Below are 144,179 nucleotides of genomic sequence, written 5' to 3'. Positions count from 1 at the left end.
ACGGTCCGCTTTCAGCTGCATCGCTGGGTCTCCTAAGTGACCCAACAATGCAGCACTAGCAGCCGGGGCGTCACTAAGGCTGGGTTCACACACACACTATTTACGGACGTAATTTGGGCGTTTTAGCATTGAATTACATCCGAAAATGCGGCTCAAAAGCGTCGGAAAACATCTGCCCATTCATTTGAATGGGTCTTACGATGTTCTGTGCCGATGGTCATTTTTTTTTACGCGCCGCTGTCGAAAGGCGGCGCGTAAAAAACTGCCTGTCACTTCTTCAGATGTAAATGGAGCCGTTTTCCATGGACTCCATGGAAAACCAGCTTCAATTACTTCCGTAGTGGACGCAGCAAAAGACGCCTGCACATGCCATTACGGCTGAAATTACGGTGCTGTTTTCTCCTGAAAACAGCACAGTAATTTCAGCCGTAACAGACGCTGCCGTGTGAACATACCCTCAGGGCTTAAAATGTCCGGGAAATAGCCCCAATACATATGTGTCCGCCCCAAAAAAAAGTGTGTGTATAGGAGACAGCATAGCATATCTATAGCACTACGACCCTATAAACTATGGATAGGATTAGATACAGTGGCTGAGCAGACAGTATCACACATGATAGGATTAGATACAGTGGCTCAGAAGGCAGTATCACACATGATAGGATTAGATACACAGCTCAGCAGACAGTATCACACATGATAGGATTAGATACAGTGGCCCAGCAGACAGTATCACACATGATAGGATTAGATACAGTGGCTCAGCAGACAGTACCACACATGATAGGATTAGATACAGTGGCTCAGCAGACAGTACCACACATGATAGGATTAGATACAGTGGCTCAGCAGACAGTATCACACATGATAGGATTAGATACAGTGGCTCAGCAGACAGTACCACACATTATAGGATTAGATACAGTGGCTCAGCAGACAGTATCACACATGATAGGATTAGATACAGTGGCTCAGCAGACAGTATCACACATGATCGGATTAGATATAGGGCCCAGCACAGTATCATACATGATTGGATTAGATACACAGCTCAGCAGACTGTATCACACATGATAGGATTAGATACAGGGCCCAGCTCGCTGACATTGCGGCTCCAGCGCTGGACCCAGGAAAGGTAAGAATAATAATTTTGCTTCTTTATGTGTTACTGATTATTTTTGTGTGTTTGTGTTTTTTTTACAGGTTCGGTTGTTGGACTTCGGATACGAGGACTTCAATGACGGCGTTTTTTTTATTCTCAATAAAATGGTTAATGAGGGTTGTGTTTTTATTTCAATAAAAAAAATTTCTATGTGCTTGTATCTTTTTAAACTTTATTATCACCGCCTTAGTAATGGCCGCTGGCTGATTGACAACCTCCATTACTAAGGCGAGGCTTAATGTTAGCCGGTGCAGAGTCTACACTAACCCCCATTATTACCCCGGTACCCACCGCCACCAGGGGTACTGGGAAGAGCCGGGTACAAACCAGTACCCGACCAGCTGTAGTGACGGGCAGGCACCGGGGTGGCCGCAGGCTGGTAGTATTAGGCTGGGGAAGGCCAAAAACAGTGGCCCTTCCCACCCTTGTAATGCTGCCTGCTGCTGCTGTGTTGTATCTGGCTGGTTATGAAAATTGGGGGGGACCCGACATCGTTCTTTCCAATTATTTTTTAAATGACGTGGCGTCCCCCCCATTTTCATAACCAGCCAGATACAATAAAGCAGCAGCAGCCTAGCATCACCAGGGTAGGAAGGGCCACTGTATCTGGCCTTTCCCCTCCTGATAATACCAGCCTGCGGCCACCCCAGTGGCCGACCATCACTACAGATGGTCAGGTACTGGATCGTACCCGGCTCTTCCCAGCACCCCTGGTGGCGGTGGGTACCGGGGTAATAAAGGGGGTTAGTGTTAGCCTCTGCACCGGCTAACACTAAGCCCTGCCTTAGCAATGGATGCTGTCAATCAGCCGGCGGCCATTACTAAGGCGGTAGTAATATAGTTTAAAAAAAACCACAAAGACATAGAAAAAATATTTTATTGAAATAAAAAAAAAAAACACAACCCTCATTAACCATTTTATTAATAAAAAAAAAAGCTGTCATCGAAGTAGTCCTGGAATCCGCCGTAGTCCAACGACCGAACCTGTAAGAAAACACACAAAAAATGATTAGTAACACATGTGTTAGGGTATGTGCACACACACTAATTACGTCCGGAATTGACGGACGTATTTCGGCCGCAAGTACCGGACCGAACACACTGCAGGGAGCCGGGCTCCTAGCATCATAGTTATGTACGACGCTAGGAGTCCCTGCCTCGCTGCCGGACAACTGTCCGGTACTGAAAACATGATTACAGTACAGGACAGTTGTCCCACAGCGAGGCAGGGACTCCTAGCGTCGTACATAAGTACGACGCTAGGAGCCCGGCTCCCTGCAGTGTGTTCGGTCCGGTACTTGCGGCCGAAATACATCCGTCACTTACGGACGTAATTAGTGTCTGTGCACATACCCTAAGGCTTAGATACAGGGCCCATGTGTGATACTGTCTGTGGGACCCTGTATCTAAGCCTACCACAAGGTAGGCTTAGTTACAGGGTCCAGCAGACAGTAATCTTATACAGTATAAGATTACTGTGTGCTGGGGCCCTGTATCTAAACCTACAGTGTGGTAGGCTTAGATACAGGGCCCAGCAGACAGGATCACGCATGGGCCATGTATCTAAGCCTACCATGTGATTGGCTTAGATACAGGGCCCAGCAGACAGCATCACACAATCTGTGATCCTGTCTCATGGGCCCCCTAAGCCTGCTACATCGTAGGCTTAGGGGTTGTGCAGTCCCTAAACATTGATGGCCTATCCTCAGGATAGGCCATCAATAGCTGATGTGTCGCCCGGGACCCGCAAATCAGCTGTTTTGAAGGGGCCGCAGCACTCGTACGAGAGCTGCTTCCCCTTCATTTCACTACTCGCCCACACTGTGAATCGCCGAAACCGATTCACAGTGTGACCGGAATGAAGTGACAGGAATGAAGGGGAGCAGCTCTCGTACGAGTGCTGCGGCCCCTTCAAAACAGCTGATTGGCGGGTCCCAGGAGTCGGACCCCGCCAGTCAGGGCTATCTTACCTTCCTCTTCGGCCGCGGCGGGAGTTCTGTCGTCTCGATGCTGTGCGCGGCGCATAGCGCTGTGACGTCATGTGCTGCGCACAGCGCCTGACGTCAGGACCTCCGCTGCGATCCGGAACCAGGAAGGTAAGTAAAGTATGTTACTATAGTAACAGGGGCCCGCGGCCCGAGTTACTATAGTAACTTTTTATTGATGTGGTGCGGGGGGCCGTGGGCCCCCCTGGCTTCGGGGCCCGGTCGCAATTGCGACCGCTGCGACCCCTATAGCTACGCCAGTGGTCCACGGGCCTCTGTCTCAGTCCTCAGCATCGCGCAGCTGAGAACTGAGTCGGCCAGCAGAGGAACGGGCCCCCTTCCCACGCGGGGCCCTTGTGCAGCTGCACCGGCTGCACATGCGGTATGTCCGCCCCTGATTTTTGCACTGAGACACTTTACCCTAGAATCTTCGGAAACATGCTTTACATTTTTTCCCCCAGAAAGAATAAGTGGAGTAATGCTGCCACCTAGTGGTAATCAACAATGAAGCTTTAATCAGGTTCCAAGCAAATAATAACCTTATAGACTGAAATTGGGCTGGAGTTTTGGAAAGCAGGGATCAAACATGAGCCGCAGGATAGGAAAGAATAAGGTGTAGAAGTATCAGGGTATGTTCACACGGCAGCGTCCATAACGGCCGAAATGGAAAACGGCTCCATTTACATCTGAAGAAGTGACATGACACTTCTTTGGCGCGGGCGTCTATTTACGCGCCGTCTTTTGACAGCGACGCGTAAATATACGCCTCGTGTGAACAGACAAATGTCAGCCCATTGCTTTTAATGGGCAGATGTTTGCCAACGCTATCGAGGCGCATTTTCGGACATAATTCGATGCGTAAAACGCCCGAATTACGTCCGTAAATAAGCCGTGTGAACATACACTCAAAGTTGAGAGGAAGAAATACTATTAACCCCTACCCGCACCAGGACGTAACTGTCCGTCGTTGCGGGAGGTTACTTCCCGCACAAGGACGTATAGTTACTGAGTTTTTCCCGGCGACAGTGTGCACCGGGAACCGGGAGGACAGCTGTCGCCGACAGCTGACACTCCCCTCTTGCCGGCCAGCGGTCCTTTGCCGCTGATTTCGGTGAATTAACCCCTTAAATTCGGCGATCGAGTGCAATCGCCGAATTTTAGGGGTTTCTAGCATATCGGCAGACCCCCGTCCGAAATCGCGGGGTCTGCCGATAGTTAGTATGGCAAACGGAAGCCAAACAATGGCTTCCGGGTCTGCCATGGACGGAAGCCCATCAGGACCAACCTACGGCTGGTCCTGATAGGCTTCCTGTCAGAGTGACAGAAAGTCACTGTGCCGTTCCCGATGCACACTGTCGGCGACAGTGTGCATCGGGTACTTGGAGATCAGCTGTGCCCCCGACAGCTGACACTCTCCAGTGTTGCCGATCAGCGGCTCATCGCCGCTGATTTAGGCAATTAACCCGTTACATGCGGGGCTCGATTGCGATCTCCGCATGTAGCGGGTTTGTAGCGCATCAGCAGCCCCCATGCAATCGTGGGGGCTTCTGATGCTTGTGATGGCACCCGGGGGCCAGACAACGGCCCCCAGGTCTGCCATGTATGTTAGCCTATGAGGATCAGCCTCTGCTGATCCTCGTAGACCAACTGTCAGAGTGACTGTGACGTCACACTGACAGTTGGAATACGTTACACTACCTAGGTAGTGTAATGTATTCTAGCAGCGATCAGAGCTGCAGGTCAAAAAAAGAAAGTGTAAAAAGTAAAAAAAAAGTAAATAAACAAAAATATAAAGTGTAAAAAGTTAATAAAAATGTTTTATAAAAGTGTAAAAATAAAAGTTTTTGTTTTCCTATAATAAGTCATTTATTATAGGGAAAAAATGAAAACGTTAAAAAAAAGTACACATATTTGGTATCGCCGCGTTCGTAACGGCCCAAACTATGAAACTGTAATGTTAATTTTTCCGCACGGTGAACGAGCAAACAAAATAAACGGAAAACTGTCAGCATCGCTATTTTTTGGTCACCACCCCTCCCAAGATATAGAATAAAAAGTGATCAAAAAGTCGCATTTACCCCAAAATGATACCAATAAAAACTACAACCCGTCCCGCAAAAAACAAGATCTCCCACAGCTTTTTTGACGAAAAAATAAAAAAGTTACGGCTCAGAATAGCGTGTCCCAGAAAATAAATTATTTTATAGAAACGTAATTTTATTGTGCAAACGCTGCAAAACTTAAAAAAAACTATACACATATGGTATCGGCGTAATCGTACCGACCGGAAGAATAAATTAAAACGTAATTTATTGCGCACGGTGAACGCTGTAATAAATTAAGAATTTAAAGCGCCAAAATTGCTGTTTTTTGGTCACCTTAGCTCTAAAAAAGATCCCGACATGGCACTGAAAACCAATCCAGCAAAATCTGCGCTCCAAAATCCAAAAGGCGCTCCCTCCCTCCTGAGCCTTGCTGTGGGTCCAAACATCAGTTTAAGACCACATATGGGGTATTGCCGTAATCGGGAGAAATTGCTTTACAAATGTTGGGCGGCTTTTTCTCCTTTATTCCTTGTAAAAATGAAAAAATTCTGTTTCCACAGAAAAATAGGTGATTTTCTTCTTCACAGACTAATTCCACTAAATTCTGCAAAAAAACTGTGGGGTCAAAATGCTAACTATACCCCTAGAAAAATGCCTTGAGGGGTGTAGTTTCCAAAATGGGGTCACTTTTTGGGGGTTTCGACTGTTTAGGTACCACAAGACCTCCTGACAAGGTGCCTAAAATATATTCCTAAAAAAAGGAGGCCCCAAAATCCACTAGGCGCTGCTTTGCTTCTGAGGTCTGTGTTTCAGTTCATTAGGACACTAGGGCCACATGTTGGATATTTCTAAAATCTGAAGAATCTGGGCAATAAATATTGAGTTGCGTTTCTCTGGTAAAACCTTCTGTGTTACAGATTTTTTTTTATTACAAATGAATTTCGGCAAAAAAAATGAAATTTGTACATTTCACCTCTACTTTGCTTTAATTCCTGTGAAACGCCTAAAGGGTTAAAATACTTTCTGAATGTGGTTTTGAATACCTTGAGGGGTGCAGTTTTCAAAATGGGGTGATTTATGGGGACTTTCTAATATATAAGGCCCTCAAAGCCACTTCAGAACTGAACTGGTCCGTGAAAAAATAGCCTTTTGAAATTTTATTGAAAATATGAGAAATTGCTGCTAAAGTTCTAAGCCTCGTAACGTCCTAGAAAAATAAAAGTACGTGAAAAAAAATTATGCAAACATAAAGTAGACATATGGGGGATGTTAACTAGTGACTATTTTGTGTGGTATTACTATCTGTTTCACAAGCAAATACATTTAAATTTAGAAAAATGCAAAAATGTTTGCAAATTTTTGCTAAAATTTGACGTTTTTCACAAATAAATATTGAATTTATCGACCAAATTTTTTCACTAACATAAAGTACAATATGTCACGAGAAAACAATCTCAGAATCGCTTGAATAGGTAAAAGCGTTCCGGAGTTATTACCACATAAAGTGACACATGTCAGATTTGAAAAAATCATCTGTGTCCACAAGGCCAAAACAGGCTGTGTCCTAAAGGGGTTAATGTAGAGATTGTTTATTTTTATGGTTTGTCCTGCTTTTTTTCATTATATGTGATGTTTTATACCTTGCTGTACCTTAAATAGTAAGGAATGCTCTAAATTAATTCACAAGCTTTTCACATGTCTTAACTACTTCTCTGAAAAGTCATGTATATGGCTCAGGCCTCATCCTCATGGCCATATTTGGGATCCATATTACAAGGATCCTGAATATAGTGCATATATTATTGCATGAAAAAATGCAAAAAATCATGGCATGCTCCATTATATGCTGTACGACTGAGGTATTTTATGAAACTGAAGAACCCCTTTCAGTTGCACAAGGGATTGGAGTGCTACATTGTAAAAGAGGTACATTTGTTGGGCCTCTCTTCTAACTCTGGGGTAGTAACTTGGTCTTAGAATTTATTTTATTTTTAGAAAGTGAATTACAATTAGTCTTTTCACTTATGGGTAAATAGAAAATGATTGCTAAGGATAAGTGATGAGTCTTGTGGCGGCTGATACATTTGCTGATAAGGATTGCAATCCTTGTAGATTTTCCTGTTTATACATAGTCTCCAGAGTAGGAATCATGTCTGTGCACCAGTTATAAGGACATAGTATAATACTGTCGTGGAAGTCAATGGCTCAAAATATATATTAGACTGAAATTTAGACGAGTGTTCCAACAGACACTCACGCCAGGAACTGTATCCAGCATCCTAATCAGGAGATTTAATATCGATATATATCGAGAGAGGAGAAATAACACACAGACGCTGCTGGTATGCTCAAAATACTCCTCTGGGTGTTTATTGCCAAACTCAATTACAATAATATTATTCAAAATGGCTGTAGGCTTGAGGTTAACCAATCAGAGGCAATGTGACAATAATTCTTATTCAGCCAATAGCAGACAATAAGAATATTTCAAGTACATAATTATAATTCTTCATTAAAATGCTGACATCAGGTAACACCTGGAGAAAAGCATACAATGGGGTGGTGTTAACTGTTCTTTCCCATGAGGGAGTTTTTTGCGATAACGACAAATAGTTGCATTTTATATCTGGGCGTTCAGCCAACCCGCTAGCCATGGATGCATGTAGACCACACGTTTAACATATAAAGATAAGACATTTCTTTGAGACTCGAGCAGAACTATGTAGAGGAAAGGTCATTAAAATAATGGAGAATAAATATTTTAGTAATTCGGCATCCTGCTTGATAATTCATAATGTAATTTAATACAGAGAATATAAGCAAGTAGACCATCCTTCACAATACTATGGGTTTTCCCATCACAGAAATTGATGGCATATCACTAGGAAAGCTCAGGGGTCTGACTGTTGGGACTTCCACCGACACGGCAGCCAAGAGTTGCTGCTGTACAGGAAATAACTGTGAAAGGGCCACAGCGCTAAACCAGCGCTACGGCTCTTTTATTCTAATTATTAGAGGGGGTCCCAGAGGTCAATCAGAATGTTATTGCATATCCTAGTGACTTACCATATCATTACATTATAGAAATACCCCTTTAATTATACAGTACAAAAATTTTGCCCTTGAAATTCTAAATTTGTCAAGTATTAAGGAAATATTGTATTTTATTAAAAAACAAAAATGTTTTGGTCGAATGTTGCAAGATTTAAGAGCAGCACCACCAGGTGGTCAAATATGTAAGTGCCTTCGACCTGTTTAACCCTTTCATTACCAAGGGATATGCACTTCTTTTTCGTTAAACGATATCTTTGCAACCGCTTTGATTATCATAACTATTTTTACTTTGTTTTTTTTTTACAAGACTTTTTGAGGCTTTCATTTTCTAAATTAGTTTAATTAATTCCATGTTTTATGCACTGTTGCAGCTCTGTAACAATTAGTCGTCTTCTCTCTCCGTCACCCGGCTCGTTACGAGGGGAGAGTGAAAAAGGCTATATTTACACCACAGTGAAAAAAACCTGTCATTAAAGATTGATCAATTGTCAGTGTGTCTTAAAATTTTCATCCATTTCCCTGCCGTCTGACCATTTTTAACCGCAGTTTGCCATCTGTTTTTCATGTCCATTAAAAAATATTGATGAATTTCATTTGTAGGGTTTTTTGCCCCAACCCCTAAAACACCACAGTGCCCATGTACAGATGTAGCCAAGTTTATCTTGACTCCGATAACTTACTGCAGCGTGATATCACACAACAAAAGCCATTGAAAAGCCATTAAAAAGTCAAGTTAAAGATTCATGACACTGTATTTAATGCGTTAAAAGTCAAGATAAAGATGGCTACATCTGTAGATAGTGCCGCAATGCCCCTGTAGATAGTGCCACAGTGCTCACTGTAGATAGTGCCATACAACCCTAAGATAGTGCAACCCCCCTGTAGATAGCACCACACCCCCATAGATAGCGCCACTGAAGCTCCCTCTAGGAGCGGAATCCCTGGCCAGAGAGCTGCCGACGCTTTAATAAACCCATCAGAGGTAACCTATTCACAGCAGGAAGCCATTAGGCTTCCTTCACACAGGGTTTTTGTCTGACCTTTTAAACTGCATGAAAATATGCATTTAAAAAAGTCAGCATTTTTTAAATGTAACATGCGTTTTTACTTGCTTTTTTTGGTGGCGTTTTTTATTTTGTAACATTTTGTGCTGGGGTTATTTTCATGTCTTATAGAGAAACATATGAGAAAAATGCTATAACAACTGCCATACCAGAGCATGCTGCGTTTTAAAAAAAATGGCACAAACTAAAATGCGATGAATCTAAAGGTTTCAACAATTTGCTATAGACTTTAAAGTGACAGCAGCGTTTTTACATAAAAAAAAAGTGAAAAACACCAATGCACACGCTATGAAAAACGCAGCAAAACACTTTTTGCCGATCCAACATTATACTGTTAAATTACTAAATAGATAAACATAACAAGTCAACAACAGGTTGCTGGCAGTTTGGCCGGTGGCAAAATAACTTTCTCTAAAAATATGCTAAAAGGGCAAGAAATATAATAAAGATGATAGATTTTAAGTAAGTTGACTTCACGGCCAACGTTAACCAAACATGTAGTTCATCAAGTTAATAATTTTAATATGTACAATTTGAATATCCACTCCTCAACATTGAAATTGCAACACAAAGAAGGAAAAGTTTGGGAATTTTGGAAATCAGAGGATGGATAGACATGTTAATGATATGCAAATGATAAAAAAATGCAAACAAAATATTCCAAACATATTGATTTATTCAGTATTGAGTATGAGTGCAACACACAGAAATACACGCACTTACACACCTTGGCATGCTATCGAAGGGGTTATTAATGGTGGTCTGAGGAATGTTATGCCACACGGGACGTACTTGGGTACGCAAATCATCAAGATTGGCTGTTGGCAGCTCCCTTTGCAATTGCCAACCAATGAAATCCCAGATGTGCTCGATGGGAGACAAGTCCAAAAATGCTGCAGGCCATGGTAGAGAAATGGCCGTAGCACTGCTACCATGACCATATCAATGTAACGCCGAGCTGTTAGTGTACCTGAAAAGAAGAGACTAGAGAGGGCCGGCTACTGTACATTATGCCCTCCCATAATCCCGGGAGTAGGACCGGTGTGACATTCCCTTGTGAGGGCCTCTTCATGACGTTGCCCACATGGTCTCCAGACCAATCTCCAGCTATCATTTTGTCCGAGACAAAAACGGGACTCATCGCTAAAGAGGATAGACCTCCATTGCCCTCTTGCTGTGCACCATGATAACGTTTAAGAGCAGTGACGTGTGGTCAATGAAATACCTGTAAGTAGATGTCTAACTCGTAGCCCGATGTAGTCCAAATACCTTCTGATAGTTTGTGTCGACATTGGTTGCCGCCCTAGGCTTGGGATGTGACGTCCAATTTCACTTGCAGTGCAGAATGGATCACTACGCACCATTCTTAAAAATTAGACAATCCGCCTGTGCAGAGGTTTGCTTCTGCGCAGATCTTGCTTTCATTCCTGTTTGTATTTGTTCTCCCAACCTCCGGAAAATGCAACGTTGAACAGTGCTGACATCTCGGCCTAGGCGCGTAGCGATCTGCCGGAGTGATAAACCAAGGTCTCTCAGTCCAAGTATTCTGTCCCGCTCAGTTTGTGGTGATAACTGGAACATCAACGAACAGGAGGCATCACACAATCATCCCACACCACTTGGTCCGATTTTTGAGGTTTTATTTGGCTAAAAATCTTTACTTTCAATCTGGCGTTTATGCTGCTCCCGCATGCCATAGATTGGAGCTAGGTGATAGAAAATTTGATAATTTGCAGATCTTCGCTACTCCTGCTACTTCCTCAATTTGCATAACCTTACGGCTTGTCCTTCTTGGTGTTGCAATTTCAACGTTGAGGAGTGTATAACCAATACAAATCTACCATCCTAAAATTGTGAAGACAAGCCAAGAGTAAACTGACCTACAAATACCTGGAGAAGAGCCAAGCAATGAGGCCCATGTAAGGTTGCAGACATGCGCAGCACACAATAAGGACCAGTTCAGGCAGAGTTTTCTTTACGCTGATTTTGTCACGGAAACGGCATCGGAATCAGTGGCAAAAAAAGTCTGAAACCGACTCCCATTGGTTTCAATAGGAGTCAGAGGCATTTTTTCCCGTGGCAGCTTTTAGTCACTCGCGGTAAAAAGCATACTCTTTCTTGCCACGGTTCCGCCTCTGATCTCCCATTGAAATGAATGGGAGGCAGTGAAAGCATTTTTTTGCTGCGTTTTTTGCCCGTGCCGCTCAACGGCTGCAGGTAGAAAACTGGAGGAATTTTGAGGCAGATTTTTCTGCCTTCAAAAAAACTCAGTGTGAATAGAGCTTAACTATGCAACCTGTAAGGGTGCAGTCACACACGGCAGATTTTGTTGCAGAAACTTTCTGCCACTAAAAATCATTTATCTGAATGGAACTTACATAAATCCATGCACCTGCTGCAGAAAAAAACCAATTCAAATCAGATTTTGGAACAGATTTTTTTGTCGCAAAAATTTCTGCAACAATATCTGCCAGATTTGTGAGCCCAGAGCTAAGCAGAGCTGGGCAGAGGGCGGTCATGAAGGGGTAATTTAGAGGGGTATTTTGGCTATAGGTTGGTGGGTGGGTTTGAGTCAGGAATTGTGCTAGGGGGTTGTGAGCATTGGGGGTGGAGTTAAGGGGATGTATATATAGTGGGATAAGCAGGGAAGCCATTTTATGGCTTGAAAAATGTTGTCAAGAATAGGTGTGTGCAGCAGGGTAGCTGTTTTCTGGTCAGTTTTAGGGCCTAGAGTTATGGAGGGTTTAGAGCAGTTAATCGCTAGGGTTAGGGAGCAGGCAGCTGATAAAGGGCTGGAGTGGGTCCAGGAGCAGCTAGGGGCTTTAGCAGGCTCTCCGGCGGGGTGTCCCCCCAGGGCCCGGCGTTCACGGCCACCTGAACGCTTGAGCCCCTCTGCTTCCCCAGCCCCCCGGCGCAGACGGAGGAGTGTGACTCCCCCCTTACCTGTTTCCGCGGAAGTAGTCCCTGGTGTGACAGATCCGGTGGCTGGCGACGGAGGCGTTGTTCCGGTGTCGGGGACTGGAGCCATGGCGGTGTCGGGAGCGGCGGCAACAGTGGAGACGCCTGGAGTGAGAGGCCGAGGTGCGGTTCGCCGGTTGTCCAGTCAGGGTCAGCGCAGCACAGTCCGTGTGCCTGAGGAGCGACGTGAAGATGGACGTCGAGGGAAGCGGTCTTCATCGGTGGTGCAGCGGCGGGGAGCAGTCCCCCTCCTTTCCTGTGCGGTGGGCTAGTTCAGGGAGCCTGTCAGGAGTTCTTCTGTGGGGCCGGAGGCAAGCCAGGACTACTCGGCTGTCACGGTGAGTGCCTTCAGCGCTGCTAGAGCGCCATCTTCTGGGTCAGGGGCCAGTGTGCATACTACACCCGTTAGTGGCCATTCGGAACATTGCAGTGTCGGTGATAGGCCGGCACCACCTGCTGTTCAGGAAAATTATTACATCGGTGGTTGCAGCCCTGCGCCACCTCCTGGCCATTTTCGTTATAGCAGCAGTAGTGGTAGGTCTGCACTAACTGCTGAATATGTACAAAATTTGCATCATCCAGCGCCTCCTGAGGGTGATGTTGGCCGGGTGGCAGGTGTTTTGTCTGTTTATTTGCCGTTCCAGGTGTCGTCGGGACGGGAGTCCGGTGTAGAAGCGGCCGATGCTTTGCGGCGGGCACTCTGGGTGCCTAGGATGCACGGTCAGGAGACGGCTTCGGTGGATTCAGGACGGACAGCCCCGTTAGTGTCTGGCGACGGGCAGCCTTCTGTTGAGTCACAGCGTTTACACACCATACACGTGGGCAGTAATTTTAGTAATGAAAGTAGTCTAGTGGGGCAAGTACCTGTAGGTTGCGGTTCTACGGGGGATTTGTCGGTCACGAGTGGAGTTTTGGGGAATTTGTTAGATGGGTTATGTAAGTTGTTAGCTTCAGTTCATACTTCTTGTGGGTCACAGTTAGCAGGTCCCGTTGGAGCTTGGTCAGCGCAGGGACAGTTAGAGGGGGGTTCTCGTAGGAAGAGTACTGCGAGTGTTGAGGCAGGCTCTTCGTCTTTTAACGCCTTAGATGCCGGGGTCCAGACGGAGAAGGTAGATGGGGCTAATAAGCCCTTGCCAGTTTCGGACACTGCAAAGGGGAGCATGTACATTTGCTTTGAAGGGCCATTAGGGGCCCACTTAAAGCCAAAGCTCCGTTAAAAGATTTGGAAAAGGGAGAATTTGGATATTTTTACTTTATTGCCGTTGGAGCGATTTAGTGTGGAATGGTGGGAAAAGGGCAAGGAACATCGTAAGGAGGAGGATGAGGAAAGAAGACGGTATAGGCTGATTCCGCACACATTTGGGAATTGGCTACAAGCTTTTTCCATCATGGCTAGCGTTATAGGGGAAAAATGACCAGAACATTGTTCCGGTTTATTTTGTTACTTGGATTCTATTTGGGAGGCTTATAGAACGTATGGGGGAACTGCTTGGCTTAAATATGACGAGCAGTTTCGTCAGCGTATGGCGGTTCAGTCATCCCTGCGGTGGGATCATAAGGACATAAGCCTTTGGATGCGCCTTATGACTACACCAAAGGGGGCTGGTCAGGGGGGTCGTGTTGAAGTCGCGGGTTTGCATAACCCCTTTCAGTCCTCACCCGGCGGGTCTAGATCAGCGAGTTCGTCGGGGAGTTTTAAAAAAGGGGTCTGCTGGCTCTACAACGAGAGCACCTGTAAATGGGGAACTAATTGTGTCTATAGACACGAATGTGCCGGGTGTGGGGGTGGTAACCACCCCGTCTTCAAGTGTTTTAAGCGGGCACGAGGAGGCACAACGAAGCCAGGGGATGGTTCTGCTAAAGGGGGTGAGTCCAGTGAACCTCGACGCTATGACGCCTTGGCTAAAGAGGTTTTTTGCCTGCGGTGCTCAACGGCCGCAGGTAGAAAACTGGAGGAATTTTGAGGCAGATTTTTCTGCCTTCAAAAAAACTCAGTGTGAATAGAGCCTAACTATACGACCTGTAAGGGTGCAGTCACACACGGCAGATTTTGTTGCAGAAACTTTCTGCCACTAAAAATCATTTATCTGAATGGAACTTACATAAATCCATGCAACTGCTACAGAAACAACCCAATTCAAATTAATGGAACAGATTTTTTGTTGCAAAAATTTCTGCAACAATATCTGCCACATTTGATTGCACCCTGGACGGATACGTTGTGTAAAAACTATGCAGCGTATCTGACTTGTTGTGCATTTTTTCGGACGGAATTTCCACTGCGGAAAGCATAGGTAAGAAACGCTCATACTTACGTAGGTCCTTGTTATGGCGACGCATCCCTCTATGGCAGTCCGGTCCTGCCTCCCTGGATGACGCTGCAGCCCATTAGACCGCTGAAGCTTGTGATTGGAGTCGTCCCAGGAGGCTGGACTGCAGGAAGGAGGAGGGCGTTCTGGGTAAGTATGATTTTTTTTTCCATAGTACGCTGCAAAAATCGCAACACTGGCCTTTCTGTTGCGGGTTTTGAATCCCCATTGAATTGAATGGGGAAAGCCCGCAACGGAAAATCAACAAAAACGCAACATAAATCAACATGCTGCTGAATTAAATTCCGCACCGCCGGTCAATTTATTAGGCTGGGTTTACACGACCTATTTTCAGGCGAAACGAGGCGTATTATGCCTCAAATTACGCCTGAAAATATGGCTCAAATACGTCGGCAAACATCTGCCCATTCATTTGAATGGGTTTGCCGACGTACTGTGCCGACGACCTGTCATTTACGCGTCGTTTGACAGCTGTCAAACGACGACGCGTAAAATGACTGCCTCGTCAAAGAAGTGGAGGGCACTTCTTTGAAACGTAATTTGAGCCGTTCTTCATTGAATTCAATGAAGAACAGCTCAAATGTTCGGCCGTCAAAGACGCCTCGCATAATGCGAGAAGGAGCTTTTACGTCTGAAACGACGCAGCTGTTTTCTCCTGAAAACAGTCTGTAATTTCAGACGTAAAAGCCAGCTAGCGTGTGCACATACCCTTAACGTTTACGCTGCGTTTTTTTTCTGCAGCGTGGGCATTAGACTTTTTGAATTCAACCCACTTTGCTGCTACTGTAAATGCTGCAGTACAGAATTCAGTTGCGGAAATTCCGCAGCGTTTACGCTACGTGGGAACCCGGCTTAAGGCCTTGCTCACACAGTGCAGATTTGAAGCAGATTTTGCATGTATTTTTTTTAGCCAAAACCAGCAATGGAACGTAAACAAAAGAAATATATAAATGAAGGCCTTATGGTGCCTCCTTCTCTTCTGGATCCATTTCTAGTATTGTCTTTAAAAAAAAAATAAAAAAAAAATGCATGCAAAATCTACAGCAAATCTGCACCGTGTGAACAAGGCCTTGGGAATGAGCAGTCATTCTGTTCCTTCTGTTTTTAAAATCATGAGGGTAATGTTATTGAGATGGGGATCCAGGAAGAGAATCAAGCAAACACTGGGCTATCTTTTTTTTTTTTCTATGCAGCGAGTTCAGCCAAGAATTCCTGGGTAATTGGGTTGGGTCATGCTTTCATTTGCAGTACAAGAAACATTATATAATCCTACAGCCTCTTCTTTCACAATCTTCTTCACTTTATATGTTCATACATTCACACAGCCCAGTAAATAGCTGTGGTTCCACTAGAATGGTACCGTGTCACATGAAGCATTGACATAAAGTGCACATTCCGAGCCCCCTGCAGAGATTACCAGCATACACCCTGCCACAAGCCGCTGTGTAGATTCTCACTACTTATCATGCGCTTCTCCTGTCCAAAGTGGGTGTTGAATGTCAGGTTCCTATTCGAGATGAGATATTTCTAAACCTCAACAAGCTGAGTGTGACCCCCGAGTGTGTTTACTGCACAAAGATGTGCCTACCCTCCACAGAGCCCCTACCACTTTGCACCCCCCCCCCTCAGAGCTCCTGTCACCTTGTTTCATTACCACCCACAGAGCCCCTGCCAATGTGTCTGTCCCCAGAACCCCACTGATAGCGGATAGCTGGATAAAGGCTGGTAGTGAATAGCTGGTTACAGACTGGTAGTGAATAGCTGGATACAGGCTGGTAGTGAATAGCTGGTTACAGACTGGTAGTGAATAGCTGGATACAGGCTGGTAGTGAATAGCTGGATACAGGCTGGTAGTGAATAGCTGGATACAGGCTGGTAGTGAATAGCTGGATACAGGCTGGTAGTGAATAGCTGGATACAGGCTGGTAGTGAATAGCTGGATACAGGCTGGTAGTGAATAGCCGGATACAGGCTGGTAGTGAATAGCCGGATACAGGCTGGTAGTGAATAGCTGGATACAGGCTGGTAGTGAATAGCCGGATACAGGCTGATAGTGAATAGCCGGATACAGGCTGGTAGTGACTAGCCAGATACAGGCTGGTAATGAATAGCCGGATACAGGCTGGTAGTGAATAGCTGGATACAGGCTGGTAGTGAATAGCTGGATACAGACTGGTAGTGAATAGCTGGATACAGGCTGGTAGTGAATAGCTAGATACAGGCTGGTAGTGAATAGCTGGATACAGGCTGGTAGTGAATAGCTGGATACAGGCTGGTAGTGAATAGCTGGATACAGACTGGTAGTGGATAGCTGGATACAGGCTGGTAGTGAATAGCTGGATACAGGCTGGTAGTGAATAGCTGGATACAGGCTGGTAGTGAATAGCCGGATACAGGCTGATAGTGAATAGCCGGATACAGGCTGGTAGTGACTAGCCAGATACAGGCTGGTAATGAATAGCCGGATACAGGCTGGTAGTGAATAGCTGGATACAGGCTGGTAGTGAATAGCTGGATACAGACTGGTAGTGAATAGCTGGATACAGGCTGGTAGTGAATAGCTGGATACAGGCTGGTAGTGAATAGCTGGATACAGACTGGTAGTGAATAGCTGGATACAGGCTGGTAGTGAATAGCTAGATACAGGCTGGTAGTGAATAGCTGGATACAGGCTGGTAGTGAATAGCTGGATACAGGCTGGTAGTGAATAGCTGGATACAGACTGGTAGTGGATAGCTGGATACAGGCTGGTAGTGAATAGCTGGATACAGGCTGGTAGTGAATAGCTAGATACAGGCTGGTATTGAATAGCTGGATACAGGCTGGTAGTGGATAGCTGGATACAGGCTGGTAGTGAATAGCCAGATACAGGCTGGTAGTGAATAGCTGGATACAGGCTGGTAGTGAATAGCCGGATACAGGCCGGTAGTGAATAGCCGGATACAAGCTGGTAGTGAATAGCCGGATACAGGCTGGTAGTGAATAGCCGGATACAGGCTGGTAGTGAATAGCCGGATACAGGCTGGTAGTGAATAGCTGGATACAGTGAATAGCCGGATACAGGCTGGTAGTGAATAGCTGGATACAGGCTGGTAGCGGACAGCTGGATACAGGCTGGTAGCGGATAGCCACCAAATGGTGCTTGTAATGTTAGTGACACTTAGCTGTTTCTAAAAGTCCTACTGTATGTTTTGGAATGAAAGCCGCCAGGTCTTTCCTTCTACACATCTCTGTTAAGGAGCCTTTTTCCGGAACGAATAGCTATTGGGATCAGAGGTAGGACCGTCACTAATCAGGCATTGTTAATCGTTGGGACTGGCATGGCCTGAATCATACCAAGCTGCATTCCCGCTCTTCTGTTGTCTATCTGATGTCAATTCAGTTGTGAGCTCTCATTTGAGACAGATTGATTGCTATGGATACACTGCCTGACAGCTACGGCATTTTAAATGGTTGTCAGCAAGCTCCTTAACACTAGCAGCTAGTCTGTCTCAGATTATTTAGATCTTCAGTTCAAGACTGAGCAGAGAAGAAAAAAGATGACTTAGGCCCTGTTCACAACACTTAATTGCCCTGCGCTCAAAGTATACGCTGGGAAAAGCTCCTGACGTATCCCTCTGACAGAGGGCTGTGACATATACCACTGTATAGGAGTAGAGAGGGATACAACGTCCTTAGGCTCCCATTGTGAAACACTGTGTACAGTTATGTGGGATAGCCAGGGCCGTATTTAGAGTTTGTGCTGCCATAGGGTCTTTCTCAGCCTGAAGAAGTGAATGAAGGCTGAATTGCATCCTTATTATTAGGGTATGTGCATGTAATCATGTTTTCAGTACGGGACAGTAGTTCCACGGAAAGGCAGGGACTCCTAGCATCGTACATAAGTATGATGCTAGGAGCCTGGCTCCCTGCACTGTGTTCGGTCCACTACTTGCGGCCGAAATACGTCCGTCAATTACGGACGTAATTAGTGTGTGTGCACATACCCTTACTGATTCTCTGAACGGAGCAGCTCTAATATGGTGAAGAAGTCTGCTGAAAGCTACATGACCTGCCTAAGTAGAGTCGTGTGTTAGTGAACCTTCCCTTATCTCCACCTATCCCTCCACCCCCACCTTTAGAAAAGACACGTGACACCGAGGTTGGATGTGAAATGGCCACAGCAGCCGTTTATTAATTTCACAGTTTTATAAAAACAATTTAAATCCGAAACATTCGGATAACTAATTAGGAATCCACCAGAGAATTCCTCCTAATAATTCACATGACCCAACATGGGTCAGAATCATAAATAACAATTTAACGTTAACATTAATCCGAGCAGGGGAAGTCCTTGAAGCCATTTTAGATATTCCTTTTTAAACACACCCCGAGTTAGCCATCTGCAACCACCACCAACCAATTACCTCCAGCCGTAAACCAGCTCGGAGGCACCGCTCACCTCTGCAGATGGCTCCAACCACCAGAAGACCACTTCAAAGGGAAAACACCCGATGAAGCCTTCAAGTGATATACCTTCCACCAGAAGACCACTTCAAAGGGATAACACCCGATGAAGTCTTCAACCATGTACCTTTTTTGGGGGACGCATACCCCCGATGCGACCCCCCCACCATTTTTTACTGACTGACCTCAAGGACTCCCCCAGCCACAGCGAAACAGGCCTTGACCACCTTAAGCCTGTGAGTTCCGCCACACCACCACCGCCCTTTCAATTCCCTCTGCTATTGCCAAGCTCCACAAATCAATACCAACCTCGGTCAAATGAACCCCATCGCTCCACTAGTAGTTCCCCTCTCCTGACTCCAAATCCCTGTGCCGCACGCAAATGCCCCCGTTTCTGGCTACAAAACGGGACACAGCACGGTTAACTTTAATGCGAGCCTTATTGACTCTTTCCACTGACCTAGCCAGCCGCCAATGCTTCCTTGGGACAATGTCCGACCACACTATCACCAGCCTGGGATAAGAAACCCACAAACACAACATATCGTGTTTAATATCCCGAACCAACTCACGAAAGGGGCGGACTCCCAAATCATTCCCACCCACATGCAATACCAAGACCTCTGGGACCCTATCAAGCCGGGCGTATGTCTGGAATTCTGCTAACACCCTGCTCCATGACATACCTCTAAATCCCAGCCAATGCAAAACCGCATCCTGTCGCGGAATGCGCAACTGGCGACCGTCCGGGCGGACGTCCGCCCTCAAAGCCCCCCAATGCACGTAAGAGTGGCCCAGCAACCACACCAAACACGGAGGCGGATCTGAAATGGAAAAGAAAGTTAGATACCACCACACAAACATTTTTGTAAGCGCTAACAACAAGACTCATAACAGATGGGGGCGGACATAAGACCTAAATCTGTTGGACTCCCAATGACCGATGTGCCGCACCCCTTCATCATCCAACCCCCAGCGCCCTGCTTCCGTTGCTGCGCCAATCCTGAAGGAATGAGATGAATACGAGCCCGCCGCGACACCGACCGCCGCCAAACATTTTTTAAATACAGCTCCAAATTGAAATCTGGACAAAAATGACCCGTCCTCGTGACATAGCAATGGCAACTCTGGAGACCCCACTTGTGGCTTAAAACCCCGCATGCATGCTACCGGGCACATAGCCGAACCTGGGAGGGCAAACAAAACTATCAGCTTCCCCTTCCCTAATTGGTCAGTTTTTGACCGACGCAACCATACCTCAAGCCGCTCTGCATATAGGCTCACCTCCCCCAGTCTCAACCCCCCTGCCTGCTTGGTACTCGGCGATACCAACTCGCCAATTCTAAATGTCCCAAAGAACGCTAAGGAAAAAGCTAACCGAAACAACTCCATCTCGGCCGAAGAACGACAGACCGATGCTAATGATCCGCCCAAAGAGCCAAGCAGAGAAAATGACACAGGCCTTCTACGATCCGCCTCGACCCTACCTCTGCGCAAACCCTTCAAAGCCTGTCCCACTAAAAATTCCTTAGATACATCCCGAAAGCCTCGCAACTTAAAACCAAACGCCACCGCAGACATGAACCAGGTTAACCTTTGCCAATGAAAACCCCGCCTCCCAGGCATCCCCTAACCAGTACAAAAGTGCCACCAACCTGTCTCTATCCGTGTTGACGTCACCCAGCTCTCTTACCCACTCCTCCCACTGCCTCCAACAAGCAGTATAAGCACTCCACGTCGTGCGCGCCAAAGACCTTTCCACCAATCGTTCTACGGGACCGAGACCAGATCCCAAAGATGTTCCGGACAAGCCAAACCGAGACGTTCCGCTCCCGGTGCCAATTGCCGAAACCGGTCCCACTGCGAGCGAGAAAGAGCATCAGCGATACAATTCCGTACCCCCGGCACATGCACCGCCACCACCCACGCGTTCAACGACAAGCACACCAACACTAAATGTCGCAACAACTGAACTACCGGAGGAGAGGACGCCGTGATGTTATTAATGGCCAGCACCACCCCCATGTTGTCGCAGTAAAAACGAACCTTCTTATCCCTGAGCCTGTCCCCCCAGATGGTCGCCGCAACCATGATGGGGAACAGCTCGAGCAGGGCCAGATTCCGCGTGAGTCCACTGGACACCCAGCTAGCCGGCCATTGACCCGCGCATTACGGACCCCCCCCCGTAAGCTCCAAAACCGCCCGCCCCAGCTGCATCCGTAAAAATATTTAAATCACTCGTATCCTGCGCTGGAGCCATCCATAGCGAGCGACCGTTATACTGGCCCAAGAAGTCATCCCATACCTGCAGATCAGCCCGATGCTCCTCCTTGAGCTGCACAAAATGATGTGGCGCACGCACTCCCGCCGTTGCTGCCGCCAACCGTCTACCAAACACCCTCCCCATTGGCATAATCCGGCAAGCGAAATTCAACTTCCCCAGCAACGACTGAAGCTCACGCAGCGTAATTTTCTTTAACCTACAAGCCCGACGTACCTCCTGACTCAAAGCCCCCAACTTATCCGCAGGAAGACGACACTCCATGGCCACCGAATCTATCTCAATTCCCAAAAAACAAATCGTCGTTATCGGGCCCTCAGTCTTTTTTGGCGCCAAAGGGATCCCAAAATCCCTCGCAACCTTCTGTAGTGCATGAAGCAGATTACCGCAAACCGGCGAACCCCCCGGGCCGACGCACAAGAAATCGTCTAAGTAATGTATCAACGAGTCGACCCCGGCTACTCCCTTCATCACCCACTCCACGAAGCTACTAAACGCCTCGAAGTATGCGCAAGAAAGGGAACACCCCATCGGAAGGCACCGATCCACGTAAAAAGCCCCATTCCAAAAACAACCCAACAGCCATTGGCTTTCTGGATGAACTGGCAACAACCTGAACGCCGCCTCGATGTCGGTTTTTGCTAGCAGCGCGCCTGGACCCGCAGCACGAACTAACCCCACCGCCTTATCGAATGAGGTATACACTACGGAGCACAACTCGTGATCAATCCCGTCATTTACCGACGAACCCTTGGGGAAAGATAAATGCTGAATCAAACGAAATTTCCGGGGCTCGCGCTTTGGAACTATACCCAATGGGGACACCACTAAATCTTTTATTGGCGGATCAACAAAAGGCCCTGCCATGCGGCCCAACGAAACTTCTTTAAACAATTTTTCCGACACGACCTCGGCATGCAAATAGGCCGATTTAAGGTTCCTACGCGTAACCGGGACCTCATAAGGAGGCGGAGGAATAATAAAACCAATACAAAACCCTTCGAAAAGTAACTTGGCCGCCGCCCTATCCGGATACTCATTTAGATAAGGGGCCATCCTTTCCACCCTCACCGGTGACAACCCCTTGACCAGCCACAGGAGGACTGGTTCCCTGACCTCTTTTTTCGCATACATTTTGCCGCCCCGTGGGATGTACCATTACACTCTGAACACACGTGCTTGAACTTGCACGTGGCCCCGAACTTACACTGGCCATCGTTGAATTGCCAGCAGAATCCCAACTTTGCCCCGCCGCCTTGTCCGACCTGACTGGACTGGCCCCCTTGGCCGGCGCTCCCGGGAAAGGACTTCCTAACCGGAGCCGTAACCCTTAACCAGAGAGCAATATCCTTCTGGTCCCACCGAATCGCCGGCCGAACCGCTTTACGCTGACGGAATTGCTCATCGTACCTTAGCCACGCCTGCCCCCCGTACACCCTATGAGCCTCCCCAATGGCGTCAAAATAGCAAAACAACGCCGAACAATTTTCCGGCGCCTTTTCTCCTATTACACTGGCTAATATGGCGAACGCCTGCGACCAATTAACGAACGTATGCGGGATAAGCCTATACCGCCGACGTTCCTCCTCGTCCTTCTTAGGGTATGTGCACACACACTATTTACGTCCGTAATTGACGGACGTATTTCGGCCGCAAGTCCCGGACCGAACACAGTGCAGGGAGTCGGGTTCCTAGCATCATACTTATGTACGATGCTAGGAGTCCCTGCCTCGCTGCAGGACAACTGTCTCGTACTGAAAACATGATTACACTACGGGACAGTAGTTCCACGGAGAGGCAGGGACTCCTAGCATCGTACATAAGTATGATGCTAGGAGCCCGGCTCCCTGCACTGTGTTCGGTCCGGTACTTGCAGCCGAAATACGTCCGTCAATTACGGACGTAAATAGTGTGTGTGCACATACCCTTACTCTCGTCCCGCTTGCTCTTATCCAAATTGAATTTAGCAAGCGGCAGGAGAGAAAAAATCTCGACATATTCGTCCTTCCAGATACGCTCACGCACCTCCTGTTTTAAGTGCGCCCCCAACGGACCTTCGAAGCAAACATACACCTCCCCACGAGCACGATCATCAATACGCACCCGATCGCCTTCTTTTTGTGCCTCGGTCTGTACCGACACCGCGACCACCTCCCTAACCGCCATCCCAGGCCGCGCCTGTAACGATCCCCCCTCCCTGGGGCCTTCCCAAACTACCGCCGGGGACGCCTCGGTAACTACTGGCGCCGCCGCCCCTATCTAGATGCCAGACCAGCTCCCGCAAGCAACCCACTAAGTCAGCTAGAGCCGCGCCGTCGCGCCTGCCCGCGCCACTACCGGCCATCGATGCGATGCTAGCAGCCCCCCCGCCGACACCCGACATAAAAATCGCTGGATACGACAAAGATGGAGTTATGCACTCACCGGGCTGCACAGGCGCTGTGTTCCCGTCAGCCGGACCGTCCTGACCTCGCCGATACACGTCCAGTTCACCTTCCTCCAGCTCCTCTCTTGCAGACGACTGGCCATCCCACCGACATCTCCGAAACGGGGATGATGACGCGCTGACAGATGTGCCGGCGACCTGCCGTCTGACCGCCGGGACCCAGACTTCCGATCGGACCTGTTGCCTCGACGTCGCTGCAGGTCTAGGCGTCCGTCTCGACGATCTCGATGAAGCCTGCCCCCTGGCCGGAACATCACCAGGTGGGGCGGCCGTAGCTTGTCCTCCAGACCTTGCATCTGATGGGGGAGGGGTGACAGGGAGCCCGGCCTGCGACTCCCTGATAACCGCCGGACCCCGTCGCGGCTGGGGATTCCTGCCAGGACGCAGGGCCTGGGAAGAGGCGGCCCTCCCAGCTGCCTGGCCTGCAGCGTCCATTTTAGGGCTCCCCCTGCGACGCCGTGTCCGACGGACCACCTCAGGGCTGAGGCGTTCTGGAGGTCGGGACCGCCGGGAGCGACGGGTAGACCCGGCCTGAGTCACCGTCACCCCTGGCGACGCTCTCTGCCCCCTCTGAGCAGGAGCGGGTGTTGCTGTCCCCGACATCAACAGACCTCGTATGCCGGGCCTGACGTGGCGATTCGGCGTCCGGGATCATGGTAAGTGCCGCCACGGTGTCCTCCAACCATCCGGGACCGTGGTGCACAGCAGCGGCGCGCAGCCGCGCAAGAATATCAGCCTCAGACATCACTCACAGAGCGGGGCAACGGGGAGCTTATTCCAGTGTGTGTTACTCCTCCCGCTGCTTCCGGCTCAGTGCCGAAAACAGCGGAAAGCTCCGTAACGGCCCCTAACTCCTCCCTGTCCCTCCTCCACCTCCTCCTACCTCTCCCTCAATACTTAACCCTTTCCCTCCTAGGTCTGTCATGGAGGAGAAACAGAGGAAGTAATCCAGCGCTGAGTTCAGTTGTTAATTAAAAAGGAAGCGTTGTTCCCATCTTTATTGGGGTAATACAGATAAAAATCGTAGGGAGACGCAGTCCCAGAAAAATTGTGAGTAGGCGGTGTGCCCTAGCCTACGCGTTTCGAGCAGCTCCTGTGCTCTTAGTCATGGCATTTCTTTTTTATCTGTATTACCCCAATAAAGATGGGAACAACGCTTCCTTTTTAATTAACAACTGAACTCAGCGCTGGATTACTTCCTCTGTTTCTTCTATTACATACCGCCAGCCGTAGCGGGAATCCGAGCGGAGAGTCAGGAGACGCACTAAACTGGTGAGCTGGAGGTTTCCTCCCTTTACTTTTTCTTCTCTGTCATGGAGGCTTCCCTCCTAAGCCCTGCAGGCTGCGTCCAGCCTCTTCTGGACCCTCAGACTCTCCTATTGGCAAGCAGTACACCCTGCAAGACAAGTTAAGTGTTACATTGTAGAGTTCTGGTGAAGCAGAGTGTGTTGTTATCTGCAAATCTGTTGTTTAATGGCGAGTTGGTCTTAAAGGGACGGCAGCCCGTAAATTGAACTGTGGACTACAAACTATGCTGTGGCACCATTTCCCTGTCGGCAGAATAAATTGGGTTGCTTGTGATATTTGCAAGCAACTGATCGAGTGTGTTACCGGTGATACTGTGAAAGGTAGTGGTTTACCGCCACTAGGACCCGCAGTGGCGTAGCAGCGACGTTCACTAAGTTTGTGGCACAACCAAGAGCAGAGGGCTCCTCCCTTACTCTTGGAGTAGGCCGTGAGGGAGTGGGGTGGTTCCCGCAGTGACCCACCCAGGCGCAGTAGGAACAACGACCTTCCGGTCGGACACGAATATTAGACGCAACCGGTACAGGGTGGGACTCCTGCGTTCAGTCGAGGTCCCCGACCATTCAGCGTATTACTACTGTAATTCACATTAATAAAGTACGAAAGAAACCAATTGTCTCCTTATTGCCGCTCTACACACTTTTATTGCTGACGCCCCCGATAATGCAGCTTTTCCGCTGCAAAAATCGCAACATGTGCTAATTGTTGCGGGTTTTACCTCCCCATTGAATTCAATAGGGAAAACCTGCAACAGAAAACCAGCGATTCCACATCATAAATTGACATGCTGTGGATTAAAAAACGTACAGCAGGTCAATGTCTGAACAGTTTACCGGTGGGTTATTTACGCAACGTGTGGATGAGATTTGTTCAAATATCATCCACTCTACTGCTACTGTATTACGCTGTGGATTTTTCGCAAAGAAATCTATTGCGTAAAATCCGCTGTGTTTACACTACGTGTGGACATACCATAAAAGAAAAGCTCAGTGCTACCCCATTAACATTCCCTCCCCTTCCCCCCACATGAAGACTGGGCCCATTTCCCCTATTATTGATCAGGTCACATTTTATTAATTTTTTAGAAAAAAAAAACAACACTCCTTCCCAACTGGAGTAAAAATTGTCCTGCCGGTTACCTCAGTACATCGTCCTACTTTTAAAAGTAGCCAATGAACAGAGGTAACCTTTGACCATGTGATGTAATCTAACCAATGACAGCTTAGAGCTGTCACTGCTTAGTTTACTGTCGCAGACCCAGGAAGGTAGGTATAATAATAGTTTTGCTTTTTTGCTTTTTTAGTTATTAGTGTTACCAATGTGTTTTTTTTTTGTGTGTTTCTTTTACAGGTTCGGTTGTTGGACTACGTCAGATTCGAGGACTACTTTGACGATGGCATTTTTATTTTCAATAAAATGGTTAACGAGGGTGGTGTGGGGGCTTTCATTTCTATCAAATATTTTTTCTGTGTAGGAGTTTTATTTAACTTCATTACTACTGCCTTAGTAATGGCAGCGGTCTGAAAGATAACGTCCATTACTAAGGCAGGGCTTAGTGTTAGCCGGTGAAGAGGCTAACACTAACCCCCCCCCTATTATTACCCCGGTACTCACCGCCACCAGGGGTGATAGGAAGAGCCGGATACAATCCAGCACCCGACCATCTGAAGTGATGGTTGGATACTGGGGCGGATGCAGGTTGGTATTATTAGCCTGGGAAAGCCCAAAAACAATGGCCCTTCCCACCCTGGTAATGCTAGGCTGCAGCTGCTTTATTGTATCTAGCTGATTATGAAAAATAGGGGGACCCTAAGTTGTTTTTTCAATTATTTATTAAAAAAAAAATGACGTGGGGTCCCCCCCATTTTTCATAACCAGCCAGATACAACATAGCACTAGGGATGTCATGATACCAGAATTTGGACTTCGATACCGATACATTGTGTGGTATTGCGATTCTCTATACCAAAACGATACTTTGCTAACAATAATAAAAAAGTTATTCCATTTTCTGATGTGAGTCACGTGGTGTGATGAATTTTGAACCTCTGTGTGCCTCACATTGTTAGTAATTAACCCATCGTGTTTCTCAGCCATAATGGACAACATTTGGTTAATGTGTGAGGAACATGATGGGGTTAATTAATATTAATGAGAGGCACATGGAGGTATAAAATTCATAACACCACGTGCCTCACATTAATAAGTGAAAGAAAGAGGTTTTTATTTTATTTTTAAAAACTGTACACATCATAAATACCGCTATAAATTTGTTGTGAAGGTTATTACGGTCGCGACAATACTGAATTTGTTTATATTTTTTGTATTGAGACTTTTATTTTATGGTTTATTGTAAAAAATGGGTGTGTGTACTTTTAATTTTTTTTCATTTATTTAACATTACTTTATTTTAACTTTTTTATTTTTAAAATTTAAAGGGGTATTCTTGTTACAACAAGTTCCCCCCTATCCGTAGGGTAAGGGGTAACTTGCTGATCGGTGGGTGTCTGACAGCTGGGACCACCATCGTTTACCAGAACGGGGGTTCGGTACCCTTCGTTTGAACCGAGCGGCAGGTCGCTCATGTGCACTGCTGCTTTATTCATTCTCTTTGGGAACGACAGAGATAGACGAGTACAGCTAACACTAACCCCTATTATTACCCTGGTACCCACCCCCACCAGGGGTGCTGAGAAGAGCCGTGTTGATCCAATACCCGACCATCTGTACTGATGGTCGAGCACCGGGACGGCCGCAGGCTTGTATTATTAGCCTGGGAAAGGCTAAACACAGTGGCCCTTCCCACCCTGGTAATGCTAGGCTGCTGCTGCTATGTTGTATCTGGCTGGCTATGAAAAATGGGGGGGACCCCACGTAATTTAAAAAATAAATAAATAATTGGAAAGAACGATGTGGGGTTCCCCCATTTTCATAACTAGCAAGACGCAGCATAGCAGCAGCAGCCTAGCATTACCAGGGTGGGAAGGGCCACTGTTTTCGGGCTTTCCTAGCCTAATAATACCAGCTTGCGGCCGCGCCAGTAACCGACCATCACTACAGATGGTCAGGGACTGGATCGTACCCGGCTCTTCCCGGTACCCAAGGTGGTGCTGGGTACCGGGGTAATAATGGGGGTTAGTGATAGCCTCTTCATGTCTAACATTAAGCCTCGCCTTAGCAATGAACATTGTCAATCAGCCAGTGGACATTACTAAGGGGGTAGAAATAGAGTTTAGAAAAATACAAAGATATAGAAAAAATATTTTATTGAAATAAAAATCCCCCACACAACCCTCGTTATCCATTTTATTGAGCATAAAAAAAACGCTGTTATCGAATAAGTCCTCAAATCTGAAGTAGTCCAACAACCGAACTTGTAAAAAAAACCACAAACACACAAAAAATAATTGGTAACACATAAAAAAGCAAAACAATTCTTATACTTACCTTTTCTCCAGAGCTGGAGCCGCAATGTCAGCGAGCTGAGCCCTATATCTAATCCTATCATGTGTGATACGGTCTAATGAGCCACTGTATCTAATCCCATAATGTGTGAAATTGTCAGCTGAGCCACTGTATCTAATCCCATCATGTGTGATACTGCCTGCTGGGCCTTATATGTAATGGCAGGAAGGAGGTGAAGGGAACAAGTGAGCCCTAATCTACCCACCGCCCTGTCCCTGCCTACTTGCAACGACCCGCCCTAGGCGACGGGGTACAACTTGGCGGCGGTCCCTACGCTGTCTAAGTGCAAGGGAGTACAAACAGGGAACACGCAAGGGAAGGGGCAGTAGGCCACGGAACGCCGTGAGGAAACGGAGCGGTGAATGAGCCAGTCAGGATCAGGATGTAGTGGAGTATACCAACGAGAGCACGGAGCAGGAAGCAAGCCAGGGGCAAAGCGAAGCAGGATAAGCGGAACTGAAGCAAGGCAGAAGCACGGCAGAAGCAGGCTGGAGCAAGGCAGCAGTGGGGCCAGGAATCCAAGAAGAATAACAAGCACTGAGGAAGAGAACACGGCAGGTATAAATGGACAGGGGGCGGAGCTAACTCCGACTGACCAGGCCGCGATAGGCTCTCCCACTCCTGAGCCTGCCACCCTGGTTGGTGGGAGCCGGTGTCAGTCTAAGAGGTCTGGCCTCAGGTGTCGACTGATTAATCCCGGGAGTATACACAGACGTAGTACCTGGCAGATCCTTTACAGTATATCTAATCCTATCATGTGTGATACTGTCTGCTGAACCTCTGTATCTAATCCTATCCATAGCTATAGGGTCGTAGTGCTTTAGATATGCTGTCTCCTATATACACATATACCTACACGCACACACATTTTTTTTTTTGGGGGGGGGGACATATGTATTGGGGCTATTCTTCCTGGCGTTTCAAGACTTTAGCGGCGCCCCTGGCTGCTAGTGCTGCATCGTTGGGGCACTTAGGAGACCCTGCGATGCATCTGAAAGCTGCGGGCCGTCGGCCATGAGAAGTTTGGGAGGGGGGGCCCCGTCATTCCGCTGGATGCGGTCTGGTCAGATGAGACCAGGCCTGCATCGTCAGAGAAGAGGACGGCGCTGGAATGGGGACAGGTAACTGTGGCACTAACTACAGGGGGTGGCGCATCTTCAGGGGGCTGTGTTTGGTACTGTTTTATTCAGGGGCACAATGTGTGGTGGTATTATATCTAGGGGCACAGTGTGTGGCACCATGAGAATTTTATCTTTATTTATGGGTGTGAAAATGTTGGAAAAGTGATGAGCCGAAGACATCTGACTGGCAAATTCTGCATAAATTGGGAGTGGCCAGGAGAAGTCGTCATGAGGTCTAGACCGGAAAGAGAAGAGAAGAGGAAAGAAAACGACTAGAATCTGAAAAGACATCACCTGTGAGTCACTGGATTTATAGAGAATGTCACCTCTCCTGAATTGTTTATTATAGGAAATCCTTGTATTTCACAAAAAGTATTTGTGCAGTCCAGGACTGATAGACAAAAAGGTGTTACCATTCCCCTTGTCAGGAGTATGTGTCCCTGCACAGTGTAATACTGTCAGCAATGGTTGGAGACTGTCATTATATAGGGATACAGCCCTTTGACAAGGGGAATTGTAACACCCATTTGTTAATGCTTGCACAAAAATGTAGTGTTAACCATAGTTATGGCGTGGCAGGGTGGCGGTGGAGAAGGGGGGCCCAAGTTTTGGTAACAGCCCAGGGGCTATGGTCTACTTAATACGCTAATGATTGGACCTCCATTGTCTGACAGTAATGGGGTCCTACAGGAGGTATCTTTCATATATTTATGGCATACGGTATAGATATGCCTTAAATGACTTTGGCTGGAATACCCTGTTAAGAAATCAAACAGAGCCGTATGTGAAGTGTATTATTTTCTGTACAATTGCAGCTTTATCCACTAGATTTATTCGAGTTCTGGAAATAAACAAGCAGATCATAACCAGTTTATAATCTACTTTATTAAAGTATCAAGCTAAATAGTACATGTAAAAGATCTACAGTAAACTGGGCAATAGGGACTGTCACAATGGTGGATTAGCAGATTTTGGGATTTTTATTTTTTTTAGGTATTGTAACATACTGCTTAGAAACCAGCTGCAAAAATAATTTGGAATATTTTCCTAGTCTGCTTGATAAGGTTATGATGATACACTTCTTCCATACATTTCACCATTGCTGTGTACCCCCATACATATATATTTAAAACTCTTAGATACATATTGCTACCACTAGTGGGAGATCTGTATGCAGCTCTCAATAAGAGCCATATATAACTGTATAAAGACTGCCCCCTATTGGAGGCCACAGGCACCACAGCTTTATGAAAAATACTAGGCCAGTGGCAAAAACTATTTAAATATGTATTAACCTACATATATATTACATTACCCTATGGTCATTTGTTATATTTACTCTGTGCATCTAAATGGAATGTATTAATAACTATAAAAAGATGTGTTTGCTTTTACCCATGATATGCCTGCTGGACTCTGTTGTGGCATATGACAAATAGTTTACTCACAAAACTGACTGTCAATTGCTGACAGGATTGGATTCACTGCTGTAAGGGTTTGTCCTGTCTCCGTCTATTCTTATGCAAGCGAATACACGTAGGAAGTTATTTCCAGCCCACTCTATTCTTTGGACTGGTTTACATTTTCTTACCAAAAGTTGATGACACTCAAACTCTTATCCCAACATCGTTCTTCGTCATGTACAAGTCATGGGATGAATAAGTCACAGCGTGATCTTGACCTCATCCATGGAAATGTAATGTAGATGCCTAAGTGTATATAAAGATGTCAGGCCTCAATTCACATACACATCAGTTATCCAGGCTCATGCAGTGTCCCCTTGCCCCTTCTTATTTAGGCAATCTGCACTCTCTGTTTTGTCTCACTTCACATGTGATTGAATGCAAACGCTGCCACTGATTATGTTTGTAGAATTTTGTATCTGTTCTCCATCACAGCACAAACTTTATACAAGCTCAAGACGTGCACTGTGTCTGCCTGCACATATTTCTACTCTGCTCACAAAAAGTTGGTGGACCATAAACAGCAGAAATCAACAGTCAAAATAAGCAATATTACCATTGGTGTCACTAGGCGTGGACACCAGCAACACATGCCCCAACTCGGTCTATCTATCTATCTATCTATCTATCTATCTATCTATCTATCTATCTATCTATCTATCTATCTATCTATCTATCTATCTATCTATCTATCTATCTATCTATCTATCTATCTATATCTATCTATTCATCTTCTGAACCCCCAGCAGAGCAGGTAAGTCTCCCACAAACATTGTTGGGGGATGGCCATAAGGGGAAGCGTTCTGCATATGTATTTATGTTGCTTCCAGTGGGTAATACTTTCTGACACTGTTTATTTGGAGAAGTTTCTGGCACTGTTTATGGGGGGCAATCTGAGGTTGCTGATTATGTGGGCACTTTGGCTATCATTTTGGGAGCATGACCTGTACTCGTGGGTGAGTTTACATGGAAAAACAATTTTACATCTCTCTGTAAGGCCAGGGATAGAAAATTACTTAATGAGAACATACATTTGCAGCTGAGTGCAGCATGTAATAGACAGGGCTTCACAAACACTGTCTCACTTCAAAAAAATTTCCTATCTTCCTCCGTTATTTACATACCGGTGCCGTTATATTTGGCGCCCGATATGTATATATGCCCCAGAACTTTCAATGGGACGTTTCTATCTAACTAAATGGCAAGGGAGCGTGATGTCTTTGCTCTGACACTGTCAAATCAGCTACGGACAGTGTCATAGCGGCTTGCGCTGTGTTCCTTTCCATGCGAACACACACAGACTGGTAGTTCTGCAGAGAGTGCTCTCTCAGTCTGTGTGTGTTCTCGCAGGAGGAAACACTGCGCAAGCCGCCCTGACACTGTCCGTAGCTGATTGGACAGTGTCATAGCGAAGAGATCACATATCGGGCGCCAAAAAACTGCGCCAATATGTAAATAACGGAGGAAGTTACAAAAATTATTTCAAGTGCGACAGTTTTTGTGAAGCCCTGCCTATTACATGCTGCACTCAGCTGCACATGTATGGGCAGGTGAAAGGTTCTCTTTAGGCTATGTTCACACAGAGTTTTTTGACAAGTTTTTTGACCCAGAAACCGCGCCACAAAACTCGTCAAAAACTGCCCGAAAATGCCTCCCATTGATTTCAATGGGAGGCCGAGGCGTCTTTTTCCCGCGAGCGGTAAAACCGTCTCGCAGGAGAAAGAAGGGACATGCCCTATCTTCGGGCGTTTACGCCTCTGACCTCCGATTGACATCAATGGGAGGCAGAGAAAGCGTATTTCGCAGCATTTTATGCCCGCAGCGCTCAATGGCCGCGGGTGAAAAACGCAGCGAAAAATGCCGCGAAAATCCGCGTGCAGGGAGAGGAAAATCTGACTCAAACTTCCAAACGCAATTTTGAGGCAGAAATTCTGCGTGCAAAAAACTCCATGTGAACATAGCCTTAAAGTGGTTTTGCATGACTGCTTTGTGCTAAAAACAGCACCACCCCTGTGCCCAGGTTGAGTATTATATTGCAGTTCAGTCGGATTCACGTCAATGGAACCAAGCCGCAATACCAGACATAACCCATGGACTTGTGATGTCTGTCTAATCTCGGACAACCTCTTTAAATCATAAGAATCTGGCCCTAATAGAGTAATAAGATCTAAACTGCATTATGTGACTATCATTATATATGTTATAAAACTTCCCTTTCTGTTGTACCACAATAGAAATAAATAAGAAATGTGCTGGTCCTTGTTTACAATGCAGTGTTATGATGTAACGTCCATATTAATGACATCATGTTATGAAATCAACCAATTACCCTCCAGAATATGTCTTCATTATGGATGACACATCATCATGGCGGGTGGCAGGTGACTGAGGAGACCAGTGTCATGGGAATGGGGGAGAATCGATAAGGTACGTGTAATGCCCACTCACCTCCTGACGGCCGCAGCCGTGGATCAGTGAGAGCTGGGCCACATCTCCTCCTCAGGAGACGCTAGCGCTGAATTAAAGTACCAAATTAGCCCATGAGCACCCTGGACTATAAGAAGGGCCCGGCCCCTTCCTGCATTGACAGAGCGTTGTTGTCGTTGCCTATGTTTGTCTCTGCAAATGGTCCCTTAGTGTTACCTAGTTCCCAGTGTTCCTGTTCCTGCTCCCTGTATCCTGTGTCCCGTGCTATCTAGAACCAAGTGCCGTATTGAGTTGGAGTCGTGCTGCTCTAAGTACTACGCCTGTCCTGTTACACCACGCCTGGTGTCTGCGTGCTGCCAAAGTCTCATCTGAGCCTGTCTTGCTGCTGCAGTACAGACCCTCTGACTAGACCTCCTGGCAGTGCTGATCCCCGATTTTCTCTGCCGCTACCTCATCGCTATGATGGAGACGCGAAGACCTGCAGGGGATTTTTGAACCAGTGCCAGATCCACTTCAGTCTGTATGATAGGGCATTTTCTACTGATGGCGCAAGGGTCGCTTTCATCGTCTCTCTCCTCACTGGCAGGGCCCTAGCATGGGTGAACCCTATCTGGGAGAGACAAGGACCAGAGACCCGTGACTTCCAAGGGTTCCCACGGACATTTCACATGGTGTTTGAGGAGCCTGGATGAGTCTCATCGGCAGCGGCCTCCTTGCTGAACCTTCGCCAGGGAGACACTTCCGCACCATGGTGGGAGAGTTGTTGTGGAACAACGAGGCCTTGGTGGCTACATTCTGGCAGGGACTGTCCCTTGAGATTAAGGACGAATTTTCCGCCCGAGATCTGCCATCCACCCTGGATGACCTCATCCTTCTGGCCGCCTGGATTGACATAAGAATCTGAGAACGGTTACAAGAGGCCCGTCGGGGGGGAGGACCTCCTAGCCCGCCTCCTAATTTGCAACAACCCCTGCTGTCCTCATCAACTGTTTCTCCAAAGGAGTCTTTGTGGATGGATCATTTCAAGCTGTCTACACAGGAGAGACAACGCAAAAGCACTTCAGGACTCTGTCTGTATTGCGGCTTTGGAGGCCATCTTGTGCGTCTGTGCCCCCAAAAGCCCCGGAGCCTAGGGTTGGTTGGAGAGACAACCCTGGGTGAAGGACTTTCTTCTAAATTGTCCATTCCCGTGACCATAGTGTCCGGTGAAAACACGCACCGGGTCTCTGCTTATCTGGACTCTGGATCCGCAACTAACTTCATTCGGAGAGACCTGGTGGATCTTCTCCAGTTGCCCACAACCCCTCTGGAGAGGCTTTTGATGGTTGCATCTGTGAATGGACTACCTCTGCCAGACCCAGTTGAAGCTGTGACCAAGCCACTGAAGCTCCAAGTGGGAGCCCTCCATTCCGAGCTTCTCTCTTTCTTTGTCCTGTCTAAGGCCGTTAACCCTGTGCTGCTGGGCCTGCCCTGGCTCCGACTACATGCTCCAGTCCTGGACTGGAATTCTGGAGAGGTCCTCCAGTGGGGCTCCGAGTGTCTGAACCGCTGCCTGGTACAGATTCATCCGGCCCAGCCTCTTTTGCCACAGTCCTACGTCTACGTTATAGGAGGTCTTCAGCAAGAAAGAGGCAGAGACGCTGCCCCCACTTCGGACGTATGACTGTCCTATCGAGCTGATTCCTGGTACATCCCTTCCCCATGGTAGGGTATATCCTCTCTCCTTGCCAGAGACTTAGTCCATGTCCGCCTATGTTAAGGAGAATCTGGAAAGCTTCTTCATATGGAAGTCCTCCTCTCCGGCAGGAGCCGGGTTCTTCTTCGACAAGAAAAAGGATGGTTCTCTGCGACCCTGCATCGACTACCGGGGTCTCAACCAAATCACGGTAAAAAAATAGATATCTATTGCCATTGATTTCAGAACTGTTTGACCGCATATGAAGAGTTAAAAAAAATTCTAAGCTAGACCTGTGGGGTGCTTATAACCTAATCCGGATTTGCCGGGGTGACGAATGGAAGACAGCATTAAACACCCGTCACGGACACTATGAATATCTAGTAATGCCCTTCAGCCTGTGTAACGCTCCCGCGGTCTTCCAGGTGTACATTAATGACATCTTCCGTGACCTCCTCTATGTTTGTGTTGTGGTCTATCTTGATGACATCTTGATTTTTTCTCCAGATCCGATGACTCATCAGAAATATGTCCGTCAAGTTTTGCTGCGATTAAGGGAGAATCGCCTGTACGCCAAGTTGGAGAAGTGCGTGTTTGAGAGAAATGCTCTACCCTTCCTGGGCTACATTATCTCGGATCAAGGCTTCAAGATGGATCCTGAGAAGGTAAAGGCCGTTCTGGAATGGCCACGTAATCAAGGCTTGAGGTCCATACAGCGTTTCCTGGGATTCGCCAATTTCTACAGACAGTTCATTCCAAACTTCTCCTCACTGACATCTTCTATCTCCACCCTCACCAAGAAAGGCCTGAATGCCAAGGTGTGGACTCCAGAAGCGGCATAAGCATTTAATAGCCTGAAGAGTGCCTTCACATCAGCCTCTATCCTCCATCATCCAGATGTATCTCGACAGTTTTCATTGGGGGTGGACGCCTCCCCTGTTGGTGCTGGTGCACTCCTGTTCCAGAGAGGTTCCAAGGGCAAGACAATGGTATGGGGCTTTTACTCTAAACTCTTCTCTTCCGCAGAACGCAACTACTCGATTGGGGATCGGGAGTCACTGGCCATCAAATTGGCTCTGGAGGAGTGGAGACATCTTCTAGAGGGCACAGTTAATCCTATCTTGATATTCACGGACCACAAGAATCTCACCTATCTCCAGACGGCCCAACGGCTGAACCCTCGTTAGGACATGTGGTCACTGTTCTTTGCCCGGTTCCAGTTTGAGCTCCACTACCATCCAGCCGACAAGAATGTGAGGGCCGATGCCTTGTCCAGATCGTTCAAGACAGAGGACACCATGGAGTCTCCACAAAGTATTATTGACCCGTCTTGCATTGTCTCGGTCAACCCTTTGCAAGTTAGAGACATCCCTCCGGGGAGGACTTTTGTGCGCCTGGCAGACAGAAGGAGAATCCTCTGCTGGGGACACAGCTCCAGACTGGCAGGTCACGCGGGTACCCGTAAGACCCGAGACCTGATTGCCCGTCATTTCTGGTGGCCCACGCTACCCAAAGACATCATGGACTTTGTTTCATCCTGCTCGGTGTGCGCAGCTAACAAGGTTGCTCACTCCAAACCTGCTGGCCTGCTCCAGCCGCTGCCTGTGCCCGATGCTCCCTGGCAGCATAAAGCAATGGACTTTGTTACAGACCTGCCTCCCTCTGCGGGATGCAGTACAGTCTGGGGGGTGGTGGACCAATTTTCAAAGATGGCTCACTTCCGCTGACCGGTCTACCTTCTGCTTCTCGACTGGCCGCCCTCTTTATCCAACACATCTTCCGCCGGCACGGCTTGCCTCGGCATATCATGTCTGATTGGGGGGTTCAGTTCACCTCAAAGTTCTGGAGAGCCCTCTGTAAACTCCTCAATGTAAAGTTGGACTTTTCCTCAGCCTACCATCCTCAGTCCAATGGTCAAGTCGACAGGATCAATCAAATCATGGAGAACTATCTACGACACTTCATCTCCAAGCAGCATGATGACTGGGTGCAGCTTCTTCCTTGGGCCGAGTTCTCGTACAATAATCATACAAGCGAGTTCACAAGAAATACACTGTTCTTCATCGTCTACGACCAACACCCACGAATTCCTCTCTCGGTGTCCGTCATGTCCAAAGTGCCCGCAGCTGATTTTGTCTCTGCATGTGTTCCCTTAGCGTTTCCTAGTTCCCAGTATTCCCGTTCCTGTTCCCCATGTTCTGTGCTATCCAGAAACAAGTGCCGTATTGAGTTGGAGTCGTGCTGCGCTAATTACTACGCCTGTCCTGTTACACCACGCCTGATGTCTGCCTGCTGCCAAAGTCTCATCCGAGCTTGTCTTGCTGCTGTCCGAAGTTGCCACAGGTACACCTATGTGAACTATAGACTTTGATCTGTGTCACATTGGGTGCCTGGACCCACTGGGCTGTACCGCCTTGACGGTATGGCAGCTGGCCAACAGGGCACAGGTCACAGTCTATAGTACTTATAGTGTACCTGTGGCAGCTCGGACAGTAGCAAAGACCGGCTCGGCTGGGACTTAGGCAGCAGGCAGACATCAGGCGTGGTGTAGCAGGACAGGCGTGGAATACAGCACAGCATGAGTACAGCTCGGCACGGCACTTGACCAGGTAGCACGGGATACAGGATACAGGTACAGGATTGGGAACACTGGGAACTGGGAAACACTAGGAGACCATTTGCTAGACAAACTTAGGGTACTACAACAACGCTGAGGCATGGGAGGAAGGGGCTGGGCCCTTTTTATAGTCCAGGGTACTCATGGCCTAATTTTGACATTTTACTCCAGTGCGTGCGCTAGCCCTTTTAGAGCGGGCACGAGCGTGCGCGTGCACCCTACGGGATCCGGCCAAGGTAAGCAGAAGTGAGCGCTTGCATCTCCTGAGGAGGAGACTTGGGCCAGCACTCGCAGACCCATGGCTGCGGCCGTCAGGAGGTGAGTGAGCCTGATGGCCCGCAGCCATGGACATGACAGTAGGATCCCTCTTACGCCCCTTCCTCTTGGGGCCAGAGCGGGAGAGAAACTTCTTCAGAAGGGTAGGAGCATTGAGGTTCTCCTCTGGCTCCCAGGACCTCTCTTCAGGACCAAACCCCTTCCAATACACCAAATGAAAAGTTCTTACTCTTGCCCTCTTGGTGTCCAAGATCTCCTTAACCTCGAAGGTGTCTGAAGGGCCGCTGGAGGCAACCGCAGGGCTTGGAGTCTTGGTATAGCGGTTCAGAACCACCGGCTTCAGGAGGGAGACATGGAAGGAGTTGGGGATCTTGAGGGTAGGATTCAGCTGAAGCTTGTAGGCGACAGGGTTGATCCGCTGCAGGATCTCGAAGGGTCCGAGGAACCTGAAAGCAAATTTGTATGATGGCACCCTCAGTCGGATGTTCCTAGAGGACAGCCAGACCTTCGTGCCAGGGAGAAATTGAGGAGGTTCTCTTCTCCTTGTGTTTGCCATCCGTTTCATGCGGTCGACTGCCAGTAGGATGGAGGATCGAGTCTGCTGCCAGATCTGCAGGAACTCCCTAAAACCAGTGTCAGCTCTTGGTACCTCGGACGTATCAGGCACCGGAAGAGGAATTTGTGGGTATTGGCCATAGACAATGAAGAACGGTGTATTCCTTGTGGACTCGCTGATGGGATTATTATATGAGAATTCAGCCCACGGAAGCAGCTGCACCCAGTCATCATGCTGCTTGGAGATGAAGTGGCGTAAGTTGTTCTCCATGATCTGATTGATCCTCTCGACTTGACCATTGAACTGAGGATGGTAGACTGAGGAAAAGTCCAACTTCACACGAGGAGGCCGCAGACGGCTCTCCAGAACTTCGAGGTGTACTGAACAGACAAAATATGCCGTGGCAAGCCGTGCGGAAGATGTGTTGGATGAAAAGGTTGGCCAGTTGAGGAGTAGAAGGAAGACTGTCACGTTGGGTGCGTGGGCCCACTGGGCCGTACCGCCTTGACGGTATGGTAGGTGGCCAACAGGGAACAGGTCACAGTTTATAGTTCCTATAGTATACATGTGGCAGCTCGGACAGTAGCAATGACAGGCTCGGCCGGGACTTAGGCAGCAGGCAGACGTCAGGCGTGGTGTAGCAGGACAGGTGTAAAATACAGCACAGCATGACTACACGGCATGGCACTTGACCAGGTAGGACGGAATACAGGATACAGGAACGGGGAACACTGGGAACTGGGAAACACTAGGAGACCATTTGCTAGACAAACTTAGGGTACAACAGCAACGCTCAGGCATGGGAGGAAGGGGCTGGTCCCTTCTTATAGTCCATGGTACTCATGGCTTATCTTTGACATTTAACTCCGTTGCTCTTTACGAGCGGGCACGAGCGTGCGCGAGCGCGCATCCTACGGGACCCGGCCAAGGTAAGCGGAAGTGAGCGTTGCCGTCTGCTGAGGAAGAGACTGGGGCCGGCGCTCGCAGACCCATTGCTGCGGCTGTCAGGAGGTGAGTGAGCCTAATGGCCCGCAGCCATGGACATGACAACCTGTGTCCTGTTGGCCAGCTGCCATACCTTTAACCCGTTAGTGACCGGCCCATCGTGTTTCTACGTCGGTCACTAACGGGCCTTATTCCGATGCCATAGACTTTTTACGTCGCGGCATCGGAATACGTTTACAGAGCAGGGAGCTGTCAAATCTCCCTTCTCTCAGCTGCTAGAGGCAGCTGGGGGCTGGGAGCGTCCCTGCTCTGCCGGGTGAGATCGATATTAGTATCGATCTCACCCGTTTAACCCCTCAGATGCGGTGCACAATAGCGAGCACCGCATCTGAGTGGTTTTGGAGAGAGGGAGGGAGCTCCCTCTCTCCTCCACCGACACCCGGCGATACGATCGCCGAGTGTCTGTGTCTCCAATGGCAGCCGGGGGTCTAATAAAGGCCCCCAGGTCTGCCTGGAGTGAATGCCTGCTAGATCATGCCGCAGGCATGACCTAGCAGATGCCTGTCCGTGTTAAACGGACAGGCAGTAATACACTGCAATACAAAAGTATTGCAGTGTATTATAAATGCGATCGCAGAATCGCATATTAAAGTCCCCTAATAGGACTAGTAAAAAAGTGAAAAAAAAGTTTAATAAAGTTAATTAAAAAAACAAAAATTTGAAAAAAAATGAAAAACCCAGCTTTTCCCCTCACAAAAAGCTTTACTATTAAAAAAACAAAATAAAGTTAAAAAGTTACACATATTTGGTATCGCCGCGTCCGTAACGACCCCGACTATAAATCTATTACATTATTTAACCCGCACGGTGAACGCCGTAAAAAAATTGAATAAAAAAGTATGGAAAAATTGCTGTTTTCTGTGAATACTGACTTTAAAAAAATGTGATAAAAAGTGATCAAAAAGTCGCATCTACTCTAAAATGGTATCAATAAAAACTACAAGTCTTCCTGCAAAAAAAACCCCTCATACAACCGCATCGTCGAAAAAATAAAAACGTTACGGCTCTTCAAATATGGAGACACAAAAACAAATAATTCTGAAAAAAAAGCGTTTTTACTGTGTAAAAGTAGTAAAACATACAAAAACTATACAAATTTGGTATCGTTGCAATCGTAACAACCCGCTGAATAAAGTTATTGTGTTATTTATATCACACGGTAAACGGCGTAGATTTAAGATGCGAAAAAGAGTGGCAAAATTTTTCTATTTACCCCCAAATAAAAGTTAATAAAAGTTAATCAATAAATAATATGTCCCCCAAAATGGTGCTATTGAAAAGTACAACTTGTCCCGCAAAAAACAAGACCTTATACAGCTATGTCGACGCAAAAATAAAAACGTTATAGCTCTTGGAATGCGACGATGGAAAAACTTTAAAAATGGCCTGGTCATTAAGGTCCAAAATAGGCTGGTCATTAAGGGGTTAAGGCAGTACGGCCTAGTCGGTCCACGCACCCAACGTTACAGTATGTTGAAAAAAATATATGTTTTTCTATTTTAGGGCAATAGAAAGCGACTTTTATATATATCAGAGAAAACCTTTTAAGTAATTACATATACATTGAGCTTTAGATATGGCCCGTTATGGAAAATTACTTCAGAATTGCTCTTCAATATATAAATAGTTTAATAGTAAGAATAAGTGTACTTCATTTTCTTTGGAAATATAATTGCCTGTTAGGCTTTATTCAGACGAACGGGAAAAACGTCCGTGCAACGCGCGTGATTTGCACGTGCGTTGCACGGACCTATATTAGTCTATGGGGCCGTGCGGACATGTGCGTGATTTTTACTCAGCGTGAGTCTGCTGAAAAAAAGTCACGACATGTCCGTTCTTTCAGCGTTTTTTTAAGTCAATGGGTGCGTGAAAACCACGCATGCCGCACGGAAGCACTTCCGTGCGAACTGCGTGATTCGCGCAAGAGCTGTCAAAATGATGAATGAAAACAGAAAAGCACCACGTCCAAACGGAGTGTCTTTGAGATGAGCGAACCCGGACAACCGAACCGAACTTCACCGGGTTCGGCCGAACTCGTTTTGACCGAACACGGCAAAAAAAAATCCGGTACGCGACATCAGGAGATAGTCACTGTCCAGGGTGCTGAAAGAGTTAAACTGTTTCAGCACCCTGGACAGTGACTTCCGATCCCAATATACATGAACGTGTAAAAAAAAAGAAGTTCTCACTTACCGATAACTCCCGGCTTCTTCATCCAGTCTGACCTCCCGGGATGACAATTCAGTCCAAGTGACAGCTCCAGCCAATCACAGGCCAAGCACAGGCTGCAGCGGTCACATGGACTGCCGCGTCATCCAGGGAGGTGGGGCCAGATGTCAAGAGAGGCGCGTCACCAAGGACGCGTCACCAAGGACGCGTCACCAAGGCAACGGCCGGGAGGGAAGTTCTCGGTAAGTGCGAACGTCTTTTTTTTTTTTCAACAGGTTGCTCGATATGGTGATCGGAATTCACTGTCGAGGGTGCTGAAAGAGTTACTGCCGATCAGTTAACTCTTTCAGCACCCTGGACAGTGACTGACATCGACTAGCCTCATCTGTATGATGGCGGCTGCGCGAAAATCACGCAGCCGCGCATCATACACGGATGACACACGGAGCTGTCAAGTGGTTTTTGCGCGTGCAAAATGCCGCGTTTTTGCGTCCGCAAAAACGCCACGTTCGTGTGAATCCAGCCTTATAGTAATAAAACATCTCATGAAGACTCTAGGCTGGTAAATTTGTTGACTTGCTTTAGAATGATTCTGTATGTAGGATTTTGGATTCAATGTGTTTTAACTCAACTAATCTTTTCTTTGGATTTGTAATGTTCCTTTTGGGGGATTCTGAATAGGAATGTAACCGCAATTTTTTGAGTCAGCATAATTACATATTTTTACATTGTGCAGCAATGTAGGTTTCTTTACACTTGCCAAAATTCCCTCCATTAATATAGAAGTTTGGCACCTTTCTGATATATCCGTCTCCTGTTTATTAGAAAGGAGTTCACTGAAATATGTAATTAACATAAAAGTTAACATTCAGCCAATATATTCACTATACAGTATTAGCTGTAGCAATGGGCAATTCCTAATATCACTCGAACTTGTACCAGTACAGTACAGTCCTACAGTGGACCAATATGCCTAAAGGTCCTTAGATATGGATTAGTGACATCAACATGCAGGTATGGTTACCTTGAATGCAAAACCAAAAATGCTTCCATTAAATTTTGTCAAGGTTACATGGGTCAAAAGATTTCTATCTAATCTCTATCTATCTATCTATCTATCTATCTATCTATCTATCTATCTATCTATCTATCTATCTATCATATCTGTCATGATCTGTGGTTATGTGGACCCACTAGGCCGCACCGCCGTAGCGTGGTAGGAGCTGGCGAAATCAATATAAAGTCTGAGCACAAGGATACCTGTAATAGTCCAGACAGTAGCAATGGCTTAGGCACATATGGGACCTTGGAGGCAGGTGATGCAAAACATGGCAGATTACACAAGACGTGGTGTAAGTCAGCAGGCGTAGTAGACGGCACAACACGACTCCAACACTAGAGATGGCACAGGAACAAATACAGCACGGGATACAGGTAGCAGGGCACAGGAACACAGGGAAAAGGATACGACTAAGGGACCATTTGCAAGACTAACAAAAGAATACAAACAATGCTCAGGCAAGGAGTGAAAGGGCAGGGCTCCTTTTATAGTCCAGGGTGATCTGGGAGTAATTAGTTAATTCTTAACATGTGCGCGCGCTGGCCCTTTAAGGCCAGGAATGAGCTCGCGCGCAACCCTAGTGCTCACTGCAGGACAGGACGGCCACATGTGCTGGCATCTCCCGGGAGGAAGACATCGGCAGGATGAGAGGGGTCTGCGGTCTGTGACTGTTACAATATCCATCCATCCATGCATCCATCTCTCTCTCTCTCATATCTAATCTATCTCATACTTGCATACCCTTCAAGATCGCCAGGGAGTCTCCCAAAATAGGGCAGATCTCCAGGACCCCCAGCAGAGCAGGCAAGTCTACCGCAAATTCTGCTGAGAGCTGTCCTTAGGGGGAAGCGTTCTGCAAAAGTATTTATATTGCTGCCAATGGGTAATACTTTGCTTGCACTGTTTATGAGGGCACTCTGATTTTGCTGTTTAAGAGGGACTTTGGCTATCTCTATATTTTCTAGTTAAATCGCTGCTAGCGTTATTGAAATAGTCTATTTTTTTTTTGGAGATCGATGTTTTCTTACTCTCTTTATGCTGGCACACGAGGGCCCATTAAAGGATATCGAAATCTTTGTGCATAAAAAATCAATATACATACATGTTATTAAGTCCCTGCAGAAAATAACGTTGCACTTATCTGTTTTATGTATTGAGCTTTACTTTTTATGTCCTCAGCAACTCTTATCATAACCAGTTTGTAACATTTTCTCCATTCAAACTTCTTGTCTAGGGGTGTTCCCCAGTACTGGTCACATGTTCTCTTCTCTAGGGGCGTTCCCCAGTACTGGTCACATGTTCTCTTCTCTAGGGGCGTTCCCCAGCACCGGTCACATGTTCTCTTCTCTAGGGGCGTTCCCCAGTACTGATAACATGTTCTCTCTTCTAGGGGCGTTCCCCAGTACTGGTCATATGTTCTCTCCTCTAGGGGCGTTCCACAGCACTGGTCACATGTTCTCTTGTCTAGGGGTGTTCCCCAGTACTGGTCACATGTTCTCTCCTCTAGGGGCGTTCCACAGCACTGGTCACATGTTCTCTTCTCTAGGGACGTTCCCCAGCACTGGTCACATGTTCTCTTCTCTAGGGGCGTTCCCCAGTACTGGTAACATGTTCTCTCTTCTAGGGGCGTTCCCCAGTACTGGTCACATGTTCTTTTGTCTAGGGGCATTCCCTAGCACTGGTCACATGTTCTCTTCTCTAGTGGCGTTCCCCAGCACTGGTCACATGTTCTCCTCTCTAGGGTCGTTCCCCAGTACTGGTCACATTTTCCCTCCTCTAGGGGCGTTCCCCAGTACTGGTCACATGTTCTCTCCTCGAGGGGCGTTCCCCAGGACTGGTCATATGTTCTCTCCTCCTGGGGCATTCCCCAGCACTGATCACAGGTTGTCTCCTCTAGGGGCATTCCCCAGTACTGGTCACATGTTCTCTTCTCTGGTGTTGATTTCTCATGCACAAACACAGCTTTCTCTCTGCTCACCCCTCAGCTGCTGCTGAGGCGGTTTTGGATAACCACGCCCACACAGTTACACAGTGTGTCTATGTATTTCTCATCCTCCCCCCCACCCTCTCTGAGCTTCTGCTCACGATCTTCTCACTTCACTATAGCTCTCTGCTAACACAGGGGACATGTTGCATGCCCAGCTATCTGTGGTTGGAAGAGATTGCTGGGCATGCACTGTTGCCCTCAGTGAAGAGGAGAAAGTGGCTGCTGAATAACAGATAACTGTTGTCATCTGCACAGCACACACCAGTGAGTAGGACCTTGCACATGTGCAGATGTCACAGTAAATGCTCCTACGTGAGTCTGCAGAGGAGGAGCTGTGGAGTTTACCATCAGGGAGCAGACTGACGGATCAGTGAGAGAACTGAATACAGCAGCTGGCCATGTACTGAAATACACTGCATGTACAGAAGACAAACGGTAGACAATTTTTAATTAAGACAAATTAGAAATGTGTTTTATTTTGCAAAAAACATACAATGCAATTAAGAAAAAAAAAACACCTGTGCAAATGTGTACATAGCCCTTAATTCAACAAAAAATAAATAGAAATGGGAATGTTTTTAAAAAAAACATGTTTGTACCCATGAATTACGAGTATTGTCATTTATTAAGGTTTATCTTTCTCAAGGAAGAGTTTGGCCTGCTTCCCAATCCAATGGTATGGGATTATTGAATATACATTGATCTACAAGACTCCTCAAGCTCTTGAAGACCACTGTTCTGTTACAAGATCCAATATCAGAACAGCTTCAGATTTCGTATCTTGGCGTCTGGTTTTTAAAAAAAATAAAAACAAACACTGCTGAATATGTGGTTAATTTAACTCGTCGGTCATAGACATAGCTGCATGTTTCTTATTCTATACCTAGGTGATCTTTCACAATCTTGTCTTATTCTTTTGTTGGTAGCAGTGATGTCCTCCATCCTGACCTACCATGTTTTCATTGATGCCAACTTTTCCTCATAAAGGAGTCACACAAATTGACATTGATTGCAGCAAGAGGCTAGAAGGAACCTTTGATGTTACACTTGGTATCTTGGAAACTCGTGTTAGCATGAACATGGGCTATATTTAGTGAGACTGGCCTTGGTAGATTGCCAGTGCTAAGCTTTTCTTTCTGTAAATAACCCATTGTAAAGTGCACTGATGAACTTCACGTTGCCTTCCAGAGAAATGGACATCAGCAAACTTTCATCTGAGACTTCAAGAGTTCTTAAGTCATGATGGGTTTATACGGTACAGATTAAATTAGATAATTGGTCCATGGTCTATTGATAGATCTAATTAATCATTTGAGACGTTTCTACTAAATACTTTATTGATTCAACCTATGTATATTTATTTCTGTTGAAGATAAATATTTATACCTGCAGTAACATTAGCATGCCTAGGACCCAATACAGATGTGTCTACCCTTATCTTTGCTTGAATTTGGTTAAGGACTGTAATTTCTCATGCAACCAATTCAATGGTTGCGACATGATGGCAAAACCCTTGACAAGCTGGGTGGCCATACGGACACATATAGCATAGATAGAGTATCTTAAAATCATTTTTTGTTTTCAAAGTTGGTCATCTCGCACACACACATCTCAGGATATGTTGAGACAAGTGGCAAAGGTAATGAAGGATGGACACAACAATGGACTATATGATTTGATTGTAGTATCAGGGATCAAGGGTGTTGAGGCAGACCCAGGGGCGTAGCTAAAGGCTCATGGGCCCGGGTGCAAGAATTCAGCTTAGGGCCCCCCAACCCAACACCACCATCAGACCCTTGTGCGCGCCTATGCCCAGATGCCTTGCCCAACAGCCCCATAGTATAATGCTCCCACACAGTATAATGCCCCCGATATGTCTCCCATACAATATAATGCCCCCCATATGAGCTCCCCATACAATATAATGCCCCCCATATGAGCTCCCCATACAGTATCGTGCCCTTTCATATCAGCTCCCATACAGCATCATGCCCCCCCATATGCGCTCCCTATACAGTATAATGTCCCCCCATATCAGCCCCCATGCAGTATAATGCCCCTCCATATCAGCCCCCCATACAGTATAATGTCCCCATATGTGAATAGAAAAATAGCATAATTACTTACCTATCCCCGTTCCTTCGCCACCTCCGGTGTGTGGTATGAGTGACTCGGTGCAGACAGGCGCGATGATGTCACTACATCCCGCCTGCCTGCGTCGAGCCGCTCAGGGCACAATGAATGCTGGATCAAGGAGACGTCAGCTCCTTGCTCCAGCACTGAATAGAACCGGGTCCCCATGAGTGACTCACGACCACCCAGGGGGAAGCGACCCACAGTTTATAATGTATTGTGTTTTGTGCAGTTTGCGGTGGAGAGAGGGGCTGTAATTTAACGCGCCCCTTCCACCGCAAACAGCACAAGGCAACACAATACATTACAGACTCTGCAGCTCACCTGGAGTCCTCTGCACTTGCTGGAAGACGTGTCAAGTGACAACACGGTCACATGGTACACTAAGTGTACCATGTGACCGTAACCAGGAAGTGCCAGCTTCACGGCACAGAAAATGTATGCTGTATGGCAAAGGGGGCCCGTGGGCCCCCCAGGCTTAGGGGCCTGGTCGCAGCTGCGACCCCTATAGCTATGCCACTGGCCAGACCAAATGGTTGCTATGGGGCCCTTGTATAGAGAGTCCTGTCCTGGTTGGCCCCATCCCCCTTTGTTTCTCTTAGCAAACAAGGGAGTAGGTATTTGGCCCATAGAAAGGTAAATGAAAGTGGAAATGAACATCAGACACCTCTTTCATGATGGCAAAACCAGTCACTATAATGGGGGGGCCAATTTAGATTTTTGGTGGGGGGGGGGAGGGTCAGAGATCATTGCAATATGCAAATGAGGAATTTTATTAATCACTAGATGTATAAGCTAATATTGTATGCTATATTCTCTGAACTAGAAGTTGAATCTCCAATTATCTACCGTAGAGAAAAATGGGTATGATACATATTAAAGAACGACTTCCCCTAAATTGTCGAGTGGCTAAAAGTCATATTCAGCTTTTTGCTAGTTATGTCCAGCTTATATGATCACCATTACAGTCTCCAAAGGGGTTGTCACCCAGGATTTCCATACCTTTATTGCACATTTGTCACAGTAAAAGGCTTTTGGTTTTTTTTATGTTTTATTAGGAAAAACTAGAAAATGTATAACCGTTTTAAATTATGCCATTTTAGGAAAACAATCCTTCACATTCAGATCATCCCCAAGAAAGTAATGAGCCTTTATACTTAAAGGGGCGATTGTCGAGATATTTTTTGATGTAAAAGCTACACAAGAAAATATCGTAAGCAAAGGACAATTAAATTAAATGGCAGTGTGCTAAGAATGTCGTGGCAGAATCACAGTAACAAATCTGAGCAGTACCAAGAGTTGCAACCTTCCTATAGAGTCCTTTTATTCTGTTGCTAGCTCTCCAAAAATACTTAACCCCTTAAGGACACAGTTTTAGGTTTTCTCCTCCCCGGCTTCCAAAAGCCATAACTTAAAATTTTTTTGTCGACTTGGCCGTACGAGGGCTTGTATTTTGCGGGACAAGTTGTAGCTTTTCATGGCACCATTTAAAGGAAGGGTGTTGTGAAAAAAAACATTTTTAGTTCAATTTGCTTTCAGTGTTTTATTAAAAAAAGTGAAAAAAAGTGTTTTACTTTTTTTTTCTTCAAACTTTTTCTTCACTATGGGGGCTGCCATTTTTTTTTTCATCTCTGTATGTGTCGACAGAGATGGAATACGGCACACACATCCCCATAGAGAATGCGAATTCGCCGCTCCCACACAGTCCAAATGGAAGGTCTTCGGCTGAGCGACATTTTCTTGTGGACCGGAAGTCGCGACCAGACAGTAAGATGACTAATTCCGGTCACGGCTTCCGGACAGGTGTTCTGAAGCAAGCACTAGGAGCGGAGGCGGCAGGTAAGTTATGTCTGTGTTCATGTTTTAGTGTGTGTTTACTACTGTATGTAAACCTACTACACTGTGTATTTGCTCAAAAAAATGGCGGCACACCGTGTAGGAGGTTTGAACATTCAATTCCCTCCTTTCTCCTGGCACTAGCCAGGATAAGGGAGGGGGGATTCTGTGAGCTCACTAGAGTGTGTGTGTGTGTGTGTGTGTGTATATGTGTGTGTATATGTGTGTGTATATGTGTATGTGTGTGTGTATATGTATATGTGTGTGTATATGTATATGTATATGTATATGTATATGTGTATGTGTATGTGTGTGTGTTTACACCAAATTTGCAGCATAAAGCAATGTGGTTGCTTTACCACATGCCAATGCTGCAATTTTGGGAATTGCTCCCTCTAGTGACCAGCACAGGGAAAGGTTATAAATTAGAATCTAATTTATAATATTTCCTGACTTGTGAAAAAATTATAACTATGTCTAATCATGTATACACTAACTGTTTAACTAAAAAAAAAAGAAAAAATATTTCTAGCGCCACATTCCCTTTAAAGAGGCTCTGTCACTAGTTTATAAGTGCCCTATCTCCTACCTAAAATCAGATAGTCGGTGTAATGTAGATACGTTTTTTTTGGGTTTGTTTTTTAACCATTTGTTTTTGACGGAGTTATGACTATTTTTAGTTTTATGCTAATTTCTTCTAAATGCCCAACTGGGCGTTTTTTTTAACTTTTGACCAATTGGGCATTGTAAAGAGAAGTATATGACTCTGAAGAGAAGTGTATAACGCTGATTGGTCATTCATGTTCAGCTGTACTCACAGCACAGCGTAATCTCACAAGGTCACGCTGTGCGGTCACTAACCTTACTGGAGCTAAGGGAGAATGACCAGACATCGCCTCCAGCCTGGCTGGAGTCATAACTCAGTCAAAAATAAAAGTTTAAAAAAAACAAAAACGGTTATCTATATTACAGCAACTATGAGATTGGGTAGGAGATAGGGCACTTAAACTGGTGACCGAGCCTCTTTAATGTACCACATAATGTACTGGGAAACTGAAAAAAATAAATAAAAAAAAATAAAAAGTGAAATGGGAAAAAAAAAAAAAAAAAAAAACCTGGGGGGGGGGTTTCGTTTTTGCTAAATGTTCACAGAGATATCAAATTTATGTTTTACCACTTTTATAAAAAAAAATAATAATAATTGGCAAAACTTTTTTCTGTCGATTGAGTGATGTGAGTGCTTCTATTTTTTCAAAACTAGCTGTAATTTTTATTGGTACACCAAGTTTTTGGGGAGCTAAGGGGACCCAAAAACAGCAATTTGGGAGGATTACTTTTTTTTCACCATACCTCTATTTTTTTGGTGGTTTCGTTTTTACGGCGTTCACGGTGAGGTAAAAATGGCATGTTACCTTTATTCTGCTGGTCAATAAGAGTACGGCAATACCAAATTTATATTTTTTTTTATGTTTTACTACTTTTACAAGGTAAAATATATCGGGATATTCTGGAGAGCCATAACTTTTTTTTTTTTCCACTGACGATTGAGCGATATGAGGGCTTATTTTTTTCGTGGCGAGCTGTAGTTTCTATTGGTACCATTTTGGGGTACTTGAGACTTCATTTTATATTTTTTGTTGGAGATAAATAACCAAAAAACAGCTATCCTGGCGGTTTATTTTTTTTCCGGACTTGAACCAGTGATCGCTGGATTGCATACATTAATATACTGCAAGCCATTAGTATTGCAGTATATAGCGTCTTACAGTCTCCAATGAAGCCAAGCCTCTGGCAGGGCTTCATATGAGTACAATGGCAGACCTGGGGGCCTTCATTAGGCCCCCATGATGTTCATCGGCACCCCGTGATTGCATCGCATATGGCAGGTCATTAAATCAGCCATTATCCCGATAATATTTTTAAGTTTTCCTTTACAATTGTGAGAACCTATGAACACTGATCTTACCTATAGCTCGAGGGAGCTGTAGGTCTCCATTTGCTCATTTGGAAGTTTTTGGTACAAGTCATCTCTGTACTCTTGGGGCCATTTTGCGGACATGTGTATAGAAGTCGTACCTATACCCTCGTTCCTAAGAGGGACTGAAAACACCCCTCTGCCACATCAGAAGACGCTAGTATTATAAATGGCACATGCTAGATGGGGGGCCCTTGTTATAGATTTTTGCATCGGGACCTAGGAGCTTCAACATACGCCTCGGTTAGAAACCATTAAGGTTTTTGTTTTTTTTTCACACCGTCCTGGAGATTTTTTTTACTATCTGCAGGAGAATATATATACACACACACGCACACTTTTTTTTTCATTTTTTCATTTTTTTTAGTGGATAACAGCATGCTAAAGTTATATCTGAAGAGTGTTTTTATAGTAGCAGGTCTTTAATTTCCAGACTCTAATCGGACATTGAATGTCCACCTAATTGGACAGTATATTTTCTTTAAAAATATATATTTTTTTAATATTATTCAAGTACATTTCACATCATAATACATGACACAGACAACTTGTACATTTTATGTATAGGTAGATACATATGTTGGATACATGGGCTATTTAGAAAACAGGTAGAACCCCAAATTTATTTTGATTAAAGCACAGACCAGGAGGATAGACCAAAATAACTGTGCGTTAAAAACTAAAACAAAATTATTCAGCAAAATTAGATATATTTGTCTTTCAATAAAAAACAAAAAAAAATAAAAATGGTCTTGTAAAAGTGCACATTTTGCATTCAGGTATCACGGCATACAATACAAAGACTTGACAAAAAAGTTACTGTTCCATGGCTGTTTTTTTTAGGAAATGTATTTAATTGTGGACAAAAATAAAAATAAAAAATGAACAACATTGCACTAAAAAGTGTGAGGAATGTGGCAAGATTAAGCAAACTAGACATAGTGTTGATAATTAAATACAGGTATAAGTTATTTAATATAGATATATGGCTTGAAAGTACACATGAAGCAGGTAATTGTCCATTTTCTGTATTTCCTGAGGTGTAATCAAAAGCAGGAAATTACTGCTGAGCCTCTGTATTAAAAAAAATAAAAACAAGTTCACATTCTTAGGTCTGACCCGTGGCGAGTACACTGAGGTTAAGAGAATATAATCTACTGATGAATTGTATAGATTCAGACCAGCTGAATCCAGAATTTACTGTGTACGCAAGAAAAACAAAAATCCCCCCAAAAATCTGTTCAAACAAGCATGTGTCTCTTTCTGTGGAGGGCAAGGTGGTCCGAACGGGAGAAGCTACGGTCACAGTCTGGGCACTGAAATGGTTTGATTCCAGTGTGTTTACGGAAATGCCGAGTCAGTTCGTCTGAGCGGGCAAACTTCCACGTGCATCCTTCCCAAGTACACTGATAAGGTTTTTCCCCTGTAGAAAAAAAACAAAACAGGAAGATCAATTCAGTGCACGGAGGAGCAGGTTGAGTACAAGCAAAATTCAGCTTTCCAAATCAACAGTCATGTACAAAAACAAAAAGACAGCTGTGCAAAGAACTGCTGAGGAGTTCAAAATCTTTTGGAACAAATGCATAAAAGTGAAATTATACTATCCACGTGGGAATTTCATATTCATATAAAAGGTTGAAACGAACATCTTAGAAGGTATTCATCTTAAAAAGGACCTGTTAGCAGGACAGCCCCTTCACGTTAGTAGGACAGCCCCCTCACATTTAAAAGTGCCCTAAAGACATTAAACTAGTGGACGTGACCACCTATTAAATACCCTCTCAAAATGCCAGTGAAAAGACTGGGGGAAAAAAAAAAAAATGTGACAGTTTTCTTCCTTTCTCGAGGTCTTGCAGTCATTCAGCAAGCTGGAAGGGGAAACATGACACTTCCCTGAAGCTCCTGAACACCAGCAAAGAAAGATCCCCATTTCTGGGGGGGGGGGGGGGGTCTTTAGTGGGTTTGGTATGGCCATTGTAGGCTATAAATATTGTATGTCAGCTATAAGCTCCAGATATTGTACAGTCATTCTATGGTGTGGTTATGGCATGTACTGTATATCTACATGCTTTTATATACTGCACTGGTGAAAATATAAGCACACTCTACAGCAAAATATTCATAAATGGAGATACATGGGAACCATAAACCAGACAGATACTGAATAGTGTTGACCTGTATGCGTTCTCCTGTGTGCCTTTAAATGGGAACTTTTGGTGTAGATTTTATTGCAGCCATCATAGTCGCATCTGTGTATTCTTCGTTTCCTCTGGGTTTCTGGAGATTCCACAGGTAGTGGTCTCTTTCCTGGATGTACGATAACGGACGGGTGATGTCTGCATAAGAATAGAGATATGTAATTATTACAGTATACATGATGCATGAAGTAGTAACAAGCAAAAGTCATGACTAGATTTCAACATATACAGCATCAATTAGAAGTATATAGCACTAAAGACCAATAAGCAAATAAAAATAAATCCTGAATAATAATGTTGTTCAGGACATTCAATTGACTGCCTATTCCATGTATGACGGTGGGGGTCTGAACTCCGGGGCGCTCAATCAGTAGAACTAAAATGGCCAATTATCCAGGCACAGTGCAGTACATACATATGTGGCAGTGCCTGGTACTGCAGCTCAGGTTTTTTTTTTTTATATAGGGAAGCATTGATGTAATTGTCCCTCGAATTGCTGTCCGATTACTGCGACGTTGAAAAAGTCATGTCCCAGTGGAGCTGTAGTCAACTAAAATAGCAAGTCCCAAGTTTACAATAATGTTATCTTTGGAATTGCTCTAGTTAGCAGTTTGATAATGTGCAGGTCTGTAGCACTGAGTATTTCATATCCAGTGATGTACACAAAACAAAGGGGCCCCATAGCAAAGATCAAACTGGGCCCCAATTGTGGTGCTGGGTTTTGCCACCCAGGAAAGAAAGACTGGGTGCTTCCCCCCCCACCTCCTTTCCATGACACTTGGGTCAATTCTCATCCTCTTTGCTCTCCAGAGGAAATGTATGGTTAGTAGAAGAGTTCTGTATAGCAGAGGGAATGGGGCCCAATCAGAACTGGGTCCACCTCTCCAAGGGCCACATGGGCTGCCTCTATGGTACATATATCTTAGTCAGCAGGTTAGTATCACAATGCTCATTGTACTAATGGCAGAAATCTTAATAAAAAAACCCTATACAAGAGAATTGACATTTAAGTTATTCCCTCATCTATTTGTGGCTTGTCCAATAGACTATACACAACAGCCTAACATTAGAATTGCTTTATATCCTAGCAGAAGCGCTCTCATTAAGAGCCCTCTTTTATCGAACCACTTGCCTACCGCCGAACGACTATGTACATTGCAGCAGTAGACAGTTAACTGAGCCTCCGTATTTAAATGGTGGCTGCATTACCCATCTCCCGGCATCGAGCAGCGCAGCAGATCCCTGTGATCACGCTGTTACCATAGAGCAGCGGTCACAGGGAAAATGCTAGAGTGCTACTACTCCATTGACCCCTTAGATGCTGTGGTTAATAGTGGCTGCAGCATCTAGGGGATTAGACAGAGGGAAGAGGCTCCCTATGTAACCCTATCAACACCCCGTGGTGTGCAGATAGGTTGTAAAAGGCAGCTGGGGGCCTAACAAATAATTACACATATGGTATCGCTGCAAACAGACACCTGTATATTAAAGTTAACGTTATTTGAAGTACATGGTGAACGCTGTAAAAGCAAAAAATAAAAAAAAACAATGGAGAAATTTAATAAAGTCAATAAATACTTTACATGTTCCCCAAAATGGTTCTATCAAAAGATATGACTCCCATATGAAAACACATACGGTCACAGCGATGATGAAAAAATTTTTGTTTTTAATTTTTTTTTCTATGAAACTTGAGGAAAAAGTAGTAAAAAAAAAAAACCACGAAAAAACCCCCAAAAACGTTACATATTTGGCATCGCCATAATCACATCCATAGATTACAGACAAGTTATTTATGCTTCAGTTATGGCTCTCTGCAATGCAAAAAACTAAAAAAAATTCTCCCAAAATAAAAAAAAACTAATGAAGAGGGGTAAACCCTCCAGGAATGAAGTGGTTAATGCGAAAAAATAAATAAAAATTGATGCCTCTGAGGGGGTTTATTATTTTTAATAAATTGACAAGGTCATGCTATCTTTTCCCACGCAAACATTCGGGATTGCAAAACCTTGTTACGTTTCAGTTTGCTTTCTGTGCGTTTGTTTACATGATCTATTTCCTCTAGAAATAATTTGAAACAGCTTTTTTCTCTCACTGAACAGAATTTTTTTTTTTTCTGTGTATTTGATGTAGTCCTAGTCATCAGAAGAAATATTTGCTATTGTCTCAGTCACTCCTTTTCAGAGCAATTAAGAATTTCCTGTTGTGTTATGCTAAAAGAAGGGTGCGGTGCCTGACGTCAATTCCAAAAGAGGAGATCAGCCCGTGTTCCCCACCCACGGGAAGTTTCAAAATTGGCTCCTCACATTCAAAACATATTACCACACCGCAGGTAAAACAATCTAATAACTACATTCCAGAGCTCCTTGCCTTGTTTTTCCCCTTCCTAACCTAGATTCTTCTGCACGACAAATGTTTTTAATTTTCACTCACGTCATGTAAAATGTTTTTCAACAATCCTTGGTGTTAAATAAGAGCTTTCTTTAAAAAGGAAAAGTATCATTCAGTTACATATTTCTCTTGTAGTGCCATGGAGAGGCAAGGGAAGGCGTTGTAGATCTTTAAACATGGGGCATTATTCTCAATTATTTGGTCCTAAAATAATTTCTACTGAACTAGGAGTAACCAGTAATAGTAATCCCGGCTTGGCTATAGATGGCACACGGATGTTTGTCGATGGTGGTCTCTGAGCTTAGTGAGGCTTATTATACGAACAGAATAAAAAGAAAGTGAAGCGGAAAATGTATAGAGCTCCAAATTTCCCACATAGGGTTCACATGCTGAAGACTGTTTTATTCCAGGACGCCTTTCATGGGCCATTTAGTTTGTGCAACTGCATTCACCATCTTAAGTTTTCCTGAAGATGCCGTACCCGAAAAGGGTATGTCCTGGTGACAGTGGTTATTAAATGTAGACTTGGTCTAAAGACAACACATCCTGCGATATTGCACTTACAGTATATTGAAGTATAACAACAAAAGAGAATATTTTCCTGTTTTCCGGACTACGAGAAGGTGGTGGGGCTTTACTAAATATAAGGACCTTTGCTTTGCTCGGTCTTCAGAGCAGTAAGAATATATTTCTACTGTGAGTCAAGGTATCTGAAGTTCCACCAGCTTTCGCAAAAGATGTTCACATGGCAATAAAAAAAAAAAATAAAAAAAAAAAAACACAGATTGAGAGGGAAGGGTAGTCTATATGGATGCCTCCAGGGAAATATACACAAGTCTATTATTTTTGGGGGGATTGAGATAAAAAGATAAAAAAAAAGAAAAAAAAAAAAAGGGGAGAACAGTTTTTTTTGTTTAGACTTCTAACTTTGTCTTTTTAATAGGTTATATGACTTACTCATGGAACATTCCCTTTGGAGGTGTGCTGATACCAGGTGAAATTTGTTCAGGGTACATTTCGGTCATAGACTGTTCTGTCCCAGGCTCAACTTTTATGTTTGTTAATAGTGGAGACTTTTCGTAACACTCTGAAAGAGTTACAGGCACTGTAATAGAATAAACAGAGAAGGTTCAGCTTTGTTACAACATTCAATAAGTGTACATGGCAGGAACCATGTCAAAATAATAAAATAGAAATATTTTTCAAAGACGTGAGGAAATGGACACCATCTCCAGGTCATACTTTGCTTGGGCTTTGGAGAATATACAGAGAATTTTCTAGCAGTTTCTCCCCAAAAATATACACACACACACAATGACAGTCCAACAGAGCTTTGCAATAAGAGATTAATTGCAATACTGGAACACAATGACAATTTATCTGAAGTTTGGGACCCCAGTGGTATTGGAATGCAATGGCCACTAGTAGTGAATTCCAGTGAACTAGATGGGTACAACCTGTTCCCTCTGCATTGAAATCAATGGAAGTAATAGGAAAACAAGACTGAGAAACTCTGTGCTGGGACCGGATCATGGTGGTGGTGGCAGATGGTAGACTGAGCCTTAAAAAAAATATAAAATGTAATTTTGTCACCATAGATCCATTAATTATTACTCCAATTGGATAATAGCACGTTTTTCATGAACAGTCTACTAGAATATTTCTCTGAAATGTAACAAGTTCCTCTTATTATATAGATACGCAACGGTTGCACATTGGCTGCTGGTTCCGATTTTTATTTCTAGACATTCAATAAGTGAAACAATAAGGTCAATTCTTAAAACATTAAAAGTACTTACTGTGTTTATTACTGTGATTCTCCAGTTCTTCAGCTAATACAGTTGATACCATGATTTGATGCTGAAGATGTGGGGTGTACACAAAAGGAACAGGCTGTACAACCATTGGCTGCAATATGGGTAAGAGTCCTGGGTTCCTATACCCATGTCTTGGAAACGCAGACAACATTGGGTTAAGGGACAATGGCATTGTGAAGGATGGCACAGTAGGTGGCGATTGAGTTAACTTTTTCAATGGTGGACTGCACGAGGTCATAAATAAAACTGGAGAACTTCTTCTCTTGGGAGACAGGTATTTGACAGGAGATGGGGATCTTCCAGCGGAGGGAGGCGAAATCCTCTTGTTTGTAGTGAGATCCACCGGCTCCATTTGGAATCCAGACAATGTTTCTGCACTGTGGTAAAGTTTACTGTGCAGCATGCTTGGCGTTGGGAAAATGACACCGTATTTATTATTTGCCTTCAATGGCTCCATGTAACTTGGTTGATATGACTACAGAAGACAAAGAAGAAAGAAAACCTTGAAGTGCTAAATTCAAAACAGAAGATCGTATATAAACTGTATTAGATAATTATTTAGGTTATAGAACACCAACAGTTTGGCCAAGAACACTCACATTTTCCGTTAGCATTCTGTATAATCTATAGACACTAGTTTAATACAATGGTTTCATAATTTGACCAGTTAAAGAACATGTCCCTTTAGGACAGAAGAGGCAACTTCGCTTTACTTTGAGAGCCAGGACCGGATTAAATCGAGAGGACAAAAACGGGCCAATGGCCTGGGGCACCCACCATCTAGAGGCCTCCACCACCCTCCTCAAGAAGATTCATAGCAGGGTCTGACTACCAGACTGATGACAAGCTCAAAAACCCAGGACTGAGCTCTGTTAAATCGGTATTATGTAGCACTGCTATCAGGTGGTATTATTAGGGCACTGCATATAATTATTTAGGCATTATATTTCACTGGTATTTAGGAATCACGGATGTACTAGTTGGACATTGTATGGTGTATTATTGTACACTGCATAGTACTTTGCAAAATTGGATTGTGCTACGGTTTGTAATATTTTAACATATTGAAGTTATATATTTTTCACCTTCCTTATGAGGTAATTCCCTTCCTTCAAAATGAAAAAGGAGGCCCCTACAGAATGTTTTGCCAAGGGGGAACAATACCTCAGTTACATTGAAAATTGATACAATACTTTCTCAAATGGGTATCCACATGCATTGGACTTGAGAACTCCATATATTCATTAGAGCAATAGCGGGATGCTGAATATTTCGGTATTTGGCAAACCATAGCTATGTACTAAGAAAATCTGAAGCCTAGATCGTATACTGTAAAAATTTAAAAGGGGGTTGTCCGATTTGAAAAAACCCATTTTGACAATTAGGAAATTCACAATTTTTTTTTTAGAAGGGAACCCCTCATTTAGAACACTCATTAACCATAAGAGAAAACAGCCTTCCCTCTCTCTGGAGGACCCAACAACTCTGGGCATTACATGGAAAGCCCATTTGGTTTCAGGAGGAACTGCGTAACACTTCATTTCTCCTGTGGCGGCGCTGCAGGGGAATTAGCCACTTGCTGCCAGATTCCCGACAGATTACAAAAGGACTACTAGAGGACCCAGCAATTGGACATCTTGTGATCCCATTGTCGGGAAACCTTGCTAACAACAAGGTATTTTCCAAAGCTTAGTATGCAATGTTAAAAAAACTGACTTCATTTTCCTAGTGGCTCAAAGATGATTTACTTTGCCAAACGATGACAAAAATAATTTTTTTTTTCCCTTCACTTTTTTTACTGACCCAGAGGGTGGAGAGATCTCTTCCAGTAATCAGGCTAAATCTCTCATCTTAGCAGTGATTCAGATTCAGCATATCCAAATCTTCATCATCATACCAAGCTACTTGTCTTTTGAGGACATTTATTTAAAAACAGTCATAAAACTGGTATGAGCACCCTAATGTATCTACAGTGTCTGTGCTGTTCAAATCCAAGGCGTTGGGGTGACTGGTGTGGTTTAGTTATACAAATTTTCAGACGTAATGTAGAAGTGATAGCAGAAACAGATGGTAGACAAAGCTACAGTAATGTTCTTTCTTTGGCTGGGCAGAGACAGTCTATTCATAATAAAAAAAAATGAAACACACAGAAGAATATGTTCTGTACAGCCAAAAGCCTGCCAAAATCCATGGTGTGGTTCTTGGCACAAACCTTTTATTACGGGATGAAATCTAGTCATATAAACAATTACTGCAGCAAACTAACTGTTTTGCCATGGAAATATCCATGCGATTGTTAAAAGTCTCACTTTATATTACAATTTTATCAAGTAAAGAAAAATCACCCGATGCCAATTCCTGGAATAAAGTCTCCTGTATTTGTGTCTAGTGCATGGTTCATGGCACCATTTGCAGGTCTTCTTCAAACTTTGGCAGAAAAGAAAGTTGGTGACTTCATGATTGAAAATTTGCAGAGTTTGCTCAAAAAGACCATAAAAGAGCTGATCCAAGGGAATTTTCACTTTCAATCCAAATAAACTTGGAAATAAGTCTGTCAGGAGGTATTGGAACATGCCTTTAAACAGTCTTGACCCCACACCTCCTAAAGCTTTGGCAATAATTTGCTGTGTACATGTCACCTTACCTTGAACCAGACCAGTGTGACATACTGAGCAAAGTATTGACAAAAGCAAAGTACATAGGTAAATGTGTGTGTAGGGTGCATTTCCAGAAGAAAAGAAAAAAATACCATTACATGTGGAAGTGCTAAGATCATAAATGTAGAGGATATCTTTTTTGCCACCATGGCATACAGCAAATGAACATAATATATTCTACAACCAATAAACCGCTAGATTTTTTTTGTTTAGAGGTTTGCATTGTCTGTTAGTTTTCCATTATTTAGTGTCCTAACACCATGGTGATGTCCAACCTGTTGCTTTCCAGCTGTCGAGAAACTAATTCCAGCATGCTGAAGACAAATGATCCATAGCTTCTAGCATATGAAGGGGGGTCACCAATTTTAAGAGTCAGAAATCTCAGGTTACCTTGGCGAAGGTGTGGGACCTGACTGAGGGTTCCCAGAATGTGGTACATTTTTGGTCTCAGATTTCAATGAACTTTAATGGAAGAATGGTCATGCAATCCTGACCCTCGCCATATTAAAATTAATGGCGTTTCCCCATGCATGGCCATTCAGAGCTCAGGGAATTATTGGGTGTCCCAGCTACAGTACCTTGTGTTGATATAGATTTTTATGCATTATTTTTTTTATTAAGACTCCTATCAAACCTCATTGAACTTAACACTAGTAAACTGGTATGGCTAGACTAAACCACACACACTTCTGCAGAATTCCCTGCTGTGGATACCCCTTCATGTTTCAGGTCTTTGGTTCTAAAAAAGTCATAATACCAGCGGGAGGGGGGGGGGGGGGGGAGGGAGGTGTGTGTGTGTGTGTGTGTGTGTGTGTGTGTGTGTGTGTTTTCTCTGTTCTCTTTAAGATGTGTGACCTGGAATTTATAGCCTTAAATGTAACTTGCTATATAAAATCCCGGGCTGTGAATGCATGCCTTCAGGCTAGAGGGACTTTTAACTCCTACGAGTCAATGAATGGAGGAAGGACTTGCAAGCAACGTATGATAGTTTATACCAAAGCAACAAATGCGGACCATAAAAAAATAAAAAGTTCAGCAAAACCCAATAATTAAAATGTAACGTGTTCATCATAAATCCAAACACTTCACACATGAATCAACAGTTATGAGAGTCTACATTTTATCCTGGATGTGTTAATCATATGTTCTTCTGTAGTCGGAAATTCCTCTCTTGCTCTGTGTCAGACAGAATCCCATTTTGAACTATGATTTCCTTTTCACAAGAATGTTTACAAAAGCAATAAACAAATGACAGAAGTTATGAATCCGACAGGCACAGAAATCTTAGACGCATATATCAAAGAAACTGAATGAACTAACAAAAACATCCACAAACCATACGCATGTATTAAAAAAAAAAAACTACAAAATCTGAATAAATACTTTGGTTAATACAACCCTCCAGGCATAACTGATATATGGTGATTTGCTTAGACCCGTGAAGAGGGGGGTGGGGTCATTAATGGCGCAGAAGTTCTCATTGGTGTTCTGTAAACCCCTGTGTCATTCACCGTTCCCTCAGGTCCTGCACAGGTTATGATTTCTCTGGAGTGCTCCTTTAACCCCCCTGTATGCATTCTGGGACTTTATGGAATAACTAAAAAATTGCTTGGTCATGGTCACATTCAAAGAGCTAGAACAGTTTTATTTTCACGTCAACATGGCTGTATGAGAACTTTGTTTTTTTTGTGGGATGGGTTGTATTTTTTCAATGGCACCGTTTTGGGGTATATAGAATTTGACGGCGCCTTAATAAACACTGTGTAAAAGGCATATTGGGTTCATTCAGGGGTTAATGGGGGTTCTTTTTATTAAAAATCGAGCATTTACATAAAATTATTAAAATCCATGGTCATGAGCTCATCACTGGAACCCGGGCTACAGTGGTTGGACGTATTTGTAACCTTAGAGAGAAGACACATGAAAACCAACCATGGCATACATGGAGGTGTGGGAGCTCCACAGCAAAAATTAAAAGGGGGCTCCTTTTGGTGCTAGCTAAAAAGGTTGTCCAGGATAAGAAAAACATGACTGCTTTCTTCCAGAAACCACACCACACCTGTACATGTGTTGTGTCTGGTATTACAGCTCCGCTGTATTGAAGTGAATAGCGCTGAGCTGCAAAACCACACAGCCTATGGACAGGTGTGGTGCTGTTTTTTTATTGAAGAACAAAAAAAGGAGTAATATTTTTCTAATCTTGTGTCTAACCACCTGGGAGAGGAGGACTTCTAGCTTGGTTGCACCCCCATCACCTTTCCAACCCCCATCCCAGAGGCTACTGTCCCAGTAATCTTCATTTGGGGACTGAAATGTAAAGCGTACCTCCAATTTGAAGGCAAAGTGGAAAATATATTAAGGGGTCATAATTTGTGCTAGCAAGAATATACAGTGAAGGAAATAAGTATTTGATCCCTTGCGGATTTTGTAAGTTTGCCCACTGTCAAAGTCATGAACAGTCTAGAATTTTTAGGCTAGGTTAATTTTACCAGTGAGAGATAGATTATATATAATTTTGACTATGTGATTTTTTTAAAATATATTTATTTGGATTGTGCACAGAGAAATAAGTATTTGATCCCTTTGGCAAACAAGACTTAATACTTGGTGGCAAAACCCTTGTTGGCAAGCAAAGCAGTCAGATGTTTTTTGTAGTTGATGTTGAGGTTTGCACACATGTTAGATGGAATTTTGGCCCACTCCTCTTTGCAGATCATCTGTAAATCATTAAGATTTCGAGGCTGTCGCTTGACAACTCGGATCTTCAGCTCCCTCCATAAGTTTTCGATGGTATTAAGGTCTGGAGTCTGGCTAAGCCACTCCATGACCTTAATGTGCTTCTTTTTGAGCCACTCCTTTGTTGCCTTGGCTGTATGTTTCGTGCTGGAAGACCCAGCCATGAGCCATTTTTAATGTCCTGGTGGAGGGAAGGAGGTTGTCACTCAGGATTTGACGGTACATGGCTCCATCCATTCTCCCATTGATGCGGTGAAGTAGTCCTGTGCCCTTAGCAGAGAAACACCCCCAAAACATAATGTTTCCACCTCCATGCTTGACAGTGTGGACGGTGTTCTTTGGGTCATAGGCAGCATTTCTCTTCCTCCAAACACGGCGAGTTTAGTTAATGCCAAAGAGCTCAATTTTAGTCTCATCTGACCACAGCACCTTCTCCCAATCACTCTCAATCATCCAGATGTTCATTTGCAAACTTCAGACGGGCGTGTACATGTGCCTTCTTGAGCAGGGGGACCTTGCGGGCACTGCAGGATTTTAATCCATTATGGCGTAATGTGTTACCAATGGTTTTCTTGGTGACTGTGGTCCCAGCTGCCTTGAGATCATTAACAAGTTCCCCCCGTGCAGTTTTTGGCTGAGCTCACCTTCCTCAGGATCAAGGATACCCCACGAGGTGAGATTTTGCATGGAGCCCCAGATCGATGTCGACTGACAGTCATTTTGTAGGTCTTCCATTTTCTTACTATTGCACCAACAGTTGTCTCCTTCTCACCCAGCGTCTTACTTATGGTTTTGTAGCCCATTCCAGCCTTGTGCAGGTCTATGATCTTGTCCCTGACATCCTTAGAAAGCTCTTTGGTCTTGCCCATGTTGTAGAGGTTAGAGTCAGACTGATTAATTGAGTCTGTGGACAGGAGTCTTTTATACAGGTGACCATTTAAGACAGCTGTCTTTAATGCAGGCACCAAGTTGATTTGGAGCGTGTAACTGGTCTGGAGGAGGCTGAACTCTTAATGGTTGGTAGGGGATCAAATACTTATTTCTCTGTGCACAATGCAAATAAATATAATTTTGACTATGTGATTTCTTTATTGATTTTTTTTTTATATAATCTCTATCTCACTGGTAAAATTAACCTAGCCTAAAAATTCTAGACTGTTCATGTCTTTGACAGTGGGCAAACTTACAAAATCAGCAAGGGATCAAATACTTGTTTCCAATTCCCTAATACAGTGAAGGAAATAACGCTTGCTTAACATATAGTAGCTTGCATACCTTCAAACAAGAGGGGCACTTTAACACCGTATATTAGGAGCACTAGACATGCCCTTATCTTTATATATATATCTTTGCTAGGCATAAAACTCCATCTACATATTAGTAAAGAGAAGTCATTTCTTGTAGTACCAGACAAGATGACCCAACACAGGCAGATCAGTTATTACTTTAAAGAATCTATTTAACAGTGAACGCAGGAGAGTGCCCAGAGCTCCTTTAAGCAGCCCTGAGGAAGATGATGTCATTAGAAGTAACTGGATGGGGTTTGGCAAGAGAGAGGTGTGTGATTTGTGCCAATTTAAAAGCCTGCATTGCTTTCAAAGATAATCGCCCTCATATGTTGTAGCTGTTGAGAACATGTCTGGATAATAATGTCATTAACAGAAGGGGAAGCATGTGATTTCCAGGTCAATCCTCACCCTGGTTCCATACACCTTCAGCATCCTGACTCCATCTGACTTTACAGGAAGAGATCAAATCTGAAACTCATCTGTATGGCTACCAAGTAAATAGACTTTCTGCACACTGCTCGACCGGCGGTATTTTTACTTAAGTGTAAAACGGTTTTGATTTTGTGTATAGAAATTCTAGACACACACACAAACTAAACTTTTAAAAAATCTCTTTGACATGACCTAGTGACACGTCAGAGGTTGTGATCGGCAATGGTGAGAGCACGGAGACACCCCCCCCCCACGATTGCTAAAACGAAGCACTTAGATGAGCGCTGTGCCACTTAGTTTGCGTTTGGCTGTCTCGAAAAGCAAACGGTGTACGGGCTCAATTGAAAGTCTATGAGTCCTTACACCGCTCACTCGGCAAGAAAAACCCATTCAGAACTTAAAGCGGCACAGCACTCAGAGTGCTGGGAGAACATCGGAGGATATACAAAGATATTAATGCAATTGAAGGGGCCATAGAGGGCTCTGGTGCAATAAGAAGCACTCAAAATACCAATAATTGTGCCTGGTTTACCAAAATACATCCTTACTACAGTAGCAAAGCCGGTTGCATACATGGTATCAAGTAATATCACATCTGGTGTCAAGGATACAATGTAAGCAATTTCTTAAGCTCCAAGTAAAGTAGTGCCACACTTGCAATTATAAAAAAGTAATGTCTACTATGAATTATGTACCATATTTGCCAATACTAGTGCTATGCCTGATGCCACACATATAATACTGCTGGTGCCCAAAATTCTAGTATCATGCTTGATACAAGATTAGAATATATAGATGTAGCAAAGTTTAATTTGGCGCCGATATTACGCTGCAGCAAGTTCTTACACAACAAAAGCCATTGAAAAAGTTACGTTTAGGTTCCTTACCAGAGTGTACTTAATGCGTTAACAGTCAAGTTAAAGATTGCAATATCTGTTGGGCATAACAATAAGCCAGTCAATAACAGCAGAATTATCATGATGCTATTTATATGTAGTGTGTAGGAGATTTTAGATAATTTTTTTTTTTTTTACAGAACATACCACAGGTTTCCCACATCAATTCAGAGAGTCTATCTGAGATTCATCAATGCAAGATGTTATGAATATTAGATAAATGTCCACAGCCACCCATAGGAACCAACATATGAAAACTGTAACACAAGGTATTATTTACGAATGCTCATTTGGGAAAGATTCTAATACCCTAGCTAAACTATAAGGTTATCTGGAGATCTCGGACAACATACCCTCATTGGTGTCCATTTTCAAGTCAACACTTGAGTAGCAGAGATTCCTACACACAATAGCTGATCATAAGTTCTAACATTATACCAAAACCAGAGAATGAGAAAAACATGGCTGCTGCTGAATGAATCAAAATGTAACTAGTCAGCACTAGAGGACTTCCAACGTTCGACAGGTCGGCAGAACCTGCCTCAAAATTTTCAAGGATTGTCTCACATGGAACAACTATTATTTCCAGGACAACAACTTCTTTTCCAAACATTTTGCTGGCAAATCAGGTACTGATTTATAGAAATGATCTAATTTTATAAGCTTGCCCGTCTTCTGTTATAAACCAAATGTTCTTTTGAAAGAGTTTTCCTCCTGCACAGAAGCAAAGTGACAGGCAGCTGGCTCCAGTTCTCTCGACTCACAGGTTACACTTACTTGGGATAATGGCATTATCACATGTGGAAAACTCGGCATCCGTTCCAAGACAAATGCAATTTACAGAGAAGAGTTTACTGGGGTATTTCAGTCTATTTTTCATTTCATGCTAATGTTCACTACATATTAAAACACACAGCAAACTGTCCAGAGCTACAATACATATCCAATTTTTCTTCTTTCATAACATCTGCAAAATGGATTCAAGCTACAAATAAAGTCTCCGCTCTATAGCCACCAACACTAGAGTTGACCAGAGACATTGTTGGCCAACGATAAATTAAGATGGCATCCATACATCAATAGGGGTAAAACAAAGTTCAACCAAGGGTTGGGAGAAACTATAGAACTTTGTCTTTTTTTCAACCGTACTATGTAACAGAGATCATCCACCATACGGCCAATCAATTGTACATACACACCAGTATAAACTGGCAAATCCAGGGCATGGTATCAGTGCTTTGATCTGCAGAGTATTCTACTTTGGCTTTATAGAAGGGGAAAAGTACATAGAAATAGTTAGGGCAGTTTCTCATGAACACTAGTAGTTGATGAAATATCGGCCTGTCCTCAGGTTCCATTGGTGATGAACACCATCCATACCTTCTTATCTCCTTATATATTGCATACATATTGGACTAATCATATTAGTTCATTATTTGGACCATGTATGGCCAACTTAAGAGCCAAATAAGTTTCCGCAGAGGACAACAATAATTACCTGCAGATCAGATATATTGGTATGCTAGAGTAATGTTGCATTCTTGGCCAAGGGTATAGTTAGAGGGTCTAGCGGGACATGTGCTTCAGGTGCTGGGTGTCAACGAGCCACTATGCCTGGGCCAGGTTATTTGGATACAGTGCTAGGGAAATGTGCTGAATCTTTTCCCCTGGTTGAAATTCAGCCAAGCTAGGACTCTGTTCTTAGCCATTTATCTTCTTTTTGAGAGCCACAAAAATGGTGCTTGTGACAGTAATTAATAAAGATGGTGAAAGTTTAAAGATCTTATTCCTAGTTCCATACACTATTTTCATTCATGTAGCAATCCTTTTTCAGCTTGTTAATGATGTAGCATGTGAATAGGTTTACTAGGAACTGGTAGAAATATCCCTATATAAATCAAAACATCAAGCTTGAATAAGGTAAAAATGTCCATTCAGTAATTTCGGTAATAGGCAAGACCATTGTAAAATCATAGGAACAAGAAAACGCTAAAAACATACAATTAAAAGGCTCTTCTGGGAATAACCTTTTTTGTTATTCATCTCCTGCAAAAACAATTATTGCATTCTAAGTATCCACATCCTGCCTTGGGGACAATTACATCCGCTTTGTGAGACATAGGTCTATATGGAGGGCAGGGAGACCAGTTGATGAGGTGCTTTGTGCGCTGGGAGCAAAGCCGCCTCTAACTCTCGACTAATTCCTCATTTTCATCCAAATTGCTAGACAGAAATGAGAGAAGGGTCTGCCAACTCTGGAAGGAGGCAGAGGAGGGAATCAGGAAAATGAACAGCAGATTTATTCACGCGCTGCCGCTTAGCTATGTAGAAAGTGTACTTCTGGCGCACCAGTGTGTGTAATAACTATCCTGGGATACTAAGAAACACATACATCATGGTATTCTTGCAGGGTTGTGTAATTTAAGAACAGACATACACAGGGAAACACAATTTGTAGGCTGTAGTGGAAAAGTGTCTGTCCAGGTAATACAGAGTCACAAACATATACAATCCAATATCAACAATGACATAACTTGTGGCTCCATAACACTATACAGTGAGCAGTAGGTTTCCATAAAAGCAACATATGACTTCTACTATATACGCATCATGTAAATCGCATCCACGAGTCATAGAAAAGACTCTTTATCATTCGACATCAAGGGGCCGCACTGAGGCCTCAGGATTTATTCCGTAGACGAATACGTGTATATTATGCGTTTTTCATTTATAAGATTTTCACATTGTCAGGCAGTGTAGATCTATTTGAACTGGCAAAATGACGACTTTTGGAAAGAAAAATTTGCAGCACCAAAACATTTTTCTGTGATCTGATGTAAATATTATACACTTACCATTGACATGGTCTCAATGGCCTCCTGCTTAATAGGAACTGGGTCAAACATCAGCATTATTGCATCAATGCCCCTTGCGTATTCTTGTCTGAAATCAAAGAACAAAGTATAAATACATTATCGCAATGCCATGTTACACTGAACTTTGGTATACAAACAATTTCATTGATTCAGGGAGAAATCAATTACTTATACCAGGAGTCATTCGGCCATACTCAGCCAAAAATCAGGAAAAAAACAAAACAAAAAAAAAAAAAAAAGGTCTTGGATCTTTTTTTCACCTACGTAACATTTAGGGTTTGTATATCCAAATAATTGGTTGTTCGCCATGGAAATCCATTAGATCAGCTGAAAAATCAATCCCAACTATCCCTATCTATATTAACAACTTAACAATTAAGTCAGAATATTTACCAAGATTTAAAAAAAAATGAAAAAATAAAAATAATGGAAACATTGTTCAGACTGATATTCGAACATTCACTTGATTTCTTTTTACAGAGTATTCTAATTGTGGAAAAATGTGGGTGTCTGCCAGCTCGAGGGGTTGTCCACTCTGCACTACTGCAGTCCACATGTCTTATGAGGGCATATGGATTCATGAATAGGGGTAGTCCACCCTCTCTTGGTCAAAGTGGAGAACTGCTGCAAAGAGTGACTTGCTCTAAAGGACTCAGCGTGGCCATGTACTACAGTCTCTGTCACCACATTATAAGTGGCCTATCTTCTACATAATGTGATCGGCGCTGTAATGTAGATCACAGCAGTGTTTTTTATTTAGAAAAACTATCATTTTTGACGGAGTTATAACCTATATTAGTTTATATGCTAATGAGTTTTAATGGACAACTGAGCGTGTTTTACTTTTTGACCAAGTGGGTGTTGGAGAGAAAAGTGTATGACGCTGACCAATCAGTGTCATACACTTCTCCCCATTCATTTACACAGCACATAAAAACACACTAACGCTACTGCAGTGTCCTGACAATGAATATACATTACCTCCAGCCAGGACGTGATGTGTATTCAGAATCCTGACACTTCTGTGATATTTACAGCAAGGCAAGCGTAATCTCATTTTAAATGACAGGTTACAGCGTAACCTCGCGACATCACGCTTGCCTTGCTGTAAATATCACAGACGCTACAGAAGTATCAGGATTGTGAATACACATCACGTCCTAGCTGGAGGTAATGTATATTCACTGTCAGGACACTGCAGTAATGTAAGAGTATTTATGTGGCAGCGATATAGCTATATCGCTATGTGCAATGTGCTGTGTAAATTAATGGGGAGAAGTGTATGACGCCGATTGGTCAACGTCATACACTCCTCTGTACAACGCCCACTTGGTCAAAAAGTAAAAAAAAACACGCCCAGTTGTCCATTAAGAAACTTATTAGCATAAAGCGAATATTGGTCATAACTTCGTAAAAAATTATCATTTTTCTAAATAAAAAAACTGCTGTAATCTACAGCGCCGATCATATTATGTACAAGATAGGCCACTTCTAATGTGGTGAATGAGCCTCTAACAATAGCTTCATGACATGTACGTTGAATGCATGTCATAGTAGCCGACAAATACATTGACCTGAGACTATAATGGCATCCGTTTAACTTCTACATCATGAAAAGTTTGCATATGCGCCAAACGTAGGTCAAAAAATGTGATGTGATTAGGGCCTTATTAATGTGGGATGGTGGTTTGTTACTATGAAAGTGCATGCTATATGGTTTGCTTGATAGGCAAAGACTAGTTCAAAAGCTAAATGTATCTATGTGCCAGGAAGAGTCGCAGCTAGAGAAGTTGGCAGTTTAAAATATTTTTGTAGAAGAAAGAACATTGGGTTCCTGTTACTCTGACATAAGAAGCATTAATAGTCCTTCATATCACTGCTCACTTCAATATTTAAAGATGTGAACGATTTACAGCTTTTAAGTTTCGTAGACAAGTTCAGCCAACGATGGCAACCAGATTCATGCATTGAATCTCGAATGAGGTAGGACCGACCACCATTTTTATAAAACGTGGGAAAATTAAAAGATACTGTAACTTCTCAATTCACTGAAGTGATATGAGTAAAATATATATCTTTATTTGGTAACTCTCTAAAAACAGGGGTACAATCACCACCGTGAAAAGCCCCACCGTGTGTGTTAAAAACGTATTAAACAAAATACTCCAGGTCCTGATTCAATTGTGAACCCTATATACCTGGATGTATCACAAAGATACAAAAATGGAATCAGCGTTTGAACATTGGTGTAACAGTGGTCTAAACATGTACATGCTAAACATCAGGGCAGAGCAGAATGTCTTAAATTTCAGGCAATCGAACTAATACGTCCTCCTAAGCGGGGAGGGGACTGGGATAATCTCATTCTGCGAAAAGAAGCTCAATGGATCTACAGATTGGAGTGTGTACAGCCAAAGGGGTTAAACGAGCAGACAAACTATGCCTGTTTTATTTGAATATGCATTTCCATCAGTTGCAAATCATGAGTACTTTTCAGGCAGATATACGGCCGTTGTGCCAAGTTCTTGTATAGCGCCTTGCATTATGCCATCAAAGCTAATAGACTTGGTGTTTGGGTTTAGCAATTGATTTAAGGTTCCAAGTGTGGTGGACATTGTATCAATCTTTCATGCAATATGTATCTATAGGGATGGTGTTTTATCAATGGTAGTCCGTTTGTGGGCCTGAGCTGATCCGCAATTTATACCCAAACTCATTATTGTTAAACTCCATCCTCGACTAAAAGGATCTCCTGAGCGGCAATGAGGTGTTCCTACAGCCTCCACTGCGCCTGCGCGTTCATTTGATGCGGTCAGTGTGACACTGGTGGTCACATGGTCAGGCATCACGAGCTTGGTGGGTGAGCGTGATAGGCTGGTAGGGAGTGCGCTGCCGAGGCCAGGGGGAGGAGTTACATGTACATAGTAACTCAGAGTCCCGTAGTGAAGCATGCCGCTGATATCTATGCGAGCATGCTTCCGTGGTGTACAGCAGAATATCTGCTGCGGAAATAATATCGCTGGCATCTTGGCCAGACTTATCAAGCTACAGACCCCTGACGATAAGTATATTGAAACGCGTAGGGTTGGTTTCAAGTGAGGAATTAGAGCGTAGGAGACAGTGGTATTGTTGTGTACCTGAGCATTAGGAGTTTTTGTTGCGGTAATCGCGGGCTCTAGTGTGTCTGAGGGTTTAAACCACTGTTACACTAATGTTCAAACGCTGATTCCAATTTTTGTATCTTTGTGATACATCCAGGTATATAGGGTTCACAATTGAATCAGGACCTGGAGTATTTTGTTTAATAAGTTTTTAACACACACGGTGTGGCTTTTCACGGTAGTGATTGTACCTCTGTTTTTAGAGAGTTACCAAATAAAGATATATATTTTACTCATATCACTTCAGTGAATTGGCAATTTCTTCATGTTTTGTGGGAGCACATATTATTTGTATCGGTAAATACAGTGAATTAATACTGTAACTTCTCAAAATATAGACTTTCACCCTAGCTTTAAAAAAAAGTAACATGAGTATTACCACACCACTAACCAATGAAAATAAATAAATGGTTTTCTGAAATGCATGAACTTTGGAAAATATAGTATATTACAAACCAGGTTTCCAGTTCTTGTCGCGTGGACCCGGAAGTTTGGAGCGGCCGTTCTTGTGGTGACACGCCATCTCAGGCACCAGGGGAAGGACTTTCCCCTCTCTGTGTCAATGACAGATAAAGGGGTTGGTTGCCTGACTCAATACAATCAGCTAAGACCCTGTCGTGGCTGATTGAGAGACCGAGAAGGGGGCTGACGTAGCTGATGAATTGAGTAAGGAAGCCAGCTCTTTCATTGACACACAGAGGAGGTCGGAGCTCCTTTCCCCTCGGAGCCTGTGTCGGTGCGTTATCACAAGAACGGCCACTCCGAAAGTCCAGGTTCACTAGACGAAGACTCAAAATCAGCCATTCGTGCAGGTTTGAAAAATAATTACAAAGTTTATTTTTTTTTACATTTTAGTCGGAGAACCCCTATAAGCCTTCATCCCATACAGTAGTGTTCGTTAGCCATTTTATCACAGGTCATTAGATTACTTGTTGTATGGCGCGGTTATTTGGTCACTGTATGTTGGTGTTATTAAAACACTCCATGTTGGTATTTACTTAGGGGTGGCACTGCACAGTATATATTGTGTGGAATACGGTGGTACACTGTATGACAGAACATTATAGGGGGCATCAACAGAAAGTTCTGCACAGGCAATTATCCAACATAAGGCCGGCACTTGACCTTCCTAAGTAGAGTCGTGTGTTAATGAACCTTCCCTTACCCATCTTATCCCTCCACCCCCACCTTTAGGAAAGACACGTGACACCGAGGTTGGATGTGAAATGGCCACAGCAGCCGTTTATTAATTTCACAGTTTTATCAAAACAATTTAAATCCGAAACATTCGGATAACTAGTTAGGAATCCACCAGAGAATTCCTCCTAATAATTCACTTGACCCAACATGGGTCAGAATCGTACATAACAATTTAACGTTAACATTAACCCGAGCAGAGGAAGTCCTTGAAGCCCCTTCAGATGTTCCTTTTTAAGAACACACCGAATTAGCCATCTGCAAACCACCAATTACCTCCAGCCGTAAACCAGCTCGGAAGCACCGTTCACCTCTGCAGATGGCTCCAACCACTAGAAGTCCACTTCAAGGGGATAACACCCGATGAAGCCCTCAAGTGATATACCGACCACTAGAAGTCCACTTCAAGGGGATAACACCCGATGAAGCCCTCAAGTGATATACCGACCACTAGAAGTCCACTTCAAAGGGATAACACCCGATGAAGCCTTCAAGTGATATACCTTCTACCAGAAGACCACTTCAAAGGGATAACACCCGATGAAGTCTTCAACCATGTACCTTTTTTGGGGGACGCATACCCCCGATGCGACCCCCCCACCATTTTGTACTGACTGGCCTCAAGGACTCCCCCCGCCAGCTGCCATGACAACAGAACCTACTCCGGGAAAAAAGGAAAAACATGTTAAATAAGCACACAAAACAAAGACAACACTCATAAACGGACGTACATAAAGCCCCACAGGGGTAACAAACAAAGGGCGGGAGGGTGGGAGCTTGTCTCTCCCTGTGTTACTCCTCCCGCTGCTTCCGGCTCAATGCCGCAAACAGCGGGAAGCTCAGCAACGGCCCCCTGACTCCTCCTTGTCCCTCCTCCACCTCCTCCTAACTCTCCCTCCAACTCTCCCTTACCTATTAACCCTTTCCCTACCAGTGAGGTCATGGAGGCTTCCCCTTAAGCCCTGCAGGCTGCGTCCAGCCTCTTCTTGACCTTCCTAAGTAGAGTCGTGTGTTAATGAACCTTCCCTTACCCATCTTATCCCTCCACCCCCACCTTTAGGAAAGACACGTGACACCGAGGTTGGATGTGAAATGGCCACAGCAGCCGTTTATTAATTTCACAGTTTTATCAAAACAATTTAAATCCGAAACATTCGGATAACTAGTTAGGAATCCACCAGAGAATTCCTCCTAATAATTCACTTGACCCAACATGGGTCAGAATCGTACATAACAATTTAACGTTAACATTAACCCGAGCAGAGGAAGTCCTTGAAGCCCCTTCAGATGTTCCTTTTTAAGAACACACCGAATTAGCCATCTGCAAACCACCAATTACCTCCAGCCGTAAACCAGCTCGGAAGCACCGTTCACCTCTGCAGATGGCTCCAACCACTAGAAGTCCACTTCAAGGGGATAACACCCGATGAAGCCCTCAAGTGATATACCGACCACTAGAAGTCCACTTCAAGGGGATAACACCCGATGAAGCCCTCAAGTGATATACCGACCACTAGAAGTCCACTTCAAAGGGATAACACCCGATGAAGCCTTCAAGTGATATACCTTCTACCAGAAGACCACTTCAAAGGGATAACACCCGATGAAGTCTTCAACCATGTACCTTTTTTGGGGGACGCATACCCCCGATGCGACCCCCCCACCATTTTGTACTGACTGGCCTCAAGGACTCCCCCCGCCACAGCGAAACAGGCCTTGACCACCTTAAGCCTGTGAGTTCCGCCACACCACCACCACCCTTTCTATTCCTTCTGCTATCGCCAAGCTCCAAAGATCAATGCCAACCTCGGTCAGATGAACCCCATCACCCCTCCAGAAGTTCCCCACTCCTGACTCCAAATCCCTGTGCCGCACACAAATGCCCCCGATTTTTGCTACGAAACGGGACACCGCCCGATTAACTTTTAATGCGAGCCTTATTGACTCTTTCACTGACCTAGCCAACCGCCAATGTTTCCTCGGGACTATGTCCGACCACACTATCACCAACTTGGGATAAGAAACCCACAAACCCAACATATCGTGTTTGATATCCCGCACCAACTCACGCAAGGGGCAGACTCCCAAGTCATCCCCACCCACGTGCAACACTAAGACCTCCGGAACCCTATCAAGCCGGGCCTATGTCTGGAATTCTGCCAACCCCCTGCTCCATGACATACCTCTAAATCCCAGCCAATGCACAACCGCATCCTGTCGCGGAATGCGCGACTGGCGACCGTCCGGGCACGTACGAATGACCCAGTGCACGTACGAATGACCCAGCAACCACACCAAACACGGAGGCGAATCTGAAATGGAAAACAATTAGACACTGCCATACAAAACATTTTTTAAGCGTTAACCACAACCTCATAACAAATGGAGCGGACATAGGACTTAACTCAGTTGGACTCCCAACGACCAATGCGCCGCACCCCTTCATCATCCAACCCCCAGCGCCCCGCTGCAGTTGCTGCGCCAATCCTGAAGGAATGAGATGAATATGAGCCCGCCGCGACACCAACCGCCGTCAGACATTCCTTAAATACATCTCCAAACTGAAACCTGGACAAAACGACCCGTCCACATGGCGTAACAAAGGCAAATCTGGAGACCCCGCTTGCGGCTTAAAAAACCCCGCATGCACTCTACTGGGCACATAACCGACCCCGGGAGGGCGAACAAAACTATCAGCTTACCCTTCCCTACTTGGCTAAGCAAAGCAAACGACACAGGCCTTCTACTATCCGCCTCCCCTCTACCTCGGCCCAACCCCTTCAAAGCCTGTAGCACCAAAAATTCCTTAGATACATCTTGAAAGCCTCGTAACTTGAAACCAAACGCCACCGCAGATATGAACCGGTTCACCTTTGCCACTGAAAACCCCGCCTCCCAGGCGTCCCCTAACCAGTACAAAAGTGCCACCAACCTGTCTCTATCCGTATTGACGTCACCCAACTCTCTTACCCACTCCTCCCACTGCCTCCAACAAGCAGAATAAGCACTCCACGTCGTGCGCGCCAAAGACCTTTGTATCAGTTGTTCTACGGGACCGAGACCAGATCCCAAAGATGTTCCGGACAAGCCAAACCGAGACGTTCCGCTCCCAGTGCCAATTGCCGAAACCGGTCCCACTGCGAGCGAGAAAGAGCATCAGCGATGCAATTCCGTACCCCCGGCACATGCACCGCCACCACCCACGCGTTCAACGACAAACATACCAACACTAAATGTCGCAACAATTGAACTACAGGAGGAGAGGACGCCGTGATGTTATTAATGGCCAGCACCACCCCCATGTTGTCGCAGTAAAAAAAAAAAAAAAAAAAAAAAAAAAAAAAAAAAACGAACCTTCTTATCCCTGACCCTGTCCCCCCAAATGGTTGCCGCCACCACGATGGGGAACAGCTCGAGCAGGGCCAGATTCCGCGTGAGTCCGCTGGACACCCAACTAGCCGGCAATTGACCTGCGCACCACGGACCTCCCCCGTAAGCTCCAAAACCGCCCGCCCCAGCCGCATCCGTAAAATTATTCAAATCACTCGCACTCCCGCCGTTGCCGCTGCCAACCGTCTACCAAACACCCTCCCCATTGGCATAATCCGGCAGGCGAAATTCAACTTCCCCAGCAGCGACTGAAGCTCCCGCAGCGTCATTTTCTTCAGTCTACAAGCCCGCCGTACCTCCAGCCTCAAAGCACCCAGCTTATCCGCAGGGAGACGACACTCCATTGCCACCGAATCTATTTCAATTCCCAAAAAACAAATCGTCGCTACTGGGCCCTCCGTTTTTTCTGGCGCCAAAGGGATCCCAAAATCCCTCGCAACCTTCTGTAGTGCATAAAGCAAATTACCGCAAACCGGCGAACCCCCCGGGCCAACGCACAAGAAATCATCTAAGTAATGGATCAACGAGTCGACCCCGGATACTCCCCTCGCTACCCACTCCACGAAGCTACTAAACGCCTCGAAGTACGCACAAGAAAGGGAACGCCCCATCGGAAGGCACCGATCCACATAAAAGGCCCCATTCCAAAGACAGCCCCAACAGCCGTTGGCTTTCTGGATGAACTGGCAACAACCTGAACGCCGCCTCGATTTCGGTTTTTGCTAGCAGCGCGCCCGGGCCCGCACTAACCCCACCGCCTCATCGAATGAGGTATAGGCTACGGAGCACAACTCGTGATCTATCCCGTCGTTTACCGACGAACCCTTGGGATACGATAAGTGTTGAATTAAACGAAATTTTACGGGCTCACGCTTAGGAACAATACCCAACGGGGACACAACTAAATCTTTTACTGGCGACTCAACAAAAGGCCCTGACATGCGACCCAACGAAACTTCTTTTAACAATTTGTCCGACACGACCTTGGCATGCGAGTAAGCCGATTTTAAATTCCTCCGCGTAACCGGAACCTCATAAGGAGGCGGGGAATAACGAAACCAACACGAAAACCCTCGTAAAGCAACTTAGCCGCCGCCCTGTCCGGATACTCATTTAGATAAGGGGCCATCTTTTCCACCCTCACCGGTGACACCCCCTTGACCAGCCGCGGAGGACTGGTTCCCTGACCTCCTTTTCCGCATACATTTCGCCGCCCCGTGTGATGCACCATTACACTCCGAACACACGTGCTTGAACTTGCACGTGGCCCCGAACTTGCACTGGCCTTCATTAAATTGCCAGCAAAACCCTGCCTTTCCCCCGCCGCCTTGTCCAACCTGACTAGACTGGCCTCCTTGGCCGGCGCTCCCGGGGAAGGACTGCCTAACCGGAGCCGTAACCCGTAACCAGAGAGCAATATCCTTCTGGTCCCACCGAATCGCCGGCCGAACCGCTTTTCGCTGACGGAATTGCTCGTCGTATCGCAGCCACGCCTGACCCCCATACGCCCTATGAGCCTCCCCAATAGCATCAAAATAACAAAACAACGCCGAACAATTTTCCGGCGCCTTTTCCCCTATCACACTGGCTAATATGGCGAACGCCTGCGACCAATTAACGAACGTCTGCGGGATAAGCCTATACCGCCGCCGTTCCTCCTCGTCCTTTTTACTCTCGTCCCGCTTGCTCTTATCCAAATTAAATTTAGCGAGCGGCAAGAGAGAAAAAATCTCTACATATTCGTCCTTCCAGATCCGCTCACGCACCTCCTGCTTTAAATGCGCCCCCAACGGACCTTCGAAACACACATACACCTCCCCACGAGCGCGATCATCAATACGCACCCGATCGCCATCTTTTTGCGCCTCGGTCTGTACCGACACCGCGACCGCCTCTCTAACCGCCGTTACGGGCCGCGCTTGTAACAATCCCCCTTCCCTGGGACCCTCCCAAACTACCGCCGGGGACACTTCCGTGACTACCGGCGCCACCGCCCTATCTAGGCGCCCGACCAGCTCTCTCAAGCAACCCACTAAGTCTGCCAAACCCGCGCCATCGCGCCCGCCCGCGCCACTACCGGCCACCGATGCGACGCTAGCAGCCCCCCCGCCGATACCCGACATAAAAATCGCTGGATATGACAATGATGGAGTTATACACTCACCGGGCTGCACAGGCGCTGTGTTCCCGTCAGCCGGACCATCCTGACCTCGACGATACACGTCCAGTTCACCTTCCTCCAGCTCTTCTCTCGCCGACGACTGTCCATCCAAACGACATCTTCGGAACGGGGATGAGGACGCGCTGACCGATGGGCCGGCAACCTGCCGCCCGACCGCCGGGACCCAGACTTCCGACCGGACCTGTTGCCTCGACGTCGCTGCAGATCTAGACGTCCGTCTCGCTGATCCTGAAGAAGCCTGCCCCCTGGCCGGAACATCACCAGGCGGGGCGGCCGTACCTTGTCCTCCGAATCTTCCATCCGATGGGGGAGGGGTGACAGGGAGCCCGGCCTGCGACTCCCTGCTTACCGCCGGACCCCGTCGCGGCTTGGGATTCCTGCCAGGACGCAGGGCCTGGGAAGGGGCGGTCCTCCCAGCTGCCTGGCCTGCAGCGTCCGAGATCGGGCTCCCTCTGCGACGCCGTGTCCGCGGGACTGCCTCAGGACTGAGGCGCTCTGGAGGTCGGGACCGCCGGGAGGGACGGGTCGACCCGGCCTGAGTCGCCGTCACCCCCGGCAACGCTCTCAGCCTGCTCCGAGCAGGAGCGGTTGTTGCCGACTCCCCCCCCGCCGCCATAGTAATGCTAGTAAGGGGGCCGGGGGAGGGGAGCCTGTCCCCTGCAACAGACCCCGAACGCCGGGCCTGGCGTGGCGAAACGGCGTCCGGGATCCTAGTTAATGCAGCCACGGTCTCCTCAAGCCATCCGGGACCGTGGTGCACATCAGCGGCACGCAGCCGCTCTAATAATACGGCCTCCGACATTGTTATAAGCGCGGGCAACGGGGAGCTTGTCTCTCCCTGTGTTACTCCTCCCGCTGCTTCCGGCTCAATGCCGCAAACAGCGGGAAGCTCAGCAACGGCCCCCTGACTCCTCCTTGTCCCTCCTCCACCTCCTCCTAACTCTCCCTCCAACTCTCCCTTACCTATTAACCCTTTCCCTACCAGTGAGGTCATGGAGGCTTCCCCTTAAGCCCTGCAGGCTGCGTCCAGCCTCTTCTGGAAGATGATACTTGGCACTATTGTGTCATTTTCCTGGTCTCAATAGAGGATTTTAGCATTAAAAAAATATATATACGGTAATAAAACAAAAAAAAAAAACAAAAAAAACTTTATTTTCCTGCTAGAAAATGTAGCAAAGAATTTACATTTCCTCATTACTGAATGATATGTACTTGCTCATTGAGTTCATCCAAAGGAGAGGATTTGTTTTGTTGCCACAATATACTGATCTAGTTTCCGCCAGTACTTCTCTGGAAGAAGAATCTATACTAAAGAAGAAAGTAGATCTACTCATCTGAAACTAGAGAAGGAAAAAGTTCCCCGGAAATGTCTTTATTAGTAGTGTATTTTGGCAATATTAAAAAGGTGAAATGTGTTTGTAACACGGACCTAAGGTTCCTTCTAGACAATTTTAGAGTCGGTCCTTATTTGGTCTATAGCTGGCCAGTAGGTGGCGTCTCTTTGCTGCACATTTAGCTAGAGAAATGAAAAAAAAAATAAAAAAGATATTTCCAAAAACTTTTGTTGAAAAGGGGTTTTCAATGACTGACTTAAAATTGGAAAGCAGATGAAGAATTTTGGTGAGCTTGTTACAACTAGGATACAAACGGCTTCATGTTGCGTAAGAAGTTGGTTGTATCGATATGAGTTACATGGCGTACACACGTTTCTTGGCAACTAATAGTGCAATGGGGCTACATATAGAATTATCGGGCCACAAAATTGAGTGACCCAATGCAGCTGGGGGGAGAGAAAAAATAAAATGTACAGTACCATGGCCACCTTATTGGAGGAATTGCAGCAGAAGTAGTCTCCCAGCAATGATACTAGTCCCTTTATGTAGTAAACTGCACTCCCTGAGCGGAAGCAGCCACTACCAGGGCCCATATGTACATTGCCAAATACCGCAAAACATGTCCTGGATTTCTCACTTTACAAGAAATTTAAGACAAACAGGACCAAACAAAAAGGTGGAACTCAAGTTTGGAGCTAAAATAAACAGAAAGCTGTTAAAAGGGCAATGATCATGATATTCCTGTATAAACCTGGTGACCTTTAAACAGATTTGCATAGAAGTCTCCTCAGCTGGTGCATTCCTGGCATCCAGCGGCCCATGTCATTGCACTGGGAGGGTTTTATTCCCTGCTCCCCTACATAAATCTTTTTTACACCGTCGACTTCCCTCAGTGCTGGGATTTTTCAAGCAAACTGTTTTTGCTACTGTTGATAACGGAGATGGTGAAAGTTCAGACGACATCACAGCAGGTTTTTATTCCTGGATCTCTGGATGCCCTTTTAGTCTGATTAATATGGTTGTTACGGCCTTATTTACACGAACGTGTTAAACGTCTGTGCGTCGGCCGTTGAAACAACGGCCTTCACACGGACCTATATAATTCAATGTGGCCGTTGTTTCAATGGACCGTGTGAAGGGTCCGTGAGAAAACAGGACATGTCCTATTTTTTCACGATTCACGCATCCCTCCATAGACTCTAATCTATGCGAGATGCGAGACATCACGTCCCGCAGCGCAGAGCACGGATGCACCTCGGACGTGAAGAACTACAGTTTTTCACGTCCGAGATGCGCAACACTCGTGTGAATCCGGCCTAAGTTTAAGGATCTATTGCACAAAATGCGCTTTTAAAGTCTAGAGACATTTCATACAAAATAGAATCTTGGTTGGTAATCACTACAAGCAGATAAAAATCAAAGTTGCTTTCTTTGTCAGGTTGTAAATGACTCTATTCAGCTGACAAAAAAAAAAAAAAAAAACTGGCCGCCATTACGGATCCCACAGGCATGATCATTCAGGATAGATATCCAAGTCAGATTTGCCAGAAAAGTTAAGAGCTATTATGGCAGCCATATTGGTTCTCAGCGAGCTTTCATAGAAATAAAAGCTAAGAAACTGGAATATTTCAATTAAGAAGGAAAGGTTATTAAATGCATTAGTAGCGCTGATCTTGGAGCTAGATAACCAACACACACATCACATGGGGGTATAGGTAGGACAATCACTCCATATTGCATCCCATTGGATCACAGTCTCCGCAATTCAATATGACAGTGGTCAGCACTGGAATCCCAGACTCTGAAACCACTGCGTGTGAACATACCCTCCGACGTAATTTTGGTGTTTTACGCCTCGAATTACGCCTAAAAAAATGCTCCTAATACGCCTACAAACATCTGCCTATTGCTTTCAATGGGAATTACGATGTTCTGTTCCCACAAGCCTTTTTTTTACGTGTCGCTGTCAAAATACGGCGCGTAAAATGACGGCTCATCAAAAGAAGTGCAGGACACTTCTTGGGATGTTTTTGGAGGTGTTTTTCATTGACTCCATTGAAAAAAAACCTCAAAAAATGAGTGGTTAAAAAAACGTCTGAAAATACGGAGCTGTTTTCGCTTGAAAACCGCTCCGTATGTTCAGACGTTTTTGCTCACTGCATGTGAACATACCCGAATTCTAACAGGGACTTCAGCTGTATGTTCTCCCCTTGTATGCGCAGGTTTCCTCAAGGACTGTGGTTTCCTCCCACACTCAAAACATACTGATAGATTAACTGGCTTCCAATGAAATTGACTAATGTGTGCATCCATATAATATGGGTTAAATTATGGAGCACCACTTTGTGGTCACATTCTGTGTACAGCGCTGCAAGCTATGTTGTCTACCTGGGAGAGCCCTTCACAGGGCAATATGTGAGCAGTGGGTCGCTATAAAAACGGGAGCAGCATTTTTGAAGGGTGTGGCAATAAAAAGTATGGCTAAATATATTCAGACTCCATATATTAATATCATACCTAAGACCAGACCCCTATAATAATATCAGAAAATAGACTCCTGAAATATATCCAGACGCCAGACCAGACCCCAAACTTAATTCAGTGCCCAGATCAGAAAAATAAGAATTCAGGTAACAGGACTAAACATCGCCTCCTGGGTGGCTCCAGGACAAAGCGCAGCAGCAACCAGAGATGAATAAGAGGATACATATACAGGCCGCTATATATTGGATTAAGCCAATAGATAATGGCAGATTGTGTAGATTTTGCTGCACCTTCGCCCTTTCAGGCAACCGGGTAAAAAAAATAAAAAATATCACCAGGACACTCTATTGAATAAGTAAATGGAAGAAAAGTTGTAAAGCATTAGGTTATTGAAGACATACAAGAAGCCGATTCAGGTATTGAATGGATATCCCATAGTCTTATATATGCCTGGTAAAGGTAGGGCGTGGCATATTGTTTTTTTGCCCATTAGTTATAAAGTTAAGGAAAAAAACCCAAAACTTTTTATATCTGAACCAGGGACTTTCACATAGCACTTCCTATGTTTTTTTACAGGATGTCTCGGAAAAATGAAATGCCCTGAGCACAATGACTTATGTTCGTATGTTTTACTGAACTTACGAATGAAAACCGTGCAAACACTACTCAGAATGGTGATATATTGTAGTGTAATCCTATGTACTGTCGTCACCCATTCACATAAAGGGATACTCAATCTCTGTGAACACGAACAGCTATAGACGTGTTCATAAAATCCAATATCACATCTGTGTTTGCCATCAGACATCTCTGCATAGGATATCCGAAATCTCCTTCATTTCATGTAATTCACTCTTCCTCCACCTCTACAAGGCGAGCACTTCTGCTGGGGATTGCCAGATGTTGGTGTGTGGGGGCTGTGGGATTGTCTGGTTTAGCACACAGACCTTGGAGATCAACAATGAAAAAGGAAGGGGGGGGGGGGTTATAAACCAACACAATCCCTGCACTGACCTTTCCAGAGCACTTCCTATGATGTGTTGTAGACATATTGGGCTTTAACCACCTCAGAGCAAAAGAGGCCTGTAAATCATTAGAAAAGCACTGCAGGCACCACGGGTGCTGGAGGGTTTAAGGCTGACTTTGGAACTTCGTAGAAAGTAGCCGCAATGTAAAGTAACTAAGTTAAATGCAGAACAAAAAAAAAATTTTTTTTTTTTTTTAGAAAAGTTTGCAAAAAAAATGCACGTAGTGGACCATAACATTCAATAACACCAAACGGGAGTTTCAATTTATTACATTAGGGCATTAAATTATGGGCAATTTTCTGATAGTTTTTTTTTATGGGGATGGCTTCCTTTATAACAGTGAGTGACCGTGGCAAAAAAAATTTGCAAGGTTGTATGGGCTATGGTTGTTGCAAAACCCATCGGCATATTGTGTCCGCTTTTATAAGCAGTCCATTAGCAGAATACAGATTACTATAATAATTAAGGGCCTGTTCAGAGTTTTCACTTCCATTAAAGGTATGCGTCGGAAGGAATCCCGACGTATACCACTGTATAGGCACACAATGGGATACGTCGCCCGAAATCCCTACTTTAAGCGCTGAGCCCGGGGAAGCCCCTGACGTCACTGTCAATGTATGGACAGAGACAGGCTGCTCCAGCAGCGTTGCCAACGCTCTGGTCCTGGTTTTCAGGCATCTCAAAGCCCCCAACATCACTGTCCATATATAACAGTGATGTCAGGGGCTTTAAACTATGGAGTCCCAGGGCCAGAGCATCGCAAGCACTGTCCATACAAGCACTTTCCCAAGACAGGATTCCTCAGCCAGGGACGTCAGGGGCTTGGAAATGCTGGAAACCATGGCCAGAACATCGCCAACACTACTGGAGCAGCCGACATCACTATCCATACATTGACTGACGTCCCTGGGCAGAGTGCTGCTTGATGCTCTCCTGGAGATTCCAGCCCTGGGAAAGCTCCCCAAAGTATACGCTTAACATATACCTTAACAAATCAAGGTTTTAAATAGATTTTTTTTTAAAAAAAAAATCTACTTTATGAGATACAGCTTCTATGTATACTGTATCCTTAGAAGCTGTATCGTTCCATCAAAACCGTGGCTGTCAGTTTAGCTGAACTGTAAGCTGGTTCTCTGTGTCTGACACACAACAACCAACTTTGAACTTAGATGGGATTGTTATTAGCTGGATCCTGTGGGTCAGAGAAGTGCAGGACCAGCTTTCAGCAGAGCTGTCAGTTCAGCTCGACTGACAGCTTTGATGGAACAATACAGCTTCTATGTGAGAACTGCAGCCTCATCAATTGCAAACAATAGACTTACAAGATCATTTATCTATCATTCAGGTTTTTTTTTCTTTAGTGCCACAAACAATTGGGGGATTCCAGTAGCCAGGCATCTGAAAATTGCTTCTGGAATGGGGACCCACAAATTGGGTTCCCCTTTATTAACAGTTGTTATTGCTACTAGCACACCCAATCTACCACGCCTTTCCTATATTTGTAATGATTTTTTTTTTTTTATAATTTCGCCTCCTTGCCTTTGAGCAGCTACAGTCCTCAGAGTATGCAGACCGCTCACATAATGCCTGCCTGATAAGTCCTAGCAAAAAAAATAAGGTTTGAGGCCCCTGGTGATGTATGTGAAGAGCATTAGAAAGGCATGCCTGACTCAGGGATAGCTCTGCCATAAAGAATTAGTTACTCTGTAGTAATTATTGGCAGGGAAGTTAGAGGATAATTGTGCTGCTCCTCAGTATTATCAGACAATATATCTTGCCTCCAATGGGTTATTGAGCCTGTGTGTTTTCTTTATTCGCTTAATTATTGGGCCATTCTTTTCTTATCAAGACCAGAGAACTTTAACTACTATGAAATAATCTATCCTCATATTAGAGCAATCAAAGGTTCCACATGGAAAGCGGCCTATAGATTGTAGGGATCTGGCGTCAATCTATACCGTAGCGAGTGATGACAGTCAGACACCCTCAGGCATCTGTTCTTGGGGGAAAGCAGATCTGACGGGTTGGATTTTCCAGGCCGATTTCCTTGATGTTTACAGCACAGGAGGTGATATCCAGCCACAAGAGAGCCAGTCTTTGTAGCGTCTGACTACTCTGGTTGATAGATCAGGGGATGTAGGACATTTAGAGGGTCTCCAAGCAAACAACCCTTTTAACTAAACTTGTCCGTTGCATGCCTAAAAGTGTGTGTGTATATATATATATATATATATATATATATATATATATATATATATATCTCTATATCTATCTATCCTAAACCAGAATTACACGAGGCTCTATAGATACTAGACATATCAACCATTCCTAATATATAGCTTAGTAATCTAATATTTAGGATGCTTCGATCTGAATATATAGACCTGAGAACCTGCCAGTGTCTTGGCAGCAGACACATTTTATTATACGGTTTAGCGATCGTTGTGATGCCATGCTTTATAAGGGCTACAATGAGAGGTGTTTTCATGATGCAACACACATCCCGTTGCAAGACAAAAAAAAATGCCCTGCAGTCCAAACTTTACTTGGATTCCTGTGCAATAATCCTGCTGTGCGTAGGAAATATCTTCCCCCACAATGAAAACTTCATCACAGATCTCTATTGTTGTAAGTTCTTGAAAGTTTTACATAAATATTTGTGAATCAGTAACTCTTATATAAACGTATACTTCATCACTGCCCCCACCATGCGTTCTCCGTTGGAGGTGAGTCTTAAGGCAGTACAATCACTCAGCCGTAAATGACCTTTCGGTGTATTAACGATCACATCAAACATCCCAATTCACTCACACATAGATATTAGTACATTACAGCGGTTTCAGGTTCTTGGAAACCATACTTATGGGAGCGAACAAAGGGATCGGGGACCAGAGGAGGGAGAGCGAAGGGGGAAAAGTTAAACACCTTATTATTAGCACTGGTTCGGTCTTTTGTCTTAGTTTCCCGACCTGGTTCTGTTTCCATTGCTTTCCTTTTCCGGCACCAAATTTGTTGTGGATAAAACAGTGAAACAGTTGTTCCAAATTTTCTATTATGAATTATTATTATTTTTTTTTTTTAAGAAGGCTTACAATAGGGTGATGTGAAACACACCTACAGCAGATTAGAGGGGAGTTTATATAGAATTAGGACTTGTTTACAAGTGCAGATATTGTGCCGTTAAATGACTACAGATTGACAATACTGCATGTCGATTGGCACTGGGTTGCTCCATTTACATGGAGCAACGATCGCAAGTATGGGAATGAACGATTGTTAGTACGACCACAGAGAGACGGGATGCCGATAAGTTACCATTTTTGTCCACATACAAGATGCATACAGCCAATGAGCAGGCGTTTGCTTGTTAATCGACTGATCACTGCTCTGTTTACATGGGGCAATTATTCGGAATGAGCATTCAGAAGAGCTCTCGTTCACCTAATCATTGGCCCAAGTAAAAGGGACTTTACATGTTGACTTTATTCTGCAGGTCAAGGTTAGTCTTCGTTCCACGGTGAATGCCGTAAAATCGAAGTGCAAAAAACAATGGAGGAATCGCTGTTTCTCATTTTTCACCCCACATAAAATGTATCCGTTTCTTAGTACATTATATTGTACAATAAGTGGTGCCATGAAAAAAAAAAAAAAAAAGCCCCACAAAAAACAAGCCCTCATATGGCTATAAATCGGAGAGAAAAAAAAAATAAAAAATTATGGCTTTTGAAAGGTGGGGAGGAAGAAATTAAAAAAGCAAAACATAAAAAACATGGAAAATTGGCTGCGGTGGGAAGGGGTTAAACTGAACCAACATTATCTCTTGTGCTTCAAATCCAACCAATCCAGGAGAAGGCATACACATTGTTCTGAGCGGTCTCCTTATCTTGCTACAGAAGGGTGTGGATTGGCGTGGTTGGGTGGGTCTTCAATGGTATGGTCAGGGGCGTAACTAGGAAAGACTGGGCCCCATAGCAAACTTTTGACTGGGGCCCCCCCCCTCTGCTGGGTATCACACAACCCCCCCCCCCCCTTGTAGATAGTGCCTCCCTATAGATTCCACCACACAGCGCCCCCCTATAGATAGCACCATACACAGCCCCTGCAGATAACGCCATACAGCCCCCCTGTAGATAACGCCATACAGACTCCCTCTGTAGATAACGCCATACAGCCCCCCTGTAGATAACGCCATACAGCCCCCCTGTAGATAACGCCATACAGCCCCCCCTGTAGATAACGCTATATAGCCCCCCCCCCCCAAAAAAAAACGTCCTATAGTTTGTCCTACAAAAGACATGCATCCCCTATCCACAGGATAGGGGATACATGTGTGATCACTGGCAGCGATAAGGAGAACGGGGGACCGAAAGTCCCCCGAAGTTCTCCATGACTAACCTCGGACTTCCGGCGTCTGCGCAGTTCAATAAAAATGAAAGGAGCGCTGGTCACGCATGCGCACAAGCGCGACCGGCGCTCCATTCATTTCTACGGAGCTGCCGACACAGACCCCGGAAGTCCGAGGTTTGTCATGGAGAACTTAGGGGGGACTTTCGGTCCCCCGTTCTCCTCATCGCTGCCAGCGATCACACATGTATCCCCTATCCTGTGGATAGGGGATACATGTCTTATGTAGGAACAACCCCTTCAGTGGCGTCGCGCTGTAGCAGCCATAGCGACTGCTAGCGGAGCCTGCGGCCATGGTGGGGGCCGTGCTGGCGGGTGCCACGGGCCCCCTCATGCTGCAGGCCCTGTAGAAGTCGCTACGGCTGCTATAGCGGTAGTTACGCCACTGCGTATAAGTTTGTACGGCGTAAAACTACAGCTCCCAGCATGGCCGGAACAATGGTAAGGATATGCTGGGAGATGCGGTTTCACAAAAAAAATCCTATCACCATCATCTCGCTGCAGATCATACAGTGACTACAATACTGATTAGAGGCAGAATAAACATTTATATTAAGTGACTCACCGGTGACGTCTCAGATTCTAGTTCTTTTCTTCTCCCTCCGGTCCAGACCTCTATGATGGATTTCTCCCGGCCATGACCCATTTCTGCAGTTTTCCGTTTAGATGTCTTCAGCTTCTCACTTTTAAAACATTTCTGCACCTATAAAACGAAGTTAAAATTCTCAACACATCTAAATATAACTGTCACAAACACACAACATGTCCCCTGTAGATAGTGACCTACATAGAAGCCCCTGTAGATAGTGCCCACATATGGACTCCAGAGCTGCAAGGCAATAGTGCTAACCACTGAGCCACCGTGCTGCCCTACATATAGCTTCCCCTATAGTTAGTGCTCCACGTATAGCCCACCTCTGTATATAGTGTCTCACATATAGCTCCCCCTGTATATAGTGTCCCACATATAGCCCACCCCTGTAGACTGTGCACTACATATAGCCACCCTGTTGCTAGTGCCCCACAGGTAACCCACCCCTGTATATAGTGTCCCACATATAGACCCCCCTGTATATAGTGGCCCACATATAGACCCCCCTGTATATAGTGGGCCACATATGGACCCCCCCTGTATATAGTGGCCCACATATAGAGCCCCCTGTATATAATGGCCCACATATAGAGCCCCCTGTATATAGTGGCCCACACCCCCACATATAGAGCCCCCTGTATATAGTGGCCCACACCCCCACATATAGACCCCCCTGTATATAATGGCCCACATATAGAGCCCCCTGTATATAATGGCCCACACCCCCACATATAGACCCCCCCTGTAGCTACTGCCCCACATATAGACCCCCTATATATAATAGCCCACATAAAGATGACCCCCTCCCCCTCCCCCCCTCATAGATAATGCCATTCACATTTTTATGAGGGGAAAAAAAAAACAAAAACTTGACATACTCACATTCTCCGGTTCCCACGCTGTTCACTGGCGATGCAGACATGCTCTCTTCTGAGCATGTCTGCAGGAGTTGAACGAGCGTCCTCCAATGACGCTGATTGGCGGGGCAGAATGACTTGCCCCGCCAATCAGCGCCTTCCAAGCATGGAAGCGGCGCGATGATGTCATCGCGCCGCTAGCCAATCAGTGTCATTGTAAGGCACTGGATGGTCAGGCACGGAACATGCCCGGCCATTCATGTATTTGGCTGCCGCTAGCACTGGGGCCCCCTCCGGTGCTAGCGACACCTACAGGCATGAGATGGCCTGTGTAAGGCTCGGCGTCGCGGGCCCCACAGTAGCGACGCTACCGCTGTAGTAGCCATAACGGCTGCTAGCGGCGCCACCGGGCCCCCTCAAGCCCCGGGCCCCGTAGCAGCCGCTACTGCTGCTACCGCGGTAGTTACGCCACTGGGTATGGTTTTGAAAGGGCCTTTGTGTATTCAGCAAATTTTGCTTTAGAAACACTAAAAACCTCTTTAAACATCAAAATCATATTGAAGACAAAATGGAGTATAGGACAAGGTGGAGTAATTTCTCACAATACTATAATAGAAATATATGGAAAATGGCACTGTTCAGAAGAGCAAAGCTCTCAGCAAGCGTGACAGATGCCGGGGTTGTGGATTGTTAAGATTGACAGACTCAAGATTGGCGGAATAGATGGTCTAGAAAACTTATATGAACGTCCCCCTGGTTACATGACTGCACATTAACAGCTTTCATCAGTTTTGAATTAGGAAAAAACGATGTTCTCAGCAGCTGGTGACCTCAAGGTACATCCCATTTGAGACAACTGCTGAGTAAGCACCGTCAGGTTGATATATAGAATTGACTGCTGAGAGATACTTCTTGCTTTTGCCACTGCGACGGATATGAGTTTCATTTAGAACCAGCTTAGAAAATGTATAAAAAAAAAATTTGTGGTAATTAAATTACATTGTGACCAAAGTTCCATCAGCCCCATCATAATAAAAAAAAAAAAATCGTTGCCATCTATGTCATACTGGAAAAGTTTGAAGGAGCTTTACTGTGATACAGTAGGACTGTCTAATTTGCCTTTTAATACGGATACAGAAAAGGTTAATATATAATATACTATAACAATACAGCTTCAAAGCATAAAAAATGTAAATCCAGAATAAAACCATTTTCATGACATGTCAGGAAATGTAATAGGTTGGGGTGCAGAATCTTAGACACCCACCAATTCCACTACAGTACCAGACCCCACTGATGACATTTTGACAGGTCAAGGTGACAGACAATGATTTTGTGATGGGTGGATACCCATCCTTACACCTTTAGGTTATTGCCTAAACAGCAATTCCCTAAAACATGCTTATTGAATCATTCCCAATAAAATAAAAAACTTTATTTTAATAACATTCAAGGGCCTCAAATTATATTACCCTAATTTTCCAGTAGACCTCAAACACCTACTGTACCCGAGTCTACCTATGGGACAGACACAGACGGTCATAAAACAGCCTATGGTATGCTAAACAGCAGGGATGTTTTGGGGAATTTGGACTTCTGTGACTGTACTGGATTACGCCCACTTGTAAAGGGATAAAGTCTCATAAGAAGAGTAATAAATAAATGTAATGCAATCCCCTAACATAAGTGAACCTTCACTGTCTGTCTTATGCTGCCTGATAAGATAACGGTTTAATGTACACGTCTTCAAAACCCCTGCAGTCTTTCTTGGCATAAGGTGCACTTGTGATATAGAAGAACATAACTGTACATTGCACTGCTAAATAAGAAGGGTTTTTTCTTTCTGATCGAAAATCTGGGAAGAATTCCCCATTGAAAAGGCCATTTATACCTCCCACCAGACGCCTCTGCTGTGTTCTGTAATCCGGATTCTTATCCTGTGCAGCAGTGCATACAATGTCTTACAGACACATTACTTCTACCAACAGGCTCCGTACCATGCCAAATAGAAGGGCATAACGCAGAGAAGATACAGCACGTAGCATAACATATCCAAGTCATACATACAAGAGAAATTGCAAAGCATGAAGAACAGACGTGACTAGTGCAAACATGAAACCTGCCTTATGTTTTCTTTGAACCATCTCAAAATTACTTGGTTTCAATAACTAAGTAACACCAGCTGCTGGCTGAATACTACTTGGGTCTGGTTACCAGTGGTAAAGGGAAGGAATTGATGAAAAATATTTTACATTGTATCTACGGTTATATTTATTTTTTCAAAAAATTCAGCAACAAATGTTTGAGCATTTTCCTTATCTAGTTGATAAGACTAAGGCTGGGTTCACACGACCTATTTTCAGGCGTACACGATTTACGCCTGAAAACACGGCTTCAATACGTCGGCAAACATCTGCCCATTCATTTGAATGGGTTTGCCGATGTACTGTGCCGACGACCTGTAATTTACGCGTCGTCGTTTGACAGCTGTCAAACGATGACGCGTAAAATGACTGCCTCGTCAAAGTGCAGGACACTTCTTTGGACGTAATTTGAGCCGTTTTTCATTGAATTCAATGAAGAACAGCTCTAAATTATGGCCGTTGATGACGCCTCGCAAAATGCGAGGACGAGCAATTACGTCTGAAATTACAGAGCCGTTTTCTCCTGAAACCAGCTCCGTAATTCCAGACGTAAATGCAGTTTACGTGTGCACATACCCTAAGGCCTCATGCACTCGACCACATTGATTTTGCCGTCTATAAATCCACGGGTCCATAGTCGACAATCGGACGGCAAAAAACTAATGTTGTGCATTTGAGTGCCATCTGATTCACCAGTATTGATGAATCTGCAATTGCAGACCGTAAAATGACTTGTCATGAGTTTCTGGTCTGCAGTTGCGGCCCCCTCCCACACCAATCGGTAAATCATGGTCGTATACATGGGGCCACAGTAAAGAATGGGTACGCATCGGATCCTCAAATTCAGAAAGATTGCGGCCACAAAAATACGGTCGTGTGCATGAGACCTAAGGCCTTATTCACATGAGCGTGTTAATTGTCCGTGTGACGGCCGTTGAAACAACGGCCATCACACAGACCTATATAATTAAATTCAATTCCACATTTCATTGGATTCAAGTGAATTTAAGGGCTATTCTGGGAGGAGACACTGAGTCAAGCTGCACAGCGTATCCACCCTGAACACCGCAAAGAACGCTGCCCGAAATCCCGCACCACACTGTGGTGCGTTTTTCGGGTGTAAATTCCGCTGCGTAAATTATCGCACATACTTACCCTCTCTCCGCTGACGTCCGCTCCAACCTCCCTGGATGACGTTGCAGGCCATGTGACCGCTGTAGTCTGTGATTGGCTGCAGCGGTCACATAGCCTGCAAGGTCATCCAGGGAGGTCGGACTGGAGAACAAGCAGGGAACTCTGGGTAAGTATAACGTTATTTATTTTTTCTTACTTGCGATTATTGAGGCGGAATCACACAACACTTTGTTACAGGTTTAAGCACCCCATTGAATTCAATTGTAAAACCTGCAACAGAAGAGCTTCGATTCCGTAGCATTGATTGACATGCTGCGGTTGAACAAACCGCTGGTCAATGTGCTTTTTTTTTTTCGGCTGCATTTTTCCGCATTGTGGAGACGAGATTTGTTGAAATCTCACCCACACTGCTGCTACTGTAACACGCTTCGGATTTTCCGTAATTAATCAGTTGCAGAAAATCTGCAGTGTTTACGCTGTGTGTGGTCGTACCCTAAGGGTATGTGCACACGACCTCTTTTCAGACGTAATGGAGACGTTTAACGCCTCGAATTACGCCTGAAAAGAACGCTCCAATACGACGGCAAACGTCTGCCCATTGCTTGCAATGGGTCTTACGATGTTCTGTGCAGATGACCTGTCATTTTACGCGTCGGTCAAAATACGGCGCGTAAAATGAGGGCTCGTCAAAAGTGCAGGACACTTCTTGGGACGTTTTTGGAGCAGTTCTCAGACTATTGAAAACCGTTCCAAAAACGGCTGTAAAATACGCTGCGAAAAACGAGTGTTGCTCAAAAAAACGTCTGAAAATCAGGGGCTATTTTCCCTTGAAAACGGCTCCGTATTTTGTTAATCGTGTGAACATACCCTCAGGGTATGTTCACACGCAGAGTTAAAAAAGTCTCAAAATACGGAGCGGTTTTCAAGGGAAAACAGCCCTGATTTTCAGAAGTTTTTTGAGCAACTCACGTATTTCACTGCGTTTTTTACGGCCGTTTTTGGAGCAGTTTTCAATAGAGTATGAGGAAACGGCTCCAAAAACGTCCCAAGAAGTGTCCTGCACTTCTTTTGACGAGCCGTAATTTTACGTGCCGTATTTTGACAGCGATGCGTAAAATGACAGCTCGTCTGCACAGAACATCGTAAGACCCATAGCAAGAGGGTGAGTTAGGTATGAGATGGGGGGCGGGGGTGGCTTGAAGGGGCGATGTTAGGGGGATATATAGGGTGAGCGGGGGAATGGAGTGCCATTAACCGGAGGATAGCTATGTAATTTGTACCGCTCTCCTTCCCTAATTTTAGGATGCAATTTTGTCTGGTTCAGTTTTTTGCTCTCAGGTGGATGGCTGTGGGTGTATTGAAGGAGGAGTCACAGTCCCTCCGAAATTATACAATGGCTTAGTAGACTGGCTTATTTTGGGCTCCTGCTGGGTGGTGTCCCGGGGAGTGGTTTACACTCATTACGAGACAACCACAGTTTATAACGGTGCTCCTGAGCCTGTGGGGGAAACAGCTGGGGGTAAATCTACTATACGGTGGGGAGTTTGGCGCCAGATTTTTGTAGCTCCAAGAACTCCTTTCTCATTTGTTTTTATTTATGCAAAAGGATTGTTATTTTATGTATGTTTTTGTTAATAAATGGCTGCTATGGCCGAATTTATCCAACCTAAGGTCTCGGTGTATTTTATTGGTGGGGTAAGTTGGGGGTCACAAAAGGGGGGCCATAGTGATAGTATTAGGATATAGAACATATTGACTGGACAAGCTCTGGAATCCCATGGATTTTCAGTGCAGAACCATCAATGAAAAACCCCATGACGAACGTGCAGTACAACGAGTGCAAATAGTATTTAACAGAACCCCATATACATACTGTGGAGAAAGCTGCAGATTTGAGGGCATGCTGCAGATTTTAAAATGATTTGTCCGATATGATCAACTACTAACACAAGTTGGTAAGTCATTCACATCCTGCTATTTACTTATTGGGCAGCGTATTCCCATAGGACCTGAAACAGACACTTCTCTCATTCACACTCATAGGGTTTTACGTTAAAGCAACCCTCCAGTTCAGAAAAATATTTTTACTATGCTGTACATGGAGTAGATCACATCCTCCAATACAGGATCTACAGTTGTAAGACTTACCAAGGGCAATGCTAGTGATGACTGTATTGTTGGGGAGGACACTAGATACTATGGCACTACTGAAAAGGTTTATTGTGGGGTTCTAGCATTTACTATACATACTCATTTGTTTTTTTTTTTAAAGGTTTTCATATTCTCAGTTGATTTTTTTAAATTTATTTTCTCCTCCAGTCCCCAAAAAAAATTACAATTTGACTAAACATTGTAATAGAATTAAATAATTGAAATTTAATAGAATGCAATTGAAATGTATAGTCAACTTGCCAGCTGCCCAGCTACTGAATGATCCGGCCTTTGTTCCTACTTTCCGGTCCCTGGTTTTGCTCTCTCCAAGATGCCCGCTTCAGACACAGACTACTATGGAGAGCTTCTTTAGAAGTCTGAGACACTACCCCACCCCCTCCACTTCGATGGACGAGGGACCATGTCAGTGCTTTTCCATCGGAGAACAGAGGAGGAGTTGGGGGTGTGTCTCAGACTTCCAAAGAAGCTCTCCATAGTGAAGTCTCAGACTGTGGCAGCCATCTTGGAAAGTGAAAAATTGGGGACCGAAACAAAGGACGGATCATTCAGGGAGTGGGGCAGCAGGTAAGTGGACTATACATTTCCAATGTAGAGTCAATTTTTTTGGTACTGAAGGAGAACAAAAAACAAGAGCAAAAAGAATATAAAAATATAAGCGCATTAAAAAACAAAGGAGGAGGATGTATAGTAAATGCTAGAACCCCATCATAAACTCATGTTCTGTAGTGCCATAGTATCTAGCATCCTCCCCAACAATATATTGATCTCCAGCAATGCCCCTACATCTGACAGTTGCCCCTGACAAGTCATAAAACTGTAGATCCTGTATAGGAGCATGGGATCTACTTAATAACCTGTTTCACACAACACATAGGATGGAACTGTCATTTCAATACTACTTTGTGGTACAGAGAGAGAAAAAAAAAATAATCCCTAATGTGTTGAGTCTGTCCATTTAATCAAATGTTATATCAGAAAGTATAGATTGAAAGACATGTGTACCTGTAAGCTTCTTCAAAGATATAAGTATTAGCCATCGATCCAGGTGGTGTAGGAACCAAGGTCACGTACATCGTATTAGATCAGGAGCGTTAGATTAGTGACTAACTGAAATCCTATGCTACATATTTGCTCAAATTAAAGGGTAATCGGGGACTTTTCAAAAATCTGCAGCAGGACAGGGGTGGGAGGGGGAGAGAGTGTAAGAGTAATAAACTAGCAGATACTCTCCCCCCCCCCCCTGAAGTGCTCCCCGATCCAGCACCGAGGAGACGTTCTCTACTGCTCCGGAAACTCCTGCCGTTCCTTGGTCACGTGCCGCTTCAGCCAATTTCTGGCCTCAGCAGTGATTCTGCCATGAACCGCACGTGACCGCTGAGGCCAGTGATTGGCTGCAGCATCATGTGACCGATGAACGGCACACGACCGCCGCAGGAGCTTAGACTTCGTTCACATCTGCGTCTACTACAATATTGATTCCATCAAAACTACGGAACCCTTGCACAACGGAGACAAACTGAAACTATTGGCACCGGATCCGTCACCATTGTGTCAGAGTCCCGTTCCGACGGAACGGGTCCCTGGCACAGATGTGAACGAAGCATTACAGGATCGAAAATATGGAGAATGTCGTCTCAGTGCTGGGGCCACTTCAGGGGGTGAGTTCCTGCTAGTTTATTATTCGACCTTGTTCCCTGCAACCAATTTTAAAGTCCTGGATAACCCCTTTTAAAAAGGTGCAGCTTTATAGGAATGATAAATCACATTCAACTTACTACTTATATTTCATTTTGTCCGTCCTCCCAGAATTACATGCACTATCCTATCTCACAGGGACCTATAACACTGTTCATCCTATTTCATAAACGGAATACCAGAATTGCAGTGAAGACTGACACGTTAACAGACAAATGCATTTTGTGTAAAACATCATTGTATTGATACCGTATGTTGGGGGGGGGGGATGGAGGTAGGAGGGCGTACTAGGAAAAGACAGGATTTAACACATTTATATCAGCTTAAACATTATAGGTATTTCTTTGTAGGTTTAGCATTAAACATTTAGCCCAGGTGTTGAAATACCGGGAGCCCTGTAAAGCGGAGCACAGGCTGGCAACCGGTACCAACAGTCAACATCTGCCAGTCCCAGACCCCAGGAAGAGGAAAGGATTATGTTCACCGTTAGGAGATTTTCCAACATCTTACGTGATACTGAGCTCATTGTTACTTCCCCTGACATGACCCAATTCTCATGGGAGGTCATAATTGGGCCACATGACTATTGCTTAAAGTACAATATAATCCATATTGCAGATTACAAACAAAAACCACAATTTTATGCCGGCCATCGGTAGGGAGAAGTTTTGCACTCAATATTTATAACATAATATTAACTCCTGACCAAATTCTTCTCATACAATGTATCAGAACATATAAGCGCTGTCAACCCGATGTCCAGGTTGGACTGGAAATTTGTGCTGCTGTTGGGTTTAGCTCAGAGGATTGCCTAGACTCGTACACTGTAACAAACCCTCATCTGTAAGAAGTATCAAGTCTGTCCAGTCTTTCAGCCTCTTATTGCAAACAAGCTTTGCATCCACTTACAGCAAGCAGAGGTCTGGAAATAGTTTGTGCGTTAATTCTTTACTATTAAAAAAAAAAATTATATTATTTTCTATTAGATATTTAGTCCATTTTATTTATAAAAGACGGGGCAATTCTTTGGTGGTTATGTGTAGGATCTGAAGAATATTGCCAGCTTTTAAAGCGGTTGTCTCAGGAAAGATGTCCGATCGGCATGGTCTGACTGATCACCCTTACTGGTCACTAGAACGAAGTGGCAGCGGCGAAACAGCAGAGTGCCGTGCCACTTTGCTTATAGTCAATGACCAACCGAGTCTAAAGGAAACTATGTGGCTGCCCAAAAAAGCAAAGTGGAGCCGACAGGAGTGATCAGAGGGGGGTCCCAGCAGTCGGAAACCCTGCTGATCGGATTTTGATGGCATATGCTAGCAATCCACCATCAACATCTCTCCAGTAAATCATTACTGAAAAGTGACCAATTCACCAATTTTATTTGTCGAAACCATAATTAAAGTCTGTCGACCACAAAATTGCCAAAAAAAAAAAAGCCACAAACGATGCTGCTGCTCTGGGTATGGTGTATTTTACCAGATGCTTCACCATAGGATTGCAAATACTGCAGGAAAAAAAAAAAAATCATTTGGTGCCTTTCTTGTAAAATGTTAAGACAACCTAAACAACCTCCTCAAAACACGTGAAGGGGCCCTTTATCTACATATATGAAAACCTACAATAGTATCCCAAAAAACAGAAGCATAGCATGCATGAGTAATAGTACAGATGTGACCAATAGAAAAATTTACAAAAGTACATAAAATCACCAATAAAAATTGGGAGATCAAGAGATATGACAGAAAATGTGGCTATACAATACAGTAAAAAAAATATGCGCTTGAACCACATTGTACAAGGGAAATGGATAATACCAGTTCTAATATAGCCATACCCAAGTAAGGCATATATAGAAAATGGAAGCATCACTATAGCATACCAAAAAATAAAAATAGGGAAATAAGGGGAAGAGAACCCCACTGTATAGAAAGTGAAAATACCCAAGATAGAAGTACCATACAGTAATACAAAGATAATACTGTAGAAAACGCAAGGGATAAGTGTGTAGCTAGGTACAGCAAATGGAGAGCTAACCCCACTATAAAATGGATATACCCTAGATACGAGTGCCAAGTTATAGAGAATATAGTCTGAACCTCAGAAGGACAGACATGAAACGTATGCAAGACATGTGGACTAAAAAAATAAATAAAACATACCCGTAGTCATGATGGATGCAATGACATTCAAAGTGAAACTGGACAGGATAGGAACACCATACCTCCAAACCATCCCGGATCTGTCAAGAGTGTCCCAATTTCTCACCGCTGTCCCGGGCGGTCTGTAAATGTCCCGCTGTGCGCTGCATCAGAACAGCTGATCACTGCAGCAGCGATCAGAAGGCGGCAGGAGTCTTGCGGCGGTGTTCCCACTGGGATCGATGCCGGCCCGTGAGTGGACCTGACGGGACTGGTTCACTCCCGGGCCGGCATCGATACCAATGAGAACGCCGCTGCAAGACTCCTGCCTTCTTCTGACAGTGAGTGATGGGGCTACTCACACGACAGATTTTTTTTGACGGCCTGGGAAACCTGGCCGTCAAAAAATGGGACATGCCCTACTTTCTGCCTTTTACCCAGCTGCCCGGCTCCCATAGAAGTCTATGGGGCCAGGTAATACACGGCCATCACCGGATGTGTCCCGAGTGACGGCCGTGTTTTCCGTTGCTCGCGCCCTCTCCTTCTCACAGTGCAGAGTGCATGTGAGGAGGAGGGGGGGGGGGGTCTATTTTTGCTCCCTGTAGGAGTCAGAATCCCCAATCCCCGGACGGGGATTCCTATACAGGAGAAGTGAGTGACTACACTGTCCATATATGGACACAGCGACGTCACTCACTTCTGAAGCGGAATCCCTGACCCTGTGGCCGGGGATTCCTCTCCAGGAGAAGTCAGTGACTACACTGTCCATATATTGACATTTAAGTCAGCGACTTCTCCTGGAAGGGGGTGGGGGGTGGGTGGCATTACCTACAGAGGGCTGTGTGTGTGTGTGTGTGTGTGTGTGTGTGTGTGTGTGTGTGTGTGTGTGTGTGTGTGGTAACAAATTTAAATGAAATGTATCCAATTTTAAAACGGACGGGGGAAAAAAAAAAAAAAAAAAGCAAAACGGGTCGAAATTGGCCGTTAAAAACAAACATGGCCCGGAACAAAATCGGAACGGATGCAAAACGGCTGGGGAAAAAACGGCCGTTTTTATCGGCCGACACTGACCCGGTCATGTGAATAAAGCCTACCTCTACCGCTCTGGCGGCAGTCTGGAGCCATCGACAGGGGGCTGTATCTGACACCATGTACAGGGGGGGCTGTGTGTGGATGATTTTTCATTGACCGGTAGCAGAGTTACACAAAAAAAAAAAAATCCCCATCATGTAACTCTGCTACCTGTCAATTGACAAGTCACCCACCACAGGGTCTCCCTCTTGACTTTCATTGTTCTCAGCCTTTTGGTTTGTCCTGCAGCTGCTGCCGCCGTGATGAGAAAATGTTATACCCAAATTAGGAAAAGTAACAAAGACGATATAACCTGATCCATAACATGTTATATCCAGACAATCTAGGGATCTGCAGTGAGAATGTGTGCGTGTTATTTGCAGAAGTATCTGGCTGTGATTTGATGTGTTTATGCGGAATATTGGGCGTGGCTTAAAATGTCCCTCTTTTCCGAATTCAAAAGTTGGGAGGTATGGGAACATCCCAGGAGATGCCTCGACGCACGTTTTGCCTGTGGCTTCGCCAGGAGCCTCCAAATAAAGAGACACCACAAAAAAAACAGATCGCTAAAAACACCGTAAAAAAAAACAAACAAATGCACGTTTCATTGATCATTTTATTGATGCAATTGAAAATGCCAGAAAAAGTGTGTGTGAATGAGGCCTTTATATTTGTAGTTCATTTACATAGTGCAAATAGAGGTCAGGCTTGGCGGGTTGGAAATTGGAAATGTTTAGGGAAGTCAAGGGGACTATGTTGCGCCCAAGTTGTCTTGAGATGTGCTAAGCAGGAGTGCACGTTCATGTCAGCCACAAAGATGGGCTCCGAGTTTTCAATGCAGAACTGGTTAATGCAAGTCAATGTGGCTCCTGCATGCTGTCAGGGGAAAGGGAGGGCTGGTTACAAAGAAAATAGGCCTGGTCCCCTCCCTTAGACAATACCATCCCTTATCAGAGCAGACTGCTGTCTGGTTTCCTGTCTCAAGCTTCTGCATTACCGATTTGGACAAGTGAAACAGGACGGGCTAGTAAGGGGAACAAAGTTGATATCAGATCCCACTGCAGAAAGTATGCAGACAAATTCCCTCCTCCAAGGCAAACTATACTGACTTAAGGAACAAGGGGCTCTCTTGTCTACAGGGATAGTGCCGGAAAAACGTTCCCAAGCACATCTGAGTACTTGTCCTGAAAAAAAAAAAAAAAAACAAGGTACACCGTAAGGCCATGCAGAGAATTAAAAAGGGTGACAAAAAGATTTTGAAAAAATAAATAAATCTGAATTCGGCCTTAGGCTGGGTTCCCACAGTGCAGATTTGTTGCAGATTTTTCCTGAATTTTGTCAGCCGAAACCAAAATTGGGTCCAGGAGAGCAGACCTATAAGGCCTTTATATATTTATTCTGTCCGGGTTCCATTCCTGGTTTTGGCAAAAAAAACGAATGCAAAATCTGCACTGTGGGAACCCAGCCTTATTGACTCAAATCCATGCAGAAGGGGCCAGTGGGAAAAACAACTAATATATGATAGGTTACACCAAATTATGGCCGTGATATTAATGTTTTTTATAATATTGGACTTGGTTGACTATAGCTAAAAAAGATTGTACGCAATTAGAAAACATGGCTGCTTTTTTCCCCCAGGAACAAGAAAATGTTGGACACACACTTTTTATATGGATGACCGTTTCTCTCCTGCAAACTCCCAGGGAAAAAAATAATAATTAAAAGTTGTATTGTGCACCATCACATGGCATGTTAAGGGAGTATACAATGCCTCGGAGGCACCATAGGCGGCAAACAGATCCTGTAGGCCCATAGTACAGACCCATGGGGACTATACAGGCAAGTAGAACTATACAACTCAAAAGTGGTCAGTCTAGATTGTAGTCGGACTATTTTATACTATGTATCTGACCTGCAAATACTATTCCAGAATAACAGATTGGTCACACATTTATCTATCTTCCTGCTATAGTCCACATTTCTAATTTGCTTTTCCAGCCTGCAGCAGCTCCCACAGCAGATTCATTACTAGTACAATTCAAAGGTTAAGTTACAAGCAAACTCACTTCTGTCCCCACCAACGGACATCGAAGGTCCAAAATAATATCCCAAGACTGAATGGGCAATGGGGGAGGGGGAAATCACATTGTCAATAAAAAGGTTGGCACAAGCCTAAAAAGATTTCCCACGGATTAGCAACCCAACAGCTACAAGCTGTAGCAACACAAAGAAAAATCAGTACCGGTCAAGAACTGAGTCAACGGCAACTCACTCAACCAGAACCCTACTCTGTACCGATGAGGCACAACCACTCCAAAACAGTACGGTCTACAGAGGGTTGTCGCTAGTTTACATATTAACCCGAGTCATGTTTTAAGGCTCTATAAAAAGGGTCAGACATGGACTTATAGGGTAGTCACATATAGGCGGCACTAGAGACAGATTTTTCTCCATTTGTAGTAGAGCTATTTTTCACACTTTTCCCAAAGAGCATTGCCCTTAAAGAGTAACTGTACTTCGAGGCCTAGCAGATTTGATCTGCGAGGGTCCGGGTGCTGAGACCTTCACCATCACCGAAACAAAGGTGCAGAAGCAGTCATCTGAGCATTTGGACCCCCATCGATTCAAATTTCTCATATGTTTCTATGACAGGGGCAATAATCCCTGGGAAAAGTTAGCATAGAAGGCTCTCGTCCAGAAGGAAGAAAACTGTCTCTAGTGCCACCTAGGACATATTAAAGCTTCAGATTCTCTTTAAGGCACCATCCACACGACCGTGCCTGCGATTACGAGCACGGCCGTCATCAGTATTTGCAGACTGTGCTCCATTATAAAGCATGGGCGCATGGTCCGTAAAATAAATTAAAAAAATAGGACATTTTTTTTTTTCATGGAAGGTTTCTACAGCACGGACAACTTCCCGTAAATATAAGGGAAGATATGAGTCGGCCATCGAAATGAACTAATTATGGATGAAATCTACGGTCGTGTGCATGGCGCCTAAGAATCCCTACCAGCTAGATCTCTGCAAGGAAACTCAGTACCTTCCAAGAACTGTGGTGGAGAGAAATTCCTCCAGATCTATGGCCACCATAGCATATGATAATATTCCTAACAATACATATTTGGGATAAAACCCAAACGTACCATAATAATGGATGATAAAATAGGGCACAAAGACCGGAGACCAATATTTGGACAAAATGGTCAGCTCCTTTAGTGTAGAGCAGGATTCTGCTTGAATGTTCCATCCTATAAAAACAATCTATTGTGTCATCATACCAACCACCTCCTCCTCCTCTTCTGCTCTCTATCATCTGTTCCTTATTTACAAAACGTATGTATGTGCTAGTATAAGGCTATGTTCACACGGAGTATTTTGGGGGAGGAATATCTGCCTCAAAGTTCCAAACGGAATTTTGAGGCAGATATTCCTCCCCCAAAATACTCCGTGTGAACAGCAATTATCGCGCCGTTTTTCGCCCGCGGCCATTGAGCGCCGCGGGCATAAAACACGCTTTCTCCTGCCTCCCATTGAAGTCAATGGGAGGTCGGAGGCGGAAGCGCCCGAAGATAGGGCATGTCGCTTCTTTTTCCCGCGAGGCAGTTTTACTGCTCGCGGGAAAAAGACGCCGACGCCTCCCATTGTAATCAATGGGAGGCGTTCTGGGGCCGTTTCTGCAGAGTTTTGCGACGCGGTTTCTGCGTCAAAAAACTCGGCAAAAGACCCCGTGTGAACATAGCCTAAGAGTGTGTTCCTTTAAAGAAAAGCCTGCATGGGCTGCAATGGGAACACTTCCATGAAAAACCATTACATACTAAAGGGGAAAAACAAACAAAAAAAAAAAAAAAACAAGAAAAACACAACTCACACCATCCATGTTAATCTCTCCAGATGTTTAGAGACAGTGAGGCTACACAAAGACACTAACAGAAGCATCAGGTCATGTTGACTAATGCTGTATCACTGGTTAATATTTTACGGCTTTTCACATCTATTGCGCAATTCTTTGGTTTAAAGGGAAGAAAAAAAAAAGTTCAGGACAAGAGATTAGCTAATCCTAATCAAAGGTGCAAATGGCATGTGAAGCAAAGGTGTGTCAGCAGATCAGGCAGAGTCACATTTGTACTCTGGATAGTTCTACACTATGGAGTATTAAATATAGTGGCTACAGATGTACGGATAGTTGGACCACCACATCCCACGTTTATAACAAGGATCAGGAAATCTATTGAATGTACGGTATATAAAAACTGCATGTGTGTATACACTAGTAGATGGTAAATTTCTTAATATAAGGGGATTATCAGAAATGGCGATTAGCTGGCCTTTGTGGAAGTGTAGTAATACGTGCTGGACAAACGAAGGTCGACACTGATACGTGGACAGGCCAAGTCCACCAGAACGAGGATTTTGTGGCAGTCAATCATCCATCCCAAAATTTCTTACTTTCATCAGTAACCAATCCCAGTCTTGGCACTTCATGCTTGCAGCAAATGACTGTGAATGAGCCCTTAGGCTAGGTTCATTTTTGTGAACGTGGATCTCGTCCGTGTGACGGCCATTAAAACTACGGCCGTCACGCGGAACCATGTATTTTATTTGTTTCACTGGAGCGTGTGAACAGCCCGTTGAAAAATAGGACATGTCCTATTTTACTGCATGTCACGCATTCCTACATAGACTGTAGTCTGTAGGGGGGGGGGGGGGGTCCGAGGTGGGCTACGTTTGTGTGAATGTAGCCCAAGGCTGATCTATGGCTTCCTTAAAGGCTATGTACAGGTTTGAATTATTTTTTTTCCTTTGATAAAAAAAAAAAAAAAAAAAAAGGTATATTCTGTGTTTGGTGCAAATTTCTAATTACTTTATTACAAATTATTTTTACTTTGAGATACAGCTGCTATGTATCCTGCATACAGAGCTGCCGTATCTTGCGCGAAGACCTGAACCCGTCAGGTCAGCGGCACTGATGGGTTCAGCGTCAGCGGGTCCTGCGTGCCTGACACGCAGGATCGAGCCTTTACCGATCACATCTAAGTTCATAATTTAGAGGTGATTGAGAACTGATGGATCACACAGGACCCGCTGCCACTGAACCAGTCAGTGCCGCTGGCCTGACGATTAAGGTCTCCGTGCAATATACAGCTGCTCTGTATACAGGATACAAAGCAGCGGAATCTCAAAGTAAAAATTACTTTAAAAATCATAAGAAAGTTGCACTACAACACATTTATTTATTATTATTTTTTAATAAAAAAGTCGTACATATGATATAGTTTGTACTGTTAAGGGGCTGGAGATAAGGTGAACTTGTTACTACATACAGAAGCTTTCCACATTGCTTATATTCAACTGGCACTGCAGCTCACGTGGTTTAGTTGGCACCACATTGGGCATATATCTCACCTGCTGTAACTTGTGGGTGTGATATCCGCCCATTTATGATCGACTTATGTACAGTACATGCAAAATGTACAACTCTGCAGTCAGTTTATGTAGAATCCATCAGACAGTCAAGGCTAAAGCACACATTTACAGCATCTGCTACAAGGGTTAAAAGCACAAGAATAATGAAAGAAGCTAAAAAATAAAAAAAAGGCTGCGGACTGCAAGAGTCAGCGGTCTTAAATCTATATTCTTCCTCTTTCTCCATAGTACTTCCTCTTGCCCTTCCCTCATGAACACGGTCTACTCTAGGGGAGGTGAAGGGGCAGCTCTTGAGGAGCCTCGCCCAGGTTAGGAAAACAAATGTGGAGCCTTAACAGCAGGGAGTATGAGACATTTCCTGAGGAATCCAGGCAGGATTTTTCCTTTCCTGCTCAGATACATGGTTACCTTTTCCTCTTCCACAATGTTGCAGGGTCACATCTTGGAAGAGTTGCTCTGTTTAACCCCTTCACCTCTGGGGCAAGAATGAAACGAATTTAAGAAGTTCTCATTATTGAACAAATCTTAGAGCTCATGCACATGGCCATAATACGGCACCTATGAAAGTCTATGTTGTACGGAGCAGCAGGTTCTTTGTGTGCCTAGGCCGTGTGCATGGGACCTTAAATCAAACTTAGGCCAAGATTGTGCAGAGACTTTAGACGCGCAATAACGCAAAGCCTCACTGGCATAACGTCAAAGTTTTAGACAGCGTAGACTTAGACATGGCATCCAGAGGATGCACCACGTTTACCAACGTGGTGCATGTTGTATGATAAATTTGTTGCATCTAGCTAGATATGTTAGACACTTTTCCTTATACTGTACCACCTCTTGTATGGCTTGGTTTATGCCAGTTTTTAAGCCATGCCCCTTGTCTGCTAAGCCATGCCCTCATCAATTACGGTGCAAAAGGGTCTAAAACAGTTAATAAATGAGGCGCACAGCATGTGGTGATGGTGGTTTTAGTTGTACACCATCCAGCATGGCAGTCAATCCTGGCATTGAGAACTTAATCCAACTTTGCAGTTGACTACAACTTGATTACTTTGGCATAATGCAGTTACATTTGCACTCCAATAGATGTGAATGGGGACCACAACAGTTGTGCGACTTCAGCTTTAATAGAAATGAATAGCAGAAGGATAAAAAAAAAAAAAAAAAATCAGAGTGGGACTTCAATTCTATCATGCAATCCACATGCATTTATAGGGATATGGCCAAATTCATCATTTAGTCCAACTGGTCAGTAAACCCACAAGCAAAAATTACCCTTCATCTATAATATTTTATACATAGATTATCGCAGACAAAAAAAACAAACAAAAGCACAACTTGCTGATTCTTTACTGTTTTTTGTTCGTTACTTCCATCATGTAAGCCACTAAAGATTTGTATGATGTATTAAGCAAGAAAGTCATAAATGACTAAACTTTTATATCAAGCAAATACAATCATTAAGCAATTAGTTTTCTATTTTGGTACACGTGAGATGGATACAAGTGTATTTTTGTGTTTGATGTTAGGGTTTACATAGCTTGTTCTGTTGACCCACAAGCAATGTCTACTTGTATATTTTATGATAAAATAAAAAGCTGAAGTTTATTTAGTGCGGCAGGTGATAATGCAGCTATTGATTGAAGTATTACAGGTCTTGGCACATTGCAGTCTGCAGGGAGTGTTGCCATTGATAATGGGTGGTGACTGAAAGGATGGTATACACTTTCTCTTAGGGAGTCTGGGGATCGGTAATGTGCCAGTCTGCCAATGAAGAACACAGGTAGAAAAGTTATAGCTGGACTTTAATATTTCAACTATATGGGTGCAGTCACAGGCGGCAGATTTTATTGAAGACCGGGTCCAAGGTATTGTGGGCAATGTAGATCGGAGCACAATGGTAGAGCACAGACACACAAGCCAGAAGTCCGAGAAGAAATGCAGTCGTGTGGCAGTTGAATGGGGTGCAAAAACAAAAACGGATTTGGGAGTCACAAGTACTTTGCATTAACATGCTTGGTTTCTGGTTTTATATTCTCTTTAATGTGCAATGTTTATTTTCCCTACAGCAGTTCCCATCCATTACATTTAAATGTGAACAACACGAATACTGCAGGTCTGGAGATCACAATAACAAAGGATGTCTCAACCGTGGATCTGGTGGAAAGGGCTACTTTCAATGAGAAGGGCAGCCAAACACCAATGACCTGGAAATGTGATCAGACATTGAGAAAGTGAAGATTTCCGGGACGGTGGAACATTCTGAATGAACAATCGTAGAGAAGCGGGTAGTCAAGCTGGAGACTGAAATCTCACATCTACTCAACACCCGGTCGACTGTCCCCAATTTCCAGGGAAAGTCCTGAGTTTTGAAGTTATTTCCACTTAATGTGCAGTTTTAATTTCCTGGTCTCATTGCGCGTCTTCGATGTGTTTTTCATATTTGTGAATAATATGTAAGTTTTGTGCCAAGTGTTTGTCACACTAGGAAAAAAACCAAAAATGAACTCCCACAATATGACATTTATAAATGTACCTGTAAGGGTATGTTCACATGCTTAATAAAAGACGGCTGAAAATACAGAGCTGTTTTCAATGGAAAAACAGACCCTGATTTTCAGCCGTTTTTTTAAGCAACTAGCTTTTTTTTTACTGCGTTTTTGGTGCGGTTTTTCTATGGAGTCAATGAACGGCTCAAGAAGTGACATGCACTTTTTACAGGGCGTCTTTTTACGTGCCGTTATTTAAGGAGGCGCAAAATAACACCCCGTCGGAACAGTACGCCGTATTTCCCATTGAAAATCAATGGGCAGATGTTTGTAGGCATTCGGCTTCCGATTTTTCAGCCATTTTTTCGGGCCGTTTACGCCCCCAAAAATTGGGTGAAAATAGGCCCTGTGAACATTCCCTTAAGTGGGAACTTCATTTTATTTACTGAAGTGTGTGTAAATTTAGAAATACATGTTCATATTAATTTCAATATAACGGTCCTTCAGCATTTAAAAAAAAACAAAAAAAAACAAAAAGCATTGAAAACTGCCTATGTGAAAAGGTTATTTCTTTTTTTTTTCTCCCTAGGGCACTGTTTGTTAAAACTCATCTTATCCACTATGGCAGACTTTAATCCACCCCAAAGCTTTCACCTCTTATCAGGAACCAATGCCAGTCTTTGCACTTAGTGTGCCACAAAAATGTCTGAACCTAGCATGAGGCTGATCTATGGCCTCCTTAAAGGGGTTAGGCTCTGTTCACATCTGTATTGGGGTCCCATTCGGACGTTCCGTCTGAGGTTTCCGACAGAACGGGACCCTGAGCAGACACAAACTGACACCGATGGAAACCAGAGGTTTCCATTTCCATCACCATTGATTTCAATGGTGAAGGAGCCGGTGCCCGTGGTGTCCATTTGTCTCTTGCGCAACGGATCAGTAGTTTTGCAGGAAGCAAAACTAATAATGGAAAAGTATGGTCCATAATATTGATTTCTCCTCTTCCCCTTTAATTGGTTAGGGTTTTGGTTTTTACATTTTATTTTTTTGCACTTTTATGCCCTAATATAACGACTTTACATTCTAAAAGTGGTTTAGAATTGGCTTTAGCTTGTCCCTACACCACCTTTCCATATCATTATCACAACAGAATTCCTATAGGCCATGTACGAAAACTTTACATTTATGAGGGAGTCGTGTTAGTGAAATTCACTAATCCAGTACAACAATATTACCAGATCACTCTGTTCAAGCAGCAGCATTTCCAATAACCGGGCAAAGATTTGATTTCCCCATTTCTGCTTGGTTATCGGAATTCTTGCTGTAAGAAAAGGGAGAAGTTCCTATAATAACAAAGAAGAAATGTTCATACTGCAAGTCCCTAATATCTTATGTAAAGTAGCTCCATCACAGCATCAGTTTATAGAACTGCTTCGAATAGCTAATAAAAAGTTATATGGCACCACAATATTTCACAAAGAAATGTCAGTCCTAACAAGGCACAACATGACTTCATTGTAATGTCTGTATTATGGCTGAAAGACCCGGCCCCCCCCCCTTACAGCTCAGGTGAACTGAACTTAGATCACCATAAAACCCTAGATCCATTGGGGGTTTTGGTCCACTAAAAGCATCGTATTATGGCCACCTGAAAGGGCTCCATGGCGTTTTTCCGAGCGTAATTATCGATCGCTTTCTCTAAAATGCATTGCAATTTTGTGCAATATCAGATGCAATCTTAGCCTGAGCCGCGTAGGTGGAGTCTGAGTGTGGCACATTTCCTTTCTTCCCTGTTGGATATAATCCCAGTTTTGGCAAAAACAAAACAGAATGAGAAAAATATTGTTTATCGCTAGGGAAATTTACGGCGTATATAACAGTTTAGACAATCACTGTACCAGTTTCATGAAACCTATGATGGCGTGATGTAAACAGAGGTACCACCATATATATTTCCATAAATCAGTCGACACAGCAAGACTTAAAAAAGGCTCCGTTCACACTACAACCATGGTATAACAGATCAGTTTTCAAATCCTGACTTTTTTTCCTGTTGCTTATATAGTGCAAACATTGTGCAGTGCTGTAGAGAGACGGTCGCCACTCACATCCGTCCCTGTCCTAGTGGGGCTCAGTGTCACAACTTCCCTTTCTTTCACATCTGCGTTGTTCCTGGGCCCTATCGGAGCTTTCCGTCAGGGGAAACCATGAACGGAATCCAAACTGAAACCATAGGTGTCCATTTGCATCCCCATTGATTTCAATGGTGACGGATCCGGTGCAAATGGTCTGTTTGTCACCGTTGTTTATGGGTTCAGTGGTTTTGACGGAATACCGTAGTCGACTGCGCTATTAATTCCATCAAAACTACCGAACCCTTAAACAAACGGTGACAAACGGAAACCAGGTCCGTCACCATTGAAATCAATGGTGATGCAAATGGAAACCTATGGCTTCCAGTCACGGGTCCCCCTGACGAAAAGGTCAGTCGGAACCCATGAACGGAGTCCCAATGCAGATGTAAACAAAGCCTAACACGGCAGAGGCTCCGCGCACTGCTCCACAGGCCCAGTGTGTATGAAGCAAAGCTTCCTTATACGGGCATGACCACACGTGGCGGATTTCCTCCGCAACTGTCCGCATCAATGCCGCACCTAATCCGGGTTGCGGATTACGGCTGCGGATCTGCACAAAATGTGCAGAAAATTGATGCGGACTAGCTGCTGCGGACTGCGGGAAAAGTGCTTCCCTTCTCCCTATCAGTGCAGGATAGAGAGAAGGGACAGCACTTTCCCTAGTGAAAGTAAACTAATTTCATACTTACCGGCCGTTGTCTTGGTGACGCGTCCCTCTTTCGGCATCCAGCCCGACCTCCCTGGATGACGCGCCAGTCCATGTGACCGCTGCAGCCTGTGCTTGGCCTGTGATTGGCTGCAGCCGTCACTTAGACTCAAACGTCATCCTGGGAGGCCGGACTGGAGACAGAAGCAGGGAGTTCTCGGTAAGTACGAACTTCATTTTTTTTTACAGATACATGTATATTGGGATCGGTAGTCACTGTCCCGGGTGCAGAAACAGTTACTGCCGATCGCTTAACTCTTTCAGCACCCTGGACAGTGACTATTTACTGACGTCTCCTAGCAACGCTCCCGTCATTACGGGAGCCCCATTGACTTCCTCAGTCTGGCTGTAGACCTAGAAATACATAGGTCCAGCCAGAATGAAGAAATGTCAAGTTAAAAAAGCAAGACGTATCCGCAGCACACATGACATGTGCATGACAGCTGCGGACTTCATTGCGGAACTTTGAATCTCCATTGAAGTCAATGGAGAAATTCCGCCATGAGTCCGCCACTGCTCCGCAACAGACAGAGCATGCTGCGGACACCAAATTCCGCTCCGCAGCGGAATTTTACGCCTCGTCTAAACGAACACTGCAAAATGAAAGTGTAAATCAATGGACAAACGGCTCCGCTGCGGATTGTCCGCAGCGGAATTTAAGTGAAATTCCGCCACGTCTGAACCCAGCCTAACTCCGTACATTGGGAGTCCGGAAGCTGGAGCAGGACTCAAACCTGTATGCCTCTATGAAATTAGTGGCATGTGTAGGTACAGGGGGGGGCCTCGTGGACTTTTATGGAAGCCCTATTATGGCGCCATACAAAACGGATACGCCTTACCCTGTTAATATGTTTTGGCCTGCAGTAGGAAACCCATACAAATACAGGGAAAATATACAAAGTACCTGGAGACTTTGTCCTTGGTCGGATACAAACCCTAGTGCTGCAGACAACAGTGCTAACCACTGAGCCACCATGTGTAATGGAGTCTGTCAGATTTCCAGAGGTTTTGATGGCAAGAATAGGGCTGCAGTCTACATTGTTCTTGCCATCAAAAACACTGGAACTCCAACAGAATGGAAAACACTTATATGAGCAGAGCCTAAGTTAATATTAAAATAATAATAATTCTTGGAATAAAGGAAAAAAAATATTCTGGTGTTTGAGGCCTACAGTATAGAGGTTTCAAAGGGCCAAATCTACTTGGAAATTAACAAAGGGTTAATTTAAGCACTGGTGAACAGAGGTGTTGGCTCCCAGGGTGGGGACTGGGAGTTGCTGGGGCAGTGACAGGGGTTTGGTCAGGACCCGTGATCTGAAACAGGAAAGAGCACACATATGCCACTTGGAATGTATGACGCAAACTCCAGCCTTGAAACAAAGAAAAGGAAACAGCTCTTCTGGCTTAGCAGGGGAGAAAGCACAGAGACCGTAGTCAGTCCTGGCTGAGCAATATTCATGAGCAGCTGCACTCATCCCATACAGCAGCGGCGGGTGGAGGTGTTTGTTCAACGGGTGTGAATAAAAACAAGGGCTTTATAGGCCGGCCCTGCCCTGTTTACAAATACACGAAAGGTGATCGACCGGCATCTGCCATAAATTGTCTAAATGAGCGGGTGACTAATGACCAGGTCACACAAGTGTTTAGGAGAAACGTCGCCCTGGCCTAGATTTTATCATAGTTCCCTGTTTTGCACAATTTACACTTGAAATAGGAATTTTACACTGTTTTATAACTTAGGTCATGGTTTACATCATACGGCTAATGTAGTTGTAGTACTGGGCAACATTGGTAAAACAAAATTATTATTACTTATTTATGTAGCATTTTCTGTAGAGTTGTACAGAAAACTTATATCTCGATAACTACGAACATACGCCTGGCCTCTCACTCCATGTGCTCCTGTATTGTTTTCCGTAGATGGTTGTATTATGTGGTTGTTCTCCATGCTTCTATAGGAGAATAGCTCCAAAAGACACCATCTAATTATTTTTCTGTCCGATTTATATGGAATCCGTAATTGGAGGCACAGTAGAGACCCATAGAAGTCTATAGGTGCCGTATTACGTACAACTTATTGGGTGTGATTTACTGTACCCTTCCGCCACCTTGAATACAACTGAAATAGGGTCATCCTGATTTTAGACCCAAAATTGAATCTATATTAAAAGGAGTTGTCCAGGAATGCAAAATCATGGCTGCTGTCTTCCAAAAACAGTGCCACACCTGTCCATGGGTTGTGTCTGGTATTGCAGCTCAGATAAATGGGGGCTGAGCGGCAATACCACACACAACCTGTGGACCAGCGTGGCACTGTTTTTTGAATAAAGCAGCCATGTTTTCCTAAACCTTGATAACCCCTTGAAGAAATACTCAACTTATCGTGTCCATCATACGTCAGTCCAGGTGACAAGTCAACCTAACGACTATATATACACACACAAGATGCATTTACATCTAATACTCTACACATATACATTGTGTCAATACAATACATTTCCCAATATATCATTGTGACAGTTTACAGTGTGCTACATAACACATACCAGGCCAGCTATATACATATATTGTAAACCATACACGAACGTACATAGCCCCAGCAGTCATAGTTAGGAAGTTGTCACAGCTACATCGGGCAAGCAAAGCATTACTGCGGCCTTAGCAACGAATGACACATGAACAAGGAGTAAATAAAAAGGCGTCATATCAAATTGACAAAGACTGTTAACCTGGTTGCTGGACAATGATTTATTCCTCGTATGTAAATAAAACTAAGTGCACAGAGATGGCAGCTGCTTCAGATCATAGTGGGTAAGATCTGGATTCACACATGCAATTTTTTTTAACCCTAAGGCTGGGTTCACACCTTCATTGGTGTGTTCTGTTCTGCTCCATCAGAGAAGCAGAGCAAGGGAATAATGGAACCAATGCACAACGGATACTGCCGGTTGGGCTCCGGCAGGATGTCCGTGATTTTACCAGATAATAGCGCAGATTGCTGCGCTATTGCCTCCGGTAAACCCTGCCGGATCTGCGACAGAGGCCCCTAAGGGCCTGTTCACATCACCGTTCATTTCCGTTCCGGGGTTCCGTTCGGTGAACCCCGCAACGGAAAGTGACAGCACAGCTTCCGTTTCAGTCACCATTGATCTCAATGGTGATGGAAACATCGCTAATGCTTTCCGTTTGTCACCATTCCGGCTGGTTTCCGGTTTTCCGACGGAATCAATAGTGGAGTCGACTGCGTTATGGATTCCGTCGGAAAACCGGAAACCAGCCGGAATGGTGACAAACGGAAAGCATTAGCGATGTTTCCGTCACCATTGAGATCAATGGTGACTGAAACGGAAGCTGTGCTGTCACTTTCACTTTCCGTTGCGGGGTTCACCCGACGGAACCCTCTGACGGAACGGAAATGAACGGTGATGTGAACAGGCCCTAACAGAGCCTCCGGCGCAGACGTCAATATAGCCCTATACAGCAGAGTTGAGATATCAGTCTTTTCTTTATTCCTTCTTTTGAATCCATTTTTTGTAGTTGGCTAAAAAAAACTGCATCAAGAACTGCATGTGTGAATCTAGCCAAGGGCCCTTATGCAGCTGCAAAGCTTCAGTGTACATGGATGGTGGGATTGTAATGATTCCACAATGTAATAAAACTATCATTTACAACATAAAACATACTATCAATTGGCATAGGCCAAATATCGTTACAAACGATGACTATTCTCATTGGATAAACCAGGACTATGAAGTAATGAACACTTGAACTAACTCCGTTCTAAATTGCAAGACAGGAGCTCAAACTTTCCATAGGTTCTGCCAAAATATTAATCTTGTCTCCAGCTTCTTCTCCTTCCTGTGCTACTGTTTTCTAAGCAATAAAAGCTAATTTGCCCCCAATAAAGTCACCATTCATCCCATGCCTGGGTGTAATAAAGCGGCTTAGAAGGTGTCTACCAACAATTGGTTTCTGCTCTGAATGGTCTGTGCCAGTCAAGCACATACTCAATGTGCAAACAGTGGAGGCTATGGCAGCATCTGTTACCACCACTGTTCTGCTCACGTGAGAGTGAAGGGCAGGCTGAGGGCAAAAAAAAGACTTTGGGCAGGCGGAGGGCAAAGTCTTTTTTTTTTTATAGTCATTACAACATCTTACAGACAACTCCAAAGTGGTGCGATGGTTAACAGCAGGAACACAGACCCAGGACATTATGAGGCATCACAGATTTCAGGGGGGCATGGTCACTAGAGTTACAACTACTCTATATATAATGTATGTTGAGCAATCATGAATTCACATACAAAGCACACGTGTAATCCATGAACACATGGAGCCGAAAAAAATAAAAATGTTCTCCACAGCTGTGTACATATGCAGTAATCTCCAGTTGTCAGGCGTATCATGTTAATAAATGTACACATGATTAGTGCTCAGCGATAACGTTCCAATGGAGCTTTTTCTGTGGCTAAACTTTTTTTTCCAGTCATGTACAGATGTAGTAGAGCCAAAGTTGTTGGATGTAGCAGAGCAGTGTATATAATTTGGCACAACGCCTTCTCATATTACAGCGTGTCATCTGTTGCTTTAAAATAAAAAAATACTACTCTGCAAGTTATCACAAATTCAGCTCCATACATACATAGAACACGTAAAATCCTTGTAGGAATTAAGACGTGGTTTACAATATCCAAGTTAGTATAAAGCAAACATAAAAGGATCAACATTCAATTGATTAGATCAAACAAAATTGTTACAATGGTTATACCTGCCATAGAGAGAGTGATTGTTACTTATAAATGATTGGATACTTTTTGATCAGACTACAAGTGTTTTTCATTATCTGAGCGACCCTAACCCAAAACAGTGGTAGCAACAAATTTTATATTGGATTATCTGTGAAGACCCACAACCAGCTGATTCAACATCCTATCTGGTGAAACACGCCTCACGACTCATCGGATTGCTAAATATTGTACAAGTCATAATTACACAAAAAAAACAAAACACATCCAATAAAACTCCAAAAGGATTTCACTTGTTTATCCGATCATTCTGGTACCAGAAACACAAGTATAACTGGCTCATTCTCGTCATATCTTATGAAAAATTTTTTTACATCCGGTACTAGCTACAGTGTGTAATATATGTGTGTAATATATATATATAAAATAAATCACAGATTCATAAGGTGTATTGCATCTAATTTATTACTATGGATATCTGTCGAAACATAAGGTTTGGATACATTTTATATACAATGAGAAGAAAATATAGAATGGATCCCTCCACAAAAGTATAAAAAAAAAAAAAAAAAAAAAAAGTGCTGTAAAAGTTTGTGAGTTCACCCATATCTTCCTCTGTAATATTTTTTACATTATAAGGCGGTGGTGTTGGAAGGTTGGCTTTTAAAGAAAACTAGTCATTGAGAGTGCCACTGTCTCCGACAAATGCCTATCATCTCATAGCTAACATTGCCAAGAGCCGTCTGTAACTCCCTCCAGAGGGTCCTGGGCCACTGACTGGCACTGTGTGTGCATGTAAATTCCCCATCAATCAGCCTTTTTGTTAGGACAACCCGGTGGAAAATTTAGAGACCAATGTGTGGCCAGAGATCAATCAGCTGACAGTAAGTTTAGCTTGTCCTGGGAATGGTGCCCACCACAGCCAACCAGGTGATCAGTGCCAGCACAAACTCCGCTCTTCCGATTATCCCAGCAGTGTAGTTTTCATCCAAAAGTACAAAAAAAAAAAAAAGTGCCCGCGATCCAGCGGACAACCCATTCCCCAAAACCAAGAACTTGTTCCCAGGTCACCCCAAAAGTCAGCAGGGCACGTGCATCATACAGTGCGGCAATAAAGACCAGCTAGCATTCTGCTCTAGTGTAGTGGAGCATAAAGAATTGGAAACTTACTGTGATCCAAAGCTGAAGGGGGCACAGGGGATCTTGTATATGACACGTTTGGGTAGTAGTCCCTGTTACTCCAGTAATGAGCTGTGTATACAGCGCTCTCTCAGCTGTGTCTCACATGAGTGTGTGGCTGCTGCAGCCTCAAGGTTAGGGACAAGCCTCTAAGGGATGGGAATTCAGGGAGGGAGGAGGTCTGATCAGCAGCAATCTACACACCAGGCAGGGTGGGGCAGGGCAGTTCCTGCCCATAGGGTGGAGGGTGGATTTGGGTGGAGGCTTGGACCAGTCAACATTGACACTTTTATAAATATATATTTACAGAGCACTCAGCCTCTCCCCTGCTGCCTCCTCCTCCCTCCCCACACACAGGACTTGATCACTCTGTGACCCCACACACTCCTAGTAATGCAAATCAGCCTCGTTAGCCCAGATCCACACCAGGAAAGGGATCCCTCAGTAGTGTAAAGTTTGGAGACTATGGCAGAACCAAAAGTCCCAGGTTGGCCTGAATATAGTCCGTCTCTAGTGGGAATTCTTACCATATAATTTGTGATGAGAAGAGACGGAACTATATATCGAACAATGAACCCTTATAAATAAAAGTCATGCCTGCATTACAAAAATAAAGTAGCAGATCTGATTTTTTTTTTTTTTAGACGCAGCAGAGCCGTGTTTGTCATTTGGCACCGCTCATGTGTTATCTGTGGATATCCATAGGACTGCAGGTCAACCGACTGCTTTATTTTAGTGATTTATTAGGATGTACAAGCAATGCAACTCAACAATGAAAAGGCAAATACAGCTCGGCTTCATCTGTAAGGCTGGGTTCACACGACCTATTTTCAGACGTAAACGAGGCGTATTATGCCTCGTTTTACGTTTGAAAATAGGGCTACAATACGTCGGCAAACATCTGCCCATTCATTTGAATGGGTTTGCCGACGTATTGTGCAGACGACCTGTAATTTACGCGTCGTCGTTTGACAGCGATCAAACGACGACTAGTAAATTGACTGCCTCGGCAAAAGTGCAGGGCACTTCTTTGCAATGTAATTTGAGCCGTTCTTCATTGAACTCAATGAAGAGCAGCTCAAGATATACGAGCGTCACAGACGCCTCGTATATTACGAGGAGGAGCATTTACGGCTGAAACGACGCAGCTGTTTTCTTCTGAAAACAGTCTGTCATTTCAGCCGTAAATGACAGCTAGCGTGTGAACATACCCTAAGGGTATGTGCACACGTAGTGACCAAAAATGTCTGAAAATACGGAGCTGTTTTCAAGGGAAAACAGCACCTGATTTTCAGACGTTTTTTACGTCCGTTTTTGGAGCTGTTTTCATTGGAGTCTGAGAAAACGGCTCCAAAAACGTCCAAAGAAGTGTCCTGCACTTCTTTTGGCGAGGCTGTATTTTTACGCGTCGTCGTTTGACAGCTGTCAAACGACGACGCGTAAATTACAGGTCGTCTGCACAGTACGTCGGCAAACCCATTCTAATGAATGGGCAGATGTTTGCCGACGTATTGCAGCCCTATTTTCAGACGTAAAACAAGGCATAATACGCCTCGTTTACGTCTGAAAATAGGTCGTGTGAACCCAGCCTTAGTGATAATGCACTGTGAAGTACATAAGCCGTGGTACACTAGTACGGCCTGTGGACTTCTGGTAGACTGTCAAGCTTAAAAATGGTTTGCATCGTTTGTATTTTTTGTAATGTTTGAGACACTTTGTTAATTTTAACCCCTTAATGACCAGGCCGATTTAAGTCCTCATTTTAGATTTTTTTCCTCCCCGCCTTCCAAAAGCCATAACTTTTTTATTTTTTAGTCAACATAACTGCATGAGGGCTTGTAGCACCATTTGTTGTACCGCACAGTGTACTGGGAAGCTGAAAAAACCCAAACCTATTTATGGGGTGAAATGGGCAAAAAACAGATTACACCATTTTTTTTTTTTTGAACGGTCAATATTTTTTTTTTTGGAGGATAAAGAAAAACAAAAAACGTTACTTTTTTTATTTTTCCATAGGAGACTTGAACCAGCGATCTTTAGATCACTTGCATGATATACTGCAATATTAATATATTGCAGTATATCGTTATACCGACCGACAGTCTCCTTTGAAGGACAGTCTCCTTCGTTAGGCCCCCAGGCTGCAATGACTACCATCGGCACCCCAATCATTGTTTGGGGGGGGGGGGGGGGTGGGCGATAACACGTTGAAGGGGGCTGCCCCCGATTCCAAGAAGTTAAATTCCTGTGGTCATGATTGACTGCAGCATTTAAGGTGTTAAACAGGCAACCTTGGATTCCACCCATTGCAGTGATGTGTCAGTCCATTTCAGCCGGTGAGCCCGCTCCATACTTCCCCCTTAATTACTACCACATACGTGGTATGTCATTAACCCCTTAATGACCGCCGATAAGCCTTTTCACGGCGGTCATTAATGGGCTTTATTCTACAGCGCCGCCATTCTACGGCGCTGCTGTAGAATAAAGTAAACAGAGCAGGGAGCCGTCAAATCTCCCTGCTCTCAGCTGCCAGAGGCAGCTGAGGGCTGTGGGCGTCCCTGCTCTGCCGGGTGAGATCGATATTAGTATCGATCTCACCCGTTTAACCCTTCAGATGCGGTGCACAATAGCGTGCACCGTATCTGAATGGTTTTGGAGAGAGGGAGGGAGCTCCCTCTCTCCCCCACCAACACCCGGCGATAAGATCGCCGAGTGTCAGTGTCTTCTATGGCAGCCGTGGGTCTAATAAAGGCCCCCAGGTCTGCCTGGAGCGAATGCCTGCTAGATCGTGCCGCAGGCATGACCTAGCAGATGCCTGTCCGTTTTAAACGGACAGGCAGTAATACACTGCAATACAAAAGTATTGCAGTGTATTACAATAGCGATCGGAGGATAGTGAAGTCCCCTAGTGGGACTAGTATAAAAGTAAAAAAAAAGTTTAATAAAGTTAATTTTAAAAAAAATAAAAAAATGAAAAACCCACTTTTTCCCCTTACAAAATGCTTTACTATTAAAAAAAAACTACAATAAAGCAAAAAAGTTACATATTTTGTATCGCCGCGTCCGTAACGGCCCCGACTATAAAGCTGTTACATTATTTAACCCGCACTGTGAACGCCGTAAAAAATAAAATAAAAAACAATGGAAAAATTGCGGTTTTCTGTTAATCCTGACTTAAAAAAAATGTGATAAAAAGTGATCAAAAAAAGGTTGCATCTACTCTCAAATGGTACCAATAAAAACTGCAAGTCGTCCCGCAAAAAACAAGACCTTATACAGCTATGCCGACGCAAAAATAAAAAAGTTATAGCTCTTCAAATGTGACAATGGAAAAATGTAAAAAATGGCTTGGACATTAGGGCCCAGAATGCAAGCAGGGGGAAGGGGTTAAAGCCTATGGACAGCTTTGTTTTTTTTTTTTTTAAATGAGTTTAACACAAAATAAACGTAACTACTCTAGAATCCCGTTCACAGACGTATGCGCAGGTTAGCTGCTCTGGCAGCTCTGTCGTCAGCGGCTCCCTCCCCAGGTGGTGGTACCCACATCTATATGACATTCTGTGGATAGGTCATAAATGTCTGATGGGAAAACCCCTTTAATAGGAGCCTATCAAAATCACAATATACTGCAATACATTAGTATTGCAGTATAACATGCAAGGGATTCAACGATCACCGGTTCAAGTGCAACTTCATATGTACCCCAGATGGTACCAAGAAGAATTACATAAGGGGAGAGAAGAAACCCTGGACCGCACATCCACCATGCTATACTTGATCTATTGCGGCTCAGCAAAACTTAAATTTGTATGAACATGAGGTTCTAAGGCCTTATTCACACAAGAATTGAATACGTCCGTGGGATGGCCATTAAAACGGCCATCACATGGATGCATATTTTTCAATAGGACCGTTCACACGACTGTTGTTTCAACTGACCGTGTAAAGGGTCTGTTGAAAAATAGAACATGTCCAATTACCTTCCGTTTGCATAGATGCCTTCATAGTCTCAAGTCTGAGGATCCGTGAAAACGGGACCTGCACGGGGCACCTCAGATGTGAAAAACTTAATGTTTTTCACGTCCGAGTTTCCCCAGGCTCATGGGAATCTAGCCTTAGTTTACATTTAGATCAAAGCAACCCCTTCTAAGTGGGACCCTACTACAGCAACACTGACCACCACAAAAAAGTGAACAGATGGAAAAAGCTTACCTTTCCTTGTAAGGTTACAGTGGCCAAATAGAGAAGAAAAAAAAATAGGTAGAGACCCTTATGCCGTTTCCTGCTATTTAAACACACCTGGGCCAAATGGGCGGAGTGCTGGTATCAGAAAAAAGAAAGTCTATATATATTCACAAGGGTAGAGAAAACCTGGATCGCACATCCATTGGCTATACTTGATCTATTGCGGCTCAGCTAAATTTTCAAATGTATGAACATGAGGTTCTTAGTTTACATTTAGATTAAACTGTATAAGCCCACTTGCCACTTCACGGTGACCTCTTTAAAGTGGGTCCCTTCTCTATCAAATGCAGTATCATATGGCAACCAGTGCAGCTGCAACACAGCACCAGCAGAGTGAGCAGGAGACTAAGGCCAAATGCACATAGTGCATATTATGTGCGGATTTGTCGCACATATATTCGTGCGGCATATCCGCAGCATAATACATTACCAGCAAAGTAAAATCTCATCTACACGCCGCAGACTTTTTTCTGCATGTAAATTGACCTGCGGTGTGCATTTTATAATCCACAGTATGTCAATTTATCTTGCGTCTCCGCTTGCAAATTGTATTTGACTAGTTTTAAGAAAAACACACCAAAATCCGCAACATAAAAACCGCATCTATTTCTGCATTGAATTGTAAAAACGGCACCTAAAAATGCATAAAAAAATTGCATCATTAGGCCGGGTTCTGTGCAATAGCTCCTTTAGGCCAAATGCACACGTTGCAGAATTTGGTGCCGAAAATCTAAATCAAAACCGCAGGTACACAGGTAATTCCGCAGGTAAAATCTGCACCTAAGGTCGGGTTCTCACAGGTCAGATACGCTGTAAAAACTGTGCAGTGTATCCGACCTGGATCCCGCAGACCTGGATCCCGCAGAACCTGCAATTCTGTGCGGAAATTTCATAGCATTTACAGTAGCAGCAAAGTGGTTGAGATTTAGAAAATCTCATGCCCCCGCAGAGTAAACGTTAATACATTGACCTGCGGTGCGGAATTTAAATCCATAGCATGTCAATTTATGCAGCGTTTTTGTTGATTTTATGTTGCGGATTTTCCCCATTGAATTCATTGGGGATGAAAAACCTGCAATGGAAAGCCAAGTGTTGTGACTTTTGCGGCGGAATCGTAGCGATTCCTCCCCAAATATAAAGATCAAACTTACCCAGAACTCTCTCCTTTTTCCTGCAGTCGGGCCTCTTGGGATGACGTTTTATCCCATGTGACCACTGCAGCCAATCACAGGCTGCAGCGGCACATGGCCTGCAATGTCATCTTAGGAGGCCGTACTACGCGGGAAGGAGAAAAATGGAGGAGGTATGTATGAAAGTTTTTTTCCCCCCAGCGCTGCATTCCGCAGCGGAAATACTGTTCGAAAAACCGCACCACACTGTGGTACGGTTTTTCAGACGGGAGGTTCTGCGGGATCCAGGTCGGATACACTGCACAGTTTTTACAGCGTATCTGACCTGTGAGAACCTGACCTTAGGTGCAGATTTTACCTGCGGAATTACCTGTGTACCTGCGGTTTTGATTTAGATTTTCGGCACCAAATTCTGCAACGTGTGCATTTGGCCTAAAGGAGCTATTGCACAGGTCAATGATCTGGCAAACGGCCGTTCATATGAACGCTCGTTCCCGATCATTATCCTGTGTAATCAGGGCAACGATCAGCTGATGATCGAGCAAACGCTTGTTCATTGGCTGATGCAGCATTAAAAGTTATCGTTGTGTAATTTCCCTGTGTAAACAGGGAGATGCGATGCCGACATGATGAAAATGTATAGGGACGAGCAATTGGAGTAACGATCGCTCGTCCCTTTACAGAAGCAATCTCGTTGATCAGCGTTCGTTTACACGGCCCACGTCGGGGTGTGTAATAGGACCCTAACAGCACCCATGCTGCCAGTCTGAACAATCACCACACAACACCACATAAAACTGAACAGATGGAAAAAGCTCACCTTTCCTTGTAGTCTATTTCTCAATTTGATATCACCATAGTCGTATCGACCTGAAGAATAAAGTTAAAGTGTAGCTAAACGTTTGACAAACTTCTGACATGTCATAGTGACAGGGGGAGCTATATGTGGGGCACAATCTACAGGGGAGGCTATATGTGGGACACTAAGGGGGGCTATATGTGGGCCACTATATACAGGGGAGGCTATATGAGGGACACCATATTCAGTGGGCTATATGTAGGGCACAGTCTACAGGGTAGGCGATATGTGGGACACTATCTACAAGTGAGGCTATATGTGGGGCACAGTCTACAGGGAAGGCTTTATCTGGGGCACAGTCTACAGGGGGACTATATGTGGGAAACTAAGGGGGCTATATGTGGGGCACAATCTACAGGGGAGACTATATGTGGGTCACTATCTACAGGGGAGGCTACACTGGCGTAGCTATAGGGGTCGCAGTGGTCGCAATTGATACCGGGCCCCACAGCCCCCCGCACCAAATCAATAAAAAGTCACTATAGTAACTCGGGCCGCGGGCCCCTGTTACTATAGTAACAGACTTTACTTACCTTCCTTGTTCCGGATCGCAGCGGAGGTCCTGACGTCACAGCGCTGTGCGCAGCGCATGACGTCACAGCGCTGTGCGCCGCGCACAGCATCGAGACGACAGAACTACCGCCGCGGCTGAAGAGGAAGGTAAGATTAGCCCTGACTGGCGGGGTCCGACTCCCGGGACCCGCCAATCAGCTGTTTTGAAGGGGCTGCAGCACTCTTACGACACACTCGGTGTCGGCGATTCACAGTGTGAGTGAGTAGTGAAATGAAGGGGAAGCAGCTCTCGTACGAGTGCTGCGGCCCCTTCAAAACAGCTGATTGGCGGGTCCCGGGAGACACATCAGCTATTGATGGCCTATCCTGTGGATAGGCCATCAATGTTTAGGGACTGCACAACCCCTAAGCCTACGATGTAGCAGGCTTAGGGGGCCCATGAGACAGGATCACAGATTGTGTGATCCTGTCTGCTGGGCCCTGTATCTAAGCCAATCACATGGTAGGCTTAGATACATGGCCCATGTGTGATCCTGTCTGCTGGGCCCTGTATCTAAGTCTACCACACTGTAGGCTTAGATACAGGGCCCCAGCACACAGTAATCTTATATGGTATAAGATTACTGCCTGCTGGACCCTGTATCTAAGCCTACGTTGTGGTAGGCTTAGATACAGGGTCCCACAGACAGTATCACACATGGGCCCCGTATCTAAGCCTAACACGTGTTACTAATAGTTTTTCTTGTGTGTTTTCTTACAGGTTCGGTCGTTGGACTACGGCAGATTCCAGGACTACTTCAATGACGGCTTTTTTTTTTATTATCAATAAAATGGTTAATGAGGGTTGTGTGGGTTTTTTTTTTTTATTTCAATAAAATATTTTTTCTATGTCTTTGTGTTTTTTTTTAAACTATATTAATACCGCCTTAGTAATGGCCGCCGGCTGATTGACAGCATCCATTACTAAGGCGGGGCTTAGTGTTAGCCGGTGCAGAGGCGAACACTAACCCCCTTTATTACCCTGGTACCCACCGCCACCAGGGGTGCTGGGAAGAGCCGGGTACGATCCAGTACCTGACCATCTGTAGTGATGGTCGGCCACTGGGGTGGCCGCAGGCTGGTATTATCAGGAGGGGAAAGGCCAGATACAGTGGCCCTTCTCGCCCTGGTAATGCTAGGCTGCTGCTGCTTTATTGTATCTGGCTGGTTATGAAAAATGGGGGGGACCCCATTTAAAAAAAAATAAAAAATAATTGGAAAGAACGATGTGGGGTCCCCCCCAATTTTCATAACCAGCCAGATACAACACAGCAGCAGCAGGCAGCATTACCAGGGTGGGAAGGGCCACTGTTTTTGGCCTTCCCCAGCCTAATACTACCAGCCTGCGGCCACCCCGGTGCCTGCCCGTCACTACAGATGGTCGGGTACTGGTTCAAACCCGGCTCTTCCCAGCATCCCTGGTGGCGGTGGGTACCGGGGTAATAATGGGGGGTTAGTGTTGGCCTTTGCACCTGCTAACATTAAGCCCCGCCTTAGTAATGGAGGTTGTCAATCAGCCAGCGGCCATTACTAAGGCGGTGATAATAAAGTTTAAAAAGATACAAGCACATAGAAAAAATATTTTATTGAAATAAAAAAACACAACCCTCATTAACCATTTTATTGAGAATAAAAAAACGCTGTCATTGAAATTGTCCTCGTTTCCGAAGTCCAACAACCGAACCTGTAAAAAAACACAAACAGACAAAAATAATCAGTAACACATAAAGAAGCAAAATTATTATTCTTACCTTTCCTGGGTCTAGCGCTGGAGCCGCAATGTCAGCGAGCTGAGCCCTGTATCTAATCCGATCATGTGTGATACTGTCTGCTGAGTCCTGTATCTAATCCTATCATGTGTGATACTGTCTCCTGAGCTGTGTATCTAATCCTATCATGTGTGATACTGTCTGCTGGGCTCTATATCTAATCCTATCATGTGTGATACTGTCTGCTGAGCCACTGTATCTAATCCTATCATGTGTGAAACTGTCTGCTGAGCCACTGTATCTAATCCTATCATGTGTGAAACTGTCTGCTGAGCCACTGTATCTAATCCTATCATGTGTGATACTGTCTGCTGGGCCCTATATCTAATCCAATCATGTGTGATACTGTCTGCTGAGCCACTGTATCTAATCCTATCATGTGTGATACTGTCTGCTGAGCCACTGTATCTAATCCTATCATGTGTGATACGGTCTGCTGAGCCACTGTATCTAATCCTATCATGTGTGATACTGTCTGCTGAGCCAGTGTATCTAATCCTATCATGTGTGATACTGTCTTCTGAGCCACTGTATCTAATCCTATCATGTGTGATACTGTCTGCTGAGCTGTAATCATGTTTTCAGTAGGGGACAGTTGTCCTGCAGCGAGGCAGGGACTCCTAGCATCGTACATAAGTATGATGCTAGGAGCCCGGCTCCCTGCACTGTGTTCGGTCCGGGACTTGCGGCCGAAATACGTCCGTCAATTACGGACGTAATTAGTGTGTGTGCACATACCCTAATCCTATCACGTGTGATACTGTCTGCTGAGTCATTGTATCTAATCCTATCATGTGTGATACTGTCTACTGGGCCACTGCATCTAATCCTATCATGTGTGATACTGTCTGCTCAGCCACTGTATCTAATCCTATAATATGTGATACTGTCTGCTCAGCCACTGTATCTAATCCTATCATGTGTGATACTGTCTGCTGAGCCAATGTATCTGAGGGTATGTTCACACGGCCAAATTTCAGACGTATACGAGGCGTATTATGCCTCGTTTTACGTCTGAAAATAGGGCTACAATACGTCGGCAAACATCTGCCCATTCATTTGAATGGGTTTGCCGACGTACTGTGCAGACGACCTGTTATTTACGCGTCGTCGTTTGACAGCTGTCAAACGACGACGCGTAAAAATACAGCCTCGTCAAAAGAAGTGCAGGACACTTCTTTGGACGTTTTTGGAGCTGTTTTCTCATAGACTTCAATGAAAACAGCTCCAAAAACGGACGTAAAAAACGCCGCGAAAACGGCCTGAAAACGCCGCGAAAAATGCGAGTTGGTAAAAATACGTCTGAAAAGCAGGGTCTGTTTTCCCTTGAAAACAGCTCAGAAGAGGCTGGACGCAGCTGCAGGCTTAAGGGAAGCCGACATGACCGTCCTGGTAGGGAAAGGGTTAATGTTACGAGGTCAGGGAAAGTTGAAGGAGCTGAAGGAGGGACGGGGAGGAGTTAAGGGGGGCGGGGGGGCCGTTACTGCGCTTCCCGCTGTTTCTCGGCATTGAGCCGGAAGCAGCGGGAGGAGTAACACACATTAAGCAAAGCTCCCCGTTGCCCGGTTTTTTAGTGATGGCAGAGGCCCTGATTTTAGAGCGGCTGCGCGCCGCTGCTGTGCACCACGGTCCCGGATGGCTGGAGGAGACCGTGGCTGCATTAACGCGGATCCCGGACGCCGTTTCGCCACGTCGGGCACGGCGTTCGGGGTCTGTTGTAAGGGACAGGCTCCCCTCCCCCGGCCCCCCTACGAGCATGGCTATGGCGGCGGGGGGGGAGTCGGCAACAACCGCTCCTGCGCTGGGCAGGCAGAGAGCGGTGGCAGGGGTGACGGCGATGCAGGCTGTGTCGACCCGTCCCTCTCGGCGGTCCCGACCTCCAGAGCGCCTTAGTCCGGAGGTAGTCCCGCGGACACGGCGTCGCAGAGGGAGCCCGATCCCGGACGCTGCAGGCCAGGCAGCTGGGAGGACCGCCCCTTCCCAGGCCCTGCGTCCTGGCAGGAATCCCAGGCCGCGACGGGGTCCGGCGGTAAGCAGGGAGTCGCAAGCTGGGCTCCCTGTCACCCCTCCCCCATCAGATGGAAGATGTCGAGAGCAAGGTACGGCCGCCCCGCATGGTGATGTTCCGGCCAGGGGGCAGGCTTCGTCAGGATCGTCTAGACGGACGACTAGATCTGCAGCGACGTCGAGGCAACAGGTCCGGTCGGAAGTCTGGGTCCCGGCGGTCGGGCGGCAGGTTGCCGGCCCATCGGTCAGCGCGTCCTCATCCCCTTTTCGAAGATGTCGTTGGGAGGGACAGTCGTCGGCGAGAGAAGAACTGGAGGAAGGTGAACTGGACGTCTATCGTCGAGGTCAGGATGGTCCGGCTGACGGGAACACAGCGCCTGTGCAGCCCGGTGAGTGTATAACTCCATTATTGTCTTATCCAGCGATTTTTATGTCGGGTGTCGGCGGGGGGGCTGCTAGCATAGCATCGGGGGCCGGTAGTGGCGCGGGCGGACGCGACGGAGCGGGTTTGGCAGATTTAGTGGGTTGCTTACGGGAGCTGGTGGGGCGCCTGGATAGGGCCGCGGCGCCGGTAGTAACGGAAGTGTCCCCTGCGGTAGTTTGGGAAGGCCCCAGGGACGTGGGATCGTTGCAGGCGCGTCCTGTGGTGGCGGTTAGAGAGGCGGTCGCGGTGTCGGTGCAGACTGAGGCACAGAAGGACGGCGATCGAGTGCGCATGGACGATCGTGCTCGGGGGGAGGTGTATGTTTGTTTTGAGGGTCCGTTGGGGGCGCATTTAAAGCAGGAGGTGCGTGATCGGATCTGGAAAGATGAATATGTTGAAATTTTTTCTCTCTTGCCGCTGGCTAAATTCAATTTGGATAAGAGCAAGCGGGATGAGAGTAAAAAGGACGAGGAGGAACGGCGGCGGTATAGGCTTATCCCGCAGACGTTCGTTAATTGGTCGCAGGCGTTCGCCATATTGGCTAGTGTGATAGGGGAAAAGGCGCCGGAAAATTGTTCGGCGTTATTTTGTTATTTTGATGCTATTGGGGAGGCTCATAGGGCGTATGGGGGTCAGGCGTGGCTGCGATATGATGAGCAATTCCGTCAGCGGAAGGCGGTTCGGCCGGCGATTCGGTGGGACCAGAAGGATATTGCTCTCTGGTTACGGGTTACGGCTCCGGTTAGGCAGCCCTTTCCCGGGAGCGGTGGCCAGGGAGGCCAGTCTAGTCAGAGTGGACCAAGCGGCGGGGGAAAGGCGGGGTTTTGCTGGCAATTCAATGAAGGCCAGTGCAAGTTTGGGGCCACGTGCAAGTTCAAGCATGTGTGCTCCGAGTGTAATGGTGCATCACACGGGGCGGCAAAATGTCTGCGGAAAAAGAGGTCCGGGAACCAGCACGGGGCTGGTCAAGGGGGTGTCGCCGGTGAGGGTGGAAAGGATGGCCCCTTATCTAAATGAGTATCCGGATAGGGCGGCAGCTAAGTTGCTTTATGAAGGGTTTAGTGTTGGTTTTGTTATTCCTCCGCCTCCTTATGAGGTTCCGGTTACGCGGAGAAATTTAAAATCGGCTTACTTGCATGCGGAAGTCGTGTCGGAAAAGTTGTTAAAAGAAGTTTCGTTGGGGCGCATGTCGGGGCCATTTGTGGAGTCGCCGGTGAAAGATTTAGTTGTGTCCCCTTTGGGTATTGTCCCTAAACGCGAGCCCGGAAAGTTTCGTTTGATTCAACATTTATCGTATCCCAAAGGTTCGTCGGTAAATGACGGGATTGATCACGAGTTGTGTTCCGTAGTTTATACCTCATTCGATAAGGCGGTGGGGTTAGTGCGGGCTGCGGGTCCGGGGGCGCTGCTAGCAAAAACCGACATCGAGGCGGCGTTCAGGTTGTTGCCGGTGCATCCAGAAAGCCAACGGCTGTTGGGTTGTTTTTGGAATGGGGCCTTTTACGTGGATAGGTGCCTTCCGATGGGGTGTTCTCTTTCTTGTGCATACTTCGAGGCGTTTAGTAGCTTCGTGGAGTGGGTAACGAGGGGAGTATCCGGGGTCGATTCGTTGATCCATTACTTAGATGATTTTTTGTGCGTTGGCCCGGGGGGTTCGCCGGTTTGCGGTAACTTGCTTCATGCCCTGCAGAAGGTGGCGAGGGATTTTGGGATCCCTTTGGCGCCGGAAAAAACGGAGGGCCCGGTAGCGACGATTTGTTTCTTGGGAATCGAAATTGACTCGGTGGCAATGGAGTGTCGGCTCCCGGCGGATAAGTTGGGTGCTTTGAGGCTGGAGGTGCGACGGGCTTGTAGAAGGAAGAAAATGTCGCTGAGGGAGCTTCAGTCGCTGCTGGGGAAGTTGAATTTCGCCTGCCGGATTATGCCGATGGGGAGGGTGTTTGGTAGAAGGTTGGCGGCGGCAACGGCGGGAGTGCGGGCGCCGCATCATTTTGTGAGGCTCAAGGAGGAGCACCGAGCTGATCTTCAGGTTTGGGATGACTTCTTGGGCCAGTACAATGGTCGCTCGCTATGGATGGCCCCAGCGCAGGATACGAGTGATCTGAATATTTTCACGGATGCGGCTGGGGCGGGTGGCTTTGGAGCTTACGGGGGAGGTCCGTGGTGCGCAGGTCAATGGCCGGCTAGCTGGGTGTCCAGTGGATTGACGCGGAATCTGGCCCTGCTCGAGCTGTTTCCCATCGTGGTGGCGGCTACCATTTGGGGGGACAGGCTCAGGGATAAGAAGGTCCGTTTTTACTGCGACAACATGGGGGTGGTGCTTGCCATTAATAACATCACGGCGTCCTCTCCTCCGGTAGTTCAATTGTTGCGACATTTAGTGTTGGTGTGTTTGTCGTTGAACGCGTGGGTGGTGGCGGTGCATGTCCCGGGTGTACGGAATTGTGTTGCTGATGCTCTTTCTCGCTCGCAGTGGGACCGGTTTCGGCAATTGGCCCCGGGAGCGGAACGTCTCGGTTTGGCTTGTCCGGATCATCTATGGGATCTGGTATCGGTCCCGTAGAGCAGCTGTTACAAAGGTCTTTGGCGCGCACGACGTGGAGGGCTTATGCTGCTTGTTGGAGGCAGTGGGAGGAGTGGGTAAGAGAGTTGGGTGATGTCAATACGGATAGAGACAGGTTGGTGGCACTTTTGTATTGGTTAGGGGATGCCTGGGAGGGGGGGTTTTCAGTAGCGAAGGTGAACCGGTTTATATCCGCGGTGGCGTTTGGGCTTAAGTTGCGGGGCTTGCGGGATGTATCGAAGGAATTTCTGGTATCGCAGGCTTTGAAGGGGTTGCGCAGAGGTAGGGTGGAGGCGGATAGTAGAAGGCCGGTGTCGTTTGCTTTGCTGGGCTTGTTGGGCGGTTCATTGGCATCGGTATGTCGTTCTTCAGATGAAATGGATTTGTTTCGGTTGGCTTTCTCGTTGGCGTTCTTCGGAGCATTTAGAATAGGTGAGTTGGTGTCGCCAAGTACTAAACAGGCAGGGGGGCTGAGATCTGGGGAGGTGAGCCTTTTTGCAGATCGGTTGGAGGTATGGTTGCGTAGATCAAAAACTGACCAATTAGGGAAGGGAAAACTGATAGTTTTGTTCGCTCTCCCGGGGTCGGTCATGTGCCCAGTAGAGTGCATGCGGGGTTTTACAAAAAACAGGGGGCCTCCAGATTTGCCTTTGTTACGTCATGTGGACGGGTCGTTCTTGTCCAGGTTTCAGTTTGGAGCTGTTTTTAAAAAATGTTTGACGGCGGTTGGGGTTGCGGCAGGCTCATATTCATCTCATTCCTTCCGGATTGGCGCAGCAACGGAAGCAGGGCGCTGGGGGTTGGATGATGAGGGGGTGAGGCGTATTGGTCGTTGGGAGTCTAAAAGGTTTAAGTCTTATGTCTGCCCCCATATGTTGTAATTTTGTTGTTTATGCTTGCAAATGTTATATGGTGGTGCCTAACTGTGTTTTCCGTTTCAGATTCGCCTCCTTGTCTGGTGTGGTTGATGGGTCATTCGTACGTGCACTGGGGGGCTTTGAGGGCGGACGTCCGCCCGGATGGTCGCCAGTTGCGCATTCCGCGACAGGATGCGGTTGTGCATTGGCTGGGGTTTAGAGGTATGTCGTGGAACAGGGTGTTGGCGGAATTCCAGACATATGTGCGGCTTGATAGGGTTCCGGAGGTTTTAGTGTTGCACGTGGGTGGGAATGACTTAGGAGTCCGCCCTTTTCGTGAGTTGGTGCGGGATATCAAACATGATTTGTTGTGTTTGTGGGTATCTTATCCCAAGTTGGTGGTAGTGTGGTCGGACATAGTCCCAAGGAAGCATTGGCGGTTAGCTAGATCGGTGGAGAGAGTCAATAAGGCTCGGATAAAAGTTAACCGGGCGGTGTCCCGTTTTGTGGCGAAGAACGGGGGCATTTGCGTGAGGCATAGGGATTTGGAGTCAGGATTGGGGAATTTCTGGAGGAGTGACGGGGTTCATCTGACCGAGGTTGGCATTGATATTTGGAGCTTGGCTATAGCAGAAGGCATAGAAAGGGCGGTGGTGGTGTGGAGGAACTCACAGGCTTAAGGTGGTCAAGGCCTGTTTCGCGGTGGCGGGGGGAGTCCTTGAGGCCAGTCAGTACAAAATGGTGGGGGGGTCGCATCGGGGGTATGCGTCCCCCAAAAAAGGTACATGGTTGAAGACTTCATCGGGTGTTATCCCTTTGAAGTGGTCTTCTGGTAGAAGGTATGTCACTTGAAGGCTTCATCGGGTGTTATCCCTTTGAAGTGGACTTCTAGTGGTCGGTATATCACTTGAGGGCTTCATCGGGTGTTATCCCTTTGAAGTGGACTTCTAGTGGTTGGAGCCATCTGCAGAGGTGAACGGTGCTTCCGAGCTGGTTTACGGCTGGAGGTAATTAGTGGTTTGCAGATGGCTAATTCGGTGTGTTCTTGAAAGGAACATCTGAAGGGGCTTCAAGGACTTCCTCTGCTCGGGTTAATGTTAACGTTTAATTGTTATTTATGATTCTGACCCATGTTGGGTCATGTGAATTATTAGGAGGAATTCTCTGGTGGATTCCTAACTAGTTATCCGAATGTTTCGGATTTAAATTGTTTTTATAAAACTGTGAAATTAATAAACGGCTGCTGTGGCCATTTCACATCCAACCTCGGTGTCATGTGTCGTTACTAAATGGGGGTGGGGGATAGTATGGTTTAAGGTTAACACACGACTCTACCTAGGCAGGTCAAGAAGAGGCTGGACGCAGCTGCAGGCTTAAGGGAAGCCGACATGACCGTCCTGGTAGGGAAAGGGTTAATGTTACGAGGTCAGGGAAAGTTGAAGGAGCTGAAGGAGGGACGGGGAGGAGTTAAGGGGGGCGGGGGGGCCGTTACTGCGCTTCCCGCTGTTTCTCGGCATTGAGCCGGAAGCAGCGGGAGGAGTAACACACATTAAGCAAAGCTCCCACCCTCCCACCCTTGTTGTGTTACTCCTTAGGTCTTATGTACGTCTGTCTATGAGCGTTGTGTTTTATTTTGTGTGCTTATTTAACATGTTTTTCTTTTTTCCGGAGTAGGTTCTGTTGTCATGGCAGCTGGCGGGGGGAGTCCTTGAGGCCAGTCAGTACAAAATGGTGGGGGGGTCGCATCGGGGGTATGCGTCCCCCAAAAAAGGTACATGGTTGAAGACTTCATCGGGTGTTATCCCTTTGAAGTGGTCTTCTGGTAGAAGGTATGTCACTTGAAGGCTTCATCGGGTGTTATCCCTTTGAAGTGGACTTCTAGTGGTCGGTATATCACTTGAGGGCTTCATCGGGTGTTATCCCTTTGAAGTGGACTTCTAGTGGTTGGAGCCATCTGCAGAGGTGAACGGTGCTTCCGAGCTGGTTTACGGCTGGAGGTAATTAGTGGTTTGCAGATGGCTAATTCGGTGTGTTCTTGAAAGGAACATCTGAAGGGGCTTCAAGGACTTCCTCTGCTCGGGTTAATGTTAACGTTTAATTGTTATTTATGATTCTGACCCATGTTGGGTCATGTGAATTATTAGGAGGAATTCTCTGGTGGATTCCTAACTAGTTATCCGAATGTTTCGGATTTAAATTGTTTTTATAAAACTGTGAAATTAATAAACGGCTGCTGTGGCCATTTCACATCCAACCTCGGTGTCATGTGTCGTTACTAAATGGGGGTGGGGGATAGTATGGTTTAAGGTTAACACACGACTCTACCTAGGCAGGTCATGGATTTTCAGACGTTTTTGTTGACTACGTGTGAACATACCCTAATCCTATCCATAATTTATAGGGTCGTAGTCCTATAGATATGCTATGCTGTCTCCTATACACACATTTTTTTTTGGGCGGACACATATGTATTGGGGCTATTTCCCCTGACATTTTAAGCCCTGAGGGTATGTTCACACGGCAGCCTCCGTTACGGCTGAGATTACGGAGCTGTTTTCAGGAGAAAACAGCACCGTAATTTCAGCCGTCATGGCATGTGCAGGCGTCTTTCGCTGCGTCCATTACAGATGTAATTGGAGCTGTTTTTCTATGGAGTCCATGGAAAATGGCATCATTTACGTCTGAAGAAGTGACAGGCACTTCTTTGATGCGGGCGTCTTTTTTACGCGCCTCCTTTTGACAGCGGCGCGTAAAAAAAATGACCGTCGGCACAGAACATCGTAAGACCCATTCACATGAATGGGCAGATGTTTGCCAACGCTTTTGAGCCGCATTTTCGGACGTAATTCAATGCTAAAACTCCCGAATTACGTCCGTAAATAGGGTGTGTGAACCCAGCCTTAGTAACGCCCCGGCTGCTAGTGCTGCATTGTTGGGTCACTTAGGAGACCCAGCGATGCAGCTGAAAGCTGCGGACCGTCGGCCATGAGGAGTTTGCGGGGGGGGGGGCCCAATAAGAACTTTTGCATCGGAGCCCATGAGCCTTTAGCTACGCCCCTGGGAGGCTATATATGTGGGGCACAGTCTACAGGGGAGGCAATATGTGGGACACTAGCTACAGGGGAGGCTATATGTGGGGCACAATCTACAAGAGAGGCTATATGCGGGGCACTATTTATGGGGAGGCTATATGTGGGACACCATATACAGTGAGACTATATGTGGGGCACAATTTACAGGGGAGGCTATATATATGGGACACTATCGACAGGCGGGGCTATATGTGGGACACAAAGGAGGGGCTACATGTGGGGCACAATATACAGGGGGAGCTATATGAGGGGCACAATCTACAGGAGAGGCTATATGTGGGACACCATATACAGGAGGGGCTATATGTGGGACACCATATACAGGTTGGCTATATGTGGGACACATCTACAGGGGGGGCACTATCTACAGGGAGCTCTATGGGGGCACTATCTACGGGGAGCACTGTGTGTGTGTGTGTGTGTGTGTGTGTGTGTGTGGGACACAGTGTATGGTGCTATTAAAAATCAGGGACACGGTGTACGGTTCTCTTATAATCAGTGACACAGTGTATGGTGCTATTATAATCAGGGACACGGTGTATGGTGCTATTATAATAGGGACACAGTATATGGTGCTATTATAATTAGAGGTGCAGTGTATGGAACTATTATATTTAGGGGTAAAGTGTGTGCCACCATGAGAATTTTAGCTTCGTTTATAGGTGCAGACATTATTGAAAAGTGAGTAGCTAAAGACATCTGAGCGGCAAACTGCAGAAATGGTCTGTGGCCAGGAGAAGTTGTCATAGAGGTCTGGACCGGATCGAGAAGAAAAGAGTAAAAGAACAACTAGAATCTGAGATCGTCACCGGTGAGTCACTGAATATAAATGTTTATTCTACCTCTAATGAGTAATATAGTCACTGTATGATCTGCAGCAAGATGATGGGTAGTATGATATTTTTTTTGTGAAACAGCAACTCTCAGCCTATCCTACTCATCTGTAGTTTTACGCCGTACAAACCTATACGACACGGGTTGCACTATGTGGTGAGCTTGGTTCTGGGGCTGTATATATTTATTGAACTTGGTTCTGGTACTGTATATATGTAATGAGCTTGGTTCTGGTGTTGTATATATGTAAGGAGCTTGGTTCTGGCACTGTATATATGTAATTAGCTTGGTTCTGGAGCTGCATATATGTACTGAGCTTGGTTCTGGAGCTGTATATATGTACTGAGCTTAGTTCTGGTGCTGTATATATGTACTGAGCTTTGTTCTGGTACTGTATATATGTACTGAGCTTGGTTCTGGTGTTGTATTTATGTGCTAAGCTTGGTTATGGTGTTATATTTATGTACTGAGCTTGGTTCTGGTGTTGTATTTATATGCTAAGCTTTGTTCTGGTGCTGTATATATGTACTGAGCTTTGTTCTGGTGTTGTATATATGTACTGAGCTTGGTTCTGGTGTTGTATATACTAGTATGAACTGAGCTTTGTTCTGTTGTTGTATTTATGTGTTGAGTTGGTTCTGGTGTTGTACTTATGTGCTGAGCTTGGTTCTGGTGTTGTATTTATATGCTAAGCTTTGTTCTGGTGCTGTATATATGTACTGAGCTTTGTTCTGGTGTTGTATATATGTACTGAGCTTGGTATTTGTGTTGTATGGATGTGCTGAGCTTTGTTCTGGTGCTGTATTTATGTACTGAGCTTTGTTCTTGTTCTGTATATATGTACTTAGCTTTGTTCTGGTACTGTATACATGTAATGAGCTTTGTTCTGGAGCTGTATATGTGTACTGAGAGTTGTTCTGGTGCTGTATATATGTACTGAGCTTGGTTCTGGTGCTGTATATTTGTAGTGAGCTTGGTTCTGGTGCTGTATTTATGGACTGAGCTTTGTTCTGGTGCTGTATATATGTACTGAGCTTTGTTCTGGTGCTGTATATATGTACTGAGCTTGGTTCTGGTGCTGTATATATGTACTGAGCTTTGTTCTGGTGCTATATATATGTACTAAGCTTGATTCTGTATCTTTATATATGTACTGAGCTTGGTTCTTGTGCTGTATTTATGTACTGAGCTTGGTTCTGGAGCTGTATGTATGTACGGAGAGTGGATCTGGTACTGTATATATGTACTGAGCTTTGTTCTGGTGTTGTATATATGTACTGAGCTTTGTTCTGGTGCTGTATATTTGTACCAAGTTTGGTTCTGGTGCTGTATTTATGTATTGAGCTTGGTTGTTGTGCTGTATATATGTAATGAGCTTTGTTCTGGTGCTGTATATATGTACTGAGCTTTGTTCTGGTGCTGTATATATGTACTGAGCTTGATTCTGGAGCTGTATATATGTGCTGAGCTTGGTTCTGGTACTATATTTATGTACTGAGCTTTGTTCTGGTGCTGTGTATATGTAATGAGCTTTGTTCTGGGGCTGTATGTATGTAATGAGCTTGGTTCTGGAGCTGTTTATGTCAGAGCTTGGTTCTGATGCTGTAATTATATAGGATATATTTATAATAACAAAATTACAGGGCAGATGGAATTCTTTTAAATTCATTGTATATTCAATGGTAACCTGTCTGGTAGTTTTAACTCCTTGAAACCCCACCATTCAGTAATACATGACCTGACAATATTTCCAAACATTCCCCTGTATGTTGTTTTCAGATGCAGAAAAATCTATATAATCAACTATTAAACCGGCGCACACTATATGCTAATTATTTATTAAAGGGTCAGTCTTGCCTCCAAACCCAACTTTCCATGCTTGATTGACATCCCTCTAGCTGTTATACATCACTACTAGTCTCCTCCAACTCTCTCGGATGTGCTATTGCCTTGTACTACTTGGGCACACACCGTGCAGCGAGGTGTACTCTGCCCGGCTTCACCGCGCATGCCAGTACAAGGCAATGGTGCATCCGCAAGAGTTGGAGGAGGCTGCTAGTGATGTAGAACAGCCAGGGGGATGTCAATAAAAATCTGGGCGGGGGGGGTGCCATTTCAATTTTCGCCTCAGGTAACAGAAAAGTTAGAATTGGCCCTACGGACAGTGGTGAACAGACGCACAAACATTACAATAACTGCTGCCGCCTGGTGTTTTAAACCACATCTTTCTGAGATTTATTGCTGTGCACTCTGCAATGATGGGAAGGAGCACCGCAGAAATTAACTATAGTGCTTGTTGGCCAAGTCACAGCTAATCAGCTCTAGACTTGTTTTCTGCACTGATGCCTCGCTCATTAGCGCACATCTCTGGCATCGCAGAGGAAAAGCAGAATCAGTACCTGCCCAGTCTACATGTACAAATCAAACCTAATGCTTCAGCTTCATGTAAGCTGCAAGCAGCCTTCTACAATGAGGGGGTAGGAAGGCATAAGTGAGTGCAAAGGACATGGGTGATGCACACAGTATCTGTAAGCAACCTGCTTGTGGGAGGGGTCCAGATACTGTAGATAGGAGGAGCTGTTGGTTTAAAAGGGTGAGCATCAGGTTCATTTGAGCCAGAGATGGGAGGAGCTTTGTAAAAGGGGTGTGGCTTCGTTGGCACATGGGCGGGGCTTAGTGGTGGAGGCAACTCAGGTATAGATGCCTATGTACTTCCAGCATCCTGCATGCCAGTGCCTAAGAATCAGCAGTCTAGAACAGAAAGCAGGTAAATATAGCAATGTGAGTGAAGTGTTGGATTAGTTTTTGTAGTGTGACTGGTTGATGTAGTGTTAACAGTGTATTTCAATTGAATGAGTGAAATATGCAATTTGTTTGAGTTTTGTGCCTTATTCTAATGTATTAGTGCCATTTGTGTGCGTGTTGTTTCCAATGTGAGTGTGAGTGGTATGTCTGGTATAGGTCTAGTGTGTAAGTGTTATGTGAGGTATGTGTTTAGCATTTGTGTGGTGAGTGCGGTATGTGTCTACCGTAAGTAGTCTGTGCGGTATGTGTTTAGTGTGTGGTATGTGTCTAGTGTGTGAGTGGTATGTGTCTAGTATGTGAGTGGTGTGTGCAGCATCTGCGCCAAATGTGAGTAGTGCGTGTTCAACATGTAGCCTTGGTGTGGGTAGACAACATGCGGCATATGTCTTAGGTGTGAGTGGCGAGAGTGGAGGATATATCCTAGGTGTGAGTGGTGTGTGTACGCATGTGTCCTAGGTGTGAGTGGTACATGTGAGGATATGTCCTAGGTGTGAGTGGGGCATGCATTCTAGGTGTAAGTGGTGTGTGTGCGCATGTGTCCTTAGGTGTGCGTGCGCATGAGTCATAATTGTGAGTGGCATGCGGGCGCATGTGTCCTAGGTGTGAGTAGTGTGCATGCGCATGTGTCCTAGGTGTGAGTGGTGTGCGTGCGCTTGTGTCCTAGGTGTGAGTGGCACGAATGCAGCATGTGTCCAGCTTGTTTCTGGCATCTGTGCACCATGTGTTCAGCATGTGAGTGTGTGTGTATATGACTGAATATAAAATTTAAATCATACCATTTAGTTACGGTATGGTTATATTTTACCATTGTATAATGGTATAATTTGCATTCTTTATACGTCAGTGTTAGTCCATGATCAAGCAATCAGGATTTGAATAGGACTAAGTCCCTGATTCCACACCTAAATCCCTTTCAAATCCACTGACATTCTGCATCCATTACAAGTAAATGGGCTATTTTATACCCCATTCACATGCATCGGAAGTAAGTCTGCTCCGCAAAAAACAAATCCTCTAGAATAATGAGCATGTTCATTATTCTTGTGGAAAAGCAGTGGATTTGTTGGTAGGAGCTATCAGGAACTATTCCTTTTTTCATTTACACCTGTTTTAATAAATCTAAACATTTCTTGTATAGCTGAATGGTGGTCCCATGTACTCCAGCCCAACACTGGTGGCTGCATATGGACTGTGGTGGGCCTGTGTGTTTGGGCTGATTTTAAGTCCCAGTCCGGCCCTGCTTGTATGGGTAATGTGTATGTTTCTCTCACTCTGCTCCCTGCTCTGTTCCCCCCTCCATAGACATGTATGGGCAGACTATTAAGAAGCACCACCCACTTCCTGCAGTTCGTCTTCTCTGCTCTATAACTAGAGACAAATTTTGCTTAACAGGGTGTGGACAGCAGATTACAGAAAGGGCGACACCTAGTGACAGTAACTTCACACAAAATTTGCATGGATGAAACAACCAAATTTTAACAGTAAGTAAATTTCAAAGTTGAGATATATATATATATATATATATATATATATATATATATATCAGGTATACGATTAGATAAGCATCAATAGTTTGAAAAATAAGTTCTCATTTAACTGCTATGAAATCCTTTGAAGCTTTTTGTGGAACCTAAACAAAGCATATATCATCCATAGGTCACTATTTTCCTTTCATAAACAGTAACAAAAATGATATATCAAAGTATATCTGCCTGGCGGATGCAAAAAGAACAAGTATCTCCTGGCTCATACGCTGAATATACGCACCAGTGGCGTAACTACCGCGGTAGCAGCAGTAGCGGCTGCTACGGGGCCCGGGGCTTGAGGGGGCCCGTGCCGCCAGCCGACACGCCCACCCAAATGCCCGGTGGCGCCGCTAGCAGCCGTTACGGCTGCTACAGCTGTAGCGCCGCTACTGTGGGGCCCGTGCCGCCGAGCCTTACACAGGCCCTCTCATCATGCCTGTAGGTGTCGCTAGCACCGGAGGGGGCCCCAGTGCTAGCGGCAGCCAAATACATGTGTTAGCACTGAATGGCCGGGCATGTTCCGTGCCTGACCATCCAGTGCCTTACAATGACACTGATTGGCTATCGGCGCGATGACATCATCGCGCCGCTTCCATGCTTGGAAGGTGCTGATTGGCGGGGCAAGTCATTCTGCCCCGCCAATCAGCGTCATTGGAGGACGCTCGTTCAGCTCCTGCAGACATGCTCAGAAGAGAGCATGTCTGCATCGCCAGTGAACAGCGTGGGAACGGGATCATGTGAGTATGGCAATTTATCTATTTTTTTCTTCAAAAATGTGAATGGCATTATCTATAATGGGGGGGGGGCGGGTTCGTCTTTATGTTGGCTATTATATATAGGGGGGTCTATATGTGGGGAAGTAGCTACAGGGGGGTCTATATGTGGATGTGTGGGCCACTATATACAGGGGGCTCTATATGTGGGCCACTATATACAGGGGGGGGTCTATATGTGGGGCACTAGCTACAGGGGAGGTCTGTATGTGGGGATGTGGGCCACTATCTACAAGGGGGTCTATATGTGGGGCAGTATATGTGAGACACTATACAAGGGTGGGCTATATGTAGAGCACTATCTATAGGGGAGCTATTTTTTAGGGTACTTTCTATAGGGGTGGGCTATGTGTGGGACACTATATACAGGGGTGGGATACCTGTGGGGCACTAGCAACAGGGTGGCTATATGTAGTGCACAGTCTACAGGGGTGGGCTATATGTGGGACACTATATACAGGGGGAGCTATATGTGAGACACTATCTACAGAGGTGGGCTATACGTGGAGCACTAACTATAGGGGAAGCTATATGTAGGGCAGCACGGTGGCTCAGTGGTTAGCGCTATTGCCTTGCAGCTCTGGAGTCCATATGTGGGCACTATCTACAGGGGGCACGGTGTCTGTGTGTGTGTGTGTGTGTGTGTGTGTGTGTGTGTGTGTGTGTGTGTGTGAGACAGTTATATTTAGATGTGTTGAGAATTTTAACTTTGTTTATAGGTGCAGAAATGTTTTAAAACTGAGAAGCTGAAGACATCTGAGCGGAAAACTGCAGAAATGGGTCATGGCCGGGAGAAATCCATCATAAATGTCTGAACCGGAGGGAGAAGAAAAGAACTAGAATCTGAGATGTCACCGGTGAGTCACTTAATGTAAATGTTTATTCTGCCACTAATCAGTATTGTAGTCACTGTATGATCTGCAGCGAGATGATGGTGGTATGATTTTTTTTTTGTGAAACCGCATCTCCCAGCATATCCTTACCATTGTTCCGGCCATGCTAGGAGCTGTAGTTTTACACCGTACAAACCTATACGCAGTGGCGTAACTACCGCTATAGCAGCCGTAGCGATTTCTACGGGGCCTGCAGCATGAGGGGGCCCGTGGCACCCGCCGGCACGGCCCCCTCCCATGGCCGCAGGCCGCTATGGCTGCTACAGCGCGACGCCACTGAAGGGGTTGTTCCTACAAAAGACATGCATCCCCTATCCACAGGATAGGGGATACATGTGGGATCGCTGGGACGCCCAGCGATGAGGAGAACGGGGGACCGAAAGTCCCCCCTAAGTTCTCCATGACAAACCTCGGACTTCCGGGGTCTGTGTCGGCAGCTCCGTAGAAATGAATGGAGCGCCGGTCGCGCTTGTGCGCATGCGTGACCAGCGCTCCTCTCATTTTTATTGAACTGCGCAGACGCCAGAAGTCCGAGGTTAGTCATGGAGAACTTCGGGGGACTTTCGGTCCCCCGTTCTCCTTATCAATGCCATCGATCACACATGTATCCCCTATCCTGTGGATAGGGGATGCATGTCTTTTGTAGGACAAACTATAGGCCGTTTTTTTTTTTGGGGGGGGGGGCTTATATGGTGTTATCTACAGAGGGGGCTGTATGGTGTTATCTACAGGGGGTCTGTATGGCATTTTCTATAGGGGGCTGTGTATGGTGCTATCTATAGAGGGGCGCTGTGTGGTGGAATCTATAGGGAGGCACTATCTACAAGGGGGGGGTTGTGTGATACCCAGCAGAGGGGGGGCCCCAGTCAAAAGTTTGCTATGGGGCCCAGTCTTTCCTAGTTACGCCCCTGATACGCACCAAACGTGGTGTGAACAGAGCCTATGTCAGACCCAGTGACGTTATTTTAGCAAAATCACTGGCTAAAGGGGTTTTATTAACTTAACGAAATTTTCAACACATTCTGTGTTTACATTCAGATTGACAGCAGGGGCGTCACTAGCATCGAGCATCCAGAGACATACTGAATGTACCAGATTTTTTGCACGGTGCCCGGAATCTCCGGGCTAGCACCACATTCAACTCAGGACGTGGACACAGTTGAATTCTGCAGCAGAGCATGGGAGCCCAAGGCTGTGTTCACACTGAGTTTTTTTGCAGGAGGAAAATTCCTCCTGCAAAAACTGCTCCAGTAGGTTTTTGCACAGTGGTTTGACAAAAACTCGTCAAAACACTCGTCGAGGTTTTTTTTTCTTCTTTCTGACTGATTGAAATGGGGTTTTGGAGGCGGAAACCGCCTCAAGATGGGTCATGACGCTTCTTTTTACCGCGACGCGTTTTTTTTACTCGCGGTAATTTTCGGGCGGTTTTTGAGGACTTTTTGGCGCGGTTTCCGCGTCAAAAAACTCGTAAAAAAACTCTGTGTGAACAGGGCCTAAGGCTCCCTGCCCCACTGTTCACCATCCTGTAGCCTATGAGAATTCAGATGTATAGTGAGAATGCAGATGTACAGTAACATCATCGCGTCCACCTGTGCCAGGCCACAAACAGTTCTGAACAAAGGCTGGAAAAGTCCTGTGGCCGCACCTCAGTGCTAAAGTGACAGAACGGGAGTTAGGAGAGTATTGTATTTACTTATTTATTTTTGGTCTTTCGTACACTTTGATTTGGGGCACACCATTTCTAATCTGGGCACTATTACCAATGGGGGCACTCAGAGCAGCACAGCAGGCACAGTATTGGGAGTAGCAGCAGGCTGGCACTATTAAAGGGGGCAGCAGGATTGAGAGTTTGTGTAGAGAAGGTAGGGAAAAGAGATGAGGTAAAGTTGTTTGACAGGAAAGTCTGCAGAGTTATGCCCAGGAAAAATTATTATGGTGGTCTCGGACAAATAGAGAAGAAACTGTGAAGAGAACGACTATAAGCAGAAAGGACGTCACTTGTGAGTCAGTGAATGTAAATGTTTATTACTCCTCTGACTGCGTGTAATCAGTATCTTCTAATACTTGTGATGGTCCCTGTATAGTGGTATTATTTGGTAACTGTATGACTGTATTATCATATATATAGAGAAGTGTATATGAGAGGCGCAAATTGTTTGGCTGATGCGGGACAAACATTTATGGATACAGTTTCCAGGTCTCACAGTGCTGAATTTAATTATAAAGTTATATCCAGGCAAAGTGTACCGACGATGTGGTGTAATAGTCTAAACCATCAATATCTGGTCATTGGCTGTTTAAGGGTGCTATGGATATCTTTCTCTCAATAAATGAAATGTACCAATGGTGACATTTTGATTTCTTAAAAGTGGTTCTCTGCTTTGAACCATTCCTACTTATTAGAAGGGTCCCTTGACATAAAACTGATCACAAACTGTCCCCCGACTGAGGTCCCCAGCAATCTGCAGGTAATCTGTGGGGAAACTTGGCAGCAAGTGTTCAATTTCCCTGCAGCACCACCACAGGGGAAATTAAGCATTACACATTCATATATGGACTGTCTGTGTAATGTAGGTTAGGACAGGTCTTCCATAGCGAGAGACACTCTTTCTAACCCCTCTCCACTCTGGTCAAGAGCTGAGGATACTGAACAGAGGACACTCCTCTCTTAGAGAATTCCCTAATAGAGTGTATGAAAATGGGTTTTCTAAACTGGACAATCCCCTTAATGAAAAAAATGAATTCTACAATGTAAACCTAGCCTGACCTTGCTTTTCGCTGTCTGACAAGTAAATTACTCATTTATATGAGCACAACATTTAGTACAGATACCCCTTACAAAAATTATATATATATATAAAAATGTATATATATATATATATATATATATATATATATATACATACACTACCGTTCAAAAGTTTAGGGTCACTTAGAAATTTCCTTGTTTTTGAAAGAAAAGCACAGTTTTTTTCAATGAAGATAACATTAAATTAGTCAGAAATACACTCTATACATTGTTAATGTGCTAAATGACTATTCTAGCTGCAAACGTCTGGTTTTTAATGCAATATCTACATAGGTGTATAGAGGCCCATTTCCAGCATCCATCTCTCCAGTGTTCTAATGGTACATTGTGTTTGCTAACTGGGTTAGAAGGCTAATGGATGATTAGAAAACACTTGAAAACCCTTGTGCAATTATGTTAGCACCGCTGTAAACAGTTTTGCTGTTTAGAGGAGCTATAAAACTGACCTTCCTTTGAGCTAGTTGAGAATCTGGAGCATTACATTTGTGGGTTCGATTAAACTCTAAAAATGGCTAGAAAAAGAGAGCTTTCATGTGTAACTCGACAGTCTATTCTTGTTCTTAGAAATTAAGGCTATTCCATGCGAGAAATTGCCAAGAAACTGAAGATTTCCTACAACGGTGTGTACTACTCCCTTCAGAGGACAGCACAAACAGGCTCTAACCAGAGTAGAAAGAGAAGTGGGAGGCCCCGCTGCACAACTGAGCAACAAGACAAGTACATTAGAGTCTCTAGTTTGAGAAATAGACGCCTCACAGGTCCTCAACTGGCAGCTTCATTAAATAGTACCTGCAAAACGCCAGTGTGAACGTCTACAGTGAAGAGGCGACTCCGGGATGCTGGCCTTCAGGGCAGAGTGGCAAAGAAAAAGCCATATCTGAGACTGGCTAATAAAAGGAAAAGATTAATATGGGCAAAAGCACACAGACATTGGACAGAGGAAGATTGGAAAAAAGTGTTATGGAAAGACGAATCGAAGTTTGAGGTGTTTGGATCACATAGAAGAACATTTGTGAGATGCAGAACAACTGAAAAGATGCTGGAAGAGTGCCTGACGCCATCTGTCAAGCATGGTGGAGGTAATCTGATGGTCTGGGGTTGCTTTGGTGCTGGTAAAGTGGGAGATTTGTACAAGGTAAAAGGGATTTTGAATAAGGAAGGCTATCACTCCATTTTGCAACGCCATGCCATACCCTGTGGACAGCGCTTGATTGGAGCCAATTTCATCCTACAACAGGACAATGAC

The 144,179-nt window shown here is 45.0% G+C and overlaps 1 protein-coding gene across 1 annotated transcript; it reads right to left on the bottom strand.

The window, feature by feature from the left end:
* Positions 1-51,269: 51,269 nt before the first annotated feature.
* On the bottom strand, positions 51,270-115,941 carry KLF3 (KLF transcription factor 3). The gene is made up of 6 exons (XM_075849576.1): positions 115,787-115,941; positions 68,113-68,200; positions 57,230-57,722; positions 56,388-56,535; positions 53,017-53,177; positions 51,270-52,264 (listed from the first exon to the last, which is right to left on the bottom strand). Exons 2-6 carry the CDS (start codon positions 68,167-68,169, stop codon positions 52,083-52,085), a joined length of 1,041 nt encoding a protein of 346 aa, XP_075705691.1. The 5' UTR covers positions 68,170-68,200; positions 115,787-115,941; the 3' UTR covers positions 51,270-52,082.
* Positions 115,942-144,179: the final 28,238 nt, after the last annotated feature.

This window comes from Rhinoderma darwinii, chromosome 1 (assembly GCF_050947455.1).
Source record: "Rhinoderma darwinii isolate aRhiDar2 chromosome 1, aRhiDar2.hap1, whole genome shotgun sequence".
NCBI classification, from domain to species: Eukaryota; Metazoa; Chordata; class Amphibia; order Anura; family Rhinodermatidae; genus Rhinoderma; species Rhinoderma darwinii.
This window is presented reverse-complemented; position numbering and strand designations above follow the sequence as displayed.

Excerpts from the sequence above, each read along its gene's own strand:
- KLF3 (XM_075849576.1), bottom strand. The coding sequence starts at position 68,169 with ATGCTGATGTTTGACCCAGTTCCTATTAAGCAGGAGGCCATTGAGACC. Across the intron at positions 57,723-68,112 it reads CCATTGAGACCATGTCAATG|TCATATCAACCAAGTTACAT; the intron begins GTAAGTGTATAA and ends TGTCTTCTGTAG. Across the intron at positions 56,536-57,229 it reads GAATCACAGTAATAAACACA|TGCCTGTAACTCTTTCAGAG; the intron begins GTAAGTACTTTT and ends ATTCTATTACAG.